This window comes from Hordeum vulgare, chromosome 2H (genome assembly GCF_904849725.1).
Source record: "Hordeum vulgare subsp. vulgare chromosome 2H, MorexV3_pseudomolecules_assembly, whole genome shotgun sequence".
NCBI classification, from domain to species: Eukaryota; Viridiplantae; Streptophyta; class Magnoliopsida; order Poales; family Poaceae; genus Hordeum; species Hordeum vulgare.
This window is the reverse complement of record NC_058519.1, coordinates 5,807,081-5,951,259: the sequence shown is the minus strand read 5'-3', so window position 1 is coordinate 5,951,259 and position 144,179 is coordinate 5,807,081. Positions and strand designations below refer to the sequence as shown.

At 45.5% G+C, this 144,179-nt stretch overlaps 6 protein-coding genes and 1 pseudogene across 6 annotated transcripts; 3 read left to right on the top strand and 4 right to left on the bottom strand.

Moving 5' to 3' along the window:
• The first annotated feature begins 17,103 nt into the window (after nt 1-17,103).
• Nucleotides 17,104-18,444, top strand: LOC123429083 (probable WRKY transcription factor 38). Its single transcript, XM_045113148.1, has 2 exons — nt 17,104-17,468; nt 18,129-18,444. The coding sequence occupies exons 1-2, from the start codon at nt 17,347-17,349 to the stop codon at nt 18,442-18,444; spliced, it is 438 nt and encodes a 145-aa protein (XP_044969083.1). The 5' UTR covers nt 17,104-17,346.
• Nucleotides 18,445-19,009: 565 nt separating this feature from the next.
• On the bottom strand, nt 19,010-20,715 carry LOC123429082 (probable carboxylesterase 5). Its single transcript, XM_045113147.1, has one exon. The coding sequence runs from the start codon at nt 20,697-20,699 to the stop codon at nt 19,266-19,268; it is 1,434 nt and encodes a 477-aa protein (XP_044969082.1). The 5' UTR covers nt 20,700-20,715; the 3' UTR covers nt 19,010-19,265.
• Nucleotides 20,716-47,771: 27,056 nt separating this feature from the next.
• Nucleotides 47,772-49,112, top strand: LOC123429081 (probable WRKY transcription factor 38). The gene is made up of 2 exons (XM_045113146.1): nt 47,772-48,136; nt 48,797-49,112. The coding sequence occupies exons 1-2, from the start codon at nt 48,015-48,017 to the stop codon at nt 49,110-49,112; spliced, it is 438 nt and encodes a 145-aa protein (XP_044969081.1). The 5' UTR covers nt 47,772-48,014.
• Nucleotides 49,113-49,677: 565 nt separating this feature from the next.
• On the bottom strand, nt 49,678-51,383 carry LOC123429080 (probable carboxylesterase 5). The gene has a single exon (XM_045113144.1). It carries the CDS (start codon nt 51,365-51,367, stop codon nt 49,934-49,936), a length of 1,434 nt encoding a protein of 477 aa, XP_044969079.1. The 5' UTR covers nt 51,368-51,383; the 3' UTR covers nt 49,678-49,933.
• Nucleotides 51,384-87,649: 36,266 nt separating this feature from the next.
• LOC123429079 (bisdemethoxycurcumin synthase-like) lies at nt 87,650-90,115 on the bottom strand. Its single transcript, XM_045113143.1, has 4 exons — nt 89,943-90,115; nt 89,554-89,777; nt 88,957-89,411; nt 87,650-88,673 (listed from the first exon to the last, which is right to left on the bottom strand). The coding sequence occupies exons 2-4, from the start codon at nt 89,744-89,746 to the stop codon at nt 88,119-88,121; spliced, it is 1,203 nt and encodes a 400-aa protein (XP_044969078.1). The 5' UTR covers nt 89,747-89,777; nt 89,943-90,115; the 3' UTR covers nt 87,650-88,118.
• Nucleotides 90,116-127,869: 37,754 nt separating this feature from the next.
• On the bottom strand, nt 127,870-129,671 carry LOC123429078 (probable WRKY transcription factor 54). Its single transcript, XM_045113142.1, has 3 exons — nt 129,355-129,671; nt 128,848-128,958; nt 127,870-128,185 (listed from the first exon to the last, which is right to left on the bottom strand). The coding sequence occupies exons 1-3, from the start codon at nt 129,669-129,671 to the stop codon at nt 127,870-127,872; spliced, it is 744 nt and encodes a 247-aa protein (XP_044969077.1).
• A 10,573-nt stretch (nt 129,672-140,244) lies between these two features.
• The window catches only part of LOC123424834, a 6,975-nt pseudogene continuing 3,040 nt past the window's right edge, over nt 140,245-144,179 (top strand).

Here is a 144,179-nt window from a genome sequence, read left to right as displayed (position 1 = left end):
CACATGTTCATAATATTAGTGCCAAAAGATAAAAAGTAATAATGATAGTACCACTTAGTTGTGGCACTGCCACTTGAGTCATGTTGGTGTAAAATGCATGAAGAAGCTCCATGCTGATGGATCGTTTGGACTCACTTGATTTTGAATCACTTGAGACATGCAAAACATGCCACATGAAACAAGTAGAGTAACTTGTTGGGAGTAATGCATTTTTGATGTGTGCAGTCCAATAAGTGCTAAGGCACGCAGTGGATATCATTATGTTCTTACTTCAGTGACGATTTAAGTAGATACAGGAGTATTTACTTGATGAATCACAAGTCTGAAATGTTGAAAAGTTCAAAGCTATTTTAGAATGAAGATCATCGTGACAAGAGGATAAACAGTCTACGATATGATCATAGAGATGAATATCTGAGTTACGAGTTTTGGTACGCAGTTAAGACAATGTGGAAATTGTTTCGCAGTTCATGCCACCTGGAACACCATAGTGTGATGATGTGCCTGAACATCTTAGCGACGCCCTATTTGATATGGTGCATACTATGATCTCTCTTATCGAATTACCACTATCGTTTATGGGTTATGCATTAGAGACAACCGCATTCACTTTAAATAGGGCACCGCGTATTTCCGTTGAGATGACACAGTATAGACTAAGGTTTAGAGAAATCTAAGTTGTCGTTTCTTGAAAGTTTGGAGCTGCGATGCTTATGTGAAAAAGTTTCAGTCTGATAAGCTCGAACCCAAAGCGGATAAATGCATCTTCATAAGATATCCAAAACAGTTGGATACATCTCCTATCTCAGATCCGGAAGCAAAGTGTTTGTTTTTGGAAATGGGTTCTTTCTTGAGGAAAGGTTTCTCTCGAAAGAATTGAGTGGGAGGGTGATAGAACTTGATGAGGTTATTGAACCATCACTTCGACTAGTGTGTAGCAGGGCATAGGAAGTTGTTCCTGTGGCGCCTACACCAATTGAAGTGGAAGCTGATGATGGTGATCATTGAACTTTGGATCAAGTTACTACAAACCTCGTAGGTCGACAAGGTCGCGAACTACTACAGAGTGGTATGGTAACCCTGTCTTGGAGGTCGTGTTGTTGAACAACAATGAACCTACGAGCTGTGGAGAAGCGATGGTGGGCCCGGATTCCGACAAATGGCTGGAGGCCATGAAATTCGAGAGAGGATCCATGTATGAAAACAAAGTGTAGACTTTGGAAGAAGTACTTGATGGTCGTAGGACTATTGAGTAAAGATGGATCTTTAAAAGGAAGACAGACGACGATGGTGATAAGTCACTATTAAGAAAAGCTCGACTTGTCACAAAGATGTTTCCGACATGATCAAACAGTTGACTATGGTGAGACTTTCTCACTCGTAGCGATGCTAAAAGTCTGTTAGAATTATGTTAGTAGTTGTTGCATTATTTTTGAAATATTGCACATAGGATGTCAAAACATTGTTTCCTTCACGGTTTCCTTGAGCAAACATTGTATGTGATACAACCAGAAGGTTTTGTTGATCCTAAAGATACTAAAAAGTATGCAAGCTCCAGTGATCCTTCAATGGACTGGTGCAAGCATCTCGGAGTTGGAATATACACTTTGATGAGATGATCAAAGATTTTGGGTTTGTCCAAGGTTTATGAGAAACTTGTATTTCCAAAGAAGTGAGTGGGAGCACTATAGAATTTCTGATAAGTATATGTGGTTGACATATTGTTGATCAGAAGTAATGTAGAATTTCTGTGAAGCATAAAAGGTTGTTTGAAAGGAGTTTTTCAAAGGAATACCTGGATTGAGCTACTTGAACGTTGAGCATCAAGATCTATGGTGATAGATCAAAACGCTTAATAGAAGTTTCAACAAGATGCATGCCTTGACAAGTTTTTTAAGGAATTCGAAATAGATCAGCAAAGAAGGAGTTCTTGACTGTGTTGTAAGGTGTGAATTTGAGTAAGACTCAAAACCCGACTACGGCAGAATAAAGAGAATAGACGAAGGTCGTCTTCTATGCCTTAGCCGTAGACTCTAAAGTATGCCATGCTGAGTACCGCACGTGATGTGTGCCTTGCAGCAAGTCTGTTAAGAGGTACACAGAGTGATCCAGGATTGAATCACTGATCAGCGGTCAAAGTTATCCTTAGTAACTAAATAGACTAAGGAATTTTTCTCGATTATGGAGGTGGTTAAAGAGTTCGTCATAAAGGGTTACGTCGATGCAAGCTTTGACACTAATCCGAATAACTATGAGTAGTGAAACGGATTCGTATAGTAGAGTAGATATTTGGAGCATTTCCGAATAGCACATAGTAGTAGCATCTATAAGATGACATAAAGATTTGTAAAGAACGCACGGATCTGAAAGTTTCAGAACCGTTGACTAAAACCTCTCTCACGAGCAAGACGTGATGAGACCCAAGAACTATATGGGTGTTGGATTCGTTGAAATCACATGGTGATGTGAACTAGATTATTGACTCTAGTGCAAGTGGGAGACTGTTGGAAATATGCCCTAGAGGCAATAATAATTAGTTATTATTATATTTCTTTGTTCATGATAATCGTTTATTATCCATGCTATAATTGTATTGATTGGAAACACAATACTTGTGTGGATACATAGACAAAACACTGTCCCTAGTAAGCCTCTAGTTGACTAGCTCGTTGACCAAAGATGGTCAAGGTTTCCTAGCCATAGGCAAGTGTTGTTACTTGATAACGGGATCACATCATTAGGAGAATCATGTGATGGACTAGACCGAAACTAATAGACGTAGCATGTTGATCGTGTCATTTTGTTGCTACTGTTTTCTGCGTGTCAAGTATTTGTTCCTGTGACCATGAGATCATATAACTCACTGACACCGGAGGAATGATTTGTGTGTATCAAACGTCGCAACGTAACTGGGTGACTATAAAGATGCTCTACAGGTATCTCCGAAGGCGTTCGTTGAGTTAGTATGGCTCAAGACTGGGATTTGTCACTCCGTATGACAGAGAGGTATCTCGGGGCCCACTCGGTAATACAACATCACACACAAGCCTTGCAAGCAATGTGACTTAGTGTAAGTTGCGGGATCTTGTATTACGGAACGAGTAAAGAGACTTGCCGGTAAACGAGATTGAAATAGGTATGCGGATACTGACGATCGAATCTCAGGCAAGTAACATACCGAAGGACAAAGGGAATGACATACGGGATTATATGAATCCTTGGCACTGAGGTTCAAACGATAAGATCTTCGTAGAATATGTAGGATCCAATATGGGCATCCAGGTCCCGCTATTGGATATTGACCGAGGAGTCTCTCAGGTCATGTCTACATAGTTCTCGAACCCGCAGGGTCTGCACACTTAAGGTTCGACGTTGTTTTATGCGTATTTGAGTTATATGGTTGGTTACCGGATGTTGTTCGGAGTCCCGGATGAGATCACGGACGCCACGAGGGTTTCCGGAATGGTCCGCAAACGAAGATTGATATATAGGATGACCTCATTTGGTTACCGGAACGTTTTCGTGCATTACCGGAAAAGTTTCGGGCTAATCGGTAGTGTACTGGGAGTGCCGGGAGGGGTCCGGGGACCATCAAGAGGGGTGTCACGCCCCAAGGGGTCTCATGGGCTATGGGAAGAGATAAACCAGCCCCTACTGGGCTGGAATAAGTTCCCACTAAGGCCCATAAGGTTTGAGAAGGAAAAAACACAAGGTGGAAAGAGTTTCCATGTGGGAAGGTGGAATCCTACTCCAAGTAGGATTGGAGTAGGACTCCTCCACCTCCAATTTTGGCCAAACCTTTAGGTTTTTGAGGCTGCCTCCTCCCCTCCCTCCCTCCTATATATAGTGGGGTTTTAGGGCTGATTTGAGACAACTTTTGCCACGGCAGCCCGACCACATACCTCCACGGTTTTACCTCTAGATCGCGTTTCTGCGGATCTCGGGCGGAGCCCTGCTGAGATTAGATCACCACCAATCTCCGGAGCGCCGTCACGCTGTCGGAGAACTCATCTACCTCTCCGTCTCTCTTGCTGGATCAAGAAGGCCGAGATCATCGTCGAGCTGTACGTGTGCTGAACGCGGAGGTGCCGTCCGTTCGGCACTAGATCGGAGCGGATCGTGGGACGGATCGCGGGACGGTTCGTGGGACGGTTCGCAGGGCGGATCGAGGTACGTGAGGACGTTCCACTACATCTACCGCGTTTCTTAACGCTTCTATTGTGCGATCTACAAGGGTACGTAGATCGGAAATCCCCTCTCGTAGATGGACATCACCATGATAGGTCTTCGTGCACGTAGGAAACATCTCCTTAGTCCTTTTCAGGTACTTCAGGATATTCTTGACCGCCGTCCAGTGATCCACTCCTGGATTACTCTGGAACCTGCCTGCCATACTTATGGCCAGGCTAACATCCGGTCTAGTGCACAACATCGCATACATGATAGAACCTATGGCTGAAGCATAGGGGACGGAGCGCATATGCTCTCTATCTTCATCAGTTGCTGGGCACTGAGTCTTACTCAATCTCGTACCTTGTAACACCGGCAAGAACCCTTTCTTGGACTGTTCCATTTTGAACCTCTTCAAAACTTTATCAAGGTATGTGCTTTGTGAAAGTCCTATCAGGCGTTTTGATCTATCCCTATAGATCTTAATGCCTAGAATGTAAGCAGCTTCTCCTAGGTCCTTCATAGAGAAACTTTTATTCAAGTAACCTTTTATGCTCTCCAAAAGCTCTACGTTGTTTCCAATCAGTAATATGTCATCCACATATAATATTAGAAACGCCACAGAGCTCCCACTCACTTTCTTGTAAATACAAGATTCTCCAACCACTTGTATAAACCCAAATGCTTTGATCACCTCATCAAAGCGTTTGTTCCAACTCCGAGATGCTTGCACCAGTCCATAAATGGATCGCTGGAGTTTGCACACTTTGTCAGCATTTTTAGGATCGACAAAACCTTCGGGTTGCATCATATACAACTCTTCCTTAAGGAAACCGTTAAGGAACGCCGTTTTGACATCCATCTGCCAGATTTCATAATCGAAAAATGCAGCTATTGCTAACATGATTCTGACGGACTTAAGCATCGCTACAGGAGAGAAAGTCTCATCGTAGTCAATTCCTGGAACTTGTGAAAAACCCTTTGCCACAAGTCGAGCTTTATAAACGGTCACATTACCGTCAGCGTCCGTCTTCTTCTTAAAGATCCATTTGTTCTGAATAGCCTTGCGGCCCTCAGGCAGTATCTCCAAAGTCCATACTTTGTTCTCATACATGGATCCTATCTCGGATTTCATGGCTTCTAGCCATTTGTTGGAATCTGGGCCCACCATCGCTTCTTCATAATTTGCAGGTTCATTGTTGTCTAACAACATGATTGATAAGACGGGATTACCGTACCACTCTGGAGCAGCGCGTGATCTCGTCGACCTGCGTGGTTCAACAGAAACTTGAACTGGAGTTTCATGATCATCATCATTAACTTCCTCCTCAACCGGCGTCGCAACGACAGAGGTTTCCCCTTGCCCTGCACCACCATCCAGAGGGATGAGAGGTTCGACAACCTCGTCAAGTTCTATCTTCCTCCCACTCAATTCTCTCGAGAGAAACTCCTTCTCGAGAAAAGTTCCGTTCTTAGCAACAAACACTTTGCCCTCGGATTTGAGATAGAAGGTGTACCCAACTGTCTCTTTTGGGTAACCTATGAAGACGCACCTTTCCGCTTTGGGTTCCAGCTTTTCAGGCTGAAGCTTTTTGACATAAGCATCACATCCCCAAACTTTAAGAAACGACAACTTTGGCCTTTTGCCATACCACAGTTCGTATGGTGTCGTCTCAACGGATTTCGATGATGCCCTATTTAAAGTGAATGCAGCTGTTTCTAATGCATAACCCCAAAATGATAACGGCAAATCAGTAAGAGACATCATAGATCGCACCATTTCTAATAAAGTACGATTACGACGTTCGGACACACCATTACGCTGTGGTGTTCCGGGCGGTGTTAACTGCGAAACAATTCCACATTGTCTTAAGTGAGTACCAAACTCGAAACTCAGATATTCACCCCCACGATCAGACCGTAGGAACTTGATCTTCTTGTTACGATGATTTTCCACTTCACTCTGAAATTGCTTGAACTTTTCAAATGTTTCAGACTTGTGCTTCATCAAGTAGACATAACCATATCTACTTAGATCGTCAGTGAAGGTGAGAAAATAACGATATCCGCCGCGTGCCTCCACGCTCATTGGACCACACACATCGGTATGTATGATTTCCAACAAGTCACTTGCACGCTCCATTGTTCCGGAGAACGGAGTCTTAGTCATCTTGCCCATGAGGCATGGTTCGCACGTGTCAAGTGAATCAAAGTCAAGTGACTCCAAAAGTCCATCAGCATGGAGTTTCTTCATGCGCTTTACACCAATATGACCCAAGCGGCAGTGCCACAAAAATATGGCGCTATCATTGTTTACTCTAACTCTTTTGGTCTCAATGTTATGTATATGCGTATCTCTATCAAGATTCAATATGAACAATCCTCTCACATTCGGTGCATGACCATAAAAGATGTTACTCATAGTAATAGAACAACCATTATTCTCAGACTTAAAAGAGTAACCGTCTCGCAATAAACAAGATCCAGATATAATGTTCATGCTCAACGCAGGCACTAAATAACAATGATTTAAGTTCATCACTAATCCCGATGGTAGTTGAAGTGACACTGTGCCGACGGCGATTGCATCAACCTTGGAACCGTTTCCTACGCGCATCGTCACTTCGTCTTTCGCCATCCTTCGTCTATTCCGCAGTTCCTGCTTCGAGTTGCAAATGTGAGCAACAGAACCGGTATCGAATACCCAGGCACTACTACGAGAGCTGGTTAAGTACACATCAATAACATGTATATCAAATATACCTGATTTTTCTTTGCCCGCCTTCTTATCTGCCAGATACTTGGGGCAATTGCGCTTCCAGTGACCCATACCCTTGCAATAGAAGCACTCTGTTTCAGGCTTAGGTCCAGCCTTGGGTTTCTTCGGCGGATTGGCAACAGGCTTGCCGCTCTTCTTCGAATTGCCCTTCTTGCCTTTGCCGTTTCTCTTGAAACTAGTGATCTTGCTCACCATCAACACTTGATGTTCTTTACGGAGTTCAGACTCTGCGACTTTCAGCATCGCAAACAACTCGCCGGGAGACTTGTTCATCCCTTGCATGTTGTAGTTCAACACAAAGCCTTTATAGCTTGGCGGCAGTGATTGAAGGATTCTGTCAGTGATAGCTTCTTGCGGGAGTTCAATCCCCAGTTCAGCTAGACGGTTTGAGTACCCAGACATTTTAAGCACATGTTCACTGACAGACGAGTTTTCCTCCATCTTGCAAGCATAGAATTTATCGGAGGTCTCATACCTCTCGATCCGGGCGTTCTTCTGAAAGATGAACTTCAACTCCTGGAACATCTCAAATGCTCCATGACGCTCAAAGCGACGTTGAAGTCCCGGTTCTAAGCCATACAAGACTGCACATTGAACTATTGAGTAGTCCTCCTTACGCGCTAACCAAGCGTTCTTAACATCCTGATCAGCCGTAGCGGGTGGTTCATCTCCTAGCGCAGCATTAAGGACATAATCCTTCTTTCCAGCTTGTAAGATTAGCTTAAGATTACGAGCCCAGTCTACAAAGTTGCTTCCATCATCTTTCAACTTAGCTTTCTCTAGGAACGTATTAAAATTGAGGATGACACTTGCGTGAGCCATGATCTACAACACAAATATATTCAAAGTGGACTTAGACTATGTTCAAGATAATTAGAGTTCAACTTAATCAAATTAGATGCTAAACTCCCACTCAAAAAGTACATCTCTCTAGTCATTTGAGTGGTTCATGATCCACCTACACTATCCCAAGTCCGATCATCACGTGAGTCGGGAGTAGTTTCAGTGGTAAGCATCCCTATGCTAATCATATCATCTATATGATTCATGATCGACCTTTCGGTCTCATGTGTTCCGAGGCCATGTCTGCACATGCTAGGCTCGTCAAGCTTAACCCGAGTGTTCCGCGTGGGCAACTGTTTTGCACCCGTTGTATGTGAACGTTGAGTCTATCACACCCGATCATCACGTGGTGTCTCGAAACGACGAACTGTAGCAACGGTGCACAGTCGGGGAGAACACAATTTCGTCTTGAAATTTTAGTGAGAGATCACCTCATAATGCTACCGTCGTTCTAAGCAAAATAAGGTGCATAAAAGGATTAACATCACATGCAATTCATAAGTGACATGATATGGCCATCATCACGTGCTTCTTGATCTCCATCACCAAAGCACCGGCACGATCTTCTTGTCACCGGCGCCACACCATGATCATCCATCAACGTGTCGCCATCGGGGTTGTCGTGCTACTTATGCTATCACTACTAAAGCTACATCCTAGCAAAATAGTAAACGCATCTGCAAGCACATATGTTAGTATAAAGACAACCCTATGGCTCCTGCCGGTTGCCGTACCATCGACGTGCAAGTCGATATTTCTATTACAACATGATCATCTCATACATCCAATATATCACATCACATCATTGGCCATATCACATCACAATCATACCCTGCAAAAACAAGTTAGACGTCCTCTAATTTTGTTGTTGCAAGTTTTACGTGGTGACCAAGGGTATCTAGTAGGATCGCATCTTACTTACGCAAACACCACAACGGAGATGTATGAGTTGCTATTTAACCTCATCCAAGGACCTCCTCGGTCAAATCCGATTCAACTAAAGTTGGAGAAACCGTCACTTGCCAGTCATCTTTGAGCAAAGGGGGTTACTCGTAACGATGAAACCAGTCTCTCGTAAGCGTACGAGTAATGTCGGTCCAAGCCGCTTCAATCCAACAATGCCGCGGAATCAAGAAAAGACTAAGGAGGGCAGCAAAACGCACATCACCGCCCACAAAACCTTTTGTGTTCTACTCGAGAAGACATCTACGCATGAACCTAGCTCATGATGCCACTGTTGGGAAACGTCGCATGGGAAACAAAAAATTTCCTACGCGCACGAAGACCTATCATGGTGATGTCCATCTACGAGAGGGGATGAGTAATCTACGTACCCTTGTAGATCGTACAGCAGAAGCGTTAGAGAACGCGGTTGATGTAGTGGAACGTCCTCACGTCCCTCGATCCGCCCCGCGAACAATCCCGCGATCAGTCCCACGATCTAGTACCGAACGGACGGCACCTCCGCGTTCAGCACACGTACAGCTCGACGATGATCTCGGCCTTCTTGATCCAGCAAGAGAGACGGAGAGGTAGAAGAGTTCTCCGGCAGCGTGACGACGCTCCGGAGGTTGGTGATGACCTCGTCTCAGCAGGGCTCCGCCCGAGCTCCGCAGAAACGCGATCTAGAGGAAAAACTATGGAGGTATGTGGTCGGGCTGCCGTGGCAAAAGTTGTCTCAAATCAGCCCTAATACCTTAGTATATATAGGAGGGAGGGGGAGGGAAGAGGCAGCCTCAAACCCTCAAGGTTTGGCCGAAATTGGAGGTGGAGGAGTCCTACTCCAATCCTACTTGGAGTAGGATTCCACCTTCCCACTTGGAAACTCTTTCCACCTTGTGTTTTTTCCTTCTCAAACCTTATGGGCCTTAGTGGGAACTTATTCCAGCCCACTAGGGGCTGGTTTATCTCTTCCCATAGCCCATGAGACCCCTTGGGGCGTGACACCCCTCCCGATGGTCCCCGGCACCCCTCCCGGCACTCCCGGTACACTACCGATGAGCCCGAAACTTTTCCGGTAATGCACGAAAACCTTCCGGTAACCAAATGGGGTCATCCTATATATCAATCTTCGTTTCCGGACCATTCCGGAAACCCTCTTGACGTCCGTGATCTCATCCGGGACTCCGAACAACATTCGGTAACCAACCATATAACTCAAATACGCATAAAACAACGTCGAACCTTAAGTGTGCAGACCCTGCGGGTTCGAGAACTATGTAGACATGACCCGAGAGACTCCTCGGTCAATATCCAATAGCGGGACCTGGATGCCCATATTGGATCCTACATATTCTACGAAGATCTTATCGTTTGAACCTCAGTGCCAAGGATTCGTATAATCCCGTATGTCATTCCCTTTGTCCTTCGGTATGTTACTTGCCCGAGATTCGATCGTCAGTATCCGCATACCTATTTCAATCTCGTTTACCGGCAAGTCTCTTTACTCGTTCCGTAATACAAGATCCCGCAACTTACACTAAGTTACATTGCTTGCAAGGCTTGTGTGTGATGTTGTATTACCGAGTGGGCCCCGAGATACCTCTCCGTCACACGGAGTGACAAATCCCAGTCTTGATCCATACTAACTCAACTAACACCTTCGGAGATACCTGTAGAGCATCTTTATAGTCACCCAGTTACGTTGCAACGTTTGATACACACAAAGCATTCCTCCGGTGTCAGTGAGTTATATGATCTCATGGTCATAGGAATAAATACTTGACACGCAGAAAACAGTAGCAACAAAATGACACGATCAACATGCTACGTCTATTAGTTTGGGTCTAGTCCATCACGTGATTCTCCCAATGACGTGATCCAGTTATCAAGCAACAACACCTTGTTCATAATCAGAAGACACTGACTATCATCGATCAACTGGCTAGCCAACTAGAGGCATGCTAGGGATGGTGTTTTGTCTATGTATCCACACATGTAAATGAGTCTTCATTCAATACAATTATAGCATGGATAATAAACTATTATCTTGATACAGGAATTATAATAATAACTATACATTTATTATTGCCTCTAGGGCATAATTCCAACAGGGACAACCAGGGGCCTGCTGTAGGGGCTGCTAAGACTGGACAAGGTTTAGGTCCGCATCGAGGAGGAGGCGGGTACCAGGGTCACAAGAGCTTCGGACAGCACTGGAACGATAACTACACCGGTAAAGGAGGTGGTCGCGGGCTGTGGAACACCGGAGGAGGTCCAGGGGGAGGTAATCAGTGGCACCGACCCTTTCAACCTCCGGATGGTAACTTTGTCGAAGGTGCTAGGGGATCAAACTATAGGCAGCGTGGGGGTGGCGGAGTGCGCACCTTTGGGCGGAATAACTTGGTGCCTAAGTGGAAGGAAGTTCCACAAACGACAAATGAGGTGGCTCTAGGTAACACCTCCAGTTCTGCTGCTGCTGAGGACGTTCCACCTAAGACGGCTGAGGACACAGACACAACGCGACCCAATAAGGCAGCTCGCAAGAAGGAAAAATTGACGTGTTACAGATGTGGGGTGCCTGGTCATTTTGTAGTTGACTGCACCACTGCTATTTGCGATATTTGTCAAAAACCTGGGCATGATGCAGCTGCATGTCCACTTCTTTTAGCTCCCAAGCCGGTGATCAATATTTATGGTGTCTGTCAGAGCAGACTTATGTTTTTTGAGACACCAACATCTTCATCTGTTCTCGCTCCGCCTCGCCTTGAGAGTTCAAGAACGGGACTGGTAAAGGTAACAAATGGGACGCTAACAGCAGAACAAGTTTCTCAACAGATGAGAAGACTTGTGTCCGAGACATACCAGTGGGCACCACATAAGATAGATGAGCAATGCTTTCAAGTTGAGTTTCCAAGAAGAGAGGATCTTCAACGGTTGCTCGCATTCGGGGTCAGCAAGGTTAGTGGAAGCAAATGCTTACTTGAGTTTGAGGAATGTAAAAAACCAGAACCACAGGGTACACGGTTACAGAAGGTCTGGATCAGATTTTCAGGCATTCCTGAGATCCTACTTAATGACTTCCTCATCGTATGGAGTCTTAGATCCTTGATTGGTAAAACGGAGAGAGTAGATATGCCATTTACTCGCAAAAGAGGGATAGCCAGAGTGCGTGTGATGGTCCTAGATGTTGAGTGCATTCCTGACTATGCTCCGTGGTCTTATGATGGAGTGCACTATGATCTAGAACTAGAGGTGGAGAAGGAGACCCAACAACAATCACAAGATGGTGATGTTCACATGGCGGATGGTGAGGATCGGGATAGGGATCACGGACAAGCGAAGCAGGATGAGCAATCCGATGGACCCAACGCAAAAACAAATCCTCCATCTTCTTCCACTAATGATAAGCCGATAAATAGCGGTGCACCTTCTTCCTTTACTTCACACATGGCTACAATACGGTTTGGATCATTTGATGTGATGCCTATACCGGCTAGCCTTTGCGCAGCAGCATGCGTCGACGAGGGTAAAAACCAAGCAGCTGAGGAGGATATAATTCAGGAACAATACGGCACTATAACGCCAACGCCGGGGGTACAACAAGAGGTGTTGAACACAACAGATATGACATACATGCAGGGCACGGGGGATATACAACCGATTGGCATGCATGGGCATGCAGACTCGGTTGCATGTGAGGATACGTCCACAGTACAGGATGACATGCATGATCTTGGTTCAGGAAGAAAGTGCATTACCGTCTCTACTGCACAAATGGATGATTCTGCAAATAAATATGGCATGCAGGGTATGAAGGGATACCAACCAACGGGCATGCATGGCCGCGCAGCATCAGCTGCAGGGGACACTTCGTCCACGGCACAGGAAGTAAGACTGGACTATGGCTCGGGCAGCAACGGTAGTAACAGTATCGACAGAGGTCGATCTCCTAATATACACCCGAATGCACAAAATGATGATCAACAAGGTACTAAATCTGTAACGACTGGCCAGGTTCAGTATACTTCCGAGATTGAGGCGACAGGCCACAGAAACACAGGAGTATCTGCAGATGATGTGATCGCATTTGACAGAATTTCAGATCCTTCTACCGGAAATCAACGTCTCAGTCAACGTATCCAGAAGCAGCCGGATGCGGATGATATGTCGCTAGGGCGTGCCATGAGGGCAGCGAAGCTTAGAGACATTGAGACATCTACAGGTATGCATATTGATCATTTTGCTTCAATACTTCACTTTACTGATTCAGAGATTTTGCATAATGCTAGCGACATAGGAATTTCCTTGGGTACTTCTAGCAAACAATTAGCTAAATCCATTAATGATATTCTTGACTTAGAAGCAGATAGAACCATAGAGTTTATTCAAAATCTAGCAGCGGTGAAACCAATGAATGAAACAGATTTTAATGACTTAGGTGGTGCAGAATTACAAAATCCATGTCATAACTTAGTACACTTAGAGGGAGAGGAAGAGGAGGTGGAGGATACGGAATTAGAGGGGTATACGGCCTCTTTGATTGATGGTTCTCTTCCACCAATAATTAACCAAGATTGTAACACGCAAATGATTCAGGAAAAACCAAAGAGACCTTGGAAAAGGAAGGTTTTTCCTGAATCAGCGGTAAGAAGAAGTGCTAGAGTGAAGCAAAAGAAAAAATTTCATGATGAAATATGAAAGGACTTTTCTGGAATAGCAGAGGTCTAGCGGACTTGGCTAAAAGGAGGTTCCTTAGAGATACATCGATAGAAAATAAGCTTGATTTTATGGCTCTGCAAAAAACTGGCAGGGATAATTTCACACCTCAATTTTTAAATACCTTATCGGGAGGGGTTGATTTTGATTGGCACTGTTTGCCATCAAGGGGTAGATCCGGTGGTATCTTACTTGGTGTCAAATGTGAGACTTTAGAGGTGATGAGTGTGGTTTACTGCGAGTTTACTGTCAAGTTTCGTGTGAGGTCGAAGCTCGATGGCTTCAAGTGGGCTTTGGTAGCTGTATATGGAGCGGCGCAACCAGAACTAAAACCTGACTTTCTTGCTGATCTAGTAAGAATTTGTGGAGAAGAAAGACTTCCAATTATGGTGGGGGGAGACTTTAATATCATTAGAAGACAGGAGGAAAAGAATAATGATAACTTTGACGAACGATGGTCACTTATGTTTAATATGGTTATTGAAAGTCTTGATCAACGGGAGATCGAGCTCACTGGTAGACAATTCACATGGGCGAACTCACTACCGGTCCCAACATATGAGAAGTTGGATCGTGTACTCACGAGTGTCCAGTGGGAGCAAAAATATCCCTTGGTCACAATACGGGCTCTACAGAGAGCCATCTCCGATCACACACCTCTCATGGTCGACTCAGGGGCGGCCAACCATGTGGGGAATAAAAATGTCTTCTCATTTGAGCTAAGTTGGTTTGAACAAGAAGGTTTCATAGATCTCATAGCTACAGAGTGGGCTAGGGATTTAGGTGGATATACGAACATAGAAAGATGGCAAAATAAAATAAGACATTTGCGCCAATTTCTGAGAGGATGGGCGAAAAATCAGAGGGGTATATATAAAATAGAAAAAGAAAGACTGACTCGTCTGATTGAAGAATTATACGTGAAAGCCGAGTCAACGCAGCTGAATTTATCAGATAGAATTAATAAAATTAATGCTGAAAAGGATTTGCAAAAATTGTTGAGAGAAGAGGAAATTAAATGGGCACAAAGAGCTAAGGTTACAAAGGTGGTTCATGGGGATGATAATACTAAATTCTTTCATATGATTGCAAATGGCAAACATCGAAAGAAATTAATTACACAACTTGAGCAAGATGAGGGAACAATAGTAGGTCATGAGAACTTAAAAATATACATATCTGAATATTACAAGAAATTATTTGGTCCGACAAAAGAGACGATGGTCTCTTTGGATGAAGCCTTAACTCAAGATATACCTCAACTCAAAGCAGAGGAGAATGAGGTGTTATCAGCTCCATTTACAGAGAGAGAGAGGTTCTTGATTCAATCACACAAATGGAACAGAATAAGGCACCGGGGCCAGATGGGTTTCCGGCAGAATTTTATAAAAAGTGTTGGCATATCATCAAAAGAGACCTCATGCCTATGTTCCAGGATTTATTTGATGGCCAGCTGCACCTATTCCACCTAAACTTTGGAACAATTACATTATTGCCAAAAAAGGTGGAAGCTATACGCATTGAGCAGTTCAGACCGATTTGTCTGCTTAATGTGAGTTTGATTTTTTTTACAAAGGTTGGTACACATAGATTAACGAAGATAGCTCACTCAGTTGTCCAACCGACGCAGACTGCGTTTATGCCAGGGAGACATATCTTAGAGGGTGTTGTGGTCCTTCATGAAACGGTACACGAAATCCATACAAAGAAATTGGATGGGATTATTTTCAAAGTAGATTTCGAGAAAGCCGACGATAAAGTAAAATGGCCATTTCTTCAACAGGCTTTACGTATGAAAGGATCCAACCAAAGATGGAGAGATCAGGTTGATACTTTCATTCAGAAAGGAAGTGTAGGAATTAGAGTTAACGATGACATAGGTCATTATTTTCAAACACATAAAGGATTAAGGCAGGGTGACTCAATGTCTCCAGTGTTGTTCAACATAGTTGCAGACATGTTGACAATACTCATTAATCGAGCCAAAGATAAGGGCCAAGTTGGAGGACTAGTTCCGCATCTCGTAGATGGGGGTGTATCTATTTTACAATATGCGGATGATACAATTCTTTTTATGGAACATGATATGGCTAAAGCGAGGAATATGAAATTATTATTGTGCTTATTTGAACAACTATCGGGACTGAAAATTAATTTCCATAAAAGCGAACTCTTATGTTTTGGGAAGGCAAAAGAGGAGCAACACGCTTATAGGCAGTTATTTGGATGTGAACTAGGTTCACTACCATTTAATTACCTCAGGATCCCTATCCATCATAGAAGACTGACAAATAAAGAATGGAAATGTATTGAAGATAGATTTGAAAAAAAATTAAGTTGCTGGAAGGGCAAACTTATGTCATATGGAGGGAGGCTAATATTAATCAACTCAGTATTAACAAGCCTACCCATGTTTTTATTGTCTTTTTTTTAAATACCAGTAGGGGTGCGAAAAAGACTAGATTTCTATCGATCTCGTTTCTTCTGGCAAAGTGATGAAGCTAAGAAGAAATATAGATTGGCACGTTGGGATATGTTATGTCGACCCAAAGACCAGGGGGGTTTGGGCATTGAAAATTTGGAAGTGAAAAACATATGTTTGCTTAGCAAATGGCTATATAAGCTATCCACAGAATCTGAAGGAATGTGGATTCAAATATTGAAGAATAAATACCTTCATTCTAAAACTTTAGCTCAGGTTACATCTAGACCTAATGACTCACTTTTTGGAAAGGGTTAATGAAGATAAAGATGACCTTTTTCCAGAAAGTGAAATTTATAGTTGGTAATGGTACCTCAACAAGGTTTTGGGAAGATACTTGGCTTGGAGATACACCTCTTGCACTTCAATACCCCCTGTTATATAATATTGCACAACGTAAAGAGGACTATATATCTATGGTATTACAATCGGTCCCTTTTAATATGCAGTTCAGGCGTGCTTTAGTGGGAGCACGCTGGGATGCATGGTTGCATCTGGTTAGGAGACTGATGCAGGTGCAATTATCAAACCGCACGGATAATGTTCGGTGGATTTTAGCTGCGAATGGGGTATTCTCAGTAAAGTCCATGTACTTGGATCTGATTAATACAGGAACATTATCCAGATCATTAAAAATTTGGAACATCAAAGTGCCGCTCAAGATTAAAGTTTTCATGTGGTTTATACACAAAGGTGTGATATTAACCAAAGATAACTTAATTAAACGTAGATGGAGAGGTAGATCCAATTGTTGCTATTGTGAGCAAAATGAAACAATAAGACACCTTCTCTTACAATGCCCGCTTGCAAAACTATTATGGAGAACTATTCAAATAGCTTTCAATATCGTCCCACCTACATGTATTAGCTCAATATTTACAACGTGGCTCAACGGAGTTGACATTAAAATATCTAAACTTATTGGGATTGGGATATGTGCTTTGTTTTGGGCTATATGGAATACCAGAAATGATATAACTTTTAATGGCAAGAACTTCAATAATTTTTTGCAGATTATCTTCAGAGCAACATCTTGGATCCGTACGTGGTCGTTACTCAGTCATGTGGACTCCAGGGGACGTATGGATATTGGGTGCAACCGATGGGAGATGGTCTCACGGATTATCTTCAACCGATTTGGATGGCGTGCTGATAATAGGCTAGGTGTATAGGCATCGTAGTCTACTTTTACGCACGCCGGATGTGGCAGTTTTTTTTTTCAATTTCATTTTCGTTTTATTTCATACCTCGAGCTGTCGAGCGTGGAGCTACGTGAACATCACACGTTGTTTATTTTATCTTTAATAAGATGGTTGCATGCATCAATTGATGCAGAGGCCGGGGGCTCGTTTCCTCCTTATAAAAAAATGTATCTCGCTAATTAATTATTTGCCACTTATATATATATGAACCCATGCTATGTAGGAGGAACAACGAAAAGCGGTCAAGATCACTTGTAACAATTGTTCCACATTACGATGGCCATCATTGGAGAAAATATGGGCAGAAGAACATCAACGGGAGGCAACATGCTAGGTACATATACTACTCCTAAATAGTTCATTCAAGCTTATATATCGTCACATTACTACTACATCAACCTACATTTCTACTGCCCTTATCTGAGATGATTGAGACTTAACGGTTCTGTTATGAAGAACAATTGGAGGGAATCGCCAGGGATATATATGTACGTCGAACAACAAAGATATATTATGAACCAGCATAATGCCGTAATCGTACATAGTTTTGAGGGGAAGGGGAGCCGTCGCGATTAGCTACACTACTCGAACATGCCTAGTACACATCCCAATAGATCTCTTGCTACCATCTCTCTCCCTTCTTCACTCTTGGGGAATCCTCGCCGCATATCCTCTGTCTCCTCCCTCGATATTCTATTTTGTTCACAATTTCTCCAAGTATATTTGGATCTATGGAGAGTGGATGGCGAGGAGGATGAAGGGCAAGACTAGGCTTAGGCCATCGCAGTAAAGTTAGGCATGTCATGTCCATGTCGCGCTCTTTCACGTTCCTAGCTTTCTCGCATGATGACCTAGTCAGTCGTTTGGATATCTTTTCTTTCAACCATTTCGGATTGTTGACTTTCGCTAATGAAAGTAGTTGTTATATTTACATGTTATGAAGCAACTAATTATTCATTGTAATGCATAACTAATCAAACTTGCAATTAAACAGGAGCTACTACAGATGCGCCTACACGGAACGGAACTGCTCAACAACCAAGACAATCCAACAACAGGATCATAATGGAACTCTTAATTGTGAAGATGAAACTGCAAAGTACATTGTTGTGTACTATGGTCATCATAGTTGCAGGGCTGACATCACAAGAAATGCCGCAAACATTGACCCTAGTGTGGATCTAATTCAAAGTGGCAAAATGGCTGGAGCAGTAACCGACTTTGAAAAGTTTGACCAGCAGGACTTGGACGTGTCGTCTCTGACAGAGGTGTTCGACAACCCTGAGCTGAATTGGGACATCATTTGCTAGCCAGACAGGAGATGTGGACATTCATTAGAAAAGGGAAGTATATATCTCTATATGGAAATTTTGGTTGAATTTGGATGAGTTGATAATCATGTCTAGTTTATAAAAGTCTTGTAGATAGGCAGAGATCCTTTTTGTGTTCAAATGTATGTGCTTGTTTGTTTGATTGATGCATTTTGCTTATTTGAGATGTATATTGCTTGTAACACCAATAATAGATTTTGTTCGATCTAGTGTTAAAAAATGTCTTACGCCGGAGGGAGTAGTTGCTGCACATCCACATATTGTACAAGTAAGGGTGCTGGTGATAGTTGCACATGCGCTCGTGGTGTGGGACTAAGTTGTTTCTTGTTTTGTTTTTCGGTTTTTCTAAAATACATCTAGACGTGAGATAAATATTGCACATCTAGGTCATATTTTCTTTTTCTTTTTTCCTTTTTATTCTTGATTTAATTAGTCAGTTAGTTGTGTAATAACTATGTCATATCTGGGTGTATCTTAGTGACACCCATTATTTTTTCCGAGAAAAATATGACTCTAGTTGCACAACCATCGGTAGGTTGTCGAATTATGATTAAAATTTGTATAAACTTGATATATGAGAATACATGATACACCAACAGTACATAACTCAAGACCTTAAATACACCATTCATGTATAAGAAAGAAAAACACCCAAAAGTCATTTCTTTTGACCCGAGCAAGGAGCTTGTAAATAGGGTGTCATTATTGCACTTATACTGGAGCATGCTTAAGCTTAACCATTACCCTTGATCTTTTGTTTCACCTGGCCTGGATGCATGTAGATTATCATCATCCGCGCGCTAGATGAAGTTGTGAAAAACACAACTGCAAGGAGCTGTTATTGCTGATGATGCGAACCTCATGTTGGTGCTGTTTGGCCTGATAACATGCCCCAGGACTGACCCATAGCTTGTTTTGGATGCTCTTCGTCCATGTCCAATGTGTAAGCAGCTAGTACGTGTCGCCGCATCTCTGGCTTTCATGGCCGTCCCGTAGCCATGTACGTCCATATACGGCCTGGTTGGCACGCGTAGAACAGGCTGGACGGCCCTGTGCATCTTACCTTGGCATGCAAGTAGCTCTTGAACTTGTGGCAGTTGCAGCGGCAAGGGCGCCGTGCGCTGGTTGATGAACCGCACTATGCTCTCCATGAGAATCTTGCTGGTGGCACGCAGCGGGTTGTACAGGTGAAAGCCATGGTCTTCCCCCTCCGACTCCACCAATGTCACCGCGTTTTCATCATCGGCCCATGAGCAGCAGTCACGCATGCGGGATGCCAGACGACGCCCGCGGTCACGCAAGGTGTCCTTGTCGGCGACGGCGACCAGCACACGGCGGCATCTCAGCGAGGCGATATCCTCGTCGAGTGGGTTGACCCGGCGATCGTCGTTGCCCAGACGGCCGGCCGTAGCGAACGGCCAGAGCCTGTCGATGGCCTCAGGAGCAAACATTGCGATGCCGTCCCATACTGCCTCAGAGCTGGACAGCCGGTCGGTCCCCCAGAAGTATGGATGCACGATGACCAGCCCCTCGATGTAGATGCGGCTGCCACCACCGCTGGCCGCACGCACCGCCGTGTTGTAGACGATGTTCCCGCCGGCGCTGTCGCCGGCAAGGAACGTCCGCCCGAGGTCGGCGTAGTTGGAAATCCATGGATCGGAGAGGGTGGCCACCCACTGTAGCGCCGCCCATGCATCGTCGTAGGCCGCAGGAACAGGATGCTCCGGCGCGAGATTGTACTCCACGGACACGACGAGCGCCCCGGCGCGCGCCGCCAGAGACCTGATGTAGTTGTGGTAAGTCCGAGAGAAGGCGCTCTCCGTGCAGAAGGATCCTCCATGGACGTACATGACGACGGGGATCCTCTCGCCGGCAGAGGCAGCTGCAACGGAGGGAAGGAACAGGCGTGCGGACACATCGGTGGATTTGTCGACGACGACGTCCCTCGTTGCCACTCCACGGTTATCTGCCGGGTCCTCGGACGCTGCCACGAATGGGCTGTGCAGTAAGCGCTCGACACTGCCGCCCTTGTATTCCCGTATGAATGGATACAGGTCGACGGTGATGTCCTCCTCGCCGTCATCCTTCTTCCTTAGTACCGGCGGAGAACTTTTGCTTGCTTGCATCGTACGTGCTTGATGGAGCTTGCTAGTGCCTAGTAGTGGTGTGTCGATTACTTTAGTGGCAAAGAGAGCCTTGCATGCATCACGTGTCAAATCGAAATTAACAAGCATCTATATTTTGGGTTGTCTACCTTGTGGTGGCTCTGAATTAAGTTCCTTATTGGTTTTTATAGATGAAATTTGATCCCACTCCAACATGACCATGTATGCCTGCACAACTGCTAACGAATGATGGAATCGTTCGACCACTGAGTGTTGCTTCTGCAATGAAGATGAAACAGTACATTCACTGTTCATCTTTTGACCTGATATGGACATGCTGTTGGAGCCCGACGCGGTTTACGCGGACTTAAAATCAACCAACAGATTTAAAACGTTTTCCAATATTTGATGTCTTACAATTCATTTATGTCACCTTATTATATTTGGTCAGTTGACACTGTTTGAAGATGGTCAGCAATTGTCCAAGCAGTGCTGACAACATGTGAGTGACATGCTCGGTATTAAATAGGGTTTGGGGTACTGGGAGAAAAATCTGGACTACCCGCATTTCTTAGAGCATATCTAGTAGAGCCCTCAAACTCTTAAATCCTTAAACATAACCGCTTTTTTATAGTTTTTATAAAAAAACGGTGTAGACTAGAACCCTTAAATCCTTAAACCCGTAAAAAAAATTAGAAGTCCAACCCTCAAACCCCTTCCCAGCATGTAGAAGTGAGGATTGGAAGGGAAAACTGCCCCCAACCCACACTCCACTTCCCACCTCGCGCGGGAGGCATTTGGTTCCCCGCGCGCGCGAGGAAGTCGCCTCGGCCGCCGCCGCCCCGCCTCCCCCCCCCCCCCCCCCCCCCCCCGCGCTCCGGCCGCCGCCCTGCGCTCCCTCTGCGCCCCGGCCGTCGCCCCGGCCGCCGCCCTCCGGCCGCCGCCCCGCCTCCCCCCGCGCTCCGGCCGCCGCCCCGCGCTCGCTCCGCGCCTCGGCCGTCGCCCCGCCGCCCCTCCGTGCCCCGGCCGTCACCCTCCTTGCCCCGCCGCCCTCCGCATCTCGGTCGCCGCCCACCGCGCTCCGGCTGCCGCCCCCGCGCCCCGGCCGTCGCCCCGCCGCCCCTCCGTGCCCCGGCCGTTGCCCTCCTTGCCCCGCCGCCCTCCGCATCTCGGTCGCCGCCCACCGCGCTCCGGCTGCCGCCCCCGCGCCCCGGCCGCCGCCCCGCCTCCCCTCTGCTCCCCGGCCCCGTCCCCGCCCCGCCCTGGATGCCGCCCGCCCGCGCCCCGCCTCGGCCGGCCGTCCCCGCCCCGCCCCGGTGAGTTTTTTTACTTTATAAGGGTTCTAGTCTTTGCCTCTGTTTTTCAACCCTTAAAAGTATCAAAAATAGCCAATTCTCAACCCTTAAAACTGGTTTTAGATTTAAGGGTTTGAGGGTTCTACTAGAGATGCTCTTACCACCCCACGAGATTTGCATATGCTGGCAAAAAATCTTTTTTATTTATTTAAACTGATAACGTCTAGTCTTTATACTACATAAATACTCCCTCCGTTCCAAAATATAAGACCTTTTAGAGATTTTACTAAAAGACTACATACGAAACAAAATGAGTGAATCTATATTTTAAAATATGTCTATGTGCATACGTATGTAGTTTATAATACAATCTCTAAAAGGTATTATATTTAGGAACGGAGGGAGTAGAACATAATGTCCCATCTTTCGCTCAGTTTTCTCTCCACCACCCATTCATACAACCTCCCACGCACGACCTTCACCCTTCCACCGATTGTTTTTCAGCCATTCTCTATCCCAGATCTATTTAAACCGACTTTTACCCCGTAGATCTATTTAAACTGATTTGTATCTGCTAATCAGATCAGTCTTTGGAATATTTCATAACGACTTTATGGAAAGTAACCAATCATGCTCAATCTGTAATTAATCTCTACAAAATATTTGTTAATGCCAAATATTTTGAAAAGGAATATCATGCACAAACATTACAGCTAACCAAGTACTGTTACAGATTTTGGTAAGGCCACATATCAGACAAAGATATTATATGTGTCCATGTATGTTCTCTGAGAGTTCCTATTTTACTTAACTAGGTGAATTTTCTGTGGTATTTGCTCGGAATTTTGCATTGAACATTGTATCCATCTTTCTCGTACACCCCACCCCCTTCACTTTCTCTTGTTATTCAATAGGCAAAACCATGGGAAGGGGTGACCAGGGCATCACGCCTTCGAGGTGCCCAAGTACTTGTAGTCGTCACTAGGTAGTCTATAGACCAGGTTCTAATTTTTTTTGTTTCCTATATCAAATGGTATCCATATTAAATTTATTTTGTTAGTAGATATTATTATTTTGTATATAACTTAACACAAATTAAAATTGACATATTAAGTAAATACATTTTTGTAGTACCTTTTGAAAAAAGTCGAGAGTGACTCTATACAACAAATAATCATATAATGATTACATTTAGAGAAGAACTAATTTCGGTTTTACTCCTACTAGAGTTTCTCCACAATGTCTTCCAAAAAAAAGTTTGACCACTAACAAAAAGTAGTAGGACTTTTATCAAATTTTCCATTAGTTGTGTCACACTACTAATTTTTCCAATATGAGTTCCAACAACTCATTCTTCCCTTAAGAGTGCGCTCAATTACGCCACTCGACACCGGTATCGCTCTGTCAAACACCATTGATAGGGGGTGCAATGACCTGAATTGCGTTGGACATCACTTGCTAACGCTCCATATAACAAGGGGGTCCTAATTGTCAGCACACCGATAATTAAATTAGAATAAAACATAACAACACATTACGATTCGATCACCCACGCGCAAATCTATGTTTTGTCATGATTTGATTCACTATGTGCTAAATACTAGAGTTGTAGTGGGAACACTCACAAGGGGGATTAGGAGATTTTTGTCACTTCACCGTAGTTAATGACCTTTGTTGAGACTGTAATTGTATCGAGTGGTATTTTTGAGCACACGCTTAAGAGCAAGTACAATAAGGTACAGTCAGCAGGCTGTAAGGATTAAAATACTATATTTTTGCTGAGTTGGATGAGAGAGAAGGGAAGCGGACTCTTCGTGAAGAGCGAGCTCTAGCACGTGCTCCTAAGTGCTTTGTGAGAATGAAAGGTGGACCATATATGATAAAAGCACACTGGTAGAAAAAGAGGCTTCCGTCCAGCCCCATAAGTCGCGAAACTGTAGGAACCGCGACTAATGAATTCTTTAGTCGCGGTTCGGAAGACGAACCGCGACCAAAGTCCTGGGCCCAGGGCGCTCGGTGGCCAGCTGGTGAACGTGAGGGGCTTTAGTCGCGGTTGGCCAGGCCAACCGCGACTAAAGGTCTTTAGTCGCCGGTCGCCTGGCCAACCGCGACTAAAGGTCGTTGCGCGCGGGAACGAAAAACCCGTCAAAAACCCTTTAGTCGCGGTTGGTAAAGGTCGTTGCGCGCGGGAACGAAAAACCCGCCAAAAACCCTTTAGTCGCGGTTGGGGAGGCGACCCGCGACTAAAGGCTACCCTTTAGTCGCGGGTCGCCTCCCCAACCGCGACTAAAGGTGGGGGGCTATAAATACAACGCCCGAACCGTCGACTCCATCTCGTCTTCTCCGATCTCTGCCGCGCCGAAGGCCTGCCGCCGTCGCCCTCGCCCTCGACGCCGCCCGCCGTCGCCCTCGCCCTCGACGCCGCCCTCGCCGCCCGCCCTCGCCCTCGCCCTCGACGCCGCCCGCCGTCGCCCGCCGTCGCCCCTCGCCCTCGACGCCGCCCCGTCTCGCCCACGTACGGCGCCGCCGGCCGCTATCACCGGCCTCCCTCGCCCGCCCTCAACGCCGCCGGCCGTCTCTTGTCCGATTCACATGCATGCCCCGGGAGCCCATCATCCGTTGTCAATATAAGTTAGAATTATGCCCCGTAGAATATGTGAAACTCCTTCAAAATTAAAATAAAGCACAAAATAAATAAAACAATACAAATTAAACAGAAAACAGGTTTGGGGGGGGGGCTAAAACCCTAAACCTGCGGCGGCCTTTAGTCGCGGTTGTCCATAAGAACCGCGACTAAAGGTCCTCCGCCCCGACGGCCGCCTGGCGCCCACGTGGACGGGCCTTTAGTTGCGGTTCTTAAGCAACCGCGACTACAGGGGGGGCCTTTAGTCGCGCCTATTTGGTCGCGGTTGCGCAACCGCGACTAATGGCAATTGCGAACCGCGACCAAAGGCCCTTTTTCCACCAGTGGCAGTACTCTTTTACAGTTAACTATTGTACAAGCTAGCTATAAAATGAGCTATAAAAATGCTTATAGCCAGCAGTTGGCTATACTATTAACCATGCTCTAATGAAAGGATGTTATTTTTTAGTAGTTGAAGCTTCAAGTGGAAATATTTAGTAGTGTGGTACTACTGATGGCAACACCGATAAAAAACCATAATTGTAAATCTCAAATGTAGCAGGTCCCTCTTTATGGTAGATGCATGATAAATTATATATACTGAGTACGTAGATAATTGCTCTGAATGAAAAGTGAGGTGATGCACACATAGATCATTAGTGTGTCATTTCCAATAAAAGTGAGTAGTTGCACTTCTCATCAACTTAAATCGGTAGTGTTCTGTCATGTTGATGTGGCCGCTAGTGTTGGTGTCAAATAAATGTGAGTAGTTGCACTTCTCGTTAGCCGCGAGTGTTAGTGACCCTAGCCGTCTACCCGTGCATTCGCATGAGTTAGTAAGAAATGGAGGAAAAATTTATAAATATGTCTTCGAAGTATGGATTATACTTATAGGTCTTGTTGGGAATATTTCCAAAAATAGTTACTTGATTGAATGATATATGTATGCATTGAAAGTATGTTTTGTATTCTTATTATATCGCTATTGTCTTCTTTTTTTAAGCATTATTATTACTTCATTACGCCATTTGAGTTGTCAGAATATTTTCGGGATTGATACATATAACATTAAAATGCAAATTTTTCTTCTTAGTAATTTCACAAATGTGATTTTATTATTATTGCATAGAAGTGTTAATAGTAGAATTGATGCAGACATCTCATGTTGTAGCACATAGGACTTCCAGTTCTATGTAGACCGCCGAAATATTATTTGGTCTTAGTTACACTAGTAGAAAAAGGGCCTTTTGTTCCGGTTCATAAGGACCTTCTGTCCCGGTTTCGGAACCGGGAAAAAAGGTCGTTACTAATGCCCTTTGCTTTTAGTCCCGGTTCTTACACGAACCGGGACAGATGGGCCTCCACGTGGCCGCTGCGGCCAGGCCAGGCACGTGGGCCTTTAGTCCCGGTTGATGACACCAATCGGGACCAAAAGACATCCACGCGTCAGCACCTGGCTGGAGCTGAGGTTTTTTTTAAAGGGGCTGGTTTAGGGGTTAATTTAGGTTGTTATTAGCTAGCTAATAGAGAAAAGTGTCCTCTCTTATATATATCCGTGCTTGGTCATCCGTCGTGCTTTGTCGAACATATTTACAAAATGTAGACACGAGTTACATGCACACATATGCATCTTTTTTACACTATATCATTTCATATCATTTTCGTCGAATGACAATAGTATTATAATCGATCATCTAACAACTCATCATCAACTTAATCATATACCAAGTTATCATATGATACACATAAAATAAAACAGAGAAACATCATAATATATATAGTCATCATATGCATCATGCATCCTAATTAATCGATCATGCCAAGTAATAATATAAACTAGAATAACTTGTATCTCATAAGATCTAGTCCTCGCTCTTAGATATAATATCATAAAACAGAATAAGTGTTGGAAATATGGCCTAGAGGCAATAATAATTAGTTATTATTATATTTCTTTGTTCATGATAATCGTTTATTATCCGTGCTATAATTGTATTGATTGGAAACACAATACTTGTGTGGATACATAGACAAAACACTGTCCCTAGTAAGCCTCTAGTTGACTAGCTCGTTGATCAAAGATGGTCAAGGTTTCCTGGCCATAGGCAAGTGTTGTTACTTGATAACGGGATCACATCATTAGGAGAATCATGTGACGGACTAGACCCAAACTAATAGACGTAGCATGTTGATCGTGTCATTTTGTTGCTACTGTTTTCTGCGTGTCAAGTATTTGTTCCTATGACCATGAGATAATATAACTCACTGACACCGGAGGAATGCTTTGTGTGTATCAAACGTTGCAACGTAACTGGTTGACTATAAAGATGCTCTACAGGTATCTCCGAAGGTGTTCGTTGAGTTAGTATGGATCAAGACTGGGATTTGTCACTCCGTATGACGGAGAGGTATCTCGGGGCCCACTCGGTAATACAACATCACACACAAGCCTTGCAAGCAATGTGACTTAGTGTAAGTTGCGGGATCTTGTATTACGGAACGAGTAAAGAGACTTGCCGGTAAACGAGATTGAAATACGTATGCGGATACTGACGATCGAATCTCAGGCAAGTAACATACCGAAGGACAAAGGGAATGACATACGGGATTATATGAATCCTTGACACTGAGGTTCAAACGATAAGATCTTCGTAGAATATGTAGGATCCAATATGGGCATCCAGGTCCCGCTATTGGATATTGACCGACGAGTCTCTCGGGTCATGTCTACATAGTTCTCGAACCCGCAGGGTCTGCACACTTAAGGTTCGACGTTGTTTTATGCGTATTTGAGTTATATGGTTGGTTACCGAATGTTGTTCGGAGTCCCGGATGAGATCACGGACGCCACGAGGGTTTCCGGAATGGTCCGCAAACGAAGATTGATATATAGGATGACCTCTTTGGTTACCGGAAGGTTTTCGTGCATTACCGGAAAAGTTTCGGGCTCATTGGTAGTGTACTGGGAGTGCCGGGAGGGGTGCCGGGGACCATCAGGAGGGGTGTTACGCCCCAAGGGGTCTCATGGGCTATGGGAAGATATAAACCAGCCCCTAGTGGGCTGGAATAAGTTCCCACTAAGGCCCATAAGGTTTGACAATGAAAAAACACAAGGTGGAAAGAGTTTCCAAGTGGGAAGGTGGAATCCTACTCCAAGTAGGATTGGAGGACTCCTCCACCTCCAATTTCGGCCAAACCTTTAGGTTTTGAGGCTGCCTTCTCCCCTCCCTCCCTCCTATATATAGTGGGGTTTTAGGGCTGATTTGAGACAACTTTTGCCACGGCAGCCCGACCACATACCTCCACGGTTTTACCTCTAGATCGTGTTTCTGCGGAGCCCGGGCGGAGCCCTGCTGAGATTAGATCACCACCAACCTCCAGAGCGTCGTCACGCTGCCGGAGAACTCATCTACCTCTCCGTCTCTCTTGCTGGATCAAGAAGGCCGAGATCATCGTCGAGCTGTACGTGTGCTGAACGCGGAGGTGCCGTCCGTTCGGCACTAGATCGGAGCGGATCGTGGGACGGATCGCGGGACGGTTCGTGGGACGGTTCGCAGGGCGGATCGAGGTACGTGAGGACGTTCCACTACATCTACCGCGTTTCTTAACGCTTCTATTGTGCGATCTACAAGGGTACGTAGATCGGAAATCCCCTCTCGTAGATGGACATCACCATGATAGGTCTTCGTGCACGTAGGAAATTTTTTGTTTCCCATGCGACGTTCCCCAACAGTGGCATCATGAGCTAGGTTCATGCGTAGGTGTAATCTCGAGTAGAACACAAAAGTTTTTGTGGGCGGTGATGTGCGTTTTGCTACCCTGCTTAGTCTTTTCTTGATTCCGCGGTATTGTTGGATCGAAGCGGCTCGGACCGACATTACTCGTACGCTTACGAGAGACTGGTTCCATCGCTATGTGTAACTCCGTTGCTCAAAGATGACCGGCGAGTGTCGGTTTCTCCAACTTTAGTTGAATCGGATTTGACCGAGGAGGTCCTTGGATGAGGTTAAATAGCAATTCATATATCTCCGTTGTGGTGTTTGCGTAAGTAAGATGCGATCCTACTAGATACCCATGGTCACCACGTAAAACATGCAACAACAATTAGAGGACGTCTAACTTGTTTTTGCAGGGTATGCTTGTGATGTGATATGGCCAACGATGTGATGTGATATATTGGATGTATGAGATGATCATGTTGTAATAGTTAATATCGACTTGCACGTCGATGGTACGGCAACCGGCAGGAGCCATAGGGTTGTCTTTAAACTAACGTTTGTGCTTGCAGATGTGTTTACTATATTGCTAGGACGTAGCTTTAGTAGTAATAGCATGAGTAGCACGATAACCACGATGGCGACAAGATGATGGAGATCATGGTGTGACGCCGGTGACAAGAAGATCGTGCCGGTGCTTTGGTGATGGAGATCAAGAAGCACATGATGATGGCCATATCATGTCACTTATGAATTGCATGTGATGTTAATCCTTTATGCACCTTATCTTGCTTAGAACGACGGTAGCATTATGAGGTGATCTCTCACTAAAATTTCAAGACGAAATTGTGTTCTCCCCGACTGTGCACCGTTGCGACAGTTCTTCGTTTTGAGACACCACGTGATGATCGGGTGTGATAGACTCAACATTCACATACGACGGGTGCAAAACAGTTGCACACGCGGAACACTCGGGTTAAGCTTGACGAGCCTAGCATGTGCAGACATGGCCTCGGAACACATGAGACCGAAAGGTCGAGCATGAATCGTATAGTTGATATGATTAGCATAGAGATGCTTACCACTAAAACTATTCTCGACTCATGTGATGATCGGACTTGAGATAGTGGATTTGGATCATGTACCACTCAAATGACTAGAGAGATGTACTTTTTGAGTGGGAGTTCTTAAGTAATAGGATTAATTGAACTAATTGTCATGAACATAGTCTAATGGTCTTTGCAAATTACGATGTAGCTTGCGCTATAGCTCTACTGTTTTTAATATGTTCCTAGAGAAAATTTAGTTGAAAGTTGATAGTAGCAAACTTTGCGGACTGAGTGTGTAAAACTAAGGATTGTCCTCGTTGCTGCGCAGAAGGCTTATGTCCTTAATGCACCACTCAGTGTGCTGCACCTCGAGCGTCGTCTGTGGATGTTGTGAACATCCGGCATACACGTTTCTGATGACTACGCGATAGTTCCGTGCAAAATACTTAATGGCTTAGAAGCGTGGCGCCGAAGACGTTTTGAAACGTCACGGAACATGAGTGATGTTCTAAAGAGATGAAATTGTGATTTCATGCTTGTGCCCTTGTTAAGAGGTATGAGACCTCCGACAAGATTCTTTGTCCATGAAGTAAAGGAGAAAAACTCAATCGTTGAGCGTGTGCTCAGATTGCCTGAGTACGACAATCACTTGAATCAACTGGGAGTTAATCTTCCGGATGAGATAGTGATGGTTCTCCAAAGTCACTGCCACCAAGCTGTGAGAGCTTCGTGATGAACTATAATATATCAAGGATAGATACAATGATCCTTGAGAGATTCGTGATGTAAGACACTGCGAAAGTAGAAATCAAGAAGGAGCTTCAATGGTTGATGGTTAGTAAAACCACTAAGTTTCATAAAAGGCAAGGGCTAGAAGGGATACTTCGTGAAACAACAAAACAGTTGCTGCACTAATGAAGAGACCCAAGTCTAAACCCAAACCCGAGACTAAGTGCTTCTGTTATGAGGGGAACGGTCACTGAGGCGGAGCTACCCGAGATGCTTGGTAGATAAGTAGGCTGGCAAAGTCGAAAGTAGTATATTTGATATACATGATGTTGATGTGTGCTTTACTAGTACTCCTAGTAGCGTGAGGGTATTGGATACCGGTTCAGTTGCTAAGTGATTGGTAACACGAAATGAAAGCTACGGAATAAATGGAGACTAGCTAAAGGCGAGGTGATGATACGTGTTGGAAGTGTTTCCAAGGTTGATATGATCAAACGTCGCACGCTCCCTCTATCATCGGGATTGGTGGTGAAACCCAAATAATTGTTATTTGGTGTTTGCGTTGAGCATGAACATGATTGGATCGTGTTTGTTGCAATACGATTATTTATTTAAAAGAATAATAGTTATTCTATTTGCTTGAATAAATACCCTCAATGGTTCATTGAATCTCGATCGTAGTGTTACACATGTTCATAATATTAGTGCCAAAAGATAAAAAGTAATAATGATGGTACCACTTAGTTGTGGCACTGCCACTTGAGTCATGTTGGTGTAAAATGCATGAAGAAGCTCCATGCTGATGGATCGTTTGGACTCACTTGATTTTGAATCACTTGAGACATGCAAAACATGCCACATGAAACAAGTAGAGTAACTTGTTGGGAGTAATGCATTTTTGATGTGTGCAGTCCAATAAGTGCTAAGGCACGCAGTGGATATCATTATGTTCTTACTTCAGTGACGATTTAAGTAGATACAGGAGTATTTACTTGATGAATCACAAGTCTGAAATGTTGAAAAGTTCAAAGCTATTTTAGAATGAAGATCATCGTGACAAGAGGATAAACAGTCTACGATATGATCATAGAGATGAATATCTGAGTTACGAGTTTTGGTACGCAGTTAAGACAATGTGGAAATTGTTTCGCAGTTCATGCCACCTGGAACACCATAGTGTGATGATGTGCCTGAACATCTTAGCGACGCCCTATTTGATATGGTGCATACTATGATCTCTCTTATCGAATTACCACTATCGTTTATGGGTTATGCATTAGAGACAACCGCATTCACTTTAAATAGGGCACCGCGTATTTCCGTTGAGATGACACAGTATAGACTAAGGTTTAGAGAAATCTAAGTTGTCGTTTCTTGAAAGTTTGGAGCTGCGATGCTTATGTGAAAAAGTTTCAGTCTGATAAGCTCGAACCCAAAGCGGATAAATGCATCTTCATAAGATATCCAAAACAGTTGGATACATCTCCTATCTCAGATCCGGAAGCAAAGTGTTTGTTTTTGGAAATGGGTTCTTTCTTGAGGAAAGGTTTCTCTCGAAAGAATTGAGTGGGAGGGTGATAGAACTTGATGAGGTTATTGAACCATCACTTCGACTAGTGTGTAGCAGGGCATAGGAAGTTGTTCCTGTGGCGCCTACACCAATTGAAGTGGAAGCTGATGATGGTGATCATTGAACTTTGGATCAAGTTACTACAAACCTCGTAGGTTGACAAGGTCGCGAACTACTACAGAGTGGTATGGTAACCCTGTCTTGGAGGTCGTGTTGTTGAACAACAATGAACCTACGAGCTGTGGAGAAGCGATGGTGGGCCCGGATTCCGACAAATGGCTGGAGGCCATGAAATTCGAGAGAGGATCCATGTATGAAAACAAAGTGTAGACTTTGGAAGAAGTACTTGATGGTCGTAGGACTATTGAGTAAAGATGGATCTTTAAAAGGAAGACAGACGACGATGGTGATAAGTCACTATTAAGAAAAGCTCGACTTGTCACAAAGATGTTTCCGACATGATCAAACAGTTGACTATGGTGAGACTTTCTCACTCGTAGCGATGCTAAAAGTCTGTTAGAATTATGTTAGTAGTTGTTGCATTATTTTTGAAATATTGCACATAGGATGTCAAAACATTGTTTCCTTCACGGTTTCCTTGAGCAAACATTGTATGTGATACAACCAGAAGGTTTTGTTGATCCTAAAGATACTAAAAAGTATGCAAGCTCCAGTGATCCTTCAATGGACTGGTGCAAGCATCTCGGAGTTGGAATATACACTTTGATGAGATGATCAAAGATTTTGGGTTTGTCCAAGGTTTATGAGAAACTTGTATTTCCAAAGAAGTGAGTGGGAGCACTATAGAATTTCTGATAAGTATATGTGGTTGACATATTGTTGATCAGAAGTAATGTAGAATTTCTGTGAAGCATAAAAGGTTGTTTGAAAGGAGTTTTTCAAAGGAATACTTGGATTGAGCTACTTGAACGTTGAGCATCAAGATCTATGGTGATAGATCAAAACGCTTAATAGAAGTTTCAACAAGATGCATGCCTTGACAAGTTTTTTAAGGAATTCGAAATAGATCAGCAAAGAAGGAGTTCTTGACTGTGTTGTAAGGTGTGAATTTGAGTAAGACTCAAAACCCGACTACGGCAGAATAAAGAGAATAGACGAAGGTCGTCTTCTATGCCTTAGCCGTAGACTCTAAAGTATGCCATGCTGAGTACCGCACGTGATGTGTGCCTTGCAGCAAGTCTGTTAAGAGGTACACAGAGTGATCCAGGATTGAATCACTGATCAGCGGTCAAAGTTATCCTTAGTAACTAAATAGACTAAGGAATTTTTCTCGATTATGGAGGTGGTTAAAGAGTTCGTCATAAAGGGTTACGTCGATGCAAGCTTTGACACTAATCCGAATAACTATGAGTAGTGAAACGGATTCGTATAGTAGAGTAGATATTTGGAGCATTTCCGAATAGCACATAGTAGTAGCATCTATAAGATGACATAAAGATTTGTAAAGAACGCACGGATCTGAAAGTTTCAGAACCGTTGACTAAAACCTCTCTCACGAGCAAGACGTGATGAGACCCAAGAACTATATGGGTGTTGGATTCGTTGAAATCACATGGTGATGTGAACTAGATTATTGACTCTAGTGCAAGTGGGAGACTGTTGGAAATATGCCCTAGAGGCAATAATAATTAGTTATTATTATATTTCTTTGTTCATGATAATCGTTTATTATCCATGCTATAATTGTATTGATTGGAAACACAATACTTGTGTGGATACATAGACAAAACACTGTCCCTAGTAAGCCTCTAGTTGACTAGCTCGTTGACCAAAGATGGTCAAGGTTTCCTAGCCATAGGCAAGTGTTGTTACTTGATAACGGGATCACATCATTAGGAGAATCATGTGATGGACTAGACCGAAACTAATAGACGTAGCATGTTGATCGTGTCATTTTGTTGCTACTGTTTTCTGCGTGTCAAGTATTTGTTCCTGTGACCATGAGATCATATAACTCACTGACACCGGAGGAATGATTTGTGTGTATCAAACGTCGCAACGTAACTGGGTGACTATAAAGATGCTCTACAGGTATCTCCGAAGGCGTTCGTTGAGTTAGTATGGCTCAAGACTGGGATTTGTCACTCCGTATGACAGAGAGGTATCTCGGGGCCCACTCGGTAATACAACATCACACACAAGCCTTGCAAGCAATGTGACTTAGTGTAAGTTGCGGGATCTTGTATTACGGAACGAGTAAAGAGACTTGCCGGTAAACGAGATTGAAATAGGTATGCGGATACTGACGATCGAATCTCAGGCAAGTAACATACCGAAGGACAAAGGGAATGACATACGGGATTATATGAATCCTTGGCACTGAGGTTCAAACGATAAGATCTTCGTAGAATATGTAGGATCCAATATGGGCATCCAGGTCCCGCTATTGGATATTGACCGAGGAGTCTCTCAGGTCATGTCTACATAGTTCTCGAACCCGCAGGGTCTGCACACTTAAGGTTCGACGTTGTTTTATGCGTATTTGAGTTATATGGTTGGTTACCGGATGTTGTTCGGAGTCCCGGATGAGATCACGGACGCCACGAGGGTTTCCGGAATGGTCCGCAAACGAAGATTGATATATAGGATGACCTCATTTGGTTACCGGAACGTTTTCGTGCATTACCGGAAAAGTTTCGGGCTAATCGGTAGTGTACTGGGAGTGCCGGGAGGGGTCCGGGGACCATCAAGAGGGGTGTCACGCCCCAAGGGGTCTCATGGGCTATGGGAAGAGATAAACCAGCCCCTACTGGGCTGGAATAAGTTCCCACTAAGGCCCATAAGGTTTGAGAAGGAAAAAACACAAGGTGGAAAGAGTTTCCAAGTGGGAAGGTGGAATCCTACTCCAAGTAGGATTGGAGTAGGACTCCTCCACCTCCAATTTTGGCCAAACCTTTAGGTTTTTGAGGCTGCCTCCTCCCCTCCCTCCCTCCTATATATAGTGGGGTTTTAGGGCTGATTTGAGACAACTTTTGCCACGGCAGCCCGACCACATACCTCCACGGTTTTACCTCTAGATCGCGTTTCTGCGGATCTCGGGCGGAGCCCTGCTGAGATTAGATCACCACCAATCTCCGGAGCGCCGTCACGCTGTCGGAGAACTCATCTACCTCTCCGTCTCTCTTGCTGGATCAAGAAGGCCGAGATCATCGTCGAGCTGTACGTGTGCTGAACGCGGAGGTGCCGTCCGTTCGGCACTAGATCGGAGCGGATCGTGGGACGGATCGCGGGACGGTTCGTGGGACGGTTCGCAGGGCGGATCGAGGTACGTGAGGACGTTCCACTACATCTACCGCGTTTCTTAACGCTTCTATTGTGCGATCTACAAGGGTACGTAGATCGGAAATCCCCTCTCGTAGATGGACATCACCATGATAGGTCTTCGTGCACGTAGGAAACATCTCCTTAGTCCTTTTCAGGTACTTCAGGATATTCTTGACCGCCGTCCAGTGATCCACTCCTGGATTACTCTGGAACCTGCCTGCCATACTTATGGCCAGGCTAACATCCGGTCTAGTGCACAACATCGCATACATGATAGAACCTATGGCTGAAGCATAGGGGACGGAGCGCATATGCTCTCTATCTTCATCAGTTGCTGGGCACTGAGTCTTACTCAATCTCGTACCTTGTAACACCGGCAAGAACCCTTTCTTGGACTGTTCCATTTTGAACCTCTTCAAAACTTTATCAAGGTATGTGCTTTGTGAAAGTCCTATCAGGCGTTTTGATCTATCCCTATAGATCTTAATGCCTAGAATGTAAGCAGCTTCTCCTAGGTCCTTCATAGAGAAACTTTTATTCAAGTAACCTTTTATGCTCTCCAAAAGCTCTACGTTGTTTCCAATCAGTAATATGTCATCCACATATAATATTAGAAACGCCACAGAGCTCCCACTCACTTTCTTGTAAATACAAGATTCTCCAACCACTTGTATAAACCCAAATGCTTTGATCACCTCATCAAAGCGTTTGTTCCAACTCCGAGATGCTTGCACCAGTCCATAAATGGATCGCTGGAGTTTGCACACTTTGTCAGCATTTTTAGGATCGACAAAACCTTCGGGTTGCATCATATACAACTCTTCCTTAAGGAAACCGTTAAGGAACGCCGTTTTGACATCCATCTGCCAGATTTCATAATCGAAAAATGCAGCTATTGCTAACATGATTCTGACGGACTTAAGCATCGCTACAGGAGAGAAAGTCTCATCGTAGTCAATTCCTGGAACTTGTGAAAAACCCTTTGCCACAAGTCGAGCTTTATAAACGGTCACATTACCGTCAGCGTCCGTCTTCTTCTTAAAGATCCATTTGTTCTGAATAGCCTTGCGGCCCTCAGGCAGTATCTCCAAAGTCCATACTTTGTTCTCATACATGGATCCTATCTCGGATTTCATGGCTTCTAGCCATTTGTTGGAATCTGGGCCCACCATCGCTTCTTCATAATTTGCAGGTTCATTGTTGTCTAACAACATGATTGATAAGACGGGATTACCGTACCACTCTGGAGCAGCGCGTGATCTCGTCGACCTGCGTGGTTCAACAGAAACTTGAACTGGAGTTTCATGATCATCATCATTAACTTCCTCCTCAACCGGCGTCGCAACGACAGAGGTTTCCCCTTGCCCTGCGCCACCATCCAGAGGGATGAGAGGTTCGACAACCTCGTCAAGTTCTATCTTCCTCCCACTCAATTCTCTCGAGAGAAACTCCTTCTCGAGAAAAGTTCCGTTCTTAGCAACAAACACTTTGCCCTCGGATTTGAGATAGAAGGTGTACCCAACTGTCTCTTTTGGGTAACCTATGAAGACGCACCTTTCCGCTTTGGGTTCCAGCTTTTCAGGCTGAAGCTTTTTGACATAAGCATCACATCCCCAAACTTTAAGAAACGACAACTTTGGCCTTTTGCCATACCACAGTTCGTATGGTGTCGTCTCAACGGATTTCGATGATGCCCTATTTAAAGTGAATGCAGCTGTTTCTAATGCATAACCCCAAAATGATAACGGCAAATCAGTAAGAGACATCATAGATCGCACCATTTCTAATAAAGTACGATTACGACGTTCGGACACACCATTACGCTGTGGTGTTCCGGGCGGTGTTAACTGCGAAACAATTCCACATTGTCTTAAGTGAGTACCAAACTCGAAACTCAGATATTCACCCCCACGATCAGACCGTAGGAACTTGATCTTCTTGTTACGATGATTTTCCACTTCACTCTGAAATTGCTTGAACTTTTCAAATGTTTCAGACTTGTGCTTCATCAAGTAGACATAACCATATCTACTTAGATCGTCAGTGAAGGTGAGAAAATAACGATATCCGCCGCGTGCCTCCACGCTCATTGGACCACACACATCGGTATGTATGATTTCCAACAAGTCACTTGCACGCTCCATTGTTCCGGAGAACGGAGTCTTAGTCATCTTGCCCATGAGGCATGGTTCGCACGTGTCAAGTGAATCAAAGTCAAGTGACTCCAAAAGTCCATCAGCATGGAGTTTCTTCATGCGCTTTACACCAATATGACCCAAGCGGCAGTGCCACAAAAATATGGCGCTATCATTGTTTACTCTAACTCTTTTGGTCTCAATGTTATGTATATGCGTATCTCTATCAAGATTCAATATGAACAATCCTCTCACATTCGGTGCATGACCATAAAAGATGTTACTCATAGTAATAGAACAACCATTATTCTCAGACTTAAAAGAGTAACCGTCTCGCAATAAACAAGATCCAGATATAATGTTCATGCTCAACGCAGGCACTAAATAACAATGATTTAAGTTCATCACTAATCCCGATGGTAGTTGAAGTGACACTGTGCCGACGGCGATTGCATCAACCTTGGAACCGTTTCCTACGCGCATCGTCACTTCGTCTTTCGCCATCCTTCGTCTATTCCGCAGTTCCTGCTTCGAGTTGCAAATGTGAGCAACAGAACCGGTATCGAATACCCAGGCACTACTACGAGAGCTGGTTAAGTACACATCAATAACATGTATATCAAATATACCTGATTTTTCTTTGCCCGCCTTCTTATCTGCCAGATACTTGGGGCAATTGCGCTTCCAGTGACCCATACCCTTGCAATAGAAGCACTCTGTTTCAGGCTTAGGTCCAGCCTTGGGTTTCTTCGGCGGATTGGCAACAGGCTTGCCGCTCTTCTTCGAATTGCCCTTCTTGCCTTTGCCGTTTCTCTTGAAACTAGTGATCTTGCTCACCATCAACACTTGATGTTCTTTACGGAGTTCAGACTCTGCGACTTTCAGCATCGCAAACAACTCGCCGGGAGACTTGTTCATCCCTTGCATGTTGTAGTTCAACACAAAGCCTTTATAGCTTGGCGGCAGTGATTGAAGGATTCTGTCAGTGATAGCTTCTTGCGGGAGTTCAATCCCCAATTCAGCTAGACGGTTTGAGTACCCAGACATTTTAAGCACATGTTCACTGACAGACGAGTTTTCCTCCATCTTGCAAGCATAGAATTTATCGGAGGTCTCATACCTCTCGATCCGGGCGTTCTTCTGAAAGATGAACTTCAACTCCTGGAACATCTCAAATGCTCCATGACGCTCAAAGCGACGTTGAAGTCCCGGTTCTAAGCCATACAAGACTGCACATTGAACTATTGAGTAGTCCTCCTTACGCGCTAACCAAGCGTTCTTAACATCCTGATCAGCCGTAGCGGGTGGTTCATCTCCTAGCGCAGCATTAAGGACATAATCCTTCTTTCCAGCTTGTAAGATTAGCTTAAGATTACGAGCCCAGTCTACAAAGTTGCTTCCATCATCTTTCAACTTAGCTTTCTCTAGGAACGTATTAAAATTGAGGATGACACTTGCGTGAGCCATGATCTACAACACAAATATATTCAAAGTGGACTTAGACTATGTTCAAGATAATTAGAGTTCAACTTAATCAAATTAGATGCTAAACTCCCACTCAAAAAGTACATCTCTCTAGTCATTTGAGTGGTTCATGATCCACCTACACTATCCCAAGTCCGATCATCACGTGAGTCGGGAGTAGTTTCAGTGGTAAGCATCCCTATGCTAATCATATCATCTATATGATTCATGATCGACCTTTCGGTCTCATGTGTTCCGAGGCCATGTCTGCACATGCTAGGCTCGTCAAGCTTAACCCGAGTGTTCCGCGTGGGCAACTGTTTTGCACCCGTTGTATGTGAACGTTGAGTCTATCACACCCGATCATCACGTGGTGTCTCGAAACGACGAACTGTAGCAACGGTGCACAGTCGGGGAGAACACAATTTCGTCTTGAAATTTTAGTGAGAGATCACCTCATAATGCTACCGTCGTTCTAAGCAAAATAAGGTGCATAAAAGGATTAACATCACATGCAATTCATAAGTGACATGATATGGCCATCATCACGTGCTTCTTGATCTCCATCACCAAAGCACCGGCACGATCTTCTTGTCACCGGCGCCACACCATGATCATCCATCAACGTGTCGCCATCGGGGTTGTCGTGCTACTTATGCTATCACTACTAAAGCTACATCCTAGCAAAATAGTAAACGCATCTGCAAGCACATATGTTAGTATAAAGACAACCCTATGGCTCCTGCCGGTTGCCGTACCATCGACGTGCAAGTCGATATTTCTATTACAACATGATCATCTCATACATCCAATATATCACATCACATCATTGGCCATATCACATCACAATCATACCCTGCAAAAACAAGTTAGACGTCCTCTAATTTTGTTGTTGCAAGTTTTACGTGGTGACCAAGGGTATCTAGTAGGATCGCATCTTACTTACGCAAACACCACAACGGAGATGTATGAGTTGCTATTTAACCTCATCCAAGGACCTCCTCGGTCAAATCCGATTCAACTAAAGTTGGAGAAACCGTCACTTGCCAGTCATCTTTGAGCAAAGGGGGTTACTCGTAACGATGAAACCAGTCTCTCGTAAGCGTACGAGTAATGTCGGTCCAAGCCGCTTCAATCCAACAATGCCGCGGAATCAAGAAAAGACTAAGGAGGGCAGCAAAACGCACATCACCGCCCACAAAACCTTTTGTGTTCTACTCGAGAAGACATCTACGCATGAACCTAGCTCATGATGCCACTGTTGGGAAACGTCGCATGGGAAACAAAAAATTTCCTACGCGCACGAAGACCTATCATGGTGATGTCCATCTACGAGAGGGGATGAGTAATCTACGTACCCTTGTAGATCGTACAGCAGAAGCGTTAGAGAACGCGGTTGATGTAGTGGAACGTCCTCACGTCCCTCGATCCGCCCCGCGAACAATCCCGCGATCAGTCCCACGATCTAGTACCGAACGGACGGCACCTCCGCGTTCAGCACACGTACAGCTCGACGATGATCTCGGCCTTCTTGATCCAGCAAGAGAGACGGAGAGGTAGAAGAGTTCTCCGGCAGCGTGACGACGCTCCGGAGGTTGGTGATGACCTCGTCTCAGCAGGGCTCCGCCCGAGCTCCGCAGAAACGCGATCTAGAGGAAAAACTATGGAGGTATGTGGTCGGGCTGCCGTGGCAAAAGTTGTCTCAAATCAGCCCTAATACCTTAGTATATATAGGAGGGAGGGGGAGGGAAGAGGCAGCCTCAAACCCTCAAGGTTTGGCCGAAATTGGAGGTGGAGGAGTCCTACTCCAATCCTACTTGGAGTAGGATTCCACCTTCCCACTTGGAAACTCTTTCCACCTTGTGTTTTTTCCTTCTCAAACCTTATGGGCCTTAGTGGGAACTTATTCCAGCCCACTAGGGGCTGGTTTATCTCTTCCCATAGCCCATGAGACCCCTTGGGGCGTGACACCCCTCCCGATGGTCCCCGGCACCCCTCCCGGCACTCCCGGTACACTACCGATGAGCCCGAAACTTTTCCGGTAATGCACGAAAACCTTCCGGTAACCAAATGGGGTCATCCTATATATCAATCTTCGTTTCCGGACCATTCCGGAAACCCTCTTGACGTCCGTGATCTCATCCGGGACTCCGAACAACATTCGGTAACCAACCATATAACTCAAATACGCATAAAACAACGTCGAACCTTAAGTGTGCAGACCCTGCGGGTTCGAGAACTATGTAGACATGACCCGAGAGACTCCTCGGTCAATATCCAATAGCGGGACCTGGATGCCCATATTGGATCCTACATATTCTACGAAGATCTTATCGTTTGAACCTCAGTGCCAAGGATTCGTATAATCCCGTATGTCATTCCCTTTGTCCTTCGGTATGTTACTTGCCCGAGATTCGATCGTCAGTATCCGCATACCTATTTCAATCTCGTTTACCGGCAAGTCTCTTTACTCGTTCCGTAATACAAGATCCCGCAACTTACACTAAGTTACATTGCTTGCAAGGCTTGTGTGTGATGTTGTATTACCGAGTGGGCCCCGAGATACCTCTCCGTCACACGGAGTGACAAATCCCAGTCTTGATCCATACTAACTCAACTAACACCTTCGGAGATACCTGTAGAGCATCTTTATAGTCACCCAGTTACGTTGCAACGTTTGATACACACAAAGCATTCCTCCGGTGTCAGTGAGTTATATGATCTCATGGTCATAGGAATAAATACTTGACACGCAGAAAACAGTAGCAACAAAATGACACGATCAACATGCTACGTCTATTAGTTTGGGTCTAGTCCATCACGTGATTCTCCCAATGACGTGATCCAGTTATCAAGCAACAACACCTTGTTCATAATCAGAAGACACTGACTATCATCGATCAACTGGCTAGCCAACTAGAGGCATGCTAGGGATGGTGTTTTGTCTATGTATCCACACATGTAAATGAGTCTTCATTCAATACAATTATAGCATGGATAATAAACTATTATCTTGATACAGGAATTATAATAATAACTATACATTTATTATTGCCTCTAGGGCATAATTCCAACAGGGACAACCAGGGGCCTGCTGTAGGGGCTGCTAAGACTGGACAAGGTTTAGGTCCGCATCGAGGAGGAGGCGGGTACCAGGGTCACAAGAGCTTCGGACAGCACTGGAACGATAACTACACCGGTAAAGGAGGTGGTCGCGGGCTGTGGAACACCGGAGGAGGTCCAGGGGGAGGTAATCAGTGGCACCGACCCTTTCAACCTCCGGATGGTAACTTTGTCGAAGGTGCTAGGGGATCAAACTATAGGCAGCGTGGGGGTGGCGGAGTGCGCACCTTTGGGCGGAATAACTTGGTGCCTAAGTGGAAGGAAGTTCCACAAACGACAAATGAGGTGGCTCTAGGTAACACCTCCAGTTCTGCTGCTGCTGAGGACGTTCCACCTAAGACGGCTGAGGACACAGACACAACGCGACCCAATAAGGCAGCTCGCAAGAAGGAAAAATTGACGTGTTACAGATGTGGGGTGCCTGGTCATTTTGTAGTTGACTGCACCACTGCTATTTGCGATATTTGTCAAAAACCTGGGCATGATGCAGCTGCATGTCCACTTCTTTTAGCTCCCAAGCCGGTGATCAATATTTATGGTGTCTGTCAGAGCAGACTTATGTTTTTTGAGACACCAACATCTTCATCTGTTCTCGCTCCGCCTCGCCTTGAGAGTTCAAGAACGGGACTGGTAAAGGTAACAAATGGGACGCTAACAGCAGAACAAGTTTCTCAACAGATGAGAAGACTTGTGTCCGAGACATACCAGTGGGCACCACATAAGATAGATGAGCAATGCTTTCAAGTTGAGTTTCCAAGAAGAGAGGATCTTCAACGGTTGCTCGCATTCGGGGTCAGCAAGGTTAGTGGAAGCAAATGCTTACTTGAGTTTGAGGAATGTAAAAAACCAGAACCACAGGGTACACGGTTACAGAAGGTCTGGATCAGATTTTCAGGCATTCCTGAGATCCTACTTAATGACTTCCTCATCGTATGGAGTCTTAGATCCTTGATTGGTAAAACGGAGAGAGTAGATATGCCATTTACTCGCAAAAGAGGGATAGCCAGAGTGCGTGTGATGGTCCTAGATGTTGAGTGCATTCCTGACTATGCTCCGTGGTCTTATGATGGAGTGCACTATGATCTAGAACTAGAGGTGGAGAAGGAGACCCAACAACAATCACAAGATGGTGATGTTCACATGGCGGATGGTGAGGATCGGGATAGGGATCACGGACAAGCGAAGCAGGATGAGCAATCCGATGGACCCAACGCAAAAACAAATCCTCCATCTTCTTCCACTAATGATAAGCCGATAAATAGCGGTGCACCTTCTTCCTTTACTTCACACATGGCTACAATACGGTTTGGATCATTTGATGTGATGCCTATACCGGCTAGCCTTTGCGCAGCAGCATGCGTCGACGAGGGTAAAAACCAAGCAGCTGAGGAGGATATAATTCAGGAACAATACGGCACTATAACGCCAACGCCGGGGGTACAACAAGAGGTGTTGAACACAACAGATATGACATACATGCAGGGCACGGGGGATATACAACCGATTGGCATGCATGGGCATGCAGACTCGGTTGCATGTGAGGATACGTCCACAGTACAGGATGACATGCATGATCTTGGTTCAGGAAGAAAGTGCATTACCGTCTCTACTGCACAAATGGATGATTCTGCAAATAAATATGGCATGCAGGGTATGAAGGGATACCAACCAACGGGCATGCATGGCCGCGCAGCATCAGCTGCAGGGGACACTTCGTCCACGGCACAGGAAGTAAGACTGGACTATGGCTCGGGCAGCAACGGTAGTAACAGTATCGACAGAGGTCGATCTCCTAATATACACCCGAATGCACAAAATGATGATCAACAAGGTACTAAATCTGTAACGACTGGCCAGGTTCAGTATACTTCCGAGATTGAGGCGACAGGCCACAGAAACACAGGAGTATCTGCAGATGATGTGATCGCATTTGACAGAATTTCAGATCCTTCTACCGGAAATCAACGTCTCAGTCAACGTATCCAGAAGCAGCCGGATGCGGATGATATGTCGCTAGGGCGTGCCATGAGGGCAGCGAAGCTTAGAGACATTGAGACATCTACAGGTATGCATATTGATCATTTTGCTTCAATACTTCACTTTACTGATTCAGAGATTTTGCATAATGCTAGCGACATAGGAATTTCCTTGGGTACTTCTAGCAAACAATTAGCTAAATCCATTAATGATATTCTTGACTTAGAAGCAGATAGAACCATAGAGTTTATTCAAAATCTAGCAGCGGTGAAACCAATGAATGAAACAGATTTTAATGACTTAGGTGGTGCAGAATTACAAAATCCATGTCATAACTTAGTACACTTAGAGGGAGAGGAAGAGGAGGTGGAGGATACGGAATTAGAGGGGTATACGGCCTCTTTGATTGATGGTTCTCTTCCACCAATAATTAACCAAGATTGTAACACGCAAATGATTCAGGAAAAACCAAAGAGACCTTGGAAAAGGAAGGTTTTTCCTGAATCAGCGGTAAGAAGAAGTGCTAGAGTGAAGCAAAAGAAAAAATTTCATGATGAAATATGAAAGGACTTTTCTGGAATAGCAGAGGTCTAGCGGACTTGGCTAAAAGGAGGTTCCTTAGAGATACATCGATAGAAAATAAGCTTGATTTTATGGCTCTGCAAAAAACTGGCAGGGATAATTTCACACCTCAATTTTTAAATACCTTATCGGGAGGGGTTGATTTTGATTGGCACTGTTTGCCATCAAGGGGTAGATCCGGTGGTATCTTACTTGGTGTCAAATGTGAGACTTTAGAGGTGATGAGTGTGGTTTACTGCGAGTTTACTGTCAAGTTTCGTGTGAGGTCGAAGCTCGATGGCTTCAAGTGGGCTTTGGTAGCTGTATATGGAGCGGCGCAACCAGAACTAAAACCTGACTTTCTTGCTGATCTAGTAAGAATTTGTGGAGAAGAAAGACTTCCAATTATGGTGGGGGGAGACTTTAATATCATTAGAAGACAGGAGGAAAAGAATAATGATAACTTTGACGAACGATGGTCACTTATGTTTAATATGGTTATTGAAAGTCTTGATCAACGGGAGATCGAGCTCACTGGTAGACAATTCACATGGGCGAACTCACTACCGGTCCCAACATATGAGAAGTTGGATCGTGTACTCACGAGTGTCCAGTGGGAGCAAAAATATCCCTTGGTCACAATACGGGCTCTACAGAGAGCCATCTCCGATCACACACCTCTCATGGTCGACTCAGGGGCGGCCAACCATGTGGGGAATAAAAATGTCTTCTCATTTGAGCTAAGTTGGTTTGAACAAGAAGGTTTCATAGATCTCATAGCTACAGAGTGGGCTAGGGATTTAGGTGGATATACGAACATAGAAAGATGGCAAAATAAAATAAGACATTTGCGCCAATTTCTGAGAGGATGGGCGAAAAATCAGAGGGGTATATATAAAATAGAAAAAGAAAGACTGACTCGTCTGATTGAAGAATTATACGTGAAAGCCGAGTCAACGCAGCTGAATTTATCAGATAGAATTAATAAAATTAATGCTGAAAAGGATTTGCAAAAATTGTTGAGAGAAGAGGAAATTAAATGGGCACAAAGAGCTAAGGTTACAAAGGTGGTTCATGGGGATGATAATACTAAATTCTTTCATATGATTGCAAATGGCAAACATCGAAAGAAATTAATTACACAACTTGAGCAAGATGAGGGAACAATAGTAGGTCATGAGAACTTAAAAATATACATATCTGAATATTACAAGAAATTATTTGGTCCGACAAAAGAGACGATGGTCTCTTTGGATGAAGCCTTAACTCAAGATATACCTCAACTCAAAGCAGAGGAGAATGAGGTGTTATCAGCTCCATTTACAGAGAGAGAGAGGTTCTTGATTCAATCACACAAATGGAACAGAATAAGGCACCGGGGCCAGATGGGTTTCCGGCAGAATTTTATAAAAAGTGTTGGCATATCATCAAAAGAGACCTCATGCCTATGTTCCAGGATTTATTTGATGGCCAGCTGCACCTATTCCACCTAAACTTTGGAACAATTACATTATTGCCAAAAAAGGTGGAAGCTATACGCATTGAGCAGTTCAGACCGATTTGTCTGCTTAATGTGAGTTTGATTTTTTTTACAAAGGTTGGTACACATAGATTAACGAAGATAGCTCACTCAGTTGTCCAACCGACGCAGACTGCGTTTATGCCAGGGAGACATATCTTAGAGGGTGTTGTGGTCCTTCATGAAACGGTACACGAAATCCATACAAAGAAATTGGATGGGATTATTTTCAAAGTAGATTTCGAGAAAGCCGACGATAAAGTAAAATGGCCATTTCTTCAACAGGCTTTACGTATGAAAGGATCCAACCAAAGATGGAGAGATCAGGTTGATACTTTCATTCAGAAAGGAAGTGTAGGAATTAGAGTTAACGATGACATAGGTCATTATTTTCAAACACATAAAGGATTAAGGCAGGGTGACTCAATGTCTCCAGTGTTGTTCAACATAGTTGCAGACATGTTGACAATACTCATTAATCGAGCCAAAGATAAGGGCCAAGTTGGAGGACTAGTTCCGCATCTCGTAGATGGGGGTGTATCTATTTTACAATATGCGGATGATACAATTCTTTTTATGGAACATGATATGGCTAAAGCGAGGAATATGAAATTATTATTGTGCTTATTTGAACAACTATCGGGACTGAAAATTAATTTCCATAAAAGCGAACTCTTATGTTTTGGGAAGGCAAAAGAGGAGCAACACGCTTATAGGCAGTTATTTGGATGTGAACTAGGTTCACTACCATTTAATTACCTCAGGATCCCTATCCATCATAGAAGACTGACAAATAAAGAATGGAAATGTATTGAAGATAGATTTGAAAAAAAATTAAGTTGCTGGAAGGGCAAACTTATGTCATATGGAGGGAGGCTAATATTAATCAACTCAGTATTAACAAGCCTACCCATGTTTTTATTGTCTTTTTTTTAAATACCAGTAGGGGTGCGAAAAAGACTAGATTTCTATCGATCTCGTTTCTTCTGGCAAAGTGATGAAGCTAAGAAGAAATATAGATTGGCACGTTGGGATATGTTATGTCGACCCAAAGACCAGGGGGGTTTGGGCATTGAAAATTTGGAAGTGAAAAACATATGTTTGCTTAGCAAATGGCTATATAAGCTATCCACAGAATCTGAAGGAATGTGGATTCAAATATTGAAGAATAAATACCTTCATTCTAAAACTTTAGCTCAGGTTACATCTAGACCTAATGACTCACTTTTTGGAAAGGGTTAATGAAGATAAAGATGACCTTTTTCCAGAAAGTGAAATTTATAGTTGGTAATGGTACCTCAACAAGGTTTTGGGAAGATACTTGGCTTGGAGATACACCTCTTGCACTTCAATACCCCCTGTTATATAATATTGCACAACGTAAAGAGGACTATATATCTATGGTATTACAATCGGTCCCTTTTAATATGCAGTTCAGGCGTGCTTTAGTGGGAGCACGCTGGGATGCATGGTTGCATCTGGTTAGGAGACTGATGCAGGTGCAATTATCAAACCGCACGGATAATGTTCGGTGGATTTTAGCTGCGAATGGGGTATTCTCAGTAAAGTCCATGTACTTGGATCTGATTAATACAGGAACATTATCCAGATCATTAAAAATTTGGAACATCAAAGTGCCGCTCAAGATTAAAGTTTTCATGTGGTTTATACACAAAGGTGTGATATTAACCAAAGATAACTTAATTAAACGTAGATGGAGAGGTAGATCCAATTGTTGCTATTGTGAGCAAAATGAAACAATAAGACACCTTCTCTTACAATGCCCGCTTGCAAAACTATTATGGAGAACTATTCAAATAGCTTTCAATATCGTCCCACCTACATGTATTAGCTCAATATTTACAACGTGGCTCAACGGAGTTGACATTAAAATATCTAAACTTATTGGGATTGGGATATGTGCTTTGTTTTGGGCTATATGGAATACCAGAAATGATATAACTTTTAATGGCAAGAACTTCAATAATTTTTTGCAGATTATCTTCAGAGCAACATCTTGGATCCGTACGTGGTCGTTACTCAGTCATGTGGACTCCAGGGGACGTATGGATATTGGGTGCAACCGATGGGAGATGGTCTCACGGATTATCTTCAACCGATTTGGATGGCGTGCTGATAATAGGCTAGGTGTATAGGCATCGTAGTCTACTTTTACGCACGCCGGATGTGGCAGTTTTTTTTTTCAATTTCATTTTCGTTTTATTTCATACCTCGAGCTGTCGAGCGTGGAGCTACGTGAACATCACACGTTGTTTATTTTATCTTTAATAAGATGGTTGCATGCATCAATTGATGCAGAGGCCGGGGGCTCGTTTCCTCCTTATAAAAAAATGTATCTCGCTAATTAATTATTTGCCACTTATATATATATGAACCCATGCTATGTAGGAGGAACAACGAAAAGCGGTCAAGATCACTTGTAACAATTGTTCCACATTACGATGGCCATCATTGGAGAAAATATGGGCAGAAGAACATCAACGGGAGGCAACATGCTAGGTACATATACTACTCCTAAATAGTTCATTCAAGCTTATATATCGTCACATTACTACTACATCAACCTACATTTCTACTGCCCTTATCTGAGATGATTGAGACTTAACGGTTCTGTTATGAAGAACAATTGGAGGGAATCGCCAGGGATATATATGTACGTCGAACAACAAAGATATATTATGAACCAGCATAATGCCGTAATCGTACATAGTTTTGAGGGGAAGGGGAGCCGTCGCGATTAGCTACACTACTCGAACATGCCTAGTACACATCCCAATAGATCTCTTGCTACCATCTCTCTCCCTTCTTCACTCTTGGGGAATCCTCGCCGCATATCCTCTGTCTCCTCCCTCGATATTCTATTTTGTTCACAATTTCTCCAAGTATATTTGGATCTATGGAGAGTGGATGGCGAGGAGGATGAAGGGCAAGACTAGGCTTAGGCCATCGCAGTAAAGTTAGGCATGTCATGTCCATGTCGCGCTCTTTCACGTTCCTAGCTTTCTCGCATGATGACCTAGTCAGTCGTTTGGATATCTTTTCTTTCAACCATTTCGGATTGTTGACTTTCGCTAATGAAAGTAGTTGTTATATTTACATGTTATGAAGCAACTAATTATTCATTGTAATGCATAACTAATCAAACTTGCAATTAAACAGGAGCTACTACAGATGCGCCTACACGGAACGGAACTGCTCAACAACCAAGACAATCCAACAACAGGATCATAATGGAACTCTTAATTGTGAAGATGAAACTGCAAAGTACATTGTTGTGTACTATGGTCATCATAGTTGCAGGGCTGACATCACAAGAAATGCCGCAAACATTGACCCTAGTGTGGATCTAATTCAAAGTGGCAAAATGGCTGGAGCAGTAACCGACTTTGAAAAGTTTGACCAGCAGGACTTGGACGTGTCGTCTCTGACAGAGGTGTTCGACAACCCTGAGCTGAATTGGGACATCATTTGCTAGCCAGACAGGAGATGTGGACATTCATTAGAAAAGGGAAGTATATATCTCTATATGGAAATTTTGGTTGAATTTGGATGAGTTGATAATCATGTCTAGTTTATAAAAGTCTTGTAGATAGGCAGAGATCCTTTTTGTGTTCAAATGTATGTGCTTGTTTGTTTGATTGATGCATTTTGCTTATTTGAGATGTATATTGCTTGTAACACCAATAATAGATTTTGTTCGATCTAGTGTTAAAAAATGTCTTACGCCGGAGGGAGTAGTTGCTGCACATCCACATATTGTACAAGTAAGGGTGCTGGTGATAGTTGCACATGCGCTCGTGGTGTGGGACTAAGTTGTTTCTTGTTTTGTTTTTCGGTTTTTCTAAAATACATCTAGACGTGAGATAAATATTGCACATCTAGGTCATATTTTCTTTTTCTTTTTTCCTTTTTATTCTTGATTTAATTAGTCAGTTAGTTGTGTAATAACTATGTCATATCTGGGTGTATCTTAGTGACACCCATTATTTTTTCCGAGAAAAATATGACTCTAGTTGCACAACCATCGGTAGGTTGTCGAATTATGATTAAAATTTGTATAAACTTGATATATGAGAATACATGATACACCAACAGTACATAACTCAAGACCTTAAATACACCATTCATGTATAAGAAAGAAAAACACCCAAAAGTCATTTCTTTTGACCCGAGCAAGGAGCTTGTAAATAGGGTGTCATTATTGCACTTATACTGGAGCATGCTTAAGCTTAACCATTACCCTTGATCTTTTGTTTCACCTGGCCTGGATGCATGTAGATTATCATCATCCGCGCGCTAGATGAAGTTGTGAAAAACACAACTGCAAGGAGCTGTTATTGCTGATGATGCGAACCTCATGTTGGTGCTGTTTGGCCTGATAACATGCCCCAGGACTGACCCATAGCTTGTTTTGGATGCTCTTCGTCCATGTCCAATGTGTAAGCAGCTAGTACGTGTCGCCGCATCTCTGGCTTTCATGGCCGTCCCGTAGCCATGTACGTCCATATACGGCCTGGTTGGCACGCGTAGAACAGGCTGGACGGCCCTGTGCATCTTACCTTGGCATGCAAGTAGCTCTTGAACTTGTGGCAGTTGCAGCGGCAAGGGCGCCGTGCGCTGGTTGATGAACCGCACTATGCTCTCCATGAGAATCTTGCTGGTGGCACGCAGCGGGTTGTACAGGTGAAAGCCATGGTCTTCCCCCTCCGACTCCACCAATGTCACCGCGTTTTCATCATCGGCCCATGAGCAGCAGTCACGCATGCGGGATGCCAGACGACGCCCGCGGTCACGCAAGGTGTCCTTGTCGGCGACGGCGACCAGCACACGGCGGCATCTCAGCGAGGCGATATCCTCGTCGAGTGGGTTGACCCGGCGATCGTCGTTGCCCAGACGGCCGGCCGTAGCGAACGGCCAGAGCCTGTCGATGGCCTCAGGAGCAAACATTGCGATGCCGTCCCATACTGCCTCAGAGCTGGACAGCCGGTCGGTCCCCCAGAAGTATGGATGCACGATGACCAGCCCCTCGATGTAGATGCGGCTGCCACCACCGCTGGCCGCACGCACCGCCGTGTTGTAGACGATGTTCCCGCCGGCGCTGTCGCCGGCAAGGAACGTCCGCCCGAGGTCGGCGTAGTTGGAAATCCATGGATCGGAGAGGGTGGCCACCCACTGTAGCGCCGCCCATGCATCGTCGTAGGCCGCAGGAACAGGATGCTCCGGCGCGAGATTGTACTCCACGGACACGACGAGCGCCCCGGCGCGCGCCGCCAGAGACCTGATGTAGTTGTGGTAAGTCCGAGAGAAGGCGCTCTCCGTGCAGAAGGATCCTCCATGGACGTACATGACGACGGGGATCCTCTCGCCGGCAGAGGCAGCTGCAACGGAGGGAAGGAACAGGCGTGCGGACACATCGGTGGATTTGTCGACGACGACGTCCCTCGTTGCCACTCCACGGTTATCTGCCGGGTCCTCGGACGCTGCCACGAATGGGCTGTGCAGTAAGCGCTCGACACTGCCGCCCTTGTATTCCCGTATGAATGGATACAGGTCGACGGTGATGTCCTCCTCGCCGTCATCCTTCTTCCTTAGTACCGGCGGAGAACTTTTGCTTGCTTGCATCGTACGTGCTTGATGGAGCTTGCTAGTGCCTAGTAGTGGTGTGTCGATTACTTTAGTGGCAAAGAGAGCCTTGCATGCATCACGTGTCAAATCGAAATTAACAAGCATCTATATTTTGGGTTGTCTACCTTGTGGTGGCTCTGAATTAAGTTCCTTATTGGTTTTTATAGATGAAATTTGATCCCACTCCAACATGACCATGTATGCCTGCACAACTGCTAACGAATGATGGAATCGTTCGACCACTGAGTGTTGCTTCTGCAATGAAGATGAAACAGTACATTCACTGTTCATCTTTTGACCTGATATGGACATGCTGTTGGAGCCCGACGCGGTTTACGCGGACTTAAAATCAACCAACAGATTTAAAACGTTTTCCAATATTTGATGTCTTACAATTCATTTATGTCACCTTATTATATTTGGTCAGTTGACACTGTTTGAAGATGGTCAGCAATTGTCCAAGCAGTGCTGACAACATGTGAGTGACATGCTCGGTATTAAATAGGGTTTGGGGTACTGGGAGAAAAATCTGGACTACCCGCATTTCTTAGAGCATATCTAGTAGAGCCCTCAAACTCTTAAATCCTTAAACATAACCGCTTTTTTATAGTTTTTATAAAAAAACGGTGTAGACTAGAACCCTTAAATCCTTAAACCCGTAAAAAAAATTAGAAGTCCAACCCTCAAACCCCTTCCCAGCATGTAGAAGTGAGGATTGGAAGGGAAAACTACCCCCAACCCACACTCCACTTCCCACCTCGCGCGGGAGGCATTTGGTTCCCCGCGCGCGCGAGGAAGTCGCCTCGGCCGCCGCCGCCCCGCCTCCCCCCCCCCCCCCCGCGCTCCGGCCGCCGCCCTGCGCTCCCTCTGCGCCCCGGCCGTCGCCCCGGCCGCCGCCCTCCGGCCGCCGCCCCGCCTCCCCCCGCGCTCCGGCCGCCGCCCCGCGCTCGCTCCGCGCCTCGGCCGTCGCCCCGCCGCCCCTCCGTGCCCCGGCCGTCACCCTCCTTGCCCCGCCGCCCTCCGCATCTCGGTCGCCGCCCACCGCGCTCCGGCTGCCGCCCCCGCGCCCCGGCCGTCGCCCCGCCGCCCCTCCGCGCCCCGGCCGTTGCCCTCCTTGCCCCGCCGCCCTCCGCATCTCGGTCGCCGCCCACCGCGCTCCGGCTGCCGCCCCCGCGCCCCGGCCGCCGCCCCGCCTCCCCTCTGCTCCCCGGCCCCGTCCCCGCCCCGCCCTGGATGCCGCCCGCCCGCGCCCCGCCTCGGCCGGCCGTCCCCGCCCCGCCCCGGTGAGTTTTTTTACTTTATAAGGGTTCTAGTCTTTGCCTCTGTTTTTCAACCCTTAAAAGTATTAAAAATAGCCAATTCTCAACCCTTAAAACTGGTTTTAGATTTAAGGGTTTGAGGGTTCTACTAGAGATGCTCTTACCACCCCACGAGATTTGCATATGCTGGCAAAAAATCTTTTTTATTTATTTAAACTGATAACGTCTAGTCTTTATACTACATAAATACTCCCTCCGTTCCAAAATATAAGACCTTTTAGAGATTTTACTAAAAGACTACATACGAAACAAAATGAGTGAATCTATATTTTAAAATATGTCTATGTGCATACGTATGTAGTTTATAATACAATCTCTAAAAGGTATTATATTTAGGAACGGAGGGAGTAGAACATAATGTCCCATCTTTCGCTCAGTTTTCTCTCCACCACCCATTCATACAACCTCCCACGCACGACCTTCACCCTTCCACCGATTGTTTTTCAGCCATTCTCTATCCCAGATCTATTTAAACCGACTTTTACCCCGTAGATCTATTTAAACTGATTTGTATCTGCTAATCAGATCAGTCTTTGGAATATTTCATAACGACTTTATGGAAAGTAACCAATCATGCTCAATCTGTAATTAATCTCTACAAAATATTTGTTAATGCCAAATATTTTGAAAAGGAATATCATGCACAAACATTACAGCTAACCAAGTACTGTTACAGATTTTGGTAAGGCCACATATCAGACAAAGATATTATATGTGTCCATGTATGTTCTCTGAGAGTTCCTATTTTACTTAACTAGGTGAATTTTCTGTGGTATTTGCTCGGAATTTTGCATTGAACATTGTATCCATCTTTCTCGTACACCCCACCCCCTTCACTTTCTCTTGTTATTCAATAGGCAAAACCATGGGAAGGGGTGACCAGGGCATCACGCCTTCGAGGTGCCCAAGTACTTGTAGTCGTCACTAGGTAGTCTATAGACCAGGTTCTAATTTTTTTTGTTTCCTATATCAAATGGTATCCATATTAAATTTATTTTGTTAGTAGATATTATTATTTTGTATATAACTTAACACAAATTAAAATTGACATATTAAGTAAATACATTTTTGTAGTACCTTTTGAAAAAAGTCGAGAGTGACTCTATACAACAAATAATCATATAATGATTACATTTAGAGAAGAACTAATTTCGGTTTTACTCCTACTAGAGTTTCTCCACAATGTCTTCCAAAAAAAAGTTTGACCACTAACAAAAAGTAGTAGGACTTTTATCAAATTTTCCATTAGTTGTGTCACACTACTAATTTTTCCAATATGAGTTCCAACAACTCATTCTTCCCTTAAGAGTGCGCTCAATTACGCCACTCGACACCGGTATCGCTCTGTCAAACACCATTGATAGGGGGTGCAATGACCTGAATTGCGTTGGACATCACTTGCTAACGCTCCATATAACAAGGGGGTCCTAATTGTCAGCACACCGATAATTAAATTAGAATAAAACATAACAACACATTACGATTCGATCACCCACGCGCAAATCTATGTTTTGTCATGATTTGATTCACTATGTGCTAAATACTAGAGTTGTAGTGGGAACACTCACAAGGGGGATTAGGAGATTTTTGTCACTTCACCGTAGTTAATGACCTTTGTTGAGACTGTAATTGTATCGAGTGGTATTTTTGAGCACACGCTTAAGAGCAAGTACAATAAGGTACAGTCAGCAGGCTGTAAGGATTAAAATACTATATTTTTGCTGAGTTGGATGAGAGAGAAGGGAAGCGGACTCTTCGTGAAGAGCGAGCTCTAGCACGTGCTCCTAAGTGCTTTGTGAGAATGAAAGGTGGACCATATATGATAAAAGCACACTGGTAGAAAAAGAGGCTTCCGTCCAGCCCCATAAGTCGCGAAACTGTAGGAACCGCGACTAATGAATTCTTTAGTCGCGGTTCGGAAGACGAACCGCGACCAAAGTCCTGGGCCCAGGGCGCTCGGTGGCCAGCTGGTGAACGTGAGGGGCTTTAGTCGCGGTTGGCCAGGCCAACCGCGACTAAAGGTCTTTAGTCGCCGGTCGCCTGGCCAACCGCGACTAAAGGTCGTTGCGCGCGGGAACGAAAAACCCGTCAAAAACCCTTTAGTCGCGGTTGGTAAAGGTCGTTGCGCGCGGGAACGAAAAACCCGCCAAAAACCCTTTAGTCGCGGTTGGGGAGGCGACCCGCGACTAAAGGGTAGCCTTTAGTCGCGGGTCGCCTCCCCAACCGCGACTAAAGGTGGGGGGCTATAAATACAACGCCCGAACCGTCGACTCCATCTCGTCTTCTCCGATCTCTGCCGCGCCGAAGGCCTGCCGCCGTCGCCCTCGCCCTCGACGCCGCCCGCCGTCGCCCTCGCCCTCGACGCCGCCCTCGCCGCCCGCCCTCGCCCTCGCCCTCGACGCCGCCCGCCGTCGCCCGCCGTCGCCCCTCGCCCTCGACGCCGCCCCGTCTCGCCCACGTACGGCGCCGCCGGCCGCTATCACCGGCCTCCCTCGCCCGCCCTCAACGCCGCCGGCCGTCTCTTGTCCGATTCACATGCATGCCCCGGGAGCCCATCATCCGTTGTCAATATAAGTTAGAATTATGCCCCGTAGAATATGTGAAACTCCTTCAAAATTAAAATAAAGCACAAAATAAATAAAACAATACAAATTAAACAGAAAACAGGTTTGGGGGGGGGGCTAAAACCCTAAACCTGCGGCGGCCTTTAGTCGCGGTTGTCCATAAGAACCGCGACTAAAGGTCCTCCGCCCCGACGGCCGCCTGGCGCCCACGTGGACGGGCCTTTAGTTGCGGTTCTTAAGCAACCGCGACTACAGGGGGGGCCTTTAGTCGCGCCTATTTGGTCGCGGTTGCGCAACCGCGACTAATGGCAGTTGCGAACCGCGACCAAAGGCCCTTTTTCCACCAGTGGCAGTACTCTTTTACAGTTAACTATTGTACAAGCTAGCTATAAAATGAGCTATAAAAATGCTTATAGCCAGCAGTTGGCTATACTATTAACCATGCTCTAATGAAAGGATGTTATTTTTTAGTAGTTGAAGCTTCAAGTGGAAATATTTAGTAGTGTGGTACTACTGATGGCAACACCGATAAAAAACCATAATTGTAAATCTCAAATGTAGCAGGTCCCTCTTTATGGTAGATGCATGATAAATTATATATACTGAGTACGTAGATAATTGCTCTGAATGAAAAGTGAGGTGATGCACACATAGATCATTAGTGTGTCATTTCCAATAAAAGTGAGTAGTTGCACTTCTCATCAACTTAAATCGGTAGTGTTCTGTCATGTTGATGTGGCCGCTAGTGTTGGTGTCAAATAAATGTGAGTAGTTGCACTTCTCGTTAGCCGCGAGTGTTAGTGACCCTAGCCGTCTACCCGTGCATTCGCATGAGTTAGTAAGAAATGGAGGAAAAATTTATAAATATGTCTTCGAAGTATGGATTATACTTATAGGTCTTGTTGGGAATATTTCCAAAAATAGTTACTTGATTGAATGATATATGTATGCATTGAAAGTATGTTTTGTATTCTTATTATATCGCTATTGTCTTCTTTTTTTAAGCATTATTATTACTTCATTACGCCATTTGAGTTGTCAGAATATTTTCGGGATTGATACATATAACATTAAAATGCAAATTTTTCTTCTTAGTAATTTCACAAATGTGATTTTATTATTATTGCATAGAAGTGTTAATAGTAGAATTGATGCAGACATCTCATGTTGTAGCACATAGGACTTCCAGTTCTATGTAGACCGCCGAAATATTATTTGGTCTTAGTTACACTAGTAGAAAAAGGGCCTTTTGTCCCGGTTCATAAGGACCTTCTGTCCCGGTTTCGGAACCGGGAAAAAAGGTCGTTACTAATGCCCTTTGCTTTTAGTCCCGGTTCTTACACGAACCGGGACAGATGGGCCTCCACGTGGCCGCTGCGGCCAGGCCAGGCACGTGGGCCTTTAGTCCCGGTTGATGACACCAATCGGGACCAAAAGACATCCACGCGTCAGCACCTGGCTGGAGCTGAGGTTTTTTTTAAAGGGGCTGGTTTAGGGGTTAATTTAGGTTGTTATTAGCTAGCTAATAGAGAAAAGTGTCCTCTCTTATATATATCCGTGCTTGGTCATCCGTCGTGCTTTGTCGAACATATTTACAAAATGTAGACACGAGTTACATGCACACATATGCATCTTTTTTACACTATATCATTTCATATCATTTTCGTCGAATGACAATAGTATTATAATCGATCATCTAACAACTCATCATCAACTTAATCATATACCAAGTTATCATATGATACACATAAAATAAAACAGAGAAACATCATAATATATATAGTCATCATATGCATCATGCATCCTAATTAATCGATCATGCCAAGTAATAATATAAACTAGAATAACTTGTATCTCATAAGATCTAGTCCTCGCTCTTAGATATAATATCATAAAACAGAATAAGTGTTGGAAATATGGCCTAGAGGCAATAATAATTAGTTATTATTATATTTCTTTGTTCATGATAATCGTTTATTATCCGTGCTATAATTGTATTGATTGGAAACACAATACTTGTGTGGATACATAGACAAAACACTGTCCCTAGTAAGCCTCTAGTTGACTAGCTCGTTGATCAAAGATGGTCAAGGTTTCCTGGCCATAGGCAAGTGTTGTTACTTGATAACGGGATCACATCATTAGGAGAATCATGTGACGGACTAGACCCAAACTAATAGACGTAGCATGTTGATCGTGTCATTTTGTTGCTACTGTTTTCTGCGTGTCAAGTATTTGTTCCTATGACCATGAGATAATATAACTCACTGACACCGGAGGAATGCTTTGTGTGTATCAAACGTTGCAACGTAACTGGTTGACTATAAAGATGCTCTACAGGTATCTCCGAAGGTGTTCGTTGAGTTAGTATGGATCAAGACTGGGATTTGTCACTCCGTATGACGGAGAGGTATCTCGGGGCCCACTCGGTAATACAACATCACACACAAGCCTTGCAAGCAATGTGACTTAGTGTAAGTTGCGGGATCTTGTATTACGGAACGAGTAAAGAGACTTGCCGGTAAACGAGATTGAAATACGTATGCGGATACTGACGATCGAATCTCAGGCAAGTAACATACCGAAGGACAAAGGGAATGACATACGGGATTATATGAATCCTTGACACTGAGGTTCAAACGATAAGATCTTCGTAGAATATGTAGGATCCAATATGGGCATCCAGGTCCCGCTATTGGATATTGACCGACGAGTCTCTCGGGTCATGTCTACATAGTTCTCGAACCCGCAGGGTCTGCACACTTAAGGTTCGACGTTGTTTTATGCGTATTTGAGTTATATGGTTGGTTACCGAATGTTGTTCGGAGTCCCGGATGAGATCACGGACGCCACGAGGGTTTCCGGAATGGTCCGCAAACGAAGATTGATATATAGGATGACCTCTTTGGTTACCGGAAGGTTTTCGTGCATTACCGGAAAAGTTTCGGGCTCATTGGTAGTGTACTGGGAGTGCCGGGAGGGGTGCCGGGGACCATCAGGAGGGGTGTTACGCCCCAAGGGGTCTCATGGGCTATGGGAAGATATAAACCAGCCCCTAGTGGGCTGGAATAAGTTCCCACTAAGGCCCATAAGGTTTGACAATGAAAAAACACAAGGTGGAAAGAGTTTCCAAGTGGGAAGGTGGAATCCTACTCCAAGTAGGATTGGAGGACTCCTCCACCTCCAATTTCGGCCAAACCTTTAGGTTTTGAGGCTGCCTTCTCCCCTCCCTCCCTCCTATATATAGTGGGGTTTTAGGGCTGATTTGAGACAACTTTTGCCACGGCAGCCCGACCACATACCTCCACGGTTTTACCTCTAGATCGTGTTTCTGCGGAGCCCGGGCGGAGCCCTGCTGAGATTAGATCACCACCAACCTCCAGAGCGTCGTCACGCTGCCGGAGAACTCATCTACCTCTCCGTCTCTCTTGCTGGATCAAGAAGGCCGAGATCATCGTCGAGCTGTACGTGTGCTGAACGCGGAGGTGCCGTCCGTTCGGCACTAGATCGGAGCGGATCGTGGGACGGATCGCGGGACGGTTCGTGGGACGGTTCGCAGGGCGGATCGAGGTACGTGAGGACGTTCCACTACATCTACCGCGTTTCTTAACGCTTCTATTGTGCGATCTACAAGGGTACGTAGATCGGAAATCCCCTCTCGTAGATGGACATCACCATGATAGGTCTTCGTGCACGTAGGAAATTTTTTGTTTCCCATGCGACGTTCCCCAACAGTGGCATCATGAGCTAGGTTCATGCGTAGGTGTAATCTCGAGTAGAACACAAAAGTTTTTGTGGGCGGTGATGTGCGTTTTGCTGCCCTGCTTAGTCTTTTCTTGATTCCGCGGTATTGTTGGATCGAAGCGGCTCGGACCGACATTACTCGTACGCTTACGAGAGACTGGTTCCATCGCTATGTGTAACTCCGTTGCTCAAAGATGACCGGCGAGTGTCGGTTTCTCCAACTTTAGTTGAATCGGATTTGACCGAGGAGGTCCTTGGATGAGGTTAAATAGCAATTCATATATCTCCGTTGTGGTGTTTGCGTAAGTAAGATGCGATCCTACTAGATACCCATGGTCACCACGTAAAACATGCAACAACAATTAGAGGACGTCTAACTTGTTTTTGCAGGGTATGCTTGTGATGTGATATGGCCAACGATGTGATGTGATATATTGGATGTATGAGATGATCATGTTGTAATAGTTAATATCGACTTGCACGTCGATGGTACGGCAACCGGCAGGAGCCATAGGGTTGTCTTTAAACTAACGTTTGTGCTTGCAGATGTGTTTACTATATTGCTAGGACGTAGCTTTAGTAGTAATAGCATGAGTAGCACGATAACCACGATGGCGACAAGATGATGGAGATCATGGTGTGACGCCGGTGACAAGAAGATCGTGCCGGTGCTTTGGTGATGGAGATCAAGAAGCACATGATGATGGCCATATCATGTCACTTATGAATTGCATGTGATGTTAATCCTTTATGCACCTTATCTTGCTTAGAACGACGGTAGCATTATGAGGTGATCTCTCACTAAAATTTCAAGACGAAATTGTGTTCTCCCCGACTGTGCACCGTTGCGACAGTTCTTCGTTTTGAGACACCACGTGATGATCGGGTGTGATAGACTCAACATTCACATACGACGGGTGCAAAACAGTTGCACACGCGGAACACTCGGGTTAAGCTTGACGAGCCTAGCATGTGCAGACATGGCCTCGGAACACATGAGACCGAAAGGTCGAGCATGAATCGTATAGTTGATATGATTAGCATAGAGATGCTTACCACTAAAACTATTCTCGACTCATGTGATGATCGGACTTGAGATAGTGGATTTGGATCATGTACCACTCAAATGACTAGAGAGATGTACTTTTTGAGTGGGAGTTCTTAAGTAATAGGATTAATTGAACTAATTGTCATGAACATAGTCTAATGGTCTTTGCAAATTACGATGTAGCTTGCGCTATAGCTCTACTGTTTTTAATATGTTCCTAGAGAAAATTTAGTTGAAAGTTGATAGTAGCAAACTTTGCGGACTGAGTGTGTAAAACTAAGGATTGTCCTCGTTGCTGCGCAGAAGGCTTATGTCCTTAATGCACCACTCAGTGTGCTGCACCTCGAGCGTCGTCTGTGGATGTTGTGAACATCCGGCATACACGTTTCTGATGACTACGCGATAGTTCCGTGCAAAATACTTAATGGCTTAGAAGCGTGGCGCCGAAGACGTTTTGAAACGTCACGGAACATGAGTGATGTTCTAAAGAGATGAAATTGTGATTTCATGCTTGTGCCCTTGTTAAGAGGTATGAGACCTCCGACAAGATTCTTTGTCCATGAAGTAAAGGAGAAAAACTCAATCGTTGAGCGTGTGCTCAGATTGCCTGAGTACGACAATCACTTGAATCAACTGGGAGTTAATCTTCCGGATGAGATAGTGATGGTTCTCCAAAGTCACTGCCACCAAGCTGTGAGAGCTTCGTGATGAACTATAATATATCAAGGATAGATACAATGATCCTTGAGAGATTCGTGATGTAAGACACTGCGAAAGTAGAAATCAAGAAGGAGCTTCAATGGTTGATGGTTAGTAAAACCACTAAGTTTCATAAAAGGCAAGGGCTAGAAGGGATACTTCGTGAAACAACAAAACAGTTGCTGCACTAATGAAGAGACCCAAGTCTAAACCCAAACCCGAGACTAAGTGCTTCTGTTATGAGGGGAACGGTCACTGAGGCGGAGCTACCCGAGATGCTTGGTAGATAAGTAGGCTGGCAAAGTCGAAAGTAGTATATTTGATATACATGATGTTGATGTGTGCTTTACTAGTACTCCTAGTAGCGTGAGGGTATTGGATACCGGTTCAGTTGCTAAGTGATTGGTAACACGAAATGAAAGCTACGGAATAAATGGAGACTAGCTAAAGGCGAGGTGATGATACGTGTTGGAAGTGTTTCCAAGGTTGATATGATCAAACGTCGCACGCTCCCTCTATCATCGGGATTGGTGGTGAAACCCAAATAATTGTTATTTGGTGTTTGCGTTGAGCATGAACATGATTGGATCGTGTTTGTTGCAATACGATTATTTATTTAAAAGAATAATAGTTATTCTATTTGCTTGAATAAATACCCTCAATGGTTCATTGAATCTCGATCGTAGTGTTACACATGTTCATAATATTAGTGCCAAAAGATAAAAAGTAATAATGATAGTACCACTTAGTTGTGGCACTGCCACTTGAGTCATGTTGGTGTAAAATGCATGAAGAAGCTCCATGCTGATGGATCGTTTGGACTCACTTGATTTTGAATCACTTGAGACATGCAAAACATGCCACATGAAACAAGTAGAGTAACTTGTTGGGAGTAATGCATTTTTGATGTGTGCAGTCCAATAAGTGCTAAGGCACGCAGTGGATATCATTATGTTCTTACTTCAGTGACGATTTAAGTAGATACAGGAGTATTTACTTGATGAATCACAAGTCTGAAATGTTGAAAAGTTCAAAGCTATTTTAGAATGAAGATCATCGTGACAAGAGGATAAACAGTCTACGATATGATCATAGAGATGAATATCTGAGTTACGAGTTTTGGTACGCAGTTAAGACAATGTGGAAATTGTTTCGCAGTTCATGCCACCTGGAACACCATAGTGTGATGATGTGCCTGAACATCTTAGCGACGCCCTATTTGATATGGTGCATACTATGATCTCTCTTATCGAATTACCACTATCGTTTATGGGTTATGCATTAGAGACAACCGCATTCACTTTAAATAGGGCACCGCGTATTTCCGTTGAGATGACACAGTATAGACTAAGGTTTAGAGAAATCTAAGTTGTCGTTTCTTGAAAGTTTGGAGCTGCGATGCTTATGTGAAAAAGTTTCAGTCTGATAAGCTCGAACCCAAAGCGGATAAATGCATCTTCATAAGATATCCAAAACAGTTGGATACATCTCCTATCTCAGATCCGGAAGCAAAGTGTTTGTTTTTGGAAATGGGTTCTTTCTTGAGGAAAGGTTTCTCTCGAAAGAATTGAGTGGGAGGGTGATAGAACTTGATGAGGTTATTGAACCATCACTTCGACTAGTGTGTAGCAGGGCATAGGAAGTTGTTCCTGTGGCGCCTACACCAATTGAAGTGGAAGCTGATGATGGTGATCATTGAACTTTGGATCAAGTTACTACAAACCTCGTAGGTCGACAAGGTCGCGAACTACTACAGAGTGGTATGGTAACCCTGTCTTGGAGGTCGTGTTGTTGAACAACAATGAACCTACGAGCTGTGGAGAAGCGATGGTGGGCCCGGATTCCGACAAATGGCTGGAGGCCATGAAATTCGAGAGAGGATCCATGTATGAAAACAAAGTGTAGACTTTGGAAGAAGTACTTGATGGTCGTAGGACTATTGAGTAAAGATGGATCTTTAAAAGGAAGACAGACGACGATGGTGATAAGTCACTATTAAGAAAAGCTCGACTTGTCACAAAGATGTTTCCGACATGATCAAACAGTTGACTATGGTGAGACTTTCTCACTCGTAGCGATGCTAAAAGTCTGTTAGAATTATGTTAGTAGTTGTTGCATTATTTTTGAAATATTGCACATAGGATGTCAAAACATTGTTTCCTTCACGGTTTCCTTGAGCAAACATTGTATGTGATACAACCAGAAGGTTTTGTTGATCCTAAAGATACTAAAAAGTATGCAAGCTCCAGTGATCCTTCAATGGACTGGTGCAAGCATCTCGGAGTTGGAATATACACTTTGATGAGATGATCAAAGATTTTGGGTTTGTCCAAGGTTTATGAGAAACTTGTATTTCCAAAGAAGTGAGTGGGAGCACTATAGAATTTCTGATAAGTATATGTGGTTGACATATTGTTGATCAGAAGTAATGTAGAATTTCTGTGAAGCATAAAAGGTTGTTTGAAAGGAGTTTTTCAAAGGAATACCTGGATTGAGCTACTTGAACGTTGAGCATCAAGATCTATGGTGATAGATCAAAACGCTTAATAGAAGTTTCAACAAGATGCATGCCTTGACAAGTTTTTTAAGGAATTCGAAATAGATCAGCAAAGAAGGAGTTCTTGACTGTGTTGTAAGGTGTGAATTTGAGTAAGACTCAAAACCCGACTACGGCAGAATAAAGAGAATAGACGAAGGTCGTCTTCTATGCCTTAGCCGTAGACTCTAAAGTATGCCATGCTGAGTACCGCACGTGATGTGTGCCTTGCAGCAAGTCTGTTAAGAGGTACACAGAGTGATCCAGGATTGAATCACTGATCAGCGGTCAAAGTTATCCTTAGTAACTAAATAGACTAAGGAATTTTTCTCGATTATGGAGGTGGTTAAAGAGTTCGTCATAAAGGGTTACGTCGATGCAAGCTTTGACACTAATCCGAATAACTATGAGTAGTGAAACGGATTCGTATAGTAGAGTAGATATTTGGAGCATTTCCGAATAGCACATAGTAGTAGCATCTATAAGATGACATAAAGATTTGTAAAGAACGCACGGATCTGAAAGTTTCAGAACCGTTGACTAAAACCTCTCTCACGAGCAAGACGTGATGAGACCCAAGAACTATATGGGTGTTGGATTCGTTGAAATCACATGGTGATGTGAACTAGATTATTGACTCTAGTGCAAGTGGGAGACTGTTGGAAATATGCCCTAGAGGCAATAATAATTAGTTATTATTATATTTCTTTGTTCATGATAATCGTTTATTATCCATGCTATAATTGTATTGATTGGAAACACAATACTTGTGTGGATACATAGACAAAACACTGTCCCTAGTAAGCCTCTAGTTGACTAGCTCGTTGACCAAAGATGGTCAAGGTTTCCTAGCCATAGGCAAGTGTTGTTACTTGATAACGGGATCACATCATTAGGAGAATCATGTGATGGACTAGACCGAAACTAATAGACGTAGCATGTTGATCGTGTCATTTTGTTGCTACTGTTTTCTGCGTGTCAAGTATTTGTTCCTGTGACCATGAGATCATATAACTCACTGACACCGGAGGAATGATTTGTGTGTATCAAACGTCGCAACGTAACTGGGTGACTATAAAGATGCTCTACAGGTATCTCCGAAGGCGTTCGTTGAGTTAGTATGGCTCAAGACTGGGATTTGTCACTCCGTATGACAGAGAGGTATCTCGGGGCCCACTCGGTAATACAACATCACACACAAGCCTTGCAAGCAATGTGACTTAGTGTAAGTTGCGGGATCTTGTATTACGGAACGAGTAAAGAGACTTGCCGGTAAACGAGATTGAAATAGGTATGCGGATACTGACGATCGAATCTCAGGCAAGTAACATACCGAAGGACAAAGGGAATGACATACGGGATTATATGAATCCTTGGCACTGAGGTTCAAACGATAAGATCTTCGTAGAATATGTAGGATCCAATATGGGCATCCAGGTCCCGCTATTGGATATTGACCGAGGAGTCTCTCAGGTCATGTCTACATAGTTCTCGAACCCGCAGGGTCTGCACACTTAAGGTTCGACGTTGTTTTATGCGTATTTGAGTTATATGGTTGGTTACCGGATGTTGTTCGGAGTCCCGGATGAGATCACGGACGCCACGAGGGTTTCCGGAATGGTCCGCAAACGAAGATTGATATATAGGATGACCTCATTTGGTTACCGGAACGTTTTCGTGCATTACCGGAAAAGTTTCGGGCTAATCGGTAGTGTACTGGGAGTGCCGGGAGGGGTCCGGGGACCATCAAGAGGGGTGTCACGCCCCAAGGGGTCTCATGGGCTATGGGAAGAGATAAACCAGCCCCTACTGGGCTGGAATAAGTTCCCACTAAGGCCCATAAGGTTTGAGAAGGAAAAAACACAAGGTGGAAAGAGTTTCCAAGTGGGAAGGTGGAATCCTACTCCAAGTAGGATTGGAGTAGGACTCCTCCACCTCCAATTTTGGCCAAACCTTTAGGTTTTTGAGGCTGCCTCCTCCCCTCCCTCCCTCCTATATATAGTGGGGTTTTAGGGCTGATTTGAGACAACTTTTGCCACGGCAGCCCGACCACATACCTCCACGGTTTTACCTCTAGATCGCGTTTCTGCGGATCTCGGGCGGAGCCCTGCTGAGATTAGATCACCACCAATCTCCGGAGCGCCGTCACGCTGTCGGAGAACTCATCTACCTCTCCGTCTCTCTTGCTGGATCAAGAAGGCCGAGATCATCGTCGAGCTGTACGTGTGCTGAACGCGGAGGTGCCGTCCGTTTGGCACTAGATCGGAGCGGATCGTGGGACGGATCGCGGGATGGTTCGTGGGACGGTTCGTGGGGCGGATCGAGGGATGTGAGGACGTTCCACTACATCAACCGCGTTTCTTAACGCTTCTATTGTGCGATCTACAAGGGTACGTAGATCGGAAATCCCCTCTCGTAGATGGACATCACCATGATAGGTCTTCGTGCGCGTAGGAAATTTTTTGTTTCCCATGCGATGTTCCGCAACAATAAGACCTATGGCTCCATGATGAATCACAGAGATCCAACGGTCTCCAGCTTGTGGCTTGCGAACCTTCTTTATTTCTCTCCATGCTTCAATTTGGTGTCTTTTTGACCTTGATTTGAAGTTACTCAAGTATGGAGCATAGAACTCAGCCCTCAGCGGGCTTCTAATTCTCATTTGACCTTCTGGGTCCATTAACGGAGGCACTACATCATGTGGCAGTTGCTGTTGAAGAACATAATAATAACGTAGTTAGCAATGTAATCAACACAATTTATGCAATAGTGGAGCGTACTTAATGAGGAAACTCTTACCAAGACATTTCAGCGAATGTCATCTGGACTCAACCTATGCACTAGTGGCATGTAAAATGAATAATTTTGGGCAATTCCAAAATGATACGGGAAATTCCAAAATGGGGAAGGTATCCCTAGAAGCCAGAACACCAGCAACAAGAAAGTGGAGAAGATCATCCTTCTCCTCCCAAGTTAGATGTGATACATACGTGTAGTGTATCGTGTCAATTAATTTTCGTAATTCAGTCGAAGCAACGAAATAAGCTGTAAATTATAATTTAACAAATTTAGTATATAGATGAACACCAACTATTTCTAAATATAAATGCAAATTACTTCACATGGAGGTAAAACAGGAAGCATATCATCGACAACCACCCAAATTTTATAATAATTTAATGTTTCAAAATACTTAGAAATTTTATAATGGTCCACAAGATGTGGGCATTATATAAACCATTCAAAACGACCACATGTGCTACGATCATTCAAAGGACAATTTGGGTTGTTGTTGTTGTTTGTACAACATGTAACATGATATAATTATAACTATGGCCCAATAACTAGGAACCTGCAACGTGTGGCCAAAGTTTTAATAGACGATGAACACCACATGACATGTAAATTGTGAGAGGAAAACAGGTTGACTACACCAACTATTTATAAATATAAATGCAAATTACTTGACAAAGATGGTCGAGAAACTCACATGAAGGTAAAACAGGAAGCATATCATGGACAACCACCCAAATGTCGATGTTGTCTGGCATATTATCTTCAGGACGAAGATCGAAGGTGATTTCCATTCCCTTCTGAAATCCATATGCCTTGCAAAGATCTTCCCACTTTGGGCACCCAAATTCTGTTTGAAAAACTGAATTAAATACTTGGATAACAAATGTGTGACCATGTCCTCAGCTTAGCGCTCCTCGTCTCAATTCTCTCGTGGTCTTTGAAACCGAGCCTCTCCAACACATATCTTCTTGCATAGCAAGGGAGGTACATATCGCCGTTCTCGTCAAGCTTCATGCTGAAGAACCTATCGTCTCGCAGGTGAGGCATGTCGCACATACCCCGAGAGTCGCCGCAATATTCACACTCGCAATATCCATCGTCAGACATTTCCTGTTTTAATGTGGTAAATGTGTGTAAACAATAATATAATCATGACACACTATATATATCGAAAGAATTGAACATCTATATGTAATAACTCTTCATGTTTGCATAATGCATCATCATATATAACAACATGTCCTACTAATTAATCATCATCACACATAGTTAAATAAAGTGTGTCACGATTATATATAACAACAAGTCGACATCGATGAGGGAACTACTTCTATATATAGTTAAATAAAGTAATTTTATTAATTAAATCAACTAGTTCAACTACTAAGCACTTACTATAAATAAATAAAGTAGTACTTACTAAAAACAAACTACTTCTATATATAATAAAATAAAGTAGTTTATTAAATCAACTAGCTAGTTCAACTATATATGAAGCACGTATTATAAATAAAATAAAGTAGTACTTACTAAAAATAAACTAGTTTAACTATAGTTCTATTATTTTTCTAACTAATTATATTAAACACTTTCTCTCTTCAGATTTTTTTACTTTTTCCTCTATTCTAAATATGAACATATTCATAAATGACTTTGATCATCCACAACTTTCCTATACATACACAATATGAACATATACATAAATTGACAAAGAAAATACTATGAAAAAAATCATTAAAATTCTATGAACAAAATTACAACAGAAAAAATCATAAAAATTCTATGAACAGAAAAAAATCATAAAATTTTGACATATTCGATCTTTGCATATATATGAACATACAAACATGCATATTCAACAATAATATCACCAAAAAATCTTTTAACAGAAAAAAAAATCTTTGCTCACGGTGACGGTGTTGGGGACGTCGACGGCGACGGCGAGGTGCGGCGCGGGGCGGGGCCGCACGGCGACAGTCAACGATGAGGTGGGGCGCGGGCCGGGGCGGGGCGGCGACGGGCAGGGGCCGCCGGCGTCGCGGGGCACGGGGCGCGGGGCGGGGGGCGGCGACAGTGTCGGGGCGGCACGGGGCGATGACGGCGACGGCGAGGCGGAGACGGACGGGCAGCGTGGCGGGGTCGGGCGACGGGGAAGAATGAACTGAACCAAATTTTCACGAGTGCTGCTTTTATAGGCACAACATTGGTCCCGGTTCATGGCACCAACCGGGACCAAAGGCCTCTTTTCAGCAGCCCAAAAGGCGGGAAACAGAGACCGTTGGTCCCGGTTGATGCCACCAACCGATACCAATGCACCCCTTTAGTCCTGGTTGGTGGCACCAACAGGGACCAAAGGGCGTGTGCTGGCGCGGTGCGGTGCTATGTTTTGGCCCACCTCGCTAGCCAAGAGGGGCTCGGAGTGGTTTATAAGCCCTGCCGAACCAACCACTTCGAGGTCCTCTCTATTGCAGGCTTACGGGCCTAAAATCACTCTTTGTGCTTGTGGGCCTATTGGGCCTACTCCGGGCCTGCATCCTGGTCCTAGTAATGGGTTTCTAGGCGTGTGCATGCCGTGGTGGCACTGTTTTTATTTTTTCCTGTTTTTTGCTTTCTTTTTTGTTTCTAATTACTTATTTATTTTCTTTCACGATAATTCTTTTTGCTATTAAAGTTTGTAACAAAATTCTAATTACTTAATTATTTTCTTTTATGATAATTCTTTTCGCTTTTAATGTTTTGAACAAAATTCTAATTACTTATTTATTTTCTTTTATGATAATTCTTTTTGCTATTAAAGTTTGTAACAAAATTCTATATAATTTTAGTTTCAATAATACTAGAGGTTCATAAAAGCTTTTTAGTTGATTCCTTTAGTACCAGTTCTAAGGCTGTTACAAAGGCATTTTATTTGGTACAGGTTTTAAGGCTGGGGCCCCACGAGCACCTTTTAGTACCGGTTCGTGGCATGAACCGGTAAAAGAGTTTTTTAGTTGATTCTTTCTGCAGCTGTTTTTTAGTCCCACCTCGCCAAGTGAGAGGCACTCGCAGCGGTTTATAAGCCCTGAGTATAGAGACGATGAAGGGAGAAGCGCAGTGCTCACCTGCATGTTGGCCTGAAGCTAAGCAACGTGCAGGTGAGCCTAGCAGGTTGACGCAAAGGTTCTTCATCACGTGCATCACGTCTATCGAAGAGCGGACCTCTAGGTCTTTCCAATAGGGTAGGTCCCAGAATATAGATTTCTTCTTCCACATGGGAAGTATCAGGGTTTCATACGGAAACTCGTCTGTTACAAAGGGATTTCATTTTTTTGAACTTATTTGAACTCCATAGTTTTTTTGTGTTCAAAATGCACCATTCAAAGCCACATCAATTTACAACCCTTTCTAACTTCATTTGTTATTTTTCGTGCATTTACTGATTATTTTGACCTATAAGACCATGAAATTGAAAAGCATTTGAAATGAACTCTGAAAAGGTTCCAAGTTGGCATGGTATCATCATTTCACCCACATAGCATGTGTGAGAAAGTTGAGAGGGTTACAACAAAAACTAGATGCACTTCGTGTACAAAACGGACAATCTCTTTCGAAGTATCAGGGTTTCATACAAAAACTCGTCTGTTACAAAGGGATTTCATTTTTTTGAACTTATTTGAACTCCATAGTTTTTCTGTGTTCAAAATGCACCATTCAAAGCCACATCATCAATTTACAACCCTTTTTGACTTCATTTGTTATTTTTCATGCATTTACTGATTATTTTGAGCTATAATACCATGAAATTGAAAAGCATTTGAAATGAACTCTGAAAAGGTTCCAAGTTGGCATGGTATCATCATTTCACCCACATAGCATGTGCGAGAAAGTTGAGAGGGTTACAACAAAAACTGGATGCACTTCGTGTACAAAACGGACAATCTCTTTCGAAGTATCAAGGTTTCATACGGAAACTCGTCTGTTACAAAGGGATTTCATTTTTTTGAACTTATTTGAACTCCATAGTTTTTCTGTGTCCAAAATGCACCATTCAAAGCCACATCAACAATTTACAACCCTTTCTGACATCATTTGTTATTTTTCATGCATTTACTGATTATTTTGAGCTATATGACCATAAAATTGAAAAGCATTTGAAATGAACTCTGAAAAGGGTCCAAGTTGGCAGTGGTGACAATTTTAACACAACACATGATATCCATTACATCTAGGGCACAACATTACATTTGTTCAAGTTCACAATAGTGCACAAATGATAAAATTACATCTAGGGCACAACACACTAGCAGAAACATAACACACACACTTCCACTTAATTGGTTTGCTTAGATCAAATAGAAACTAAACTAGCCACAATGATGATGCCAAGAACAAAGAGAAAACCCATTGTTTCTATGAGCTCATTCCTTTTCTGCAACTTCAATTGCATTTTCTTGTTTTCTTGTTCAGATCCATAACCTTCTTCTCCATCCTACTAGCTTTGATCCAACTACGTTCAAGGCCACCATGGAGCTCCTCAAAAGCTTGCCCTACTAGCTCAGTGGGAGGGGGGTCAATCCAAACAACCCAATCACACTCATCAGGAAGCTGTTAAATCAGAGTTCACATAATTAGGTGAAATTCATAACTTTGCAATAAATCGATGAAAACAGAGTACCAAATGATGTTTTGAGGAATTATATCGAGTGGAAAACCCAAAAACCTTCTTCCCGTGCTTGCTCCACCCCAAGAAACACGGCGAGCAGGAATTAGCCCATGCCCCGGGCAACGGTGATTCGAGTGCTCCTCAAGGCCGTAGAAACTTGGATTGGGAATGAAAATTTCGGATTGGAACTGCACAACCCCACAGCCATCCACCTACGAGCCAGAAAGGCGCATAATACGGCCCATCCCGCGAAACCCTAGATGAGAAATCCCCAAATCCAATGCCAACCGAAAATCCAAATCGACTTACCTCACTGTCTGCGGAGGAGCTTGCACACAACATTGCGGACGTACACATGGACGTGCCCCAGCGGTGAAAACGGGGACGGGGCGTGACGGACCGCTAAATCTAGACAAATCTCGGGAAAAATGGAGCTCCGAGGTCGAGCTTCGAGAGGAGAAAGCTTAACTAGTGTGGCTCGGGCATTTCATCGAACACCTCATGTGCATAGTAGGTAAGCTAGAGCACCCAAATGCCCTCCCCTCGCCGGCCAGAAAAAACAGAGTGCTCTGCCGCGGCAATGGGTATATATAGGCAAATTATTTGTCCCGGTTAGTGGCATAAACCGGGGCTAAAGCCCCCCTTCTAAACCGGTTCAAGGCATGAACCGATACCAATGGATGTGGGCCAGGAGCGCGGCCCATTGGTCCCGGTTCGTGCCTAGAACCGGGACAAATGGGTCCACACGAACCGGGACCAATGCCCACGAGGCCCCGGCCGGCCCCCTGGGCTCATGAACCGGGACTAATGCCCCCCATGGGTCCGAGTTCATGAAGAACCGGGACTAATGGGCTGGCCAGGCCCGAACCAAAGCCCTATTTTCTACTAGTGTTACATATATTTTCCTTATAAAATATTCCCTATATTTTCCTTATAATATACTCTATGCAGACATGTCATGTCATTTTGGTCTTAGTTCTATGTAGACATTTCATGTTGTAGAACATAGGACTTACATAGAGTATTGTTTAATCTCGTTTTTATTTTTCCCTTAACTATTTCAAATTTTGGTGTAAAATTAGAAAAAAACAATTGTATTTCATTTATTTTATCCATTTGAAGTACATGTATAAACATTGTTTGAAGATTATGTCTCTAACATATATTTCTAACAAAATATCAATACATGTAGGAGTCAATATAATATTCATATATTTAGGATCGTATTATAAATTCATGAATCATCATGCGCGATTAAAATTGGAGGAATAATTCTGTTTTGTATTATGTAGACAAATAAATAAACAATAGTGTTGTTTTATCATACTTTGTACCTTGCGCCAGAGTACTTTCTATATTATTCTTTCCAAATCGTATAGGCTTGGCCGCTAGATGCATTTATTTGAAAATTTCCTGTGTTATTTGCTCAGAGTTTTGCATTAAACATTGTATCCATCTTTCTCGTACCCCCACCCCCCGCCTTCACCATTTCTTGTTATTCAATAGGCAAAACCATGGGGAGGGGTGATCACGGCATTACGCCTTTGGGGTGCCCAAGTACTTATAGTCGTCACTAGGTAGTCCAAGACCAGGTTTTGATTTTTCTGTTTTCTATATCAAATGGTATCCATATTATATTTATTTTGTTAGTAGATATTATTATTTTGTATATAACTTAACACAAATTAAAATTGACATATTGAGTAAATACATTTTTGTAGTACCTTTTCAAAAAAATCGAGAGTGACTCTATACAACAAATAATCATATAATGATTACTTTTAGACTAAAATTAATATCAGGTTTACTCCTACTAGAGTTTCTCCGGAATGTCTCCCAAAAAAAAGTTTGATCACTAACAAAAAGTAGTAGGACTTTTATCAGTTTTGCCATTAGTTGTGTCACACTACTCAATTTTTCCATTATGAGTTTCAACAACTCATATTTCCCTTAAGAGTGCGCTCAATTACGCCACTCGACACCGCTATCGTTCTGTCAAAGACCATTGATAGGGGGTGCAATGAACAGAATTTCGTTGGACATCACTTGCCAACGCTCCATATAACAAGGGGGGCCTAATTGTCAGCACACTGATAATTAAATTAGAATAAAATATAACAAGACATTACAATTCGATCGCCCACACACAAATCTAATTTTTGTCCTGATTTGATACACCATGTGCTAAAAACTAGAGTTGCAGTGGGAACACTCACAAGAGGGGTTTAGGAGATTTTTGTCACTTCACCGTAGTTAATGACCTTTGTTGAGATGGTAATTGTATCGAGTGGCATTTTTGAGCACACGCTTAATGGAAGGGTGTTATTTTTTAGTAGCTGAAGCTTCAAGTGGAAATATTTAGTAGTGTGGCACAACTGATGGCAACACCGATAAAAAACCATAATAGGAAATCTCAAATGTAGCAGGTCCCACTTCATGGTAGATGAATGATAAATTATACCAAGTACGTAGATAATTGCTTTGAATGAAAAGTGAGGAGATGAACACATAGATTATTACTTCGTTATGCCATTTGAGTTGTCAGAATATTTTCGGGATTGATACATATAACATTAAAATGCAAATTCGTCTTCTTAGTAATTTCAAAAATGTGATTTTATTATTATTGCATAGAAGTGTTAATTGAAGAATTGATGCAGACATGTCATGTTGTAGCACATAGGACTTCCAGTTCTATGTAGATCCCCGAAATATTATTTAGTCTTAGTTACATATATTTTCGTTATAATATACTCCCTACATTTTCCTTATAATATACTCTATGCAGACCATGTCATGTCATTTTGGTCTTAGTTCTATGAAGACATTTCATGTTGTAGAACATAGGACTTACATAGAGTATTGTTTAATCTCGTTTTTATTTTTCCCTTAACTATTTCAAATTTTGGTATAAAATTAGAGAAAAACTATGGTATTTCATTTATTTTGTCCATTTGAAGTACATGTATAAACACTATGTGAAGATTATGTCTCTAACATATATTTCTAAAAAACAATATCAATACATATAGGAGTTAATATAATATTCATATATTTAGGATCATATTATAAATTCATGAATCATCATGCGCGATTAAAATTGGTGGAATAATTGTGTTTTGTATTTTGTACACAAATGAATAAACAATAGTGTTGTTTTATCATACTTTGTACCTTGCGCTAGAGTACTTTCTATATTATGCTTGGCCGCTAGATGATGGGATCATCATCCCTTAATTTGCTCTCCCTTCAAAACAGAAATAAGATCACGGATGATACAGTCAACCTCGTATGAAAAATGGGTGAAAAAAGATACTCCCTCCTCCTATAATATAAGAGCATTTTTGGGACTACACTAGTGTCAAAAACACTCTCATATTATGAGACAGAGGGAGTACTATTCTACAGGAAATTCTTGTAGCTGGCTAGGGTGTGCCATAGCTATAGGATGATGTCTAAGCTAAGGTGGTCACGAAAGGCACTTAATCTGCTAACAACAGGTGGCAACATTGGCTCGTTATGGACAGTAAGCTAGTGACACCACTGAATGATATACTCCTACTTGGGAAAAAAATTGTGTTAGCACATAATTAATAATGATATCAGCTAGAACCTGTTGCATGTTAGATTGTATTAAATCTAGTCTCAATGCACAAGGCTAGGACTCAATAAAGCCTAAGGAAAGGAACACCAAAGCATGAGGTCCCTTTCAGTGCACATGAGCTTAGATGAGGTGGTAACCGCATTAAATAGTTTAGCAACTAAAGTCGTACAGCGCATAGGTCCTTAAGTTATTGTAGCTAAGCTGACTTTATTTAATTATTTCTCACCTTAACTCTTCCATGATTTGACGAGTTTATTTCATTTAGGCCACTTCCAATGCATTGATGCTTACATGAGGTGTTAAGTGCATTAAAAACCTTAGCAACGCATCTCCCCAATGCATAGGTTCTTGGCATTTGTAGCTAAGCTTTCCTTATTGAATTGTTTCACAATTAACACTAGTAGAAAACGGGCCTTTGGCCTGGACCATTTAGTCCCGGAGTGCCTCTGGGCCGGGACTAAAGGCCCGGCCACGTCGCCCCAATTCTCAATGCCTCCCTCGAGGCTTTAGTCCCGGCCCGTAAGGAGCCTTTAGTCCCGGTTCGTGTCCCAAACCGGGACTAAAGGGCTACGCGGCGGGCAGTGGTGGTGGCAACCGTTCGTATCCCCCTTTAGTCCCGGTTGGTGGCTCAACCCGGGACTAAAGGACTAACACGTGGCCTGCCGTAGTGGGGCGACCGTTGGCATACCTCTTTAGTCCCGGTTGGTGGTTGAACCCGGGACTAAAAGCCTAACACGTGGCCTGCCGTAGTGGTGGCAACCGTTTGGTATACCTCTTTAGTCCCGGTTGGTGGCTCAACCCGGGATTAATGGCCCAAACGGTTTGCATCCCGCGTCGTTTCGGGCGATGAAAAGCACGAACCGAAGCGTACAGTCGTCATTTCTCTGTTCTTCTTCTCTCTCGCGTCGCCCTCTCTGTTCTTCTTCTCTCTCGCGTCGCCCTCTCTGTTCTTCTCCTCTCTTCTTCCCTTCTCTTCTTCCACCATGCCAACTATATTTCGTGAGGTGGTCGCGCATGGCGCAACAAAGCTCCGTGTCGTGTACACGAACCTGAGCACGGAGGTGCCGTTTTTCCTTCAACAGTTGAAGGAACGATGGTTTAACCACGCACCGGATCATGAGAAGTTCTTCGGGCTTGATCTGGAGTACACGGCCGATCAACGCGGTGTTGCCGTCATCCAAATATGCTTCGCAAGCCATGTCTTGATCTTCCAATGGGCGAAGTAAGTTTTGAGGCTTTCTTTGATCCAAGATAATGACATTGTATAAGTTTATTTGTTTCTATCATAGTTGGTTCCCTTCAAATAGTTGTAGTGAAACAATTTTGATTAGTTGAAGGGGAGCACAATCTAATTGGAATAGTGTTCCATAATCTGAAAAATCGTATTAGAATCAACTAGTGGTTAATATGTTCCACTGGAATCATAGTTGGTTACCTTCAAATAGTTGTAGTGAAACAATTTTGATTAGTTGAAGGGGAGCACAATCTAATTGGAATAGTGTTCCATAATCTGAAAAATCGTATTAGAATCAACTAGTGTTCAATATGTTCCATTGGAATCATAGTTGGTTCCCTTCAAATAGTTGTAGTGAAACAATTTTGATTACTTGAAGGGGAGCACAATCTGATTGGAATAGTCTTCCATAATCTGAAAAATCGTATTAGAATCAACTAGTGTTTAATATGTTCCATTGGAATCATAGTTGGTTCCCTTCAAATAGTTGTAGTGAAACAATTTTGATTAGTTGAAGGGGAACACAATCTGATTGGAATAGTGTTCCATAATCTGAAAAATCGTATTAGAATCAACTAGTGTTTAATATGTTCCATTGGAATCATAGTTGGTTCGCTTCAAATAGTTGTAGTGAAACAATTTTGATTAGTTGAAGGGGAACACAATCTGATTGGAATAGTGTTCCATAATCTGAAAAATCGTATTAGAATGAACTAGTGTTTAATATGTTCCATTGGAATCATAGTTGGTTTGCTTCAAATAGTTGTAGTGATCCATCTAGGTTCCATTGCATATGTTCTATTTGAATCCTAAAGATAAGTTTCTCTTTAGTTGTAGTGAAACATGTTTCCTTATTGCAGCAGTATGTAACATTTGTTCCATTCTAATTTGTTTCTGTTGCAGGAGTGACAAGCATTGTCCTGAACTCATGGAGTTCCTTCGCAACGGAGTCACTTTTGCTTCCGTTGACATAAGGAACGACAAGCTGAAGATGAGGCACAGCTTCGGTATTGAGATACCAGCTGGTTGCCACGTTGATCTCCAAACGATATTCAGGCTTCGACATGACAGGACTTCGATGGCTCATATGGCAGTTGCCTTGATCGACGAGTCATATGGTGATAAAGACCAGTTTCCCAAAGTATCAGCACAAACTTTGGGAGAAGGGCCCACTTGATGATATCAACATTCAGTATGCAGCAAAAGATGCATACGTTTCATACGAGTTGTATCGCAAGATTCGAGTCGTCAACTAGGCCAGCGTCACCTCGAGGAACTTGGACATTCTGATTTAGATGATTCACACGAGTAGTGTTCTGAACGTCTAACACTTGTATATATATCTATGGTAGCTATTATTATGTACTGTTTGGGCTAGTATCATGTACTTCTTGGACCAATTTATATATGTCTAGTTTCTGTTTGTGCCATTTATAGTTTTCAAATTTGAATGGTTTAGCCCTTTCTAACTTCATTTGCTACTTTTGAATGGTTTAGCCCCTTTCTAACTTCATGGTATCATGCATTTCGACCACATATATATACAAAAAGTCTTCAGTTCAAATAAGTTCAAATAAGTTCAGTGCTTTTCAATTTCAGGGTCAACTAGCTCAAAAAATATAAGTAAATGCACGAAATATACCAAATGAAGTCAGAAATTGTTGAAATTTTGTGATGTGCCTTTGAATGGTGCATTTTGAACACACAAAAAGTATGGAGTTCAAATAAGTTTAAAAAAAATGAAATCCCTTTGTAAGAGATGAGTTCTCGTTCGAAACCCTGCTACTTCGAGAGAGATTGTGAGTTTTGTACAGGAACTGCATCCAGTCTTTGTCGTAGCCCTCTCAACTTTTTAACACATGCTACGTGGGTGAAATGATGATAGCATGCCAACTTTCAACATTTTCAGAGTTCATTTGTAGTGCTTTTCAATTTCAGGGTCAACTAGCTCAAAAAAATAAGTAAATGCACGAAATATACCAAATGAAGTCAGAAATTTTTAAAATTTTGTGATGTGCCTTTGAATGGTGCATTTTGAACACACAAAAATTATGGAGTTCAAATAAGTTTAAAAAAATGAAATCCCTTTGTAAGAGATGAGTTCTCGTTCGAAACCCTCCTACTTCGGGAGAGATTGTCAGTTTTGTACACGAACTGCATCCAGTCTTTGTCGTAGCCCTCTCAACTTTTTAACACATGCTATGTGGGTTAAATGATGATAGCATGCCAACTTTCAACATTTTCAGAGTTCATTTGTAGTGCTTTTCAATTTCAGGGTCAACTAGCTCAAAAAAAAAGTAAATGCACGAAATATAACAAATGAATTCAGTAATTGTTGAAATTTTGTGATGTGCCTTTGAATGGTGCATTTTGAGCACAAAAAAAGTATGGAGTTCAAATAAGTGTAAAAAAAATGAAATCCCTTTGTAAGAGATGAGTTCTCGTTCGAAACCCTACTACTTCGAGAGAGATTGTCAGTTTTGTACACGAACTGCATCCAGTCTTTGTCGTAGCCGTCTCAACTTTTTAACACATGCTATGTGGGTGAAATGATGATAGCATGCCAACTTTCAACATTTTCAGAGTTCATTTGTAGTGCTTTTCAATTTCAGGGTCAACTAGCTCAAAAAAAAAAAAGTAAATGCACGAAATATAACAAATGAAGTCAGAAATTGTTGAAATTTTGTGATGTGCCTTTTAATGGTGCATTTTGAACACACAAAAATTATGGAGTTCAAATCAGTTTAAAAAAAATGAAATCCCTTTGTAAGAGATGAGTTCTCGTTCGAAACCCTCTTACTTCGAGAGAGGTTGTCAGTTTTGTACACGAACTGCATCCAGTCTTTGTCGTAGCCCTCTCAACTTTTTAACACATGCTATGTGGGTGAAATGATGATAGCATGCCAACTTTCAAGATTTTCAGAGTTCATTTGTAGTGCTTTTCAATTTCAGGGTCAACTAGCTCAAAAAAAAATAAGTAAATGCACGAAATATACCAAATGAAGTCAGAAATTGTTGAAATTTTGTGATGTGCCTTTAAATGGTGCATTTTGAACACACAAAAAGTATGGAGTTCAAATAAGTTCAAAAAAAATGAAATCCCTTTGTAAGAGATGAGTTCTCGTTCGAAACCCTGCTACTTCGAGAGAGATTGTCGGTTTTGTACACGAAGTGCATCCAGTTTTTGTCGTAGCCCTCTCAACTTTTAACACATGCTATGTGGGTGAAATGATGATATCATGCCAACTTTCAACATTTTCAGAGTTCATTTGTAGTGCTTTTCAATTTCACGGTCAACTAGCTCAAAAAAATAAGGAAATGCACGAAATATACCAAATGAAGTCAGAAATTGTTAAAATTTTGTGATGTGCCTTTGAATGGTGCATTTTGAACACACAAAAAGTATGAAGTTCAAATAAGTTCAAAAAAAATAAAATCCCTTTGTAAGAGATGAGTTCTCGTTCGAAACCCTGCTACTTCGAGAGAGATTGTCAGTTTTGTACACGAAGTGCATCCAGTTTTTGTCGTAGCCCTCTCAACTTTTTAACACATGCTATGTGGGTGAAATGATGATAGCATGCCAACTTTCAACATTTTCAGAGTTCATTTGTAGTGCTTTTCAATTTCAGGGTCAAGTAGCTCAAAAAATAAATAAGTAAATGCACGAAATATACCAAATGAAGTCAAAATAACAAAATAGATAATAGTTTGGATATTCAAAATTATTAATTATGAAAATAAAAAATAGTTTTGCATTATTTATGCAATTTGAAACACTTTTCATTATCATAGTTTTGTCAAATTCTCAAATATGCAAAATGAATTTTTAATAAACATAGTTTTTAATTGAAAATAACAAAATAGATAATAGTTTGGATAGTCAAAATTATTAATTATGAAAATAAAAAATAGTTTTGCATTATTTATTCAATTTGAAACACTTTTCATTATCATAGTTCTGTCAAATTCTCAAATATGCAAAAATGAATTTTTAATAAACATAGTTTTTAATTGAAAATAACAAAATAGATAATAGTTTGGATAGTCAAAATTAATAATTATGAAAATAAAAAAAATTGAAACTATATTCGAGATCATAGAGAAAATTCAACCTAAATTCTCATTTGAATTTAGATTGAATTTTCCCTATAATTTCTAATATAGTTACAATTTTCAGTGAGTTTAGGCCCGTAAGCCTGCTTTAGAGAGGAGCTCGATGGAGAAGCTGCGACGGGGCTTATAAACAAGTGTTAGTCCCCCTCGCTGGGCGAGGTGGGACTAAACTTATCGTACAGCCGATGAGGGGCTTTAGTCCCGGCTGGAGCCCTGCACCGGGACTGAAGACCCCCCGCTTCCCGCCTCTTGGTCTGCCCGAAAAGAGGCCTTTAGTCCCGGGTCGTGGCTCCACCCGGGACTAAAGGGGGTCTTTAGTCCCGGCCCGAGCCACGCACCGGGACTATAGATCCACCTATATAAGCGGGACTTCGAAAATTTCCAACCCAATTCGTCCATTTCTCTTCTTCTTCCTCTCGTTCTCCTGCCCGGCGAGAAGAAGAAGAAATATGAACAAAAATAAGAAAATAAGATTAGGAAAAATGAAAATAAGAAGAGGAGGAGAAGAAAAGAAGAAAAAGTGTATATTGTATAGTGTATATGCTTAAGTGTATAGTGTATATAGTGTATAGTGTATAAGGAGAGGAGGAATTTTGCTATAGTGTATATAGTGTATAGTGTATAAGAAAAGAAGAAAAGAAGAGGAGGAGAAGAGAAGAAAAGAAGAGGAGGAGAAGAGAAGAAAGAAGAGGAGGAGAAGAAAAATGAAAATAAGTGTTAATAGTTTAATTTTGCTATTGTATATGCTTAAGTGTTAATAGTTTATTTTTAGCAATAAAATTAATAGAACTATTTTATTTTTTAGTTCATTTTACGATGCCTATCCCGAATCCTCGTCTTCGACTCGACGGAGGACACCTGCTTGATCAGAGGGGCCCTGTCCGGGACTGGGCTCCGCCTGGCTGGTATTGGGAGGTGCTACCTTCTGGGGGGCGTAGGTTGGTGAGGAGCCAGCCCGTCGTTGACCCGATCCTTGTTTGGTGGCGGTCGCGTGGGCCAATGAGGGTGCCGAGGCTTCCGGACACCGCGGAGGTGGTACGTCACCGTGTCAGCGAGGAGGATGAGCACGTCCGTCGCTACATGGTTGCGTTGGAGGGCAGGTTCGAGCATACCTGGCAGGTTCTTCGGGGATCTCACTGGAGCTATGATCCTGTGATGGTTCCTTCTCTTTGGGTATCCACCGCCCGCGCCGATACCCGTTGGGCGCTACGGTTCTAGATGTATTAGTGATGCTATATGTATGATAGTATTCGAGGAGTATTAATGATAATATTCGACGATGTACGGACAAAAGTGATGATGTATTAGCTTATAATTGAATGCATGCTAATTTGAATACTACTTTATTTTACGATTTGGTTTTGCTTATTGAATGATCAAATTGGAAAATTACTCCTACTTTGAATACTATGCAGAAATCTAGGAGTCTCAAATTGGAAAAGTACTCCTACTTTGGTTTTTGGTACAAAGGTTAAGAGAATCCGTTTTTTGCAGAACTATGGATCCACATATCAGGAACCTCGAAGAGGAAGAACTTCTGGAAGATATAATCAAAGACGGCCCCGACGTTGAACCAGCTGAATCTCCGTCGTTATATCTAAACCAGGACGTTGGAATGGAGGTCGAGCGACACGAAGATGAAGCCGATGGGGCAGGAGATAGGTCCAATGACGGAGAAGGTGATAGCTCCACTGATGGAGAAGCCGGTGAAGAGGAGAAGTCCGGCGAGGTATACATATGAAGTTCGACAATCACTTGTAATATGTGAAAAATATTGGAGATAGCTCTATATTGTATACATATACATTCATTTGACGAATGTTTCTCCCTCTTAGGCCTCCACATCGAGCAAAACTATGAAACGAGGCCCGACTAGAAAGTTGGATGCACGGACGCATTACACATTGGAGGTGATATTTCCTACGGGCGAACCCAAGCTTCCTAAGAATGCTGCTGACACATTCAAGAAGAAATGCGGAGTTCTCGTTAGGGATCACGTCCCGATCAGCGTTCAAGAGTGGAACAAGCGCAAAGGGGCAACCGATAGTGACTATGTCGCCGAAAGGTACAAAGATAATCTTTGGAATGATCTCATGTCACATTTCAACCTGCCAGAATGTGAGAATGAAGACGCCGCAGACAAACTGAGGGCCAAAGTCAAGCAGTGGACTCTGAAGAAGATGGCCGAACTGTTCCGTAGCTGGAACGAGAAGCTATGGAAAAACTATCTGAAGACACAGAAAGTGCCAGTATTCGAGGGGTATCTAGCCAAGCAGGCGAATCACTGGAAGGCATTTCAAGAGTACAAGGAGTCAGAAGATGCCCATGCATTATCAGAAAAGAACAAGATAAATGCCGACAAGAAGATATATCACCACAAGCTGGGGCCAGGGGGCTATGAGACTGCCATCCCAAAGTGGGATAAGAAAGAGCAAGATCTGATAGATAAAGGCGTCGTACCTGAACCACTCCGTGATGAGTGGGAATTGAGAGCAAGAAATTGGTTCCTTGCGCATGATGGGTCGTACGACGAAACAACAGAGGACCTCATCTGCAATGACAATCTTAGGATACCCAGGGAGAATTGGAAAAGGATAGTGAAAGAAATTAAGGAGGGAAGAAGAAAGTTCACTACAGATAGAGAGAAAGATTTGCTTGCCAAGTTCAACCAGTTGCTTGCCAAATTCAACCAGTTGCTTGCCGAGAGAGAGCAAAGAAGCGGCAGCAGGATGAGGAGAATGACAAGTTGAACCAGTTGCTTGCCAGGATTAACGAGCAACAGAAGCAGATTGATGAGCTTAGAGGAGTACCGCGCCAGGAAGATCCTGCAGTTGATATTACCGGCGCCCCATCTAAGCGGAAAAGCGGCGTGGCTGAATCTGAGGCCCCGCCCGACGATGAACGAAGAATGATAGAGGGCGGTCCCGGCTACCCCGTGGATGGAATCAAGGAGTCAACATCATGTGAACTCCATCAGAAATTCAAGAACATATCCATGAAGGTGGCCGTCGGACAACCTTTACCTTCTGGCCCTGATGCACGCTGGCATGGCCGTGAGATTCCAGCTGGCTTTGCTAAAGTCGGGGTGGATGAAATCATGACGGGGTTTAATGATATGGAGCTCGACATATGTGGACCCGAAGATGAGAGGACACTCGGAGAAGTGCTGGGTGGACTCATCCTATGGGACAAGAACTACATCAAGCTTCCAGGCTCGGCCCCAAGGACAACACCGTCTCCGGGTCGTCGCAGGTCTGCACCTCCATTACCTCCAAGCCCTCCACATGACGTCGGCCAACACAACACGAGTCCATCTCGATCACCGCCGCCGGACTTGGGTCGTCCGTCTCCGCCGCCCCCCGCACATGATACTAAGCGGAAGCGTGCCAACAAGAACGCTTCGTCGATGATTTTTAAGGGACGGAGCTCCCCAAAGCGCAAACTGTCGCCCCTCCCAAAGGTACCTCATGCTAATCTTCCTATCAGACCTTATGATCGTACCCCCGAGGAAAACGCCAGGATAGCAAAGGAACAACATGAGGCGCAGATGAAAAGGAAGGAACCCGAGCCCCGCCCGAAATACACCGAGAAGAACATAGCATGGGCAAATGACTTCATAACCACTCCATCACAGTATGACTTATACTATAAGCCTGATGACTATACACGCACATTGCAGAAGGAAGTGAAAAAGAGCAGGTCACATGCAAGTGCAAGTGGTGGCAAATCAAGTTCAACTACAAGCAAGAAAAAATCAGACGTTCGTCAGCTTGGACAACAGGCCAAACAGTCGATCCCACCCCTCAAGGTGTTAACCGAGAATGTTCCACCTCCGGTGCAGGGGCTAGCTTTAGAAAGAGCAAAGGAGTTGGCGGATGAATGTGGTATCTTGGTTGAAAATTTGCTGGCTTCCCAAGACGACAAGATACCCAAGGCTGTGGTAGCCCCTAAGCCAAAGTTTGTCATGGGTGAGCCTTTGGTCAGCAAAGATGATCTCCCAACAAATATGCGTTACTTGCATAAATGGTACTTAAGTGAATCAAAGAATGGGAGAACGATGATCGTGCTGAGTGTCCCACAGGAGTACTACGGCCGCTCCGAAGAAATCCATATCGACTTTGATGAACTCTTCCAGATGTACAATGGCGACGCCCTCGACAAATCGCTTATGAGTTGCTATTGTTTGTAAGTTTTTCAATTCGTTGTCTACATATAACTTGTTTAGTTATTTCAATTCATTGTCTATATATAAATTGTACTCTGTTATGCAGAATGAAGATTCTGGAGTGTAAAAGTAAGAGCATCATAAATATTGGGTTTATTGATCCAGATAAAATACATATAGCGACGCTAACTAATTATCCCAAGGAGACGGAGGAAAACCTTCTAAGGTTTCTAAGAGATCAAAATTTCTGTGACCACATACTGTTTACATACAACTTCAGGTGAGAGTCTTTACTCTGTTGTGTCCATTCACTTATAAGTGTAATTGATAAGTTACTCACACACACACACACACACACACACACATATATATATATATATATATATATATATATATATATATATATACATGTGTAGCTTCCATTGGATTCTGTTGGACATTCAAATTGATAAGGGAAGAGTTGATGCCTTCGACCCATTATCGAAACCCTTGGAACAGTTCCAAAGCCTACAGGACATGCTCCAAGGGTAATTTTAATCATTCTTGCGCTCTATCGGTCTCTTTCGATGATTTTCTGATATATCAATTAATGAAAAACTTAGCAAATCATTATCCTTGTCGGGCAGGGTTTGGAATCGGTTCAAGTGCGTGACTCCCGGTAACTTTCCTGAGAAGCTGACCTTTAGAGCGGCTCAGGTAAGTAGTAGTATGATATACTTCTAGTAATTTTCAATACATTTATGATGCTAGATTATTATTTTGATTATATATATTCCATTCTCGTAAAGTGCGACGAGCAGCCACGGGGAACGCATCTATGCGGATACTATGTTTGCGAGACCATTCGCACGTTTACCTCTGAGTTCAAGGAGCAAAGATTCGAAGTAAGCAATGAACATTCACACCTCTATTTTTACTCGTCATTCTTTGTTATCATGATTGATATTCATATTCATCTCCTCTTCTTATATAGCACACGGCCATGAGGACGAAGGTCCTACCAGAGCAACGCGCGATTGCTGTTGCAGAGGAGCTTGCGGGATTTCTGAGGACGGAAGCTATAGAAGACAAAGGACGATTTAGTGTAGCTAAGGGCCATTACTGATGTTCGTCCATGTAATCGAATAGACGGGCTCTAGTCCCGATAATTCAGATCTCCATATAATTGTATATATATGATCGCTTGTAAGATAAGTTAATCTTATATATATATGCATAATTATTTCTATTTTAAGTTATATGAAAACTAATTCCCGAACACAAAACAAGGCATCACGCTTAATCTCCTGAACACCTAAACCCTAAAACCCTAAAACCCAAAAATAATTTCATTCAAAAAAAACCCAAAAGCATGCAAAATCTGAAAATCTGTAGTCCCGGACCGTGTAACGAACCGGGACTAAAGGGCCTGCCCCTGGGGCGCTACGAGGCGCCCACGTGGAGCACCTTTAGTCCCGGCGTGTAAGAGGGCCGGGACGAAACTGTTAGGCCTTTAGTCCCGCCCCTTTAGCCCCGGTTGGTGAACCGGGACTAAAGCCCCTTAAGGGTCGGGGCTATAGGCCCTGTCCCCACTAGTGCAAACTCTTTCATGTATTAAGTCATAGACATTTTGCATAGGTTCGCTCACTTAGCACGATTTCCTCATGGGGTCATCATTTCACATAGGCTCTCTCTCCTCCTTATGTAGCATCATTAGCACTTGTACACTGTGGAGCATTCGAAAGGGCCGAGAACTTGTGTACCTAGAGAACATAAGATTTTGCCCTACTATTGTACATGTCAGGTAACTCCATGCTGACATCCGTGTTGATCTTGAACTCTGGTAGGCACTGGAAGTTGTCGAGACTCCATGGGGTTCTGAAGAGCGCCATGAGGATAATCACCATCAGCATAAAAAAACATGGACGCCATGTGAACGTGATCCCTACATATGTTGTATCCTGTGAGTTCATGGCATCACAAGTCTGGGCTGGAAGTGACCTCGATCATTTGAATATGTCATCGCTTTCCTTGGCTCCTGGCAAGTGTACATGGCCGCATCAACAACCTAAACCATATACAATCTTGACCTCACAACCTTGCAAGATTATGCCTGAGATGTCCAGATAGTAGGCATGGTTGTATTTATGTTCTATTGCATATGGCCATAATATAGTAGCTACTGTGGTCAGGCTTCTGCTAGCTGATAATCCCTGTGGCCATGCATGGCGGCCCAGACAGTTCCAACACAGTGAGGGAGCACGACATCGAGAGGGGTGAGGAAGGGAAAGATTGAGCAGAGGTGGACTTCGTGGAGAAGGAGAATACATCGGTGGATGGAAGGGAATTGGAGGGAGAAGGCATATGGAGAAAGAAATATTGCACGAGGATTCTTTGGGCAAGGATCGATCCCGAAGTTTAATAGGAGTATGAGAGGTTGTTTTTACTTTAAAGGTATCCTAGACTAGTTTTTAACATCTATGGTTTACATTGGTCAGAGGCACCCTGGATTTGTTTTTTAAGCTATATTTTTTCCCTAATATGCAAAGATTATATGGGTTGATCTGCACCGTTACAACTCGGTCCCATCAGATGAATGACCAAAATTTTCAAATTGAAGTGAGAAATTTTAGAGTATGTCTTATTAGTATAGGTAGATATAAGTAAAAAAGTTTGAATGTAAGGTGTGAACTAAAGCTCCCTTCTTAACTTTACTGAATAGGAAAAAACCCATAAATTGATTAATAATAATATTCTTACAATAATAATACAAAAGTAGCAGCTGCCATGCAAGGCGGAACTTTTTATTGAACCTAAGACAAAAAAAGGTCATCTACTTCATCCATCCACGAAAATACCTTTTAGAGCTCGGCCTTCATCAAAAATCATATTTTTAGAATTAAAAAAATATGAAAAATTAAAGATATACATGGAGGCATAACACACATATGGACAAACCCTAGGTTGCTGTCGAAACCTAGCTCCTGGCGACTGAGGAACCAGACGATCGAGAGGATACAACGATGGATCAAAGGCAGGCTTGGTCGCAGTCGAAGAAACATCAATCCGGACTGATACTTCCTGGGCTTCGGATTGTGGCTGTAAACATATTAATTCCTGGGCCGTATACCCAGCTTTAGGCAGAAAAGAGCCCGCCGAACTCGCTAGCACTTCAGGCCCAACAGCCGTCATCGCAGCATTCAAATTTTTTTCCCTGGAATCCCGCAGGGACTCCGTAACTGTCGCCCTGGAATCACTCGTGCCTTCCGCGATCACCGGCGGCGCTGTCGGTCGAAGAACGGGGCTGCCTTCGGTTTGTTCTTCGTGCATTTGATCCAGCAGTCTGGCTTGAAGAAATCAACAAGGGAGATAGGCCGCCGGCTTACCTTTGGAATCGGTCCAATCCATGGTTTCCGAGAAGACGCCTCCGTCTTCTTCCTCGCAAGGATGGGGTCTCGTTGGACCTTGCGCTCCTAGAGCATCGCCGTGGTCGGAGATGGGGTATACGGGGATATCGGCGACACCTCCGCCAGCACGTCACCTTCCCCCAGCTCCTCATCCATCTCTTCATCCTGGTCAGCAAGAACCCAAAACCTATCACCGAAACGAATAGGATGCGAAGGAACACTTACTGAATCCTTGATCTGGGCCTCTAACGTCGACTGCTCCTGCACTATCAAACGGTAGCCATCGATGAGAAGGATCTGTCCCGCCTTGGGGAATTCCTCCTTTTGGAGATACCGCCCCGCCAGAATGTCACCTTCTTCATCTCTAATGGTAACCCACATAGACTCTAAGTGTAGAATGATGGACCCTTGCCTGTCTTCCAGAGAATTCGCGGACGAATCCCGGAAGAGAACCTCCCACCGGCGATGAGGATGCTCTGTCCGAGACCCACCCCGGAACTGACCGAACTCGCCGCCGGCAGAACAGCAGTCCACCCCACCACCAGCAGTAGACGCCCGAGGAAAGATCTCCTGGATCTCATCATCGGACTCAGATCCCTGGACGCGAGACGCCGGTAGTCCGATCACCTCGCTAGACGCCGGCAGTTCGATAGTTTCAACATTGAAATTAACATATATTTCCTAAATTCATCAAACTATATTAAAGCTAAGGTGACCTTATTTGAAAGCGCTGGTCACGAGAAATACGAATATGAAAACATAACTTAATTTGGATTTTCGTTTAAAATATATAAAACTTTGAAAGTCAAAACACAAAATAAAACGTGGGCACAGGGACATGCTTGCTCCCGCACTTGTGTGGCATGGCACAAATCCTCTCCCTAGTATACTGTGATGCCCTAGCTAGAGAGCAAGTTGTATGATGTGAGTGCTTACAGTTGAACTTGTTTATTTTAGTTTGAAATTATTTATATATGACAGGTGTAGCTTATGAATTGGTGGAGTGTCAGTTCTTGTCGTGCAAGTTTCTGGCTACCGAATGCAGCAGCATGGTCTCAACCGTGAACCCTGGTCCAAATCCCATCATCACACCCCACTCACCCGTCTCCTCCATCTGCCGCCGTTGCTCGTCGAGCACGAAGATCAGCGTGGCACCAAGCATGTTCCCGTAGTCTCTGAGCACAGTCCGGCTCGCCGCCAGCTTCCCGGGATCCAGCCGCAGAGCCCGTTGGATGTGGTCCATTATTCCACGGATGCCAGGGTGCACCACAAAAAACAGATCGTTCCATTTGGTGCCACCACAGATGATTCCAAGCTGCTCAAACGCGTCCGTGAGACACTGCTCGATGTGCTTCGCCGCTAGAGGAATGAGCTCCCGGGTGAAGATGTGCCCGTCGAGGCCGGCTTCCGTGAGCTGCATGGTGAGGACGCCGTCGGTTGCTGGTATCGTGTTCTGCGAGGCTGACACCATCTCGAAGAGCGGGCGCTCAATGGAGTGCACGGCATCAGCGCCGACAATGACCGCGCCCGCGCCGTCGCCAAAGACCGCCTGGCTGATGAGCTTGTGCGGGTACGCCTCCTCGGGCCCGCGGAAGGAGACGACGGTGAGCTCGACGCAGGCCACCAGCACGCGCGCGCCGCGGTTGTTCTCGGCCAGGTCCTTGGCGAGGCGCAGCGAGGCGGCACCGCCGGAGCAGCCGTTGAGGTTGAGCACGGTCCTGCAGACGGACACACGCGGAAGGAGACGACGGTGAGCTCGACGCAGGCCACCAGCACGCGCGCGCCGCGGTTGTTCTCGGCCAGGTCCTTGGCGAGGCGCAGCGAGGCGGCACCGCCGGAGCAGCCGTTGAGGTTGAGCACGGTCCTGCAGACGGACACACGCGGAAGGAGACGACGGTGAGCTCGACGCAGGCCACCAGCACGCGCGCGCCGCGGTTGTTCTCGGCCAGGTCCTTGGCGAGGCGCAGCGAGGCGGCACCGCCGGAGCAGCCGTTGAGGTTGAGCACGGTCCTGCAGACGGACACACGCAGGCCGAGGAGAGAGACCAGGCGGAGGTCGATTCCTGGGGCGTGCGCGCCAGAGTTGGTGCTGATGACGAGGTGGGTGATGTCGGTGGCCGGACAGCCCCACTCGGCTATGGCCTTGGCTGCAGCTAACGCCGCTAGCTCTGGGGCAGCGGCGGCGGCTATGTCTAGCCGAGCGTCTAGGGACGGCGTGTCGCGGCAGAGGAATTCAGGGTGGGCGTCCAGCAGCTCCTCCGTATGGTGGAAGTAGCGCTTCTCCGTTGAGGTCATCTCGCCTGATCATGCATGGTAGTACAAAACAAGTTGACTTGTTAGGTATATATATGAACCCAATATTTATGGCCGCATATGCAGAGGTTCTAAAAAAATGAACCCAATGTTTGGCATTTGCATGTATGCTTTTCTTTTTCTGCTTACAGAAGTTACTGAGTTTTTGTTTGAGGTCAGTGAGGTGTTGGCTCTTGGTGACGCGGAAGTAGTAGTCCGGGTACTCCTTCTGGGAGACGCAGTTGGGCGGGTTCGCCGTGCCGATAGCAAGGATAGCCGCAGGCCCATTGGCACGCTGAGAATGCCGGATCTCGCGCACCGACGATAGGGTGTTGCTGCCCATGGTCTAGCTAGGTACCTAGAAACAGAATTTGCTACCCGGGAAAAAAGTATGAGCATTATGGGAGGGTGGAGTCAGTGATCATGCACGACAACTAAATCAAATACTTACAAAGTAGCATTTGGATCGTTTGAGAAAGAAAAGAAAAACATAAGAACAATCATATCCAGGCAAGAACAAACGAGGAGCGAGTACTCACTTCTGCGTGAGATGGGGTAGAGGGAGGAATTGTTTGCTCCGTGAGATAGGGTAGAGAGAGGAATTGTTTGCTCCGTGAGATGGGGTAGAGGGAGGAATTGTTTGCTCCGTGAGATAGGGTAGAGAGAGGAATTGTTTGCTCCGTGAGATGGGGTAGAGGGAGGAATTGTTTGCTCCGTGAGATGGGTGGATTGAAGAAGAAAAATGTGGCAACTACTTATATTTATAATGAAAGGGCGAACCATGCATGCAGCGGCTATGCTTGACAACCGTTCTGTTCCATTTTTATTTTTTGGACAAACTGTTCATTTTTTCTGAAAGAACCGGAGATGTTCTCGGAGTTGGTTGTAAGCCAAAAATTTCTATGTGTCCAAGTACACTAATTCCTGCTTTCACTCAAAATTCTTTTCCCAAACTGTACAAGTTTCTTTCAAAACATATGCCTTTCTAGATAGGATAGATGTTTAGATACCGTGTCTTATTTTTGCCGGTTGGGTCTTTACGTTCCGATTATTGTCTTTGTTTTGGTTAGCTAAGATATTCTTGACACTTTGATACTTGGTACATTTCAATAACAGATTTGCTAAGTCTCACTCGACTGAAACTTTGTTACGTCTCAGTCTATGCTATATGCATTTGATCTTGCATGGAGATCTGTATAAAAATATAATTTTCAATTTTCCCTTTTTGTTTTCATATGCAATGTCACTTGACTAAGGCTATATGGGGCGCAATCTTCACCCTTCACCACGCACCGTTAACTCGTTCAACATAAATCCACAATAATTGGAATCAATGAAGGTAGGTGGGCCTGAGCATTCGGTTGCAAAGAGAACCTTGGCTTAGTGGTTGGGCATGGGGTTGTGCAGCCCAACGACCCGAGTTCAATTTTTAGAATTGACACGTGATGCACAGGGAGTTTTCTTCCATTTATTGAGGATCAAGTTTGACGTGTGATGAAACCACTCATCAAAAAAATCTTGATACTCATTTAAAAAATTATGAGGACCATGTTTATCTTGGTACTCATACTAAAATGGTTGTATGCATCCCTAGTTGATGCAGAGGTTGGGAAGTGAAATTCTCCCCATTTTTAGGTGAGCGCTGGGATGGATACCTATAGTCGTGTACGAGAAGCCTCCGGTCGGTGGGGGTGGCGGTGGCGGTGGCAATTACTCCGGCGAGGTCTGCTTCCGACGAACCACCAGTTACCCAACTTGGTCCGATGCATGGAGATGGACTCGCGCAGGAGGAGGTAGCTATCTGGCGTCAAGGTGACATCAATGACAGAGTGGCTACACAAGGTAGAAGCCTCAATATTTGCTCCGAAGACGGACCGGTGGAAGATGGCGGCGATAGCACACGAGTGTGTCAGATGGGTTTTGTGCCCTAGACCCGGTATGTGGCAGATGGCTTGACCGGATCTGCTGGGGCTTCTGACTTTTGATGTTAGGCTTAGGTAAGTGATCTGGGTATGTGGCCCAGCTAGCACCCCTTCATCATATGGATAGGAGTAGCGACAGATGTTGCGAAGATGGCGGATTCAGACATATTGTTGTAATACTTTGTAAGGTCCTCGAGAATAATCAATAAAATGGCTGCATGCATCTTCCTGATGCAGAGGCCGGGGGTCATCCTCCTTTTCTAAAAAAAAGAGATATCACATGGAGATTAATTTTGACTTTGACATGTAGTATCATCCGCCATCATTTTTTATAAAGACACGAACATGTACTCCAGTGTGATAGATGACCTTGTCTAAATGTGGAAGTGGATTGTCGAGTACTCCTGTCCTGTGGCAGCATAAGCAATTAACTAAACCACTATAGCTAGCTCGCTACTTGGATGAACTCACGTCATCATGGCGTCAAACTCTGTCAAAGCAGGAGCGCTAGCTTTAGAAAAACAACCGCAACACTGTGCCTTCGTAATACCCATCTACAGTCCTTTTAGTTGTTGACCAACTTTAATCTCCGTCTAATCTGATCATTATATTATTCAACTAGCACTGTCAAAATCTCAACCAACGGTATCAATTGGCGGCTCCACTATGGTCCTGTTTGGAACCATTCAGATTATATAATCTAGTTTTTATAATCTATTTTGTCTTCAAACATGACAGATTATGGTGTAGATTATAAAAACTAGATGGGTACTTTATTAAAAACTCATAATCTACTCTACACCAATTAAAATTAGATTATGGATTGCTAATGACCTATTACCCTTGTAAAGTTGGAGATAATTACATTCCTACCACCGCCACCCTCCTATTTAAAAAAAACAGAGGGCAGACAGGTCATTATGTGTCGTGGGTATAAGCCTGACAGTAGATGTGTAGGGTACGAATGAGATGGGCAGATTCCTAGCTACGGCGAGGTTGTATGAGTTCAGGCCCCTCTGCGGTGGAGGTAACAGCCCTACGTCTCAGTGCTCTCGGAGCTTGTTACCGAGTGTGATATGGAGTACAAAGATTTGCTAACCCTTTTACCAGTGGGGGAGGGCGGCTTATATAGAGTGCGCTGCCCTCCACAACGGTTCTGATTCAAGGGTGGAGTAGTGGCGATTGAATGCATACGTTATAGGTAACGTATGCTCTAAATGCTAGTAAATGCACCCGGAAACGTACATCAGTTTCCCTCCAGAGAGGTTACGGCGCACCGAGTGTATCCAGTCGGTAGGCCGGTGTTCTCCGAATGTTAGTCTCCGACTGGATGATTCCGGGCCTGCTACCGACTGGATGATGGGGGGCCTTAATTCAGTCGGGGCATACTTAAGGTCCTGTCCCTTGTGTGGGGTAGCCCTTGGGTAGGACGTGTAGGGCAGGCCTATGACCCTACCCTAGGACTATAACCCCATCATTAGTCCCCGAATGGATTGGGGTTGAAACGTCGAAGTAGTGCTTGAGGTTCAGATCTGACTGAACTAGGTTCGGCTTGGGCGTTGCTTGCCCTTATCCATTTTATCTCTCTCTCGACCAACGCTCGGAGTGGAAATGCTTGCGAAACAGACTGTCGGGAACCGAGTGCTTCCACATCATCTTTTGACGCGACCGGTCAACTGGCAGCGGCGGATTTTCCGGGATCTCAAATTTCGGGTTCCGCGCGCTTGACGGGGACGACGTCAGCGCGCTCGAGTAGCGCCTGACTCCTCGATCCTCGCGCCTTCAACTCCTCCACTGATATCGCCGCGACTGGTTGGGCAGATAGATTCCGGGCCCGCTCGCCAGCGACCCAGTCGGTGCTCTATTTAACTTTGGGCGATGAGACCTTCCGGTTACGCTCGTCGAATCCTTTGCTCTCGCTCGCTCCGTCTTTCTTGCCACCTCCTGCGCCTATACGCCCTTCTCTTCTCCTCCTTCTCGAGAGCTCACCGTCGCCGCCATGACCAAAGGTCAGACCAGCAAGATGGAGGCGAGGAAGAAGAAGACCAAGGCGGCGGCTGCTCAGCGGCGGCAGCGGCCGTTGCCGGCGGGGTGGATCCAGGGAGACTTTCTCCCCTCCACGGTGACGGAGGGGGACCTGCTGGAGCTGGTAGAGCACGGCCAGCTCGTGCATAAGTCCTGGAGGCTGCCGGCGGACGACGAGGTCGAGCCGGCGCCACGGGAGGGGGAGCGCGTCTTGCTCCTCAGCCATGTTCACAGGGGTTTCTCTCTGCCCCCGCATCCTTTGTTCAAAGGTATTATGAATCATTTTGGTGCTCAACTCCATCACTTCCCTCCGAATGCCATCGCCCACCTTTCTGCCTTCATTGTTTTGTGCGAGTGCTTTATCGGTTGCCCCCCATTGGGGTTTATTCAAACATATCTTCTCCGCCCGCTCTCAAACCATCAAACGTCTTAGTCAGTCGGATGACAAGACGCATCTCCTCCAGCTCTGCGGGGGTTTAGGGTTTCAGAAGAAGAGTCAGAGCAGCTACCCTGCTCTCCAGTTGAGTGAGTCGGTTAGAAACTGGCAGTCGACGTGGTTCTACTGCCAGGACATAGCATGTCCGAACGCGTCGACTGGACTGCCTCCATTTAGTCTAGACCGCCCTGCCCTGCCCAAACAACTCGCCCTCTCGAAAGCCGGGAAGAACGACATCCAGCCTTTGGTCGAGGCACTCGTGGATGTTGTCAGGAGGGGGGTCACCGGTATTGACCTGCTGGAAGTCATCATCGGTCGGCGAATCCAGCCTCTGCAGGCCCGCCATCACGCTATGTGGCACTACACAGGGCCCGAGGATTCCATTCGGACCAACGTGGAGGGCATTCTCGAGGAGAAGGTGACCTCATGGGTGCTCCAAATCACGGGTCCCTGTGAGAACCCCAAAGGAGCCCGCCGAGTGACGCCTTACAGCGCGGACAACCCTCCACCGAATCAGGTGAGTAGCATTAGCCGAGTGCATTGAACTGTCTTGATTTCAGTCGTTTATTTATATCTCCGTGTGATGCTTAATGTTTCCGACTGAACCTCATGCAGGAGTGGACCAACTGGTCCTCCCCCGTCTCGAACGGGAATCCGGAGGAGGAGGAGGAAGAAGGCAACCAGGAGGGGAGCGTGGAGAGCGCCGAATACGTCTCCGACAGCGCGGAGTCGGAGGAGGGAGACAGCGAGGAAGAGGAAGAGGATGAAGAGCCAGATTCGCCACCTCCGCGGCCAGAGCATCGGAGTAAGCGTCGGCATGAGCCTGCCGTCCCTTCAGCCCCTCCTACGTCGTCGAGTGCTCCGCCTGCTGCCCCGGCGGTACCGAGTGTTCGAGGCACCAAGAGGGTCAGGGACGCAGCCGCTGAACTTGCAGGCCAGTCCTCCAGGGCGCCCAAGCTGAGTGGGCCCAAACCTAGGAAGGCTCTGCCGCGGATGAGGATGGCCATTCCCGTCACATCCACGTAAGTGAATCTAACTTTCGGCTCTTTCTGTTGACCGAGTGAACTCCTGCTTTACAAGTCGAATGGACTTCACTCAACAGGGTTGCAACTTCTGCGACCTCGCCGGCCCGCAAAGGGGACGACCCCATGGACACGGACGACGTCGTTTCGTCTCAGCCAGGTATGTTGTGGGAGAGTCGGGTATTTTATTCCTGTAGACTGCGCCATCCTTTTCTTTTTCTGAGGCGTTATGTTATTTGGCTTGTCAGGGGCGATCTGCCTGGACGAGGGTGACCAGGGGAGAGCCGACCCCGTCGTGGAGCCTGTCCTAGAGCCTGTCCTGGAGCCTGTCCTTGAGGCCGCTCTTCCTGCTGCCGCCCCTGCCGCCAACGCTCCTCCGACCGAAGTGCCTCCACCGACTGAACCGGTGCCGGTGGGTGAGGAACTTACTGGGGCGAACCTTGGGATGCCCCAGGAACTTCCCACGATTCCCGGTTCGTCGAATGCTGAATTCAGTATTCGGTGTGTCCCAGAGGAGCAGGTGGGGGCGGCCAAGGGGGCCATGATCCAGGCGGAGCTGATGGCCGGAGAGGCCAAGAGGGCTTATGACTCCGTTGCGGCCTTGTACCGGTGGAGCTTGGAGCTGCGCGATGACATCCGAGTAAGTAGTCTAGTAAGTACTTACTTTTCTTCTGTAACCCACTGGGTGTTGTCTGCTGTTTGCAATGGGTTCACTCCGAGTGAACCCAGTGGGTGTAGTCCCCGAGACTTCTGTCGAGTGCTTGCACCGACAGTTGTCTTTATACATTTGGTCTTTAATTTTGTTGTGTCCGTAGACAATATTTCCGAGTGCGAGTACTTATTGCAGTCGGAGCGCTCTTGCGGTAAGAGTCTCCGAGAGTAAGTTGCACGCAGGTGGAGTAGTATTAGCCCCTGAGGCGTAGGTGAAAACATGCATCTCAATAGGGCGGGCCTGCTTGAGGTGCATGCCAGTGGGGTCACTCTTAGTGAACCCACTGGGTGTAGTCCCCGAGACCGCTGTCGACTGCTTGCGTCGGTAGGGGTCTGAAGAACTTATACTGTGTATTGAAAAACTTGCTGATTACCCTTTGTTTCGTGGTGTAGAAAACTTGTGAAATGGGAACTGCTTATGAAGCCTTGAGGGCGGAGAGGAACCAGTATGCTGGTGAACTGGAAGCTGCAATGCTCGCCATGGCCGGCATGAAGGACGCACTGGAAGTTCGAGAGAAGTCCTTGGAGGAGGCGCTGGAGGCAAACAGGGTGTTGGTGGCGGAGGTGGAGAGACTGAAGAAACAGAGGACTGAACTGCACAATCAAATGGCTGTTTAGAACAAACGATGGACGGCTCAGGAGAAGTATGTCAACGACTGGGCTGTCCAGATGATGGCTCGTCTGGCAGGTAAGTCTTATGCTTTGTCGAGTGGTTGTACCGTGTGACGAACACTCGGTTTTTACTGTCTGTTTGCTCGTTTGGTGCAGATTTTTGTGGTGACGCCGAAGCTGAAGCGGCGGCTGTAGAGCGGTCCATGAAGGACAATGTGCCACTCGGCGAGGACACCAACCGGGATCTGCTCCGGGCGCATATCCGTGTAGGCAAAGTGGGTCCTTTCGTCAGCCGACTGAGAGAAGTCATCGGCCGCATTGAGAAGGAGCTTTGGCCGGAAGACGAGTCGCGGCAGGAGATGGAGACTCTGTTAGGGCGACTGGAGGAGATTCCGGACCGAGTGCAATCCTGGAAGAAATCGGCAGCGCGTTGCGGTGCTGACGTTGCACTGTCCTTGGTCCGAGTCCATTGCAAGGAGGTGCGGGAAGATAAGCTGAAAGCATTGAAGGTCGCCAACACGAAGAAGCTTCAATTTGAAGACTTCATGGAGACGTTCCTTGAGACTGCCACCCGCATCGCTGATGGAATCGACTTGGACACTTTTGTGGAGCCCTCTAGTCCTGACGCCGGCCCAGCTAACGCGTGATCAAACTTTATCCTCGGTATGCCGAGTGTTTACCTGTAAGATATTGTGGCCACTTCTGTTGGCCGTCATACTTTTAGATCGGTGCGGGTAATCTTGATCCGCACTGAGTCAGCTATCGTTTTTGGACTTATGTTGTCGGAATGAAAACATTTAGTCTTTTGTCGAAATGTTGTTTCGAGTGGAACACTTAGTGCGTACTCGGAGAAGATTAAGACTTAGGTGATTCTTGGTCACGTCTAAGTCCCCGAGTGGGACTTGTAGTGCACACTCGGAGGAGATTAAGACTTAGGCGATTCAGGAGCGCAGCTAAGTCACCGAGTGTGATGTATAGTTCACGCTCGGAGGAAGTTAGTACTTAGGTGATTCTTGATCACAGCTAAGTCTCCGAGTGCGATGTATAGTGCACAGTCGGAGGATGTTAATACTTTGGCGATTCGTGATCACCGCTAAATCTCCGAGTGCGACGTCAAGTGCACACTCGGAGAGAGTTAAAACTTAGGCGATGCAGGATCGTGGCTAAGTCCCCGAGTGCCACGTATAATGCACACTCGGAGGAAGTTAGTACTTAGGCGAGGATCGCGGCTAAGTCGCCGAGTGCGACGTGAAGTGCACACTCGGAAGGAGTGAATACTTAGGCGATTCTTGATCACAGCTAAGTCCCCGAGTGCGACGTGAAGTGCACACTCGGAGGGAGTTATTACTTAGGCGATGCAGGATCGCGGCTAAGTCCCCGAGTGCGACGTATAGTGCACACTCGGAGGAAGTTAATACTTAAGCGATTCGTGATCACAGCTAAGTCTCCGAGTAAGACGTGAAGTGCACACTCGGAGGGAGTTATTACTTAGGCGATGCAGGATCGCAGCTAAGTCACCGAGTGCGACATGAAGTGCACACTCGAAAGGAGTGAATACTTAGGCGATTCTTGATCACAGCTAAGTCCCCGAGTGCGACGTGAAGTGCACACTCGGAGGGAGGTATTACTTAGGCGATGCAGGATCGCGGCTAAGTCCCCGAGTGCGACGTATAGTGCACACACGGAGGAAGTTAATACTTAGGCGATTCTTGATCACAGCTAAGTCCCCGAGTGCGACGTGAAGTGCACACTCGGAGGGAGGTATTACTTAGGCGATGCATGATCGCGGCTAAGTCCCCGAGTGCGACGTATAGTGCACACTCGGAGGAAGTTAATACTTAGGCGATTCTTGATCACAGCTTAGTCCCCGAGTGCGACGTGAAGTGCACACTCGGAGGGAGGTATTACTTAGGCGATGCAGGATCGCGGCTAAGTCCCCGAGTGCGACGTATAGTGCACACTCGAAGGAAGTTAATACTTAGGCGATTCGTGATCACAGCTAAGTCTCCGAGTGAGACGTGAAGTGCACACTCGGAGGGAGTTATTACTTAGGCGATGCAGGATCGCAGCTAAGTTTTTTTTTAGAACTCTGAATCTGCACAAAACTGAATCTGCTGAATATATTATTTCTTCAAACTTGTTCGTTACACTGCTTCAGTCGACGATCACGTATAAAAACGCTTGAGGATATCTCCGTTCCATGCACGCGGCTCCTCTGTCTCCCTCTGAATGTTGTATAGTCTGTATGCTCCGTTGTTCAGCACCTTGGAAATGATGAAAGGCCCTTCCCAGGCCGGAGCGAACTTGTGTGGTCTTTGCTGATACACTCGGAGCACTAAATCACCAGCTTGGAATGTGCGACTCCTGACGTGACGTGCGTGAAAGCGTCGCAGATCTTGCTGGTAAATTGTTGAGCGAGTGAGTGCCATCTCGCGCTCCTCCTCTAGAAGATCGACTCCATCTTGCCTTGCTTGTTCCGTTTCGGCTTCGGAGAAGAGTTCGACTCGCGGGGCATTGTGAAGCAGGTCACTCGGAAGGACCGCTTCTGCTCCATAGACGAGGAAGAACGGCGATCGCCCCGTTGATCGGTTTGGAGTTGTGCGGAGGCCCCAAAGTATTGAAGGTAACTCGGTGACCCATGCACCAGCAGCATGTCCTACCTCTTGCAAGAGTCGAGGCTTCAAACCTTGAAGGATAAGTCCATTCGCACGCTCAGCTTGTCCATTGGATTGCGGATGAGCTACGGAAGCAAAATCCACTCGGATACCCTGACTCGCACATAAGCCTTTGAATCTATCCGAGTCAAAGTTTGTCCCATTGTCTGTGATTATGCTGTGAGGCACCCCGAATCTGGAAATGATGTCCCTGACAAACTTGACAGCTGTTGAGGCATCGAGTTTCTTGATGGGATTGGCTTCTATCCATTTGGTAAACTTGTCGACTGCCACCAACAGATGTGTGTAGCCTCCTTGGCCTGTCTTGAATGGTCCGACTATGTCTAATCCTCAAACTGCAAATGGCCACACAAGTGGGATTGTCTTTAGTGCAGATGTTGGCTTGTGGGACTTGTTGGAGTAGAACTGACAGCCTTCACATCGGTCGACCATAGCTTTGGCCATCTCGTTAGCCTGCAGCCAGAAGAATCCAGCTCTGAACGCCTTGGCGACGATTGCTCTCGAAGAAGCGTGATGGCCGCAGGTTCCCGAGTGGATATCCTCTAAGATCAACTGTCCTTCCTCTGGGGAAATGCAACGTTGGAGGACGCCTGAAACACTCTCCTTGTACAATTGACCGTCAATGACAGTGAATGCCTTCGACCTGCGAACTATTTGCCGGGCTTGGACTTCATCTTCTGGAAGTTCTTGTCTCAAGATAAATGCCATGATCGGCACAGTCCAATCGGGAACGACTACCAGAACCTCTGTGACCAGATCAACCACAGCAGGCACATCGACTTCAGTCGGATCTGTTGTGCTTTTGGGTTGTACTGGTTCTTCAGTGAAGGGATCTTCTTTTACTGAGGGAAGATGGAGGTGCTCGAGGCAGACGTCACTCGGGACTGGTCTCCGAGTGGATCCGAGTTTCGCCAACTCATCAGCTGCTTGGTTCTTCAGTCTCGGAACATGATGAAGTTCTAGACCTTCAAACTTCTTCTCCAGCTTCCTGACTGCATTGCAGTATGTCGTCATGGTGGGGTTCCTTACGTCCCACTCTTTCATCACTTGGTTGACCACCAAGTCCGAATCGCCGTAGACCATCAGGCGACGGACGCCGAGTGAGATGGCCATGTGCAATCCGTAGAGAAGAGCTTCATACTCTGCCTCGTTGTTAGAGGAATCAAAGTGTATTTGGAGCATGTACTTGAGTTTATCGCCTTTGGGTGATATGATCACGATGCCAGCGCCGGATCCATTCAACATCTTAGACCCATCGAAGAACATCGTCCAATGAGCCGAGTAGATGTGAGTCGGTTGCTGTTGTTCTACCCATTCTGCTATAAAATCAGCCAGGGCTTGAGACTTAATAGCTTTCTTGGCCTTGAACTTGATGTCACAGTACAACATCTCCATTGCCCACTTCGCCACTCGGCCTGACGCGTCTCAATTGTGGAGAATTTCCAACAAAGGAGCATCAGAAACGACAGATACCGAGTGGTCTTGGAAATAATGGGCCACCTTCTTCGCAGTCATATAGATCCCATAGATGAGCTTTTGATAATGGGGATACCTCTGCTTGGAGGGGGTTAGGACTTCGGAGATGTAGTACACTGGCCGCTGAACTTTGTATGCTTTGCCTTCTTCTTCTCGCTCGACTGTAAGAACAGTACTGACGACTTGATTTGTAGCCGCGATATATAGAAGAAGGGGCTCTTTACTGAGCGGAGCAGTAAGAACTGGCTGGGTGGAAAGTAGGACTTTGAGGTCGTCGAATGCGACTTGGGCTTCGTCTGTCCACTCGAAGGTATCTGGCTTCTTCATGAGTCGGTACAGAGGAAGTGCTTTTTCGCCGAGTCGACTGATGAACCTGCTCAAAGCCGCTAGGCAACCTGTGAGCCGTTGAACATCGTGTATTCTGACCGGCCTATCCATTCGGACGATGGTCCCGACCTTTTCGAGGTTAACATCGATTCCTCGTTCAGAAACGAAGAAACCGAGTAACTTTCCGCTGGGAACACCGAATGAACACTTGGCTGGGTTTAGCTTGATATCGTATCTACGAAGGTTGGCGAATGTTTCTGCCAAGTCAGTCAACAGGTCGGAACCTTTGCGTGACTTGACTACGATATCGTACCTACGAAGGTTGGCGAATGTTTCTGCCAAGTCAGTCAACAGGTCGGAACCTTTGCGTGACTTGACTACGATATCGTCCATGTATGCCTCCACATTTCGACCGATCTGGTCGAGGAGACATTTTTGGATCATGCGCATAAAGGTAGCTCCTGCATTCTTCAGACCGAAAGGCATAGTGATGTAGCAGAAGCACCCAAACGGGGTGATGAAGGCTGTTTTCAACTCATCGGTACCATACAGACGGATCTGATGATAACCCGAGTAGGCATCAAGGAATGACAAACGCTCGCATCCCGCAGTCGAATCGACAATTTGATCTATGCGGGGGAGCGGAAAATGGTCTTTCGGGCAAACCTTATTGAGGTGTTTGAAATCAATGCACATTCGGAGTGATTTGTCCTTCTTGGGCACCATGACGACATTGGCGAGCCACTCGGAGTGGTGAACCTCGCGAATGAAGTTGGCAGCCAGCAGCTTGGCCACCTCTTCTCCGATTGCCTTCCTCTTGTACGCGGCGGACCAATGCAAGCGCTCTCGGACGGGCCGAGCGACGGGATCGACATGCAGTCGGTGCTCAGCCAACTCTCTGGGAACACCCGGCATGTCAGAAGGCTTCCATGCGAAGATGTCCCAGTTCTCACGGAGGAATTGGGTGAGCTCGGCTTCCTATTTAGGATCGAGGGTGGTGGAGATGTTCGTCGGGGCGGCAGACTCGTCCGTCGGGTGGATGCTGATTTTATTCGTCTCTCCCGCCGACTGGAACGCGGACTCAGAAGCTGGTTTCTTCGAGCGCATCAGGTCGGCAGGGTCGACTGTCTTCTTGTACTCTTCGAGCTCAAGTACAGCCATCTGCTGGTCGGCGATCCTTGATCCCTCTTGCAAACACTCCTCAGCTCGCTGACGGTTGCCGGTGATGGTGATAACGCCTTTTGGACCTGGCATATTTAACTTCAAGTACACATAGCACGGGCGTGCCATGAAACTCACGTACGCCGGGCAGCCCAGAATCGCATGGTAAGCGCTCTGGAAATCCACCACCTCGAATGTGATCTTCTCCTTGCGAAAGTTTTTGTCGAAGCCGAAAGTGACGTCCAATGCGACCTGACCGAGTGACTTGGCCTTCCGCCCGGGGACGACTCCGTAGAACTGCATATTGCTCTCGCTGAGTCTGGACATCGGAATGCCCATTCCCTTGAGGGTGTCAGCGTACATGATGTTCAGTCCGCTACCGCCGTCCATGAGGACTTTGCGCAGTCGGACTCCTTCCACCACCGGGTCGACGACCAGAGCCTGTCTTCCTGGAGTGGGGACATGCGTTGGATGGTCCGACTGATCAAAGGTGATCGCAGTCTGAGACCATCTAAGGAACTTGGGAGCAGTCAGAACGGCCATGTTGACCTCTCTGTTCACTAGCTTCAGTTGACTCTTGCTTTCGACGTCAGCAAAAATCATGAGGGTTGCATGGACTTGGGGGAACGGATCCTCCTTATCCTCCTCATCTTGTTCAGGATTCTTCTCACTCGGTTGTCCTTCGCTGAACCCCTGAATCAGGAGACGACACTGCCGAGTGGTATGCTTCGCATATATGGGATTGCCTTCTTCGTCCATCTTCGTGTGTATTGGGCAAGGCTGATCCAGGATGGGATTATTGAACGGCTTCTTCTTGGGGGTAAACTACGCTTTCCCTTTGCCCTTGAACTTGGCGCTGGTTACAGCTGCAGCTTCTGCTTGCGGTGTGGGTGGAACCTTCTGTTTCTGCTTCCGAGTGTTACCTACGTCGGTATCGCCAACTGTCTTGTGTTTGCCGCTCCGGATGCGGTGTTCTTCCTCGCCATTTGCATAACGAGCAGCTATCTCCATCATCTTGCTCATGGAGATGTCGCCTGTCCGGCCGAACTTAAGGTACAACTCTCTGTACCGTACGCCTGCCTTGAATGCGCAGACTGCTTGATGCTCGGTGACGCTCTCCACCGTGTGATAAAGAGTCGTCCATCACTGGATGAAGTCGCGCAAGGGCTCATTCAGCTTCTGGACACAATGCTGAAGCTCCACAAGGCCTGCAGGGCGTTTGCACGTCCCTTCGAAGGTCCTGATGAACACTCGGGCAAGATCTGCCCAACTGTAAATGCTTGAGGGGGCTAACTGGTTCAGCCAAGCCCGCGCCGAGCCGTCGAGCATCAGAGGGAGGTGCTTCATAGCGACATAGTCGTCCCCTCCTCCGATCTGGACTGCCACTCGGTAATCGTCTAGCCATGTTTCAGGCTTGGATTCCCCCGTAAATTTACCGATTCCCGCTGTCAATCGGAAGTTGGGCGGGATGTCAGCGGAGCGGATGGCTCGACTAAAACACTCAGGGCCGGACACGATGGTCCTGCCGCCACCTGGACGATCCAGATCGTGGCCATCGCGGTGGGCTCGACCCCTGTCGACTCTTCCCTGGGCGATTCGCCCTCTTGCGTCGGGTCTCAGGTCGTAAGTGTCGCTGACTGAACGCCGATCATCATGATGTCGGGACCCATAGGGCCCACCCCGCGGAGGGGTGCGCGAACGGCGACGATCTTCACGGACCATGGAACGACTGCCTCCCCTGTGGTGCTGGTAGGAGCCGGGGCTGTGAACCGACCGATGTGTGTTTACATGGGCGGAACTATTGTGGATCCGATTGTGCGACTGGGAGACTGCCGAATTCTGCTGCTGCGCCGTGTGCAACAGAGCACGGATCTGCTCGATTCCTCTTCCTGCCTCTGAATCAGTCGGCTGGAGGGAATCGGCGATCTTGGCTGCCGCAGCCAAGTTGAGGAGAGGGGTGCGGAACAACTCTACGTTGCTCTGCCGGGTGTGCCGAATGGCAGAACCGCGAGGCGGACGGCGTGCACCGGATGCTTCACCGGCTTCGCGCTCGTTCCGGCCAGCCTGATGGGGATCTTCATGGGTGTTGGCCATGTGAACTTCTGCTGCAGGCCCGAGGCCCATGTACTCGGAAGGGAGCTCAGTCGGAACCGAGTCCGAGCATTGGGGACGCGGGGCAACCACAACAGACTCCAGAACCGCCACTTGAGATGACGCGAACTGACACGCTCGGGCATGTTGCACCCAACGTTGTAGACACGGACTGCAAGATCGTTTGTTGCGGCGCATGACGAAGGTGCAAGCCGGCAATGGAGCCGATTGTTGGAGAAGAAGAACGCCGCGAACGCCGACACGGAAGTGTGTGGCCCCGCGACGGGGAAGCGCCTCGACGTCGAGAGGTGCCTCCCGAAGCCACGCCGAATCGTCGACGACGAAGGAGAGAGCGCCGAAAAGGATCTGGTGACCCATGCTCGAACCTCCACCGGACGACATGGTGAAAAGAAGTAGTCGCAAACTCGCCGGAAGTCGCTTAGACGCCTGCCCCACGGTGGGCGCCAACTGTCGTGGGTATAAGCGTGACAGTAGATGTGTAGGGTACGAATGAGATGGGCAGAGTCTTAGCTACGGCGAGGTTGTATGAGTTCAGGCCCCTCTGCGGTGGAGGTAACAGCCCTACGTCTCAGTGCTCTCGGAGCTTGTTACCGAGTGTGATATGGAGTATAAAGATTTGCTAACCCTTTTACCAGTGGGGGAGGGCGGCTTATATAGAGTGCGCTGCCCTCCACAACGGTTCTGATTCAAGGGTGGAGTAGTGGCGATTGAATGCATACGTTACAGGTAACGTATACTCTAAATGCTAGTAAATGCACCCGGAAACGTACAGCAGTTTTCCTCCAGAGAGGTTACGGCGCACCGAGTGTATCCAGTCGGTAGGCCCGGTGTTCTCCGAATGTTAGTCTCCGACTGGATGATTCCAGGCCTGCTACCGACTGGATGATGGGGGACCTTAATTCAGTCGGGGCATAATTAAGGTCCCGTCCCTTGTGTGGGGTAGCCCTTGGGTAGGACGTGTAGGGCAAGCCTATGACCCTACCCTAGGACTATAACCCCATCATTATGCAATGTAAAACCTGGATTACAGTTTATATAATCTGGCCTCCAAACATGTTCACCTGAATTATTTTTATAAACCAGATTATATAATCTACCTTCATAATCGAGATTATCATAATCTATTGTGGTTTCAAACAGGGCATATATTCACACTATTATTTTAGATTTTGTAGATACTATAATACATGTATTTTTCGAAAAGAGAGAATACCCCTCGGCCTTTGATGTACTCCGTCTGATCATTATAACTTTATAAAATCCCAGGCCTATCTAAACCCCTGCATACAGAAACCAATGCACTGTTAAGGGTGATCGAATTCTAAGGATTTGGGATGGGCAAGGTAATCTTTGAAACAGATTGCATCAATTTGAAGCAGGTTGTATGCTCTGACTTGTATGACGAAGCGACCCTTGGAACTTTGTTTAGAGAAACAAAATACTGTCTCCGTTTGGGTTTCATTGAGTACCGAGTAGAATTCTCAACCCGTAATTGTAATACTCCAGCGCATGTGCTGGCGAATCTGGCAGCCAGGGAAATTCATAGTTATCATTCTTTATGGATCACGAATTTTCCCGCTGATGCAACACGTGCAGTGGCTGGCGATATTGCCACGACCACATGTTATTGGAATGCAAGGTGTTCCATCTCAAAAAATTCCAGGCTTTTGTTCTATTTTATTCCTTTCTTTTGTGTTTTCTTTTTATTTCATTTTCCCTTTTTATTTTTTCGCAGGCATGAACTGTTTAAAGTAAAAAAATCATAATATTTTTCTCAAATTTGTGAATAGAAGTGCAAGCAGCAGGACGAGGTCCATATGCTCATACATACGTAGATGTATAAAAACTAACCTAAACCAGAGTAGAAGTGCAAGCAGCAAGAAGAGGTCCATACGCTCATACATACGTAGATGTATAAAAATGAACTTCTGTCCTATTCCCTTTGTTTCTAAATATAAATCATTTTAGAGATTTTACTAAAAGATTGCATACAGAGCAAAATGAATGAATGTACATTCTAAAGTATGTCTATATACATCTGTATGTAGTCTTTTAATGAAACATCTAAAAAGACTTATATTCAAAAACGGAAGGAGTAGAAATGAACTTGGGAGGTGTTCACGTTTAAGAAAACAAATTCAGTGCGTGCACAAGCACATTAGATCGGTGCATGTAGGACTCGGCGTTTAAAAAAACATCCCGTAGAAAAATCAAAAATACTAAATATACAAAAGAGTTACATAAAGTTATATACTGACTAAGTTTCTTTCTGACTAATCATTCCCCTGATTTTCAAAGAAGGTGAGGTCCTCATTCTTCTTAATCTCCAATTAAAATCCACCCGCTTATAAGATGGGAAAAGATTACATCCCACCGACTGATCCGGTCGATCCATCCGCCGCCCCCTCGTCCGTTAGATCTCGCCTCGATCACGAACCATTTCCCGAAACTGGCTCCTTTCTTCCAGTACCGCTTTTCTTTTTTTCTTTTTAGAAAAGGAGGTTCGACCCCCGCCTCTACATCAATCGATGCATACAACCAGCATTATTAATTATTCCACGAATGTCTGACAAAGATATACAACACACCACCCGAAGCCATCATTCACACCTACAGACTTGATAATGTGGAGTGCTCTCACTCCACATATCTAAAACCGGTGTTCTCGCCAATCCATCCACATAACATATCGGGACCAACAGCCGGTGCAGCAGACTTAAAACGCACACCACATGCACACTTTAGAAGCCGCCATCATCATTGGTCCACCGATCCATCTTCAGGAGAGAGATCCATATCATCTTTGCTAGTCCAAACATCCGTCGACGCCATCACGGCGCCAAACAGCGCCACCGCCATGTGCTCATCCGTCGAGACGCGAAGATTCTGGAAGAACTGTCGGGCGTAGCACCTGCCAAGCAGGCATGACTCAGCGTAGCACCTGCCGGCCAGGCATGACTTGACAGCTCCACCAAATCTACGGGCAAGACGAAGCCACTCCATCTACAGCCTCTGTCATCCAGCACTGCTCCACAAACGATGCTCCCAAAAGAGAAATAGTACCGCAGTACCATCATCGTCCGATCTGTAAGTCCAGATCTTAGGGTTTCCCCCGAAGCAGTGCCCACCTCCAGCAACCGTCAAGGACCCACACAGTGCCCACCACCACTCAGCCCTCAAGGCGACGCCTTCAGGAAGGTCACGGCGTCAAGGACGCCGCCGCCGCCCACCGGAGTTAGGTTTTCGCCCGAGAGGCAGTGAGGCAGGAAGTGGAGGAGCAGACGTAGTGTAACGACCAAGATGCGGTCCTTTCCGATCTGGGGATCGAGGCCTCGAATTGGAAAGGAGCGCATCTAAGCGTCTCGCAAACAGGTAACACAGCACATACATAATAATAAAGATAGACAATCAGGGATTCAATTGCCTTCTCATAAATATCTCAGAGTACATCACACATACAACCAAGGTAGTTCCGCTACGGACTACAAAACATAGAAAGGCTATGCTACCCTGCCTGCAGGCCCACGATCACGACCACGCCTCAATCTTCTGGATAGTTCACGTACATGCGGTTCGTCTCCTCATCGTACTGCCATGCCAGCTCCGTGGCGTCGGGATCATCTGTCTCTGGGGTACCTGAACCTATTGGGATTTTGGAGGAACCGTGAGCCACGAGGACTCAGCAATCTAAGACCTTGGTGCCAGAACTAGTCAAGTTATTAGGTAGGATAAGGTGAAGTGTTTAAGGTTGCAGCATCCTAAGCTTGATTTGGTGGCTATCTTACGTAGCATTTATGAAGGTGGTCTACACTAGCGGTCGTGAATACTTGATCAATAAGTGATCCTGAACACCTACCTATGTCATTCATAACCCCACCGCGTTCTCGATCGAAGAGAGATCTTCGAGGGGGACAGTCACGGTTACGCACACAATTGGCAATTTTATTAGCTTTTGTTTAAGTTATCTAATATCGTATGTTAAAAAAATATTCCAAGTTGCCACATAACCGCGGGCACGACTTTCTGAAAGATTAACCCATGCAGGGGTGCTCCAACTAGTCCATCACAAACGTACAGAGGCCGCAAAGTAATCCTCTATCACGAATCTCGTGATCTCGTCGGATTCCTTAGAGGAAAACCTCAACTCTGGGGAAAGCAAAGCTTCACTGGAATTCCTATACGCAAGATATATCGCTAAGGTAAGGCAAGGCTAGAAGGACCTCCCGACATGTCGACGACCCTGATAAGAGCCGCGTATCTCAGTCTCAGGACACGCCGGATGAGCGATGGTTACCACGCCAAAACACCGAGTTGCCCCGGGGAGCGTAATAAGCTGCTCTGGGTTGGATCAACACTCATGAGGAGCACTGGTCCGGGTTGTTGATTGAAATCCTCGGGGTAGCTATTCCCTATGCAGTTTATTACTAAGTGATTAGCAAATTAACACCAATGTTGGGTCCTGCCGGACAAGCCTTAGCACTACGCGATTTATCGAGGGGGTCCCCATAACAACCCCGAACGTGTTAGGAGCGATCAATATGGAATCAAACACCGGTAACCGGTAACTATGGCGGCAATAACGGAACAAAGCACCCGGCGAAAGGCTAGGCCTTCCGTTATTTACCAAGTATATAGGTGCATTAATTAAATAACAGAATTAAAGATAATGATATCAAGCTCATGTTGTCACATGAGACAAAGCACCTGCATCTAGCAACGCTAACATTAGTAGCTGAGCAAAGCCTACTTAGCCAATCAAGTTTGCTAGGAAGGGATCAGTGTATGGGTTCATGGCATATCAAGAGGCAATTATTTCAGTGGTAGGCAGCGAGCAATATGACATGGAAACACAAACTAGCATAACAAGTCTAGAGATGGAATTAAGGTCATATCATTTTGCCTGTGATATCCTCAGCTTGGAATGGTTCTTGTTCGTCCTGCACGTACTCTCCCGAATCCACGTACTCGTTCTCCGATCCCGGTGCTACCCATCATAAGAATAACATCCAATGAACAACAACACCTCAAGATGCAACAAGCACATGAAGCATGAGATGAATATGAGCATGCATCAATAATTTCTATCACTAGCACAAGCAAAAGAAGCTAATGCAAGTTCCTGGACAGAACTGTAACCTAAGCTATTTTGACATGCATGAGAATGATATGAACAGATGCGTCTCGTGAAAACGATGCAAAACCATATAAAGAACAATACAATCGGAGCTACGGATCAACGGGGATCAACGAAACAAGATATAAAGCCCTACGTGTCAAAATCATCACCTCACACTCAAATGGCACAAATCTGGTATTCTCAGGTTGCCAAGACATAAAACAACCCATCATGGATGGGGTGGAGCAAAGAAGAACACCACAACATCAACTAAGCTCTCACAATCATCAAAATGACAAAACTACATAATCTGCCACAATCTGCATCTTAGCACTTTGTGAGCTACATGCAAAGCACCTACAGCCACCCAACTATGACAAATAATATATGTGGCTGTAGCTAGCCAAGAATACTACCAGCACAAGCAAGAATCACACAAAAAGGAATTAAGCACAGGAAGATACAAGGCTGCAAACTTTCCCAAAACCATCAAATCTCAGGGACTTTGTGAAAATTCCTGCACCTGACTTTATGTCTTTGCTCTGAAGCTTTTTGACAGCAGCCAAAACAATACCTACAGGGCTCCAAATTACATGAAATTATACAGGGAGCTAGACAAACATATCAGGTCCAACTTTGTAGTTGGAAGCTAGGGCTAGATCACAACACAATTACCAGCACAACCTCATCTACAGGAGCACAATCCAGATTTTCACTTAGCTGGAATTTCAGTCACAAGTCTACTTTGGATGGGCACAACTTGCACACATGGATTCCAAATCATGAATTGAAACCAACATGTGGTAGAGGGGGTCACCCTCTACTACCACAACCATGGAACCAAGCTCTAAACTTAGAAGGAAATGCAAATATGACTTTTCCAGAAAATGTTCCTATGGAAAAAATGATTTCACCATTGGATTCCTGGGATCTTTCTACCCCAAAACCATATATAAAACATATGCACTTGCTTGGAACAAGTGCACACAAACTAGGAAAGAAAAACAACATAGATTCCTATATTGTGAATAGTGCAACATCTCATGTGCATTCACTAGATCAACTCCTACATGGATGCTTGTTCATGAGCACAACACCAATGGTTACATGAGGGTTTTTACTCCATGTATGTGTGTCATAACACATCAACATCACAAGCACCTCTACCAAGCTATCCACACAAGCAAAACACCATGCCCTCTCACATATGGTTATGTGAAGGTGCATAACTTGCTTGCAAAGGTGGAATGCTTCTCACACACACACATCTAATCCACATCACTCTACAACATGCTCTTGATCAAAACACATGAAGTAGGTCTCTAAATATGTAACACAAGGTGGGAACACCATATCACATACACATGCTGACAACTAGGGAGTACATGAACTATGTTCACGTGGGTGTGTTCTTCACACCATAAGCACCCAAAGACATGCACCTCAAAACATATCACCTATTCGACATAAGCAAGAAACTAGTGCACCTACACACACACTTCATCCCACCACATTGCACATACAAGCTTCACATGCACCAAGCAAGGACACAACAAAAAATGAAACCTAGCCTAATATAAACTGAATCACATGCACCTGCAATACTGTTGCTTGCAGCAAAAACACACAGCAAAGGAGAAAAAAATAACAGAGAACAAGGAAAAAATAAAAAGGGAGGTGCTGGGGGTCGAACCCCAGACCTGCTGCTCTATCACACACAGCATAAGGTAGCCACCACTCTGCTACGGCCACTGGTTTGACCAGAGAGGGGGTGCTCACAAGGTATGGCTTACCCTGCCCCTACTGTGCCGAAAGAATTAAACGAATAAAAGGGTTGCCGAGGGGAGGGTTCGAACCCATGCCCTCCAACAGGCAACAGGGCACCACTAGTACTACCCCTACGCTACGGCCAGAAGTCTGACAGAGAAGGGGCACTAACCCTTCTGAACATCCCCTCTGAGATACACACGGGAGCCGCGACGGCCGGAACAGGGGAGCTGTCCCGCCGGCGACACAAATCAAATTGAGCAACGGCTCGTGGATGGGAGGAAGCCTACGCTCTCACGAACCCATTTCCTATGCTAACTCTGCCCGAGACGAACCACAACAACCTAGCTACGGTGTGCGGCGGCGCCGGTGACAGGGAAGCAGCTCGTCGGCGTTCTACGGCTCCTACTCGACGAACTACAACAAGGAAGGGGTAAGAGACGGATCTGCTCACCCAAGGGAAGAAGAACTCGGCCGCGACGGAGAGGAAGCAGGGGAAGAAGAGGTGGCCGTCGATCTGGTCTGATCGTCGGGGAAGGTTGTCGTCGTCGTGGAGAAGAGGAAGCAGGAGCGCTCGCGTCGACCTAGCCGCGGGGATGGACCCCTGGATGTTCCCGCGTGCTCGCCAAGTCGTCGGGGAGGAAGAAGAGGTTCGTACGCGGCGGCGAGGAGCACCTCAATCTACGGCCATGGCGGAGGAGCCCTTCCCTTACCTGGTGTGCTTCGTCGGAGAGAGAGAGATGGAGAGGGAATGGAGGTGGCGGCATGAGAGGGGAAACCCTATTGCACGGACGCCAAGGGGGGTCCCTTTTATGGAGGGGAGGGGCGAGGAACGTTCCTCGATGTCCGTGACGCCGTCAGGTCGCCGTTGCTCTGAACCTGTTGGAAAGGAACACTGACGGAGGGGGGAGGCGAACAGGGACGCCGTCTACAGGACATCCACTGGGCTGCGAGAGGCAAGGGAGACGGGCCGACTAGATGGGAGGAGGCCCAACTGGTGCGCCAGAAAAAGAAAAGGCCTTCTGGACTGCTTTCCTAATAAAAGAAACTCAGACAGAAAAGAAAAGACACAGTGCTAACTGTGGTGGGAAAAATCAAACTAAAAATGTCCCTGGTCATGAAAATAATTATCCTATTTAAATAAAATACAAACGGTATTTTTGGAGCAATTAAATTAATTAGAAAACAACATTTGTATTATCTGTTTTGTGAATAATTGCACCTCACAAACCAAGTTCCAAAACAGCAAAAACACATCTTGACATCCACCAAAAAATATACCAAATCATGGACATTTTTAAGACAAGGATGGGACAAGTGAATACGGAGCTTAATATAAAAGAGAGGGGGGAAGTTTTATAAACCTAGAGCAACCCCATAGCATCCTACTACCATTGCACCACTCCACAAGTCCACTTATCACACATACCATCATCACATCACAACTCATGGAACACAAGAAGAACAATACAAAGGCAAGGATGAATGGGAGGGAATGGATGCATGCAAGCAAAAGGAAACAAAACAAGGGAAGCATCTGAAATATCACATGCACATAATCTCATGTCAATGACAAGTTGGACCCACATAGAGAAGGTTCCAAATAGGGAAGGTTTAGATCTGGGGCACTACAAACTCTCCCACACTACAAAGAAGATCTCGCCCTCGAGATCTAGGACTGAAAGAAATCGGGAAATTCGGAACGGAGGTGATCCTCGCGTTCCCACGTAGCCTCTTTATCGGAATGGTGAGACCACTCCACTTTGAAAATTTTGACAGTCTTATTACTGGTTTTGCGCTCAGTCGCCTCGAGAACCGCAACTGGATGCTCACGATAAGAAAGGTGAGGCTGAAGGTCGATATCTTGAAGATGCACAGTGTGCTCGGGGGTCTTGAAACACCTTCGAAGCTGAGAAACATGGAACACATCATGGACATTTGCAAAGGTTGACGGAAGCTCGAGCTGGTACGCAAGGTCGCCTCTCTTGCCAACCACTCTGAACGGACCAACGAAACGAGGCGCAAGCTTGCCTTTGATGCCAAAGCGCTGCATACCCTTCGTAGGCGACACCTTGAGATAGACAAAGTCATCAAGCTCATAAGACATGTCACGGTGCTTGCTATCATAATAGCTCTTCTGACGGGACTGAGCTGCTCTGAGGTTGTCGTGAATGATCCGACACATCTCCTCAGCTTCTTCTATCATATCATTGCCAAGAATGTGACGCTCGCCAGTCTCGGACAAGTTGAGCGGAGTACGACACTTCCTACCATAGAGAATTTCAAACGGAGCCTTGCCAGAACTAGCTTGATAACTGTTGTTATACGAGAACTCCGCGAAAGGCAGACAATCTTCCCACTTCATGCCAAAAGAGATAAAACAGGCTCTCAGCATATCCTCAAGAACTTGATTCACTCTCTCCACTTGACCACTAGTCTGAGGATGGAACGCTGTGCTGAAGCGGATCTTCGTGCCCATAGCAGACTGAAAGGAATCCCAGAACTTGGAAGTGAAGATACTTCCGCGATCTCACGAGATCATCATAGGTACGCCGTGCAAAGAGACAATCCTGGAGGTGTACAACTCTGCCAGCTGAGCTGCTGAAATGGACTCCTTGACTGGAAGGAAATGAGCCACTTTCCTCAATTTGTCGATGACGACGAAGATAGCATCATTGCCCTTCTTGGACTTCGGAAACCCGGTGACGAAATCCATCTCAATGTGATCAAACTTCCACTCGGGAATCGGCAAAGGCTGCAAAAGGCCTGCTGGGCGTTGATGTTCTACTTTCATCCTTCGACATACATCACACTCGTTTACGAACTGAGCAATTTCACGTTTCATACGAGTCCACCAGAATGTCTGCTTCAAGCCATGGTACATTTTGGAGCTTCCAGGATGAATAGAGAGCAGAGAGTTATGAGCTTCTTTCATGATTACCTTCCTGAGATCACCTTTCGGGACGACAAGGCGATCCTCGAAAAACAACGTGTCCCTGGCATCAACAGTGAAGCACTTATACTTGGGGAGACTCTTTCCCACGCCAATCTTGACCTTCTTCACCATAGCGTCAAGAAGCTGAGCTGCTCTGACCTGATCTTCCAAGGTAGGAGAGATCTGAAGGTTCACAAGAAATCCCTGAGGTACTAGCTGAAGGTTGAGCCTCCTGAAAGACTCACAAAGACCCGGATGGAGAGGTTGTAGAATCAGACTGTTGCAATATGCCTTCCTGCTCAATGCATCCGCCACAACATTTGCCTTGCCTGGCGTGTACTCAACACTCGGATTAAAATCCTGGAGCATTTCCACCCAACGTGTTTGCCGAAGATTCAAGTTAGGCTGAGTGAAGATGTACTTGAGACTCTTGTGACCGGTGAAGACTTCAACCTTACGTTCTAACAAGAGATGTCTCCAAGTCATCAAGGCGTGTACCACAGCTGCTAGCTCGAGATCATGCACAGGATAGTTCTTCTCCGCAGGCTTCAACTGCCTGGAGGTATAAGCAACCACTTTTTTTATCTTGCATCAAGACTGCACCAAGACCCTGGAGAGAAGCGTCACAAAAGACCTGGTACGGCTTGGAATCATCCGGAGGGGCCAAGACCGGAGTGGAGATAAGCTTCTCTTTGAGTGTATCGAAGGCCAGTTGACACTTTGGAGACCAAGCATACTTAACACCCTTCTGAAGAAGACTTGAGAGCGGCTTGGCGATCTTGGAGAAGTTCTCAACGAACCTTCTGCAATATCCAGCAAGCCCGAGAAAGCTTCAAAGCTGCTTCACATTCCGCGGAGGCTCCCATTCAACAATGGCTTGAACCTTGGACGGATCAACCTTAATGCCCTCGGCAAAGATAATATGCCCAAGATAAACCACTTCTTTCAGCCAAAACTCGCACTTGGAAAACTTTGCATACAAATTGTACTCTCTCAGCTTATCAAGCACCAATCTGAGATGTACATGTTCTTCCTCGGTCTCAGAAAAGACTAGAATGTCGTCGAGATAGAGCAAGACAAATTCATTCTTGTATGGAGAGAAAATATAGTTCATCAATCGACAGAATGTCGGACGAGCATTTGCCAGACCAAAAGACATGACCGCATACTCATACGAGCCAAAACTAGTCCTGAAGGCCGTCTTCGGAATGTCTTCCTCGCGAATGCGAATTTGATGATAGCCCATTCTGAGATCAAGCTTGGAGAATACTTTAGCACCTTTCAACTGTTCGAACAACTCAGTTATGTTCGGAAGTGGATATTCGTTCCTGATTGTCTTCTTGTTCAATGGACGGTAATAGACACACAGCCGGTCCGTGCCATCCTTCTTCTTGACAAACAGAACACCACAGCCCCACGGAGACGAGCTCGGTCTGATCAAACCCAAACGCTCCTGCTCATCAAGTTGCCTCTTAAGTTCCTTCAATTCTTTTGGACTCAGCTTGTACGGCCGTTTGCACACTGGCTCTGTGCCTGGCTCAAGCTCAATGACAAATTCAACTTCACGGTGCGGAGGCATGTCTGGCAGCTCTTCAGGAAACACATCTTGATATTCGCAAACCACTGGGACTTGCTTAATAGGATTGATCTCGCCCTTTTCATTCAAGGAGAACAGACAGATTGTATCATCGCGCGCCGCGAATATAATCACATCCTCCGAAGAGTGGGTAAGCTTCACTTCTTTGGCTTCACAATCAATTGACGCCTTGTTCATGGCCAACCAGTCCATACCAAGAATCAAGTCGATGTCAGAATTGCCCAAGACAATAGGAGACGCTAGAAAAGAATAACTGCCTATCTTGACAGAAGCATCCGGAACCCTCATGTGCGAACTCATGCGCATGCCCGGAGAAACCACACGGAAGGGACTATCCAAATGAATTGCAGGAATATCAAGCTTAGCTATGAAAGTCTTGGAGATGAAGCAATGCGATGCACCAGAATTAAATAACACTTTAGCAGGAATATCATTGACGAGGAGGTTACCCATGATCACATCAGAGGAGTTGTCAGCTTCAGCTGCGTTCACCATGTTGACTCGAGCTGATCTGGGGTTGAACTTGACAAGAGCATTGCTTGGAGGTTTGCCTCGAGGAGGAGGCGGCAGTCGGAGCTGAGAAGTACATTTGTTGGCATAGTGACCCTTCTGCCCACATTTGTGACAAGTGACATCTGGTGGCTGCCGAAACTGAGTCTGAGGAGGCCCTTGCTTCTGATGCTGGTACCTCTGCTGGAAGCCAGGGTTGGGTGGGTGGGAAGAACCACGACCATCTGAGTGCTTCAGCTGCTGTGAGTGCCGAGGAGGAGGAGGAGAAACCCAAAACCTCTGTTGCTTCTGAACCACCTGAGTCGAGGAAGAGCTGGAATCTCTGAAGCGATTTTTGGAATTTTCCACCCTGAACAAGGCTTCCTCTGCTCTGAGAGCTAGGTTGTAGAACTTGTCGAATTCCTTAGGATCATGCAAGGCAAGAGCTAACTGCAGGTCTTCTTTCAAGCCACCCCTGAACTGATAGATCTTGCTCTTCTGATCCGGGATATCCTGCAGTGCGTAACGGGACAGCTCGTGGAACTCGACATTATACTTGTACACGGAATTGCCGCCCTGCTTCAAACGCCTGAACTTCTGACGCATCTCCTCCACAAAACTGGAAGGGATGTAGTGGGACCTGAAGTCACGACAAAACTCGTCCCAAGACATCACCTTGGCGCCTCTCGAGTCCTTGAGCCGTTGCCACCAGATAGAAGCCTGCCCCTTCAACTGAAACGGTTCAAACTTGACATAGTCCTCCGGACGCACATTGCTACACTCGAAATGTTTGGTCATATCACGGATCCAATCTTCTGCATCAAATGGCTGGTCGCATGAAGTGAACGTCTTAGGCTGGTTTGACAGGAACTGACTCAGACTCGCAAACTGATTTCCACCATGTTGAAAATTGCCTGGCTGTTGGTTGGCTCTCTCTTGCGGCAACTGAATTAGCATATGGGTGTTTGCATTAGTAGCTGCCATCATCGCTTGCCATGCCTCTGCAGGAGGAGGCGGCGGCGGCGATGGCGAAGGAGGAGGTGGTGGAGGCGGCATATCCTCACGCCCTGGGTTCTAACGAGTCGGTGGAGCCATCCTGAAGACGGACATCATATTAGTCCACAAAATAATTGAAGATATGCTGAATCAAAGACAAAATATCTGAACAGAATTTAGCAATTGCACTTGAACAACATAGCAAGAATGCATCCTCAAAGTGACGGACGACAAAATTCCGATAAGGACCACTGCAAACAAGTGTGAGCTAGAATTGCTCGGAAGAAACATATGATCGAGATTCCCCAAACCTCAATCAAGCGTCTGTAGGAAGATAGTCCTATAAGATACTACTTGATATCCCACCTATGAATTCCCGAAATAATTGGTCATGCAATCTGGTACACGGATACAAGGAGTATTTCACACAACTCCTAAACTAACCCGTCACCTGTATCACATCCTTCAACACACAACCAGCATCTCGGACCTTCATCTACAACAGATCCTCGTGATCACAACGATACCAAGTGTGGTAGTACCCCCGAACAATCTGCACCAGTACTGGGAACATCGGGGTTATCTCACCACTACCAGTATTGAAGCAATAACGAACATCCTTCGTTCTTAGATACTCAGAAATCTGAATGATGGCGATGTGCGCAAGAATCCCCCGGAGCTCAACTCCCCAGAGACTTAGAGCAGATAGGAGGCACCAGGACATGATTCCATCACATCGAAATCATATAGATTTCACAAATACCCGCGAGATCCTAAAAAAAAGTTTGAGCGAGAAAAGGAGTAGAGTTAAAGATTTCCTAAGACGGGAACCTCACCAGAGCATAGAAGAGGAGAAAAAAGAATTCTACTCTCCGATATAACTAAGACTCAAAACATTTTCTACACTCAACTCGGCCAAGTACGATCAGACAAAGGCTCCTATGGTCGTAAGGCTCTGATACCAACTTGTAACGACCAAGATGCGGTCCTTTCCGATCTGGGGATCGAGGCCCCGAATTGGAAATGAGCGCATCTAAGCGTCTCGCAAACAGGTAACACAACACATACATAATAATAAAGATAGACAATCAGGGATTCAATTACCTTCTCATAAATATCGCAGAAAGGCTATGCTACCCTGCCTGCAGGCCCACGATCACGACCATGCCTCAATCTTCTGGATAGTTCACGTACAGGCAGTCCGTCTCCTCATCGTACTGCCACGCCAGCTGCGTGGCGTCGGGATCATCTGTCTCTGGGGTACCTGAACCTGTTGTGATTTTGGAGGAATCCGTGAGCCACGAGGAGTTACCCCGGGGAGCGTAATAAGCTGCTCTGGGTTGGACCAACACTCATGAGGAGCACTGGTCTGGGTTGTTGATTGAAATCCTCGGGGTAGCTATTCCCTATGCAGTTTATTATTAAGTGATTAGCAAATTAACACCAATGTTGGGTCCTGCCGGACAAGCCTTAGCACTACGCGATTTAGCGAGGGGGTCCCCATAGCAACCCCGAACGTGTTAGGAGCGATCAATATGGAATCAAACACCGGTAGCCGGTAACTATGGCGGCAATAACGAAACAAAGCACCCAGTGAAAGGCTAGGCCTTTCGTTATTTACCAAGTATATAGGTGCATTAATTAAATAACAGAATTTAACATAATGATATCAAGCTCATGTTGTCACATGAGACAAAGCACCTGCATCTAGCAACGCTAACATTAGCAGCTGAGCAAAGCCTACTTAGCCAATCAAGTTTGCTAGGAAGGGATCAGTGTACGGGTTCATGGCATATCAGTGTATGGGAAACGTAAACTAGCATAACAAGTCTAGAGATGGAATCAAGGTCATACCATCTTGCCTGTGATATCCTCAACTTGGAATGGTTCTTGTTCGTCCTGCACGTACTCTCCCGAATCCACGTACTCGTTCTCCAATCCCGGTGCTACCCAACATAAGAATAACATCCAATGAACAACAGCACCTCAAGATGCAACAAGCACATGAAGCATGAGATGAATATGAGCATGCATCACTAATTTCTATCACTAGCACAAGCAAAAGAAGCTAATGCAAGTTCCTGGACAGAACTGTACCCTAAGCTATTTTGACATGCATGAGAATGACATGAACAGATGCATCTCATGAAAACGATGCAAAACCATATAAAGAACAATACAGTCGGAGCTACGGATCAACGGGAATCAACGAAACAAGATATGAAGCCCTACGTGTCAAAATCATCACCTCACACTCAAATGGCACAAATCTGGTATTCCCAGGTTGCCAAGACATAAAACAACCCATCATGGATGGGGTGGAGCAAAGAAGAACACCACAACATCAACTAAGCTCTCACAATCATCAAAATGACAAAACTACATAATCTGTCACAATCTGCATCTTAGCACTTTGTGAGCTACATGCAAAGCACCTACAGCCACCCAACTATGACAAATAATATATGTGGCTGTAGCTAGCCAAGAATACTACCAGCACAAGCAAGAATCACACAAAAAGGAATTAAGCACAGGAAGATACAAGGCTGCAAACTTTCCCAAAACCATCAGATCTCAGGGACTTTGTGAAAATTCCTGCACCTGACTTTATGTCTTTGCTCTGAAGCTTTTTGACAGCAGCCAAAACAATACCTACAGGGCTCCAAATTACATGAAATTATACAGGGAGCTAGACAAACATATCAGGTCCAACTTTGTAGTTGGAAGCTAGGGCTAGATCACAACACAATTACCAGCACAACCTCATCTACAGGAGAAGAAAATATATCCAGATTCTCAGACTTAGTGAAAATTCCAGATTTTCACTTAGCTGGAATTTCAGTCACAAGTCTACTTTGGATGGGCACAACTTGCACATATGGATTCCAAATCATGAATTGAAACCAACATGTGGTAGAGGGGGTCACCCTCTACTACCACAACCAAGAAACAAATACAAGAGCACATCACCATGCATGGAACCAAGCACTAAACTTAGAAGAAAATGCAAATATGACTTTTCCAGAAAATTTCCAATGGAAAATATGATTTCACCATTGGATTCCTGGGATATTTCTACCCGAAAACCATACAAAACATATGCACTTGCTTGGAACAAGTGCACACAAACTAGGAAGGAAAAACAACATAGATTCCTATATAGTGAATAGTGCAACATCTCATGTGCATTCACTAGATCAACTCCTACATGGATGCTTGTTCATGAGCCCAACACCAATGGTTACATGAGGGTTTTTACCCCATGTATGTGTGTCATAACACATCAACATCACAAGCACCTCTACCAAGCTATCAACACAAGCAAATCACCATGCCCTCTCACATATGGTCATGTGAAGGTGCATAGCTTGCTTGCAAATGTGGAATGCTTCTCACACACACATCTAATCCACATCACTCTACAGCATGCTCTTGATCAAAACACAAGAAGTAGGTCTCTAAATATGTAACACAAGGTGGGAACACCATATCACATACACATGCTCACAACTAGGGAGTACATGGACATGTGTTCTTCACACCATAAGCACCCCAAGACATGCACCTCAAAACATATCACCTATTCGACATAAGCATGACACCAGTGCACCTACACACACACTTCATCACACCACATTGCACATACAAGCTTCACATGCACCAAGCAAGGACACAAAAAAAATGAAACCTAGCCTAATATGTGCAGCAAAAACACATAGCAAAGGAGAAAAAAAAACAGAGAACAAGGAAAATAAAATAAAAAGGGAGGTGCTAGGGGTCGAACCCCAGACCTGCTGCTCTATCACACACATCATAAGGTAGCCACCACTCTGCTACGTCCACTGGTTTGACCAGAGAGGGGGTGCTCACAAGGTATGGCTTACCTTGCCCCTACTGTGCCGAAAGAATTAAACAAATAAAAGGGTTGCCGAGGGGAGGGTTCGAACCCATGCCCTCCAACAGGCAACTGGGCACCACTACTACTACCACTACGCTACGGCCAGAAGTCTGACAGAGAAGGGGCACTAACCCTTCTGAACATCTCCCTCTGAGATACACAGGGGAGCCGTGGCGGCCGGAACAGGGGAGCTGTCCCGCCGGCGACACAAATCAAATTGAGCAACGGCTCGTGGATGGGAGGACACCTACGCTCCCACGAACCCATTTCCTATGCTAACTCCGCCCGAGACGAACAGCAACCTAGCTATGGTGCGCGGCGGCGCCGATGACAGGGAAGCAGCTCGTCGGCGTTCTACGGCTCCTACTCGACGAAATACAACAGGGAAGGGGTAAGAGACGGATCTGCTCACCCAAGGGAAGAAGAACTCGGCCACGACGAAGAGGAAGCAGGGGAAGAAGAGGTGGTCGTCGATCTGGTCTGCTCGTCGAGGAAGGTTGTCGCCGTCGTGGAGAAGAGGAAGCAGGGGCGCTCGCGTCGACCTAGCCGCGGGGATGGACCCCTAGATGTGCCGCGTGCTCGCCGAGTCGTCGGGAGGAAGAATAGGCTCGTACGCGGCGGCGAGGAGCACCTCAATCCACGGCCATGGCGGAGGAGCCCTTCCCTTACCTGGTGTGCTTCGTCAGAGAGAGAGAGATGGAGAGGGAATGGAGGTGGCGGCGCGAGAGGGGAAACCCTATTGCACGGACGCCAAGGGGGTCCCTTTTATGGAGGGGAGGGGCGAGGAACGTTCCTCGGCGTCTGTGACGCCGTCAGGTCGCCGTTGCTCTGAACCTGTTGGAGAGGAACACTTGACGGAGGGGGGAGGCGAACAGGGACGCCGTCTACAGGACATCCACTGGGCTGCGAGAGGCAAGGGAGACGGGCCGACTAGATGGGAGGAGGCCCAACTAGTGCGCCAGAAAAAGAAAAGGCCTTCTGGACTGCTTTCCTAATAAAAGAAACCCAGACAGAAAAGAAAAGACACAGTGCTAACTGTGGTGGGAAAAATCAAACTAAAAATGTCCCTCGTCATGAAAATAATTATCCTATTTAAATAAAATACAAACGGTATTTTTGGAGCAATTAAATTAATTGCAAAACAACATTTGTATTATCTGTTTTGTGAATAATTGCACCTCACAAACCAAGTTCCAAAAACAGCAAAAACACATCTTGACATCCACCACAAAATATACCAAATCATGGAATTTTTAAGACAAGGATGGGACAAGTGAATATGGAGCTTAATATAAAAGAGAGGGGGGATGTTTTATAAACCTAGAGCAACCCCATAGCTTCCTACTACCATTGCACCACTCCACAAGTCCACTTATCACACATACCATCATCACATCACAACTCATGGAACACAAGAACAACAATACAAAGGCAAGGATGAATGGGAGGGAATGGATGCATGCAAGTAAAAGGAAACAAAACAAGGAAAATATCACATGAAATATCACATGCACATAATCTTATGTCAATGACAAGTTGGACCCACATAGAGAAGGTTCCAAATAGGGAAGGTTTACATCTGGGGCACTACACGTAGACCGACGTCTCCAAGAAGAACAACGACGCCCTTGAGCGTCGTCGGCGGCGTGGCCGGCCAGGGCCGACCAAGGGGTTTCCCCCAATCTGAATCTCCTCCACCAGCTTCATCCGCGACCACACTGACACTGCCAGTAACCCGCGGGAGAGAAGCACATCGATTAGGGGCCAGAGGACATTGATCAGATCAGCCGCCGCCGGCCACCGGAACAGCCAACGACTCCACGAGTCATGACCCCTGCAGCGACCCACGACGGCCGCCACCACCCCTCGCGCCGCCCGCAAATCCTGATCCTGGTAGGCAGTCGACCAGTCGCAACCCAGCCCGAACCACCACGGCCCCAAGCCGGAGAAGACGCTGCAGGACGACGCGCATCAACGGAGCCGAGCCTCCCACCACCATCCGCGCCGTCCGCGCTAGCCGACGCCCGCGGATCCCAGATCGGATCAGGTGACGACCGTCGCCAGCCGACCGCAGGCCGGTCGTGCACCAGATCCCAGCGAAGCATCGCAGCCCTGTCCTCCGACCACGCTTCCGACGCGTCGGACGACTCGCCGCCGCCGCGCCCCACGTAATCGTTGCGCCTCCAACCAGATGCGGCAGCCCGCGTTGCACACACCCATGGGAGGGGAAGGGAATTCCCCGCCGCCGCCTTCACCGATCGGGCTTTCCCCGGTGGTGCGCGCTGGCGGCGGCGAGGGGAGGGACGGAGCGAAGGGGACTGGGGGCGGCGCATCGAGGGTTCGCCTTCCCCGCTCGCGGGAGCGGGTCGCGGTACCGCTTTTCTACGACATGCTATTTTTAAAACGCCGAGTCCTAGAGGCACGGATGGACTGTGCACGCACTAATTTTTTTTCTAACGCAGTGCAGATGCAAACGCTCACACACACACGCACACACACACACACACACACACACACACACACACACATATATATATATATATATATATATATATATATATATATATATATATATATATATATATATATATATATATATATACAGTTCACCTTATGAACACATACATGCATATCCAATCCTATGGGCATCTTCAAAAGAGTGAGCCGGCATATCATCTTCAGATTTACGAAGTCGCCGTAGACGTCTCGTCGTCGACGAAAATGTCTCCTTGACTGAAAGCATATCGCCGGAAATCATAAAATAAATCTAGAAATAATGCAAGCATCAAGACTTCAACCCCGATAGGCTGAGGATACCACTATCTCACTAACCATTCTTAGGCCCGGTTCTTTTGAGCAGATTCTAGAGAATCCCAGTCCCAAAAATCCCGAGTCAAAAGAACTCGATTAAACTTTCAAAATCTCAACCGGATTGTGTAGAATTCTAGTGCAATACAAAATCCCTGAAAAACCTTATTTCTCTAACAATCTCAGGATTCTGGCTAGTCCCACAAAAGAAAACGTTTCAAAATAAAACTCTGCTCCTATTGTATCAGATAATTACGACCAAACTATCATTGAGCGATCCAGCCCCTGGACCCGAAAACGACCCAACGCCCCCGAGCGAGCGGTCTCGCACCACTCACCCTGTTCCTGCATCGGGGTCTCGCTCCACCCCTCGCCTCACCTTGCCGCCTACGCCCCTCAGGCCCGCCCCACCCCGCCCCTCATGTCCGCCACCTGCCAGACCATGTCGTCTCCGCCCCCTTTGGCCAGCTACCATCCTCAGGTCTGCCCCGCCCTGCAGTCTGCCCCTCCTGGTTAGAAGTACAGACATTTCAGCGCACAACACTTTTCATAACCTCAAACTACAATCTTTGAAAAGAACTCGGTAACAGATTCTGAAAGAATTTTTTAGAATCTGGACTGTGTAGAATCCTGGATGAAAAGAAGTGGGCCTTAAACGTGAACACCTCCCAAGTTCATTTCTAGGCCAAAAGTTTATTTTTACTACATCTACGTGTCAACGTGTATATTAGCGTATATTTCAAAATAAGGATGTGACGACGTGATGAAGTGGAATACGCTCTACATGTATGAGACCTCGTCTCGTTTGCTCTCCTAATAGCATTTCCAACACGCGCTGGGCGTGAAAAAAACACTTTACAATATATGAATAGTAATTTTTCACGCGTCACATAGCGCTGGCTTCAACGGTCGTTAAAAAAAATGCATGCTCGAGCAGAAGCGTTAAAATTTAGAACAAGCGGTGCACATTTTACGTAAAAATATAGATAAAAGAATAGTATAGACAGAAACTACTACTCGATAAAAATATACATCTTAACAATAAAAAACGATAATAATTACTCCTGGTCGTCTTCCTCCGACGCGCTGGTGTCCGTCTCCTTCGTCGAAGGCGTCAGCCCACCGTTCATTGTCGAAGTTCTAAGTCGACGCTCCCTTCAGCTCCATGTTAAAGAGTGCGACTTGCTTCTGCGTACGCCTGTCCTCACGATAGGCGGCTCGCTCCGCCCTTCTCTCCGCCCTCCTCTCCGGCCTCCTTTGCGTGAAGAATGCTTGCTCATTGAGGACATCCTGCGGGAACTGTTGGTGCCACGCCGCCATGACATGTTCGGCTATCTCAGCGATGCCGAGGCGACGCTCCCGCCTCCAGTTTTGAGGATGGTCCTCTTTGGTGATAACCCGTGGGGGAGGCACGAGCCGTTGCGCCCACTCCCGCATCATCATCTTAGAGAAATTCATGTCCCTACGAGGCCGGTTGAGACGCCACGTCGCCGCGTCGTACGCGCGGGAGGCCTCGTCGACGGTGTTGAACATGCCGAGGACGACGAGACGCATGTCGTCGGAACGGATCTCGGTGTAGAAGATGCACAGTGCCGTCCATCCTGTTCTACGCGTGCCAACCAGGCCGTATATGGACGTACATGGCTACGGGACGGCCATGAAAGTCAGAGATGTGACACGTACTAGCTGCTTACACATTGGACATGGAAGAAGAGCATCCAAAACAAGCTATGGGTCAGTTCTGGGGCATGTTATCAGGCCAAACAGCACCAACATGAGGTTCGCATCATCAGCAATAACAGCTCCTTGCAGTTGTGTTTTTCACAACTTCATCTAGCGGATGATTGATAATCTAAATGCATCCAGGCCAGGTGAGACAAAAGATCAAGGGTAATGGTTAAGCATGCTCCAGTATAAGTGCAATAGTGACACCCTATTTACAAGCTCCTTGCTCGGGGTCAAAAGAAATGACTTTTGGGTGTTTTTCTTTCTTATACATGAATGTTGTATTTAAGGTCTTGAGTTATGTACTGTTGGTGTATCATCTATTTGTTGGAAATATGACCTAGAGGCAATGATAAATAGTTATTATTATATTTTTTGTTTAAAAATAATCGTTTATTATTCATGTTATAATTGTATTGAATGAAAACATAGATACATGTGTGGATACATAGACACAACAATGTCACTAGCAAGCCTCTAGTTGGCTAGCCAGTTGATCAAGGATAGTCAAGGTTTTCTCGCTATGTGCAAAGTGTTGTTACTTAATAACTGGATCACATAATTAGGAGAATCATGTGATGGACTAGACCCAAACTATGAACGTAGCATATTGATCGTGTCGTTTTATTGCTATAGTTTTCTGCGTGTCAAGTATTTGTTCCTATGACAATGAGATCATATAACTCACTGGCACCGGAGGAATGCCTTGTGTGTATCAAACGTCCCAACGTAACGGGGTGACTATAAAGGTGCTCTACAGGTATCTCCGAAGGTGTCCGTTGAGCTAGTATGGATCAAGACTGGGATTTGTCACTCCGTGTGACGGAGAGGTATCTCGGGGCCCTCTCGGTAATACAACATCACACACAAAGCCTTGCAAACAATGTGACTAAGTGTAAGTCACGAGATCTTGTATTACAGAACGAGTAAAGAGACTTGCTGGTAACGAGATTGAAATAGGTATGCGGATACCAACGATCGAACCTCGGGTAAGTAACATACCGAAGGACAAAGGGAATGACATACGAGATTATATGAATTCTTGACACTGAGGTTCAACCGATAAGATCTTCGGAGAATATATAGGATCCAATATGGGCATCCAGGTCCCGCTATTAGATATTGACCGAGGAGTACCTCGGGGCATGTCTACATAGTTCTCGAACCCATAGCGTCTGCACACTCAAGGTTCGGCGATGTTTTACTATAGTTGAGTTATATGCGTGGTTACTGAATGCTGTTCAGAGTCCCGGATGAGATCACGGACGTCACGAGGGTTTCCGGAATGATCCGGAGACGAAGATTGATATATAGGATGACTTCATTTGGTTACCGAAAAGTTTTCGGACATTACCGGGAATGTACCGGGAGTGACGAATGGGTTCCGAAAGTTCACCGAAAGGGGGGCAATACCCCCGGGGGAAGCCCAAAGGACTTATGGGTAGCGCACCAGCCCTTAGTGGGCTGGTGGGACAACCCAATAAGGCCTATGCGCCATAGAGAGAAAACCAAAGAAAAAGAAAAGAAAAAATGGGAAGGAAGAGAAGCACTCCACTTTCCAATCCTATTTTGAGTAGGATTGGAGTAGGAGTCCTATTCCTCCTCTTGGCCGGGGCACCTTGGGGGCATGGCCCTCAAGGCAAGTCCCCCCCCCCCCCTACCTCCTATATATACTGGTGATTTAGGGCTGATTTGAGACAATTTTGCCACGTGCAACTCAGATCTAGAGACCACAGTTAATTTTACCTCTAGATCGTATTTCCGCGGAGCTCGGGCGGAGCCCTGCAGGAGTAGACCCTTCACCACCACCGGAGCGCCGTCACGCTGCCGGAGAACTCATCTACTTCTCCATCTTGCTTGCTGGATCAAGAAGGTCGAGATCATCGTCAAGCTGTACGTGTGCTGAACGTGGAGGAGCCGTCCGTTCGGCACTAGATCGGAGCGGATCGTGGGACGGATCGCGAGACGGTTCGCGGGGCGGATCGAGGGACGTGAGAACGTTCCACTACATCAACCTCGTTTCTTAACGCTTCCTGCTGTGCGATCTACAAGGGTACATAGATCCAAATCTCCTCTCATAGATGGACATCATCATGATAGGTCTTCGTGCGCGTAGGAAATTTTTTGTTTTCCATGCGAAGTTCCCCAACAGTATTTTCATATATCAAGTTTATACAAATTTTGACATCTAACTGACTAAATCAAGCGTAAAAAGGAAAAATAATAATATATGACTTAGATGTGCAATACTTATCTCACATCTAGATGTGTTTTAGAAAAACCCAAAAACAAAACAAGAAATAACTTAGTCCCACACCACGAGCGCATGTGCAACTACCACCAGCATCTTTACTTGCACAATATGTGGATATGCAGCAACTACTCCCTCCGGCCAATAATGTAAGACATTTTTTAACACTAGATCGAACAAAATCTGTTATTGAGGTTACAAGCAATATACATCAGATCAAACAAGCAAAATACATCAGATCAAACAAACAAGCACATACATTTGAACACAAAAAGGATCTCTGCCTATCTACAAGACTTTTATAAACTAGACATGATTATCAACTCATCCAAATTGAACCAAAATTTCCATTGTATAGAGATATATATTTCCATTTTCTAATGAATGTCCACATCTCCTGTGTAGCTAGCAAATGATGTCCCAGTTCAGCTCTGGGTTGTCGAACACCTCTATCAGAGACGACACGTCCAAGTCCTGCTGGTCAAACTTTTCAAAGTCTGTTACTGCTCCGGCCATTTTGCCACTTTGAATTAGATCCACACTAGGGTCAATGTTTGCGACATTTCTTGTGATGTCAGCCCTGCAACTATGATGACCATAGTACACAACAATGTACTTTGCAGTTTCATCTTCACAATTAAGACTTCCATTATGATCCTGTCGTTGGATTGTCTTGGTTGCTGAGCAGTTCCGTTTCGTGTAGGCACATCTGTAGTAGGTCCTGTTTAATTGCAAGTTTAATTAGTTATGCATTACAATGAATAATTAGTTGCTTCATAACATGTAGATATAACAACTACTTTCATTAGTGAAAGTCAATAATCCGAAATGGTTGAAAGAAAAGACATCCAAACGACTGACTAGGTCATCATGCAAGAAAGCTAGGAACGTGAAAGAGCGCGACATGGACATGACATGCCTAACTTTACTGCCATGGCCTAAGCCTAGTCTTGCCCGTCATCCTCGTCGCCATCCTCTCTCCATAGATCCAAATATACTTGAAGAAATTGTGAACAAAATAGAATATTGAGGGAGGAGACAGAGCATATGCGGCAAGGATTCACCAAGAGTGAAGAAGGGAGAGAGATGGTAGCAAGAGATCTATTGGGATGTGTATTAGGCATGTTCGAGTAGTGTAGCTAATCGCGCCGGCTCCCCTTCCCCTCAAAACTATGTACGATTACGGCATTATGCCAGTTCATAATATATCTCCGTTGTTCGACGTACATATATATATCCCTGGCGATTCCCTCCAATTGTTCTTCATAACAGAACCATTAAGTCTCAATCATCTCAGATAAGGAAAGTAGAAATGCAGGTTGATGTAGTAGTAATGTGACGATATATATGCTTGAATAAACTATTTAGGAGTAGTATATGTACCTAGCATGTTGCCTCCCGTTGATGTTCTTCTGCCCATATTTTCTCCAATGATGGCCATCGTAATGTGGAACAATTGTTACAAGTGATCTTGACCGCTTTTCGTTGTTCCTCCTACATAGCATGGATTCATATATATATATAAGTGGCAAATAATTAATTAGCGAGATACATGAAAGAGTAGCAACATATTGAAGAAAGGCAGCGGTACACACTCCCTCACATTTCCGAATTGTAAGATGTTCTTTTTATTTTTCCAAAATCGGTTGTATGTACACGTGTTTTACTATGTTTGTTCGCGCATTTTATTCCGTATGTAGTCCATATTAAAATATCCAGGACACTGATAGTAGGTATAGTAGGTATAATACGTATTAGTGATGAAGTGATGGTGCAATTTGAAACCCAGCTAAATCATGTCGCAAAACAAATGAACTTGGACTAGAAATAAAGTCATCAAGAGTCTTTCTAAAATGATATAATCAAGAGTCTTATTGGGAAATCAAGAACCTTCTCTTCTGACCAGCGTTCCTGATCACGGGCTTCTTCTCTTGTCCCTCGCCGGCGCCGTTGGAGATAACGTCGCCGAGGATGGCCGCTGGTTCACAGCCTGCGGTAGTGATACTCTGGAGCTTGGATATGACCCCGGTGATGCAGCCGATAACACCATCGAAGAGGTCGACGGCGAGGTCGGCTGACCTGCTGTCGGCGTCGCAAAGTGCCGGAAGGATGATCGCTCGGAGCTGAACCACGAGCTCCTGCTGCCGCCTAAGCAACGCGTCCATCTCCGAGCCACCATGGACGACCGTCATGCTGTTGCTGGTCATCTTGTTATCCATGAAGAATATGCAGTCTGCTCGTGTGCTGAATCTAATGTGTACTACTAGACTGTTGAGTTAAGCTGCACGCAGCAACCTTATATATGTTGCCTCTACTAATTAATTTCTCCAACTTTACAAGGGCTCTGTACAGGGGAGGTGGGTGCATATGATACATTTGATGATGGATCCAGGGCGCAACAACTCCGGTCCGGTCAAAAGTCTCAGCTCCTCGTGCTCACTGCTAAAAAAGGAAACAACAGATTAAGACTAGCTTACAATTCGCGCAACCATTCGTTGATGCATGCATGAAGCAAGACCAGGAGACGCGTGCATGCATGCATGTTGACCAGGGAATGACCTACTTGTTGACAGGGAGGGTGACCACGATAGGCCATGTGATGAAGGAACAACGTCAACGCGCTCAAAGTCTCTAGTACCTTCAGAATTTACTATGCCAAGAAGTATGGATTCGATATAAGTTAGTAGGTGCTTGCTATTTTTCTGGTGCCTGAAAACAAATTTCATCCCAGTAAAATTGGGTGTTAGCGTCGAGGGCTCGAGGCCGAAGCTGTTCGCTCCGCAGCAAGCACGGTGAGGTGTGGGGACGGACGACAGCGATGGCACGTGTGGGAACTGTTAAGGATTAATTATAATCCTAATAATTCATACTTAACAACCGTCTTTGTGGCGTCCTTTGTAAAGGTCGTGTCTGTTCAACGCGTTCCCTCACTTTATATATATAGCCTTGTGTGTTATCAATAAAAAGACTGTTCATTCCAATCGCTTCTCTCTCTTGTTTACTCTAACAGGAACGACGTTCCAGCAATGTCCTAGACAGAGGGGAGTCCGAGGGTTGACAGTTCGGGTGGGGTGCGGCCTCACAAGAGAAAATCTTGTCCAACAAGATTTTGAGGGATGGCAATGGGCATCAGCGAGGGGAGAGTGTGCTGGCGACCCTGACCCTTTCTAGGTAATACTCCTTCCATCCGGAATGTATTTTTAGTTTTATATACATTTATTTTGAACCATTTATACGACAAGTAATTCGGAACGGAGGGAGTACTATTCTAATAATCATAAACACAGGAGATATATATGTTAGCACCACTAAAAGGAATTAGAAAGTAAAGTGCCAAAAACAGACAAGGGCATAATTCAGGGAAAGTAGCTCCAAACATGTCATTAAATTAGTTCACAAGCAGACCATGCATAGACCGAAAGCATGAACCTGGACTTCGCCAAACAAATGGATATATCTCTAAGGAAACCACATGGTGATGATGGAGATTTTACTTAATATGGTGTGCTTAATTTAAGCTGGCGGCGGCCAACTGAGATGCACCATCGTGGCAATTTCCGTTTCCACGTAGAGTACCATATCTAGCATTTATTTTTGCAAGTGGGTACGATATATAGCTGCCACAACGTTGTCGTATACTGCCGGTAGGCAAGCATGGTCTTATGCATAACGAACAATAATCTAAGATTTGGATGATGATTGGTAGGAGCCAAGCAGTGTTTACCGATACTATTACTTGTCATCGGCGTACCGATATTTATTATATTTGTTTTATCTTTATCTTTATCTTTACCTATTAATAAAACACCTATTGCTTCTGCGGTACGTCATTATAATTGCCTTCGAAATTGTCTAATATTACCCACCAATGCCACCGATAAATTATAGAAAACGTTTTACAGGAATCCTGGCATGGGCCGGTCAAAACATAGGGACCAGCTATAATACGCTCTGCTCGCTGGAAAATAAACAGCACGCCCATTTGGGCTAGCCCATGGGCAGGGGCCTGTTTTTTAGTTTTTTAATTACTATTTATCTGTTTCTTTTTATTTTTTCTAATTCAAATAAATCAAAAAAAAATTGCAATTCAACAAATTATATTTACATAAATGTTTGATAAAACATAAAATGTTTGCGAAGACAAAAATTGTTTGAGATTTTTGTAAAAATGTTTGCACATTAAAAAAATCGTAATTTTGGAGAAAACATTCGTGAATAAAAAAAAGTCCATCATTTTGAGCAATTTCTTTAATGCAATTAAAAAAAAATTGGTAATTCAAAAATTAAATTATTCGCTAATTCACAAGAAAATACTTGAAAACAGTTCGTAATATAAAATATTGTTTGGAATTTGTAAAAAATGTTTATAAATAGTAAAAAAAATCTCGATTTTAAAAATGTTCCCAAATTTGTAAAATTGTTCACCAATGATAGAATGTATGCAGTTAAATACCAATGCTTTTCAGTCTTTCTGATTATATACCTTAGTGAAGTTTGAAGAATTAATTGTGAGGGTGGATCGGAATATTATAGTATATTTTAAAAAATGTTTCTTGATTTCAGAATAATTCTTTGAGTTATCAAGTTTTTTAGGAACCATGATATTTTAAAAAAAATATGAACATTGTTTCAAGTTGTGAATTGTTAATAAAATTAAAGGAAGAAATATTTTCTTGCATTTGAAAACAAATTTTTAAAATCATACGATGAAATATGAACATAATGTGGTCATCGTCATTGAAGATGGTGGTTTTTTTTTTTCTGCCGTTGCAACGCACAGTCTCTTTGGCTAGTAAAAGCTTTAATTACCGCTTTACGCAAAAACTTAGTTTCTTCACAACCCGAACATAGGACAATTGACCTAAGGATGAACCCAACAATGGTCATATGGATATTCGTCCCAAACCGCAATGAAGAGTTTGCAGGTATATTCTATGTACTTATCTGACTTATTATGTATCTAGACATGGACGATGAATCTGTGACCATAGACTCTTCGCTGATTAGGCAACTCTAGCGGATTGCATGTTGACTTGTCATATCTATGGCCAAGAATTTTCCTTGCCGCCATGCAACTTTGAGCACTTGTCGTGTTTCAAGCATGGTTTGTAATACTCCCTCCGTTCCAAAATATAAGACATTTTAGGTATTTTATTAGGAGGCTACATACGAAGCAAAATGAGTGAATCTATACTCTAAAATATGTCTATGTACATCCGTATGTAGTTTATAGTACAATCTCTAAAAGGTCTTATATTTAGGAACGGAGGGAGTAAATGGCATCTTTTATTTGCCATTTGTACCTTATTACCTTCGATCCGGTTTTAGATTTAGATTGTTTCCCTTGTTCCCTAGAGATGACCCTAGGTTTTCCGAAAAAAGGGTTTTCCCCCGCTTTGTATTACAAAGCAACCAACCGAACCATTCAGGGATAGGTGCTCGGGCGGAAGCAGCACAGTCACGCCCAAAAGAAACGACAGAGAAAGAGCAAAAGAAATAAATGCCGACAACGGCGGATCAACAAAAATGAAGAAGCCTCGCGACCGTTGCACCCACCTGGGATCCTCCACTAGGCTCCAAGACTCTGAAGCGCCGGCACCAATCAACACCTCCAAGAAGGATCGCGACGATGACGACGCTGCTGCCAAGGGTTTCCCCCGGTACACGACGAGGCGAGAGGAAGGGTAGCCCTCGATGCCCTCCCAGAAGGTGAGGTGGCACCCACAGGCGCCACCGCGCCGGTGTGTCAGCCTGGGTGTTCGGGTATTTTGGTTATTTCGGTTCGGGTAGTTCGGTTTATGGGTAATTTGGGTATTTGAAAATGGAAACCAAAATGGTTTCTGTCAAAAAAATACCCAAACCCAAATTACCCAAAATTTCGGTTCGGGTAATTCGGGTACCCAAAATACCCAAAATATTTGGAGCATACATCAACTTTTGATATGAATAACTTGGATATTATGGGTATTTTTGGTAATATGAGTATTTTAATTAGTATGGGTAACAAATTAGTGTAATAATAGCATGAAATTTTTGGACAATATGAATAATTTGGGTAGTATGGTATTTCGGGTTTTCCAGACTAGAAACCGAACCCTAACCCGGAAATCGAATAGTCAAGAAATGAGAATCGAACCCTTACCCGATACCTGAATTACCCGACAATTCGGGTAATTCGGTTCGGTTCGGGTTCGGGTACCCAAACGCCCTGGGTGACCGGTGTAGGCCATGACGACACGGGTTTCCCCCAATCCCCACCCGCAGCGCTGCACTCCGGAGCCTGCCACCAAAGCAACCACCACCCTACGCCAACGCGGTCTTGAGGCCCCCACGCCGGCTCACCACAACACCGCGAAGTGAGGACAGCACAACAATGATTCGGAGCCGGGACTAGGGCAACAACACCGGAGGCATGCGGGAGGGCTCAACCTCCACCGTCAGCAACGGTAGCCGTCCGGACGCAATAGCAGGAGCACACGAGGTCCAAGGTCCCACAGGTCCGTAAAGCTCCCGCCCTCACGCTGCTACAGGCACGCCGTCCGCGCCGCCACCCACATCCGAGCTGCTCCTCCTCCTCACCGCGCAGCAGACAACGAGGCACGTCGGGGCCCTACCCGGTAGTACCCAGATGGGGCCCGCCGGGCCCAGATCTAGGCCGAGGGCGCGACGCCGGCCACCCTGCATCACCACGCTGCCCCGCCGCCAAGGAGCGGCGCCGACACCACGCCTGCCGTCGATCGTCGCCGCAACGCCACCGGACCGCAGCTAAACCGGGCTGCACCGCCGCCGCCTCCCTGCCCTGGGAAGGGAGCACGCGCGTGGGGGGACAAGAAGGCCCGCCACCGCTAGCACCACCCGGGCCAGCGCCGGGGGCGACCGTCGGTGGCGGCGGGAGGGAGACGGGGGAGGAGGAAGCCCGCGGGAGAGGAGCTCGAGCTCCGCCTCGGCCACCTCCCGGGGAGGCGGCGCGAGGGCGGATCTGGATGGGGAAAGGAGGGGGACAGAAGGGGACGGGGGCGGGGGCTAGGACGGCGGCCGATGGCGGCGGGAGGGCCGGCGACGGCGGGAGGGGAGGAGGGGAACCCTAGTCGCCTCCTGTGTTGCGGGAGCCGAATTGCGGGGGATACGCAGAAAACCTCCCCGATGTGGACCGAGATGACACTAGGTTCCCGAATTCATAAGAAGTTTTGCTACATACAAGTTTATTTATAAAAGCATTTGTCAACTAATAGCTGTAGTTTACTGGGTCAACTGCACAAAATTTTATGAAAGAAACGATAATGAGAATAATAGGCAAGGACTTAAGGTTTTACCTACTTGGGATCTTATCGATTTATTCAACATGGCTTTCGTGTGGGTTCTATTACAATTGTTTTTTTGAAAAAGGAGGAATGAAGCCTCCGGTCTTTGCATCAATTGATGCATGCAACCATATTATTAAGCAAGTATAGAAATAAATTCGTATGTTCACGAAGGGCTCACAATCTAAGCAAGACAAAAGCATATAATTGAAATCTAAAAAAACTGCCACATCTGGCAAAGACCAAAATTAGGCTACGATGCCTATGCACCTAGCCTATTATTAACGCGATATCCAAATCGTCTGGAGATAGCCCATGTGACCGTCTTTCACCGATTGCACCCAAGAACCATAAGTTCCGTGTGGTCCCTATGATTAAGTAACGACCACGTACGGATCCAAGACATGGCCTTGTATATAACCTGCAAAAAGTTATTGTAGATCTTGTCATTAAAAATCATGTCATTTCTAGTGTTCCATATGGCCCAAAATAATGCACATATTACAATCCGGATACGATTCGCTATAGTTCCGCGTACTCCATTGAGCCATGTCCCAAATAGCATATTAATATCTGTTGGTGGAGTGATGTTTGTTGGTGTCAAAACTGGCAGATCTCGGGTAGGGGGTCCCGAACTGTAGACCGAGGATCGATGGGTTGCAGGAAGAAGGGGGGCACGGTGGTTTACCCAGGTTCGGGCCCTCCTATGGAGGTAATACCCTACGTCCTGCTCGATTATATTGATGAAGATGATTATAGAGTTTATCTACTTCGAGATCATGTATGCTAAACCCTAGATGGTTCTGCCTCCTCTACACAGATAAGGGCCTCTGGTTTATATAGACACCAGGGGCCCTAGGGTTTATAAGTTACCGACTACCGTCGGAGATAGGTGAGCCGACCTAGTCCTTCTAAGCTTGGAGTCCACGCCAATCTTTGGAGCTTTCCTTCCAATGTACGAGGTTCATCCACTATCCGACTTTGACGATGTGATCCACGGGCCAGCTCCCTGAGGACCCCTTAATCCAGGACTCCTTTAGTAGCCCATGAACTAGCCTTAAACGCCATTGTGTGTTGTCTTTGGCAGCTCCGCGCGTCCTTAGCAGTCTGCTTGCAAGGCAAGTTCCTCCTCCGATTTGTAACGTGACGAACTAGTCTTCGGCGAATCCACGAATACCGAAGCGTCGCGGGACCCGTAACTTTTAACCCCGCTCCAAAATTTAATAATAATAATCGTTGAGTGTCGTGCATCTTGAAGTACGCACGCATCCCATCAATTCTCAATAGACCCGTCCCTTACAGACAGGGGAGGTGTCTTATAAATAAACGAGGGGGTGTCTATGTCACTGCTCATTTCAATCTGTCGAAGGTTGGACGGAAAACCTTACGCGGGGGTGTCTATGTCGTTGTTCAAGGCCGAGAGGGCCTGCGGCGTGATTCAAGATGGCGGTCACGTGAAGACGAGGAAGTCACCCGCAGGGTTATGTGCTGGATCCGAGGCGACGACCGACTACAGCGACTAGCGGCGACCGCGGCGTCCGGCGTCGGTAGAGTCACCGACACCAGGGACCGTGCCGTGCGACATGGACGATGACAAGCTGCATGGGAAGGGGAGAGGTACTCAACGGTGACATCGGTCTTCCACACATCCGGACACCTGCGGCGATCGGCCAGTTGGGAAATCGATCGGGAGTCGCACGATCGCCGAGCGGGAGGAGATAGATCATGCAAGTTTCTTTTTTTTTTCCTTAGCGGGCGGCACGCGGACATGATCGTGTTTTATTTTGCATGGCCGCGCGTATTAATTGCTACGGACGGCTGGTACGTACTCCCTCCGTTCCTAAATGGTTAAATATGAGTCTTTTTAGAGGTTTCACTAATGAACTACATACGGATGTATATAGACATACTTTAGAATATAGATTCACTCATTTTGCTCCGTATGTAGACACCAATTAAAATATCTTAAAAGACTTATATTTAGGTACGGAGGGAGTACAAAACAAGGTGGGTATATGGATCACTGAACTAACCCATTTGCCCTTCAACGGTTTGTGGGGAGGGGGTGTATGGAAGCACTTCTCAACTTTTTTATGGTTGACTGTATTTTAGTATTTATACTATAATATATCAACATTTATGCCATCAAATTAGTAGCATTGGATTCATGATAAAATATATCTTCATCATATACCTATTTGGTTTCACAAACAATGATATATTTTTGCACAAACTTGGTCAAACTTTGAGATAGTTTGACCCTCCAATAAAGTTGGAAGTACATTCTTTGAAGGATGGAGGGAGTAGACAATGTTCATGGGCTAAATGAGCTTTATATTTTACTCCCTCCGTCCCAAAATAAGTGTCTTAAGCTTAATATAACTTTATACTAGAGCTAGTATAAAGTTAAGACAGTTATTTTGGGACAGAGGGAATATAATCCAAAAGGTTAGATTCATACGAAGCATACTACAAACTGCAGGATTAAAACCGGATCACGCCCAAGAAGTTTGAGGGCTTTCTGGGAACAGCCGGTCCATGTCATTGACTAGATCGTTGTCATCTGCCAGGTCATCTTCCATGTCTGGACCCTGCTGGGTCATCCGCGTCACCTTAAACGAGCCAGCATGTTGCGCCATAATCATGACGATGGTTGTGAGGTCACCACCACTGCTGAGCTGCTTGGCATGGGATTCCGGCCTGGATCGGGTGGCCGCATGCAGCAGCTTCTCCACCCACACGTTGAAGACCAGCTCCAGCAGCTCTGGCATCTCAGACTCGTCGGCCCGGAGCAGCTCAATGGCAATATTAACAGCGTCTGGGAGGAGGCTAGTTTCAAAATGCTCAAAGTCCCACTTGTTGTATTTATTCTTGCCAAGCAAGATCCTTGCAAGCTTCTGCTCCGCGGTTGCCGAACTCGAAATGATCTGTTTGTCTTCGTCCCAAACCTGCTGCAAGGACAGCTTGGTAGCTTCATACACGCCGCGGAGCACAAGGCCTGGTAGCATGTGCTGGCGCACGGTGCCAAGGAACATCAGGTACTCACAGCACCTTGATCGCATTGGCGCGTGGCACTGCAAGCAGCGATTGCTTGGCGTTCACGAGGAAAACTTGGGTGGCAATGTGCCATACAAGGATGTCCTCCTGGAACTCATCGGAGAATGCCAGTCTGACTGTTTTCAGTTTATCCGGACGCGCCCTGGCTGCCACATGGCCCCATAACGTCGAAATGTCCTTCATGGAGTAGCGGCAATCCTCATCCTCCTCGTATGTTGACTTGAGTATCTTCTGCACACGTTTGAACACCAAAACTTTCACAACTTGTGAAAGCTTAGTTCCTTGAGAGTACTTGTATTCATTCCAAATGTCCTCCAGCCCAATCGCCTTCAGCGCTCTGCCAAATGCACTGATCTTCTGGGTGCACTCGTGCAGCAAGTTGTACTGCCCAACGGTACCCGACCACCTTCTGTAGGTGCTTGGACTCACTGGAAGTGTCCTGAGGCGTAGCCGGCCAAGATCAAGAGACACAACAACAGAACGGAGCCGCCGCCATCTCCCGGTGCACAAAACTGCATGGTGAAGCCAGCTGGACTGCAAGAAAGCATGCGTCCAGGTCGACCCAAGTGCTCTCAACAGCCATCTCATATCCAGGAGGAAGGTAGCCAACAGCAGGGTGTAGGTGACAATCACATCCGGTTCGCTCTGGCCTTCTTTGCTGTAGAACCTAAAGAGTAACGTTGCAGCGGCGATGGCAAGCGGCGAGACGACACGGATGCCGTACCCAAGACGCGTATGGACGACGGCCGCCTTGGTGTAGATGATGTCATATGTGAGTGAAAGCTCCATCTCCACCACCTTCCACATGTTCTCCACTCTCAAAGTGAATATTTCCCTGTTTTTACCAATGTCATTATGGTCATTGGCCTCATCGACCGAAGATTCAGCCATGGCACGCCTGCAGAATGGGAGCATTTGGTGGGCGACCATTAGGGCTTCCTCGTCGTTCAGATCACGGTCCCTTCCAGTTTCGATCAGCAAGCCCGAGCCTGAGCCCAAGCCAGCACAAGCACAAGTAGTGAAGGATCTACTTGCTTGCTTCTTCTTGCTGGAGCCCCTGATGTTGCCCAAGTTACCTTGCCATAGCGCCCACACCCTCTCTGCATACTTGGCGGCGCCAACAACCAATACGATGATGGACGCCGGGATCAAAGTCCCAGCATCACTACCGGGGGACAGGTGTTTGTATAGGACATAGCTAGCTCCCACAACCCGCGAGAGGGCGACGAGTGCTTCACGCCTGTAGAGTGTGTTGTCCTCCAGGGAGAAGCCACTCATGTTGTCTGGGCCACCAAGATTGTGCAGGAGGAACGTCGCCCAGAATGCGAGCAGCTCCTGACGCCGCGACATGGTTTTGCCGCAGGGGGAGATGTTGTTGAGGGCATACGGCGCGACCCAGTTGGCCAGCTGGTACGCCCCCCAAAGGATCAGCATCCGCACGCCGGTGGCCTTACGCCGGCGGGTGCTGGAAAGAATCATGATTAAAAGATGCGCGGTGAAGCTCAAAAGGACCGCTCCTGGGATCTCCCAGATATTCAGCAACTGTGCCACCAGGTTTTCTGCCGACCCTGGTTCTTCCATTACCTGCTCGCACAAGGCACAACCAATCTCCGGCACTGAAATCAACATGATATATATATATATATATATATATATATATATATATATATATATATATATATATGATCAGATATTACATATGATACAGCTCCAAAGAAAGTCGGCCGCCAGTACAAAGTCGAAGCGAGACGACCAAAAGATCACTGACCCGAGTTGGCGATTAACAATCCTGGGACAGCCAGACTCAAGCTAGGCTAGAGCGAGGAAACAGCACAAAGCGTTAAAGCAAGGACCGCGACTGAAGTGCAAGCACAACAGGGATAAGTCTCCCATCAGCCTCAAGATAGCCCCGCAAACACAAGCCTAGTCACAACATCATCGAGGAAAGAGGTCTCGAGTCCAACATTGCACATTGGCTGTCACCCCTAGGCCGTAGAAGGGTGGCCATGAGGAGACGACTAGACGAGCACCGACCAGAGGGCAGCAAGAAACGCACCCCAGCGGGGACGAAACGCACCATGACCGACAACCTAGCACATACCCATAATGCATCTACAACTAGCCGCATACTCAAAATGCATCTACAAGACTACAACTAGCTAGTTAATGAATGTTCCATTGTCTACATGCTTGAGAGATCAGGACGAGCTAAGGTCCAGGGTAACGTACCGGCCGGCGCGCAGGTTAGATGGTCGATCTCGATCGATGAATCAAGCTCTTTCAGTAAGGAGTACGAACACGAAGTAATGAAGCTAGCAGCTACCTTTTTTGGGGACAGGTGCATTAATCAGGTTGGAGATCCGAAATTTCTGGAGGGATATCCTGGGGCGATTCTGAGGCGACAGGAGGGGAGCGCCCTGAGATGGGCTCCCCGCCGGCCGGCAGGGAACTTGGCCTCGTCGGCGGACGTTTCTGGGCGCTGCCTGACGACGACGACGACCTACAGAACGCACCAGCGGCTTCTCCAACCCCTTCTGACATCGTATGCGAATCCATTCTGGTGGGATACTCGGAGGAACAGGTCGCAGAATCCATAGATGGGTTCGTTCCAGTTTCAGATCCTGCCTGGGAAGGGCTGTCGGCTAATGACGAAGACAGGATCGAGGTGCTCCGACGCGTCGTGCACCGGCGAACGTCGACGAACGCTATAAGACCATGGAAGGGACCTCTACCGAAGGTACGTCTTCCGGCTCTGACGTTAGCAGATTTTTTTCTTTCTTGTAAACGAGCACCACTCAGAAAACCTCGTCGAACGGCGGCGACATCTCGACCGGCGGCACATGTTTCAGATAAAACGGATCTTGGGATTCGTCAGACAAAAGAGTCTCGTCTGAATTCTATTTTAGGCCAACATGGGCTGGACTCTAAATCTACTGATTCACGAACGACTGGGTATATGGCCCAGTACGTTGCGCGAACACATCAGATACTTGATTTTCCTGACACAACTCATACCGAGATTGAGGAGGTTACCGACGTGGACAAGGAAGGTCTATTGTCGGCTGACTCTCCAACAGGTTATAAAGATCCTGGGGTAAGATCGGGATTAACTGGAGGGAGCAAGGCGATTCCAGGTTTTCCATTACGATCTGGCACAGCTAGGAGTATTCCTGCGTTGGTTTCTATGGCGGCGAGGCAAGCTGCACCCTCTGCACCCGCGGCAGGGTCGTCCGCTGGGCCATCGCCTGCGGTGACTGCACCAGCGGCGGCAGGGCCTGTTGCTACGGTAGTTGCTACAACGGTGGCAGGCACGCGGGATCCTAAGCTGCCTGATGGTCAGGGCCGTGGGTCTGCTGGTGCTGGAAGAGGAGCCCCTGGAGCTTATAATCGGGGTGGCGGAGGTGGTTTTCATGGACACAGAGGCTATGCAAACCATTGGAACGATTTTGCTGGTGGATCAGGGGGTGGTCGGTCCAATTGGATGGCCGGAGGAGGTCCTGGGGGAGGAGCCAATCAATGGCGTCGTCCCTTCCAGCCACCCCAAGGTAACTTTGTCGAAGGAACCCGTGGATCGAACTTCCGGCAAAGAGGCGGGGGCGGAGTACGCAACTACGGTCGGAATAATTCTGGCCCGATATGGAAGGAAGTAACACAAGAGGACGTGGGGGAAGATGACACCCCGCCAACACAGCAAATAACGACGGAGGACAGGGAAGTAGCGCGAGCCAACAAGGCGGCTTGCAAAAAAGAAAAATTGACATGTTATAGGTGTGGGATATCCGGACACTTTGTAGTGGACTGTACCACGGAGTTGTGTGATATCTGTCAAAGGCCTGGACATATTGATGAGGCATGCCCATTACTTTTAGCTCCAAAGCCTGTCATGAACATATATGGGGTTTGCCATAGCAAACTGATGTTTTTTGAGACACCAGGTTCCACTTCAGTTCTAACTCCACCTCGCCTAGAGAGCTCAAGAACGGGTCTCGTCAGAGTTACGATCGGGGAGTTGACTGCTGAGCAAGTCTCGCAACAGATGAGAAGGCTGGTTTCGGAGACATACAATTGGGAACCAATAAGTGTGGAGCAAAATACTTACCAAGTTGAGTTTCCTAGACGAGAGGATCTTCAACGGTTACTCACTTTCGGGGTAAGTAAGGTTAGTGGCAGCAAGTGTTTACTTGAATTTGAGGAATGCATTAAACCAGCACCGCAGGGTACTAGGTTGCAGAAGGTTTGGATCCGATTTACAGGTATTCCAGAAATTTTGCTTAATGATTTTCTTATCACATGGAGCCTTGGTTCATTGATTGGGAAGACTGAGAAAGTAGATATGCCCTTTACACGCAAGAGGGGGATAGCCAGATTGCTTGTGATGGTACTTGATGTTGACCAGATTCCTGATTATGCTCCGTGGTCTTATGATGGTGTGCATTATGATCTTGAGGTGGAGGTCGAGAAGATGCCACAAAATGAGCCAAATGATGAGGATACCCTCATGGCAGATGGGGAGGATAGGGATAAAGATCATGAGGATGCGAATGATCAAAATTCCGAGAAGTCAAGAGATAACAATAATCCTCATACCTCTTCTAAGAAAGAGAAACTACCTATTGGGGGTGCATCTTCGGCATCAAAAGTTCCCATGGAGACATTACGTTTGGGTTCTTTTGATGTACCTACTACACCATATAAGCTTGGCAGGGAGTTTGCGAAAAAGGTGGCGAATGAGCAAGCCCCTTCTGTTTCAATTCATAGATCGGTTTCCACATCTAAGCTCGAAGAAGTCACGCATATGATCACTAAGGAGAATAGAAAAATATCTTCTGCAGCACCGCTGGCTAGGAGGACTGAGCCACTGCATATGCCTGAGCATGATATCACGCAGCAAGCTCCAGGTCAAATGGCTCCGTCATCAAATACTGACAGGGAGGCGCATTCGTTTATGAGGGTCAGCAAGCAGGAGGCGAGTAGGCCATCTAATCCTGTTTCTGCCCATATCCCTTCGAACAGTAAGCAGCAAATGACTATTTCGAACTATGATAACATTGTTGAAGAGACAAATTCTGACCAGCACTTTGATTATATCCTAACAGGGAATACCCACAATGAGATTACTAATGATGATGTGATTTCATTTGGGGGGATCCCGGACCCTTCATCATGTGATAGACGTTTCAGTCAACGTATTCAGGAGAAGCCTGATGCTGATGATATGTCGATAGGTCGTGCCATGCGAGCTGCAAAAATTCGAGATGCTGAAAAAACTTCAGGTTTGTCTATTGATCAGACTGCATCTATTTTAAAATTTTCTGATTCTGAAATCTTGAATAATGCTAGTGAATTAGGAATCTCTATGGGTACATCTAGTAATAATATAGCTAAGTCCATCAATGATATTCTTGATCTAGAAGTTGACAGAACCATAGAGTTTATCAATAATCTAGCAGCGGTTAAACCTATGAATGATTCGGATATGAGTGAATTAGGTGGTGCTGGTCTTCAAACATTATGTAATAACATTTTTCAGATAGACGGGGAAGTAGATGGGGTGGATGATATGGGTTTGGAGGGGTATATGGCCCCTTCAGATGCCGACAAGCATTCACAATCTTTACATACACATAATGATCTTAAAAGTAATCACGAAATAACTAGGAGGCCTTGGAAAAGGAAGGTATATCCGGAATCAGCGGTTAGGAGAAGTGCGAGAGTTAAGCAAAAGAAAAAACTCCATGATGAATTATGAAAGGGATTTTTTGGAACAGCAGAGGTTTGGCGGACTTGGCTAAAAAAAGGTTCCTTAGAGAAGCATCGATACAATATAATCTGGATTTCATGGCATTGCAAGAGACTGGGAGAGATAATTTCACAATCCAATTCTTAAATAATTTATCAGGAGGGGCTGATTTTGATTGGCATTGTTTACCACCAAGGGGTAGATCCGGTGGGATCTTACTTGGGGTTAAATGCGAAACGCTAGAAGTGATGAGTGTGGTCTATGGTGAGTTCGCTGTCAAATTTTGTGTATGGTCGAAAGTTTATGGTTTTAAGTGGGCTCTAGTGGCAGTATATGGGGCGGCACAATTAGAGTTCAAACCCGATTTTCTAGCAGATCTAGTGAGAATCTGTGGAGATGAAACATTACCAATTATGGTGGGGGGAGATTTTAATATCATTCGTAGACAGAATGAAAAGAATAATGATAACTTTGACACAAGATGGTCAACGATGTTTAATATGGTTATTGAGAGTTTGAATCTAAGGGAGATTCATCTTTCTGGCAGACAGTACACTTGGGCAAACTCTTTGCCGATACCAACGTATGAAAAGTTGGACCGGGTCCTAACTAGTGTT

Excerpts from the sequence above, each read along its gene's own strand:
- LOC123429083 (XM_045113148.1), top strand. The coding sequence starts at position 17,347 with ATGCTATGTAGGAGGAACAACGAAAAGCGGTCAAGATCACTTGTAACA. Across the intron at positions 17,469-18,128 it reads AACGGGAGGCAACATGCTAG|GAGCTACTACAGATGCGCCT; the intron begins GTACATATACTA and ends GCAATTAAACAG.
- LOC123429082 (XM_045113147.1), bottom strand. The coding sequence starts at position 20,699 with ATGCTTGTTAATTTCGATTTGACACGTGATGCATGCAAGGCTCTCTTT.
- LOC123429081 (XM_045113146.1), top strand. The coding sequence starts at position 48,015 with ATGCTATGTAGGAGGAACAACGAAAAGCGGTCAAGATCACTTGTAACA. Across the intron at positions 48,137-48,796 it reads AACGGGAGGCAACATGCTAG|GAGCTACTACAGATGCGCCT; the intron begins GTACATATACTA and ends GCAATTAAACAG.
- LOC123429080 (XM_045113144.1), bottom strand. The coding sequence starts at position 51,367 with ATGCTTGTTAATTTCGATTTGACACGTGATGCATGCAAGGCTCTCTTT.
- LOC123429079 (XM_045113143.1), bottom strand. The coding sequence starts at position 89,746 with ATGGGCAGCAACACCCTATCGTCGGTGCGCGAGATCCGGCATTCTCAG. Across the intron at positions 89,412-89,553 it reads ACAAAAACTCAGTAACTTCT|GCGAGATGACCTCAACGGAG; the intron begins GTAAGCAGAAAA and ends ATGCATGATCAG. Across the intron at positions 88,674-88,956 it reads GACCGTGCTCAACCTCAACG|CTCATCAGCCAGGCGGTCTT; the intron begins GCTGCTCCGGCG and ends TACCCGCACAAG.
- LOC123429078 (XM_045113142.1), bottom strand. The coding sequence starts at position 129,671 with ATGACCAGCAACAGCATGACGGTCGTCCATGGTGGCTCGGAGATGGAC. Across the intron at positions 128,959-129,354 it reads AACGCTGGTCAGAAGAGAAG|GAGGAACAACGAAAAGCGGT; the intron begins GTTCTTGATTTC and ends CATGCTATGTAG. Across the intron at positions 128,186-128,847 it reads AACGGGAGGCAACATGCTAG|GACCTACTACAGATGTGCCT; the intron begins GTACATATACTA and ends GCAATTAAACAG.